The sequence below is a fragment of the Narcine bancroftii genome, chromosome 2 (assembly GCF_036971445.1).
Source record: "Narcine bancroftii isolate sNarBan1 chromosome 2, sNarBan1.hap1, whole genome shotgun sequence".
Classification (NCBI taxonomy): Eukaryota; Metazoa; Chordata; class Chondrichthyes; order Torpediniformes; family Narcinidae; genus Narcine; species Narcine bancroftii.
The window spans coordinates 247233388-247377566 of NC_091470.1; the positions used below are offsets into that span (position 1 = coordinate 247233388).

At 40.4% G+C, this 144179-nt stretch overlaps 2 protein-coding genes across 4 annotated transcripts; one reads left to right on the top strand and one right to left on the bottom strand.

Annotated features, from left to right (window-relative positions):
* Positions 1–1468: 1468 nt before the first annotated feature.
* anxa13l (annexin A13, like) lies at positions 1469–30216 on the bottom strand. 2 transcript variants are annotated; one of them, XM_069915398.1, is made up of 12 exons: positions 30137–30216; positions 29513–29751; positions 25591–25666; positions 21102–21196; positions 15115–15285; positions 13861–13894; positions 8814–8893; positions 6482–6550; positions 6288–6389; positions 4730–4805; positions 2825–2937; positions 1469–1687 (listed from the first exon to the last, which is right to left on the bottom strand). In XM_069915398.1, exons 2-12 carry the CDS (start codon positions 29525–29527, stop codon positions 1568–1570), a joined length of 951 nt encoding a protein of 316 aa, XP_069771499.1. In that variant the 5' UTR covers positions 29528–29751; positions 30137–30216; the 3' UTR covers positions 1469–1567. The 2 variants fall into 2 exon arrangements, with proteins under 2 accessions (XP_069771499.1, XP_069771498.1); XM_069915397.1 differs by having other exon boundaries at positions 29513–30204.
* An 11780-nt stretch (positions 30217–41996) lies between these two features.
* On the top strand, positions 41997–93226 carry fam91a1 (family with sequence similarity 91 member A1). 2 transcript variants are annotated; one of them, XM_069920756.1, is made up of 24 exons: positions 41997–42255; positions 46805–46889; positions 49111–49262; positions 50077–50134; positions 51151–51218; positions 55356–55469; positions 56374–56464; positions 56999–57061; positions 63745–63851; positions 64917–64955; positions 66058–66170; positions 66925–67040; positions 67372–67484; positions 67667–67753; positions 71449–71572; positions 75456–75604; positions 76789–76923; positions 77048–77161; positions 77757–77829; positions 80129–80281; positions 82585–82689; positions 85550–85673; positions 89267–89336; positions 91100–93226. In XM_069920756.1, exons 1-24 carry the CDS (start codon positions 42184–42186, stop codon positions 91277–91279), a joined length of 2505 nt encoding a protein of 834 aa, XP_069776857.1. In that variant the 5' UTR covers positions 41997–42183; the 3' UTR covers positions 91280–93226. The 2 variants fall into 2 exon arrangements, with proteins under 2 accessions (XP_069776857.1, XP_069776858.1); XM_069920757.1 differs by lacking the exons at positions 41997–42255; positions 46805–46889; positions 49111–49262; ... (3 more) ...; positions 56374–56464; positions 56999–57061 and adding an exon at positions 57090–62412.
* The last annotated feature ends 50953 nt before the right edge of the window (positions 93227–144179 follow it).

The following is a 144179-nucleotide window of genomic DNA, read 5'->3' on the forward strand; positions in this document are numbered from 1 at the left end:
GAGCAAGTTTCAGTCTCATAATAGTGGAGTGGTGGAATACAGGAAATGTTCTTCCCTTTTCTTTATATTTTTCTGGCCTCCTTCCTCCTGAGCCCATCCCTCTCCCAGCAGTATGGAGGGCAGTCACAGAATTATTGCAGAGGGAAAACTTTGTGATCAAGTTTTGCTTTATCCGATCCATGTATTTGTCGAGAGAAGGAACTTCAACTAAATTCTACCGGTGCTCATTTCAAACATGCAATGATTAGATCAGTGATAGATGTGAAGAAGAGCTTCACACTTGGAGCCAAAGAAACACATTCAGACAACTCATGCCATTGCATTGGGACAGTTCACAGTCCATGTCACAGTTTGATGTGGTAGTTCTAGTAACAATCACATTATTTCTCTACTCCATCAATAAACTCCCAAAGTTACAATGATGTTGACTGAACAGATAAACCTTTGAAATTACAAATTATTAATGCACATTTCCTTTTAATTATAATGCATTGCAAAGAAATGAAAACTATATTGTACATGTTAAAGAGAGAAGTACTTCACAATGAACTTGGCAATAGTAAAATTTTGTTGCCTCAGATCTCTTCCACTTCTGTGCTGTACAAGTATGAGATGTCTAGCAGGACTGCTCACAAAATAGACTTTATAACTACATCTTGGAACTTGTCATATTGAGGAAAGCCATAATTTGAACCCATCATAAACAAAGCCACAATATTTGTTGGGCTTTTCTTGCTTCTGGACTTCTGATCATGAAAGAATGGAATACTTCTGGATTTAGCTCTTCCAGGGAAACTTTGGCCTGCACTTCTAAAATCAATCTTCATCTAAAATTTAAAGAACATCTCCTTCAATGCTGGAGAGATACTGTATTCCTGTTTGCCATACATGATGGTTTTCAGGCAATCTCATTTACCACAGGATCCTTGGGGAATATAAAATAGATTCCTTCCTAAAAGTCTGGGATGTTTCCAAGCTATGCTCTAGGCAAAATTAATCTTCTAATGTAATGTAGATGAGAAATTTCAAGCATGTTTCATTGGAATAATAGAATGGCAACAGTGCAATGCCATCTGTTCTTCTTGAGTCTGCGAAATATCAGAGCAAAGCAATTGGCTCCACGCCTCTCCTCTTTCCCAGCAACTCTCCCTCTCCAGCAACAAATCATTGCAAGCCAGGATTGAAATTGTTCCCTCACACAGTCATACAATGCCTTCTCAATGCAAACCACTCATCGGACCCAACCAACCCATTGAACCAACTTCTATTGAACACTACACCTTGCCTTGCATAATGTTGGATAACTCTCCTTGTGCAGCTCAAGATGGACAAACTTGACCACCGATGTTTATGCTAGTTCTTTTGCAGAACCACCCAACTAGTCCCACTCCCCTGTCCTTCCCCTTTGTTCAAAATGTTTTATTCATTCAATTCTTTATCAATAATAGTCTGCTTTATCCAAAAGAGATAATGCCATGCTATTTTTATTTGAAAAGGAAAAGATTATAATGACATTGTATTGACGTGCACATTCATGGCACGATGTGATTATGACCACCCCATGTTCTTATTTCACTAAAGCCAGCAAAGCTTTCTGGAAATATCCTGAGGTCTCAGACTTGATTTCATCAGCCAACGACTTCTTGTACATCTCTTGATAACTCTCCTTAATGGACAGAAGATCAACCTGTTGAATGAAGAAATGTAGGTCACTTTCTTGTTGCGTGGGAGCCATCTTAACTCTCACTTTTATATTGAGGAGGGTGACACTGGTGGGGGTTGGAGTGGAGTGATGTGCATTTTACATTCTTAGGGTGTTGCGGTCACTGGCCACTAATTACCCATCTTTACCTGCCCGTGAAAGAGGGATGGTTGAACCTTTTCTTGTATCCTTCTGGCATCAGAGCTTCCACAGTGCTTTTGGGGAGGTAAACCTCATGTTTAGGAAGAATAGTGTGTGATTTGAATGGTATATGCAGGTATTGGTGTCCCAGGTGACCTCTACCATCGTTCATTGGTAGAGGTCAAAAGATATCCAGATGTTAATAAAGAAATTGCAATGAACGATGTAGATGGTACACATTGAGACCATGATGGAGGAGGGGATGCAAGTTCAGGGTGGCATTTGGAGTCCCAGATAAGCAGTTACTTTGTCCTGGATGGTGCAGCATTTCTTGAACTCTATTTATCCAGGCAAGTGGAGATTGCCTCATAGATCGAGGAAACCTTTGAGGAGTGAGGAGGAGCGTTACTTGCCATGAAATCTTTCTGGAGCAGATCATCTTGCATTACAGTTTGTCATGGAGTGACAGAGTCAAGCAACACAGGAAAGTCAAGTTGACCATTGATCACCCATTTACATGAATCCCATTTTATTCTCTCCACATTCTCATCAACTCAGATTCTACCAGCCATTGGTAGAATTAACCATTCCAGTACATCTTTAGAATGTGGGAGGAAACCAGAGTTTCCAGGGAAAACTCACAGAGTAATAGTGAGAATGAGCAAACTTCAGGTGGACAGCTGAGGAAAGGATTGAACCAGGGTCGCTGGAGCCAGGAGGCAGTAACTTGACCAGCTACACCATGGCGCCATCAAAATATTTCATTAGTTTTAAAACTTGCTTTCTCTTTTTCTCAGTTCTGATGAGGGGTCTAAGACCCAAAATGTTGATGGTTTCACTTTCCACAGTTCCTACCTGCCCTCCTGAAGTTAATTGACTTCACCCAAGAGCAGGGACTTCCAAGATGCCATCAATCATTTCCCTAATGTCCAACCTGACTGAAATCCAGACACATAAATCCGAGCTTGGATCCCATATTACCTCTGAACGAGATACCAGGATGCGGATCAGTGTGTCCTCTCTCGTCCCCACGCCTTCCATTGCTTCATGTAACGCTTCTGCAAAATAGGCTTGGCAATCCTTGGTACATTGAACTGGTTGAGAAAAATAAAGCAACAGTGAGTGTGGATTCATTAACTGATGCTTTAGACTAACGTACATCTCAGGGCAAATGTCAAAAGCTGCCAGGAAAACAAATAAAATTACACAAAAATAATAAATTCCATCAATTTGCAAAAATCATTTGGCACTCTCATTTCTGGGAAGGATGAATAACATGCTGTTTATTATAAGATTTACCAGGTTTGTGGCTGCATTAATTCTACTCAGGTTGAACCCACTGTGAATGATCTTAAAGTGGACACATGCAGATTGTCATCAGATTTGACAAGCATTGTTTTGGGAAATTGACTGGTCATGGCCAGATAATCCTGGTGTCTGATGTTACATTCTACAGCTTTTTGTCTGCTGTTGAAATAATGTACATTTGTCATTAATAACAAGGAAAGCATGACCACATCCTATCTCCTGGGTTCAAATGGAAAATTCTTTTGATTTGAAACATTGACTTTGTGTTTCCCCCTCCACATTTGCTGCCTGACTTACTGATGATTCCCAAATATTTTCTGTTTTTCATTTCTGCAGCATTTTTTTGCCTGTTTTACCTTTGAAACTTCCTGTTACCTCAACGTGGCAATATTCCTAACTGCTCACATCAGTGTAGCAGAACAAAGCAAGCATGGTAAAAACAAAAAAATGCCAAAAATACTCAGCAGGTCAGGCAGCATCTGTGAAGAGAGAAATCAGATTAACATTTCAAGTTGAAGACTTTTTGTAATTTTCATTTTCAACCAATAGTGATGACTGATGGGAGTAAGGTTAGTGTGAAACTTTTGTTGGGAAACCAAGGTAGCAGGAAGAGATTGTAAAGCAGCGTACATAAGAGCTTAAAGAATTGGAGCAGGAGTAGGCCATCCGAACTGTTGAGCCTGCCACGTTATTTAATAGGATCATGGATGATCTGGCCTTAGACTCGGCTCCACTTACCCACCTGTTCCCCATAATTCTTAAATCCCCTACTATGCAAATATTTATCTATCCTTTAAATAGATTCAATGAGGAAGCCCCTACTGTTTGGTTGGGCAGAGAATTCCACAGATACACTAGTCTCCAGGAGAAGAAGTTACTCCATATTTCTTTTAAATCTACTGCCCTGAATCTTGAAGTTATTCTAGTCTCACTTGCCAGTGGAAACAACCACCCTGCTTCTATCATATCTATTCCTTTCATAATGTAATTTTTGTATGATTCCACAACCCCCCCCACCAATCATCCTTCTGAACTCCAATGAGTATTTTTCGAGGTACTCAATCTTTCCTCATAAGTTAACCCCTTTATTTCCCAAATCACATTGGTGAACCTCCTCTGCACTGTCTCCAAAGCCAGTATATCCTTTCTCAAGTACTCTTGTTTGCAGCCGAACACCCCTGCTCTTAAATTCAATCTCTTTAGGAATCAAGGACAATGCCCTATTTCCCTTCTTGATTACCTGGAAATGAACTTCTCATGATTCATGTGCAGGCACCCCCAGGTTTGTCTGTATAACAACATGCTGCAATTTTCCACTATTTAAATAGACGAGCATGATCCACATAACTGGTGGACATGCCTGAGGGGCTGAATGTCTTCCTGCTGTACTTTTCACATTGTTGCAACCCCGGCTTTGCTAGACATTCATATCTGAGGGTGTGATACTAATGTATCCATTAATATTGAAGAGAAAATGAAACAAATTAAAATTAAAGAAAATGAAAAAAAAAGAAAATGAAAAAAAAAATGAAACAAACAGCAGTTCAAATTATTATCAATCATTACTCATCATTTTACCTATCGTGAGATAAGCCTTCTTCACATCACCAGATGCTTCTCTTTTGATCACCTCTTCGATGCTTGAACCATGGAGCTGTGTAAATAAGATGAAGATCAGCAATCGCTCCTGGTCTAACAACTAATCCATCTGTAGTAACTTATAGTCATGACTTGGTGGTTCGGTCATCTCTGAGACAAAAAAAATAATGGGCTCAAGTCCATCTTTAGAAATTGGAGGGTGTGATTTGTACAGGCACTCTGAACAGTACCGGTGGAGTGCTGTACTGTTGCAAGTGCTATCACATGGATGGGAAGCACGCGCTGATGGCATCTAATATTTCCTCAGGAGACCATCAACCAACTATGGTGCAGGAGTAAGAGATCTCATCAACGCTTAAAATACTGCAAGGGCTTGAAGAGCTGAATACAGAATGATGATTTTCTCAGAAGCCTGAGGTAATTTGGTATGTCACCTTTGTCTCTTATCAATGCTTCCAGAAGTCTGCTGTGTGTTACGGGAACTGTTCTAACCAGGACTGCAAGAGACTACAGAGATTTGTGAACATAACTCAGCCTTCCTCTGCTCAATCCCCTTTCCATCAACTCTGTCCATACTTCTCACTGTCTTAGAAAAGCTGCCAACATATTAAATGGCCCATTCTTCTCCCACCTTTCATTGGGCAGAAGTTTCTTTCCTGTTGTTGTCAGACTCTTAAATGGACCTTTCAATGGTAAAAGATGATGCCCTTTTACTCTTTATAACTATTTTTCTCTATACCCTGCACTATTTGGGTTATTTTAATACTACCACCTGCACTGTTGGTTATTTATTTGTTTCTTATTATTGCACCATTTTCTGTATGTGTTGACTTGCCTAGATAGTATGCAAAACAAAGCTTTTTATAGTATCTCAGTAATGTGACAATAAACAATTCCATTCAACTTAATGTTTTCCCAGCCTCATCTGGGCCCTCAGCTGCTCACCAGCCATTACTAGTGCATCTAGCTTAACCCCATTAAATTGGGGGTCCCTGTTCAAAAATGTTAATTTGTCATCAATCTATATGTTCAGTGTGCTTTTACACTTTTTTTAGACAATAAGTATGGTAACAGGCCACTGTGGCCCATGAGTCCATAATGCTCACTTTTAATAAATTCATTATTTTAAAACAATTCATTTGTGATCTGAAATGGTCCACTTTCTGATACAACCATTGCAGTGATGTTCCCAGCAGTGGCTTAGCCAAGAAAGGAATGTACACATTTTGCCTTGACTTTGTATCCTTTCATAAATGTAAAGGTAGTGGTAACATCAAGGTACTTTTGAGGAAGTGATCTATATTTCTTGATCTCATCTACTGAATGGACTGTCCCTGAATGAACATATATCTCAATATCTTTGGCTATTTCTCACCCTCAATGTCCAAGACTAACAACCAACAAAAATGCCATGGAGTTAAGTTGAGGGCTGGGGTAGATCAGCCATGACTTCATTCAAGGGCACGATGGGCTTGAGAGGCAGAGTGACCTACCCCTGCTCCTCCTTCTTTGTGAGACAAATTGTGACTTTACTCACTGTTTCATAGGCTTTGAAGGTAGCCCTCAACTGCAGAGAACTTCGTTTGGTTAAAATAGTATTAAACGTCAGCTCATCTGTACCCCAACAATTTTCTCCAGCCTGCAAACAGAATTTATTTTTGGTTTTGAAAGTTATCGCAAGTACCATCTTTTCAATCTTGCCTAGTTTAGACCCTGAACACTTTGATTTACCTCAAAGAGCTTTTTGGCATCTTGTTCTGCCAGATCTTCATTGACTTTGAGCCCCTCGTCACGGTCAGCCTGTGTTTGTACAGTTATTGACAAAGTTAGTCAAATCATTGCTGCACTTCTTCCTCTTCAGTTAACAGCCATTCTCTCTGGTTTGATTGGGTTGATGAAACTCCCATGTCTATCATATATAATCAGAAGACATCCCAAAACAACTGACATCCTTTACAGTGAAGACATTAGACTGTAGATGCCAGAATCTAGAGGAAAAAAAGAGCTGCCTGAGGAACTCAGTGGGTCAGGCAGCATCTGTGGAAGGAAGCAGACAATCGATATTTCGAGTCAAGGCCATTCATCTGGACAAGATGAAGAGTCTCAACCAGAATAGTCAATATCTGGATGAGTCAACATGGAGGTGTTGAGCCAAAAGCCCTGTTTCTGTGTTGTCTAACTTTGTGACATATTTCCTTCAACTTAGCTGTTAATATCTGGTGACACAAATGAAATGAATTAAGTGGGAGTTGAAGAGATTGTGTTCACCTCAAAATGAGCCTGGAATGGTGGAGGATGAAATGCTTGCTGCATTTAAACACACACATCTGATGGACTGTCACCCACCAGGCTGGAGAGCAGGCACTGGGAAGCAGCATGAGGCTGGATCACCTTCACCAGCTAGAAAAGGCACACGGGGCTAAATGGCCTCCTTGCTGGACATTGATGCTAACAGTTCAGGTTCAATACAAGCTGTGGATTCCCTCCAAGCTGATCACCAAACTTTGCCAGCTTGGTATCAGCTCATCCCTCTGCAATTGGACCTTGGACTTTCTGACTAACAGATCCCAATTTGTTAAGTTAGACAATCTCTCCTCTTCCATTCTCACAGCCTCATGGTTGGGTGTTGATCCTTCTTCTGTACTCCATTTTCATGTATGAATGCATTCCTGTACATGGTTCTAACTCCATAATCATGTTCACTGATGACACCACAGTTGTTAGCTTGATCAGAGGGAATGATGAGACAGCCTATAGGGAGGATGTCCCACACCTGGCCATGTGGTGTGCCATCAATAACCTGGCCCTTAACACCCAGAAGACCAAGGAGATTATTGTGGACTTCAGGCGCACTGTGAGCCACACTCATGCCCCTATCTACATTAATGAAGCTGTAGTGAAACATGTATCAAGCTTCAAATTCCTTGGAGTCCACATTTTCAATGGTCTCACCTGGCCCCTGAACTCCTCCATCCTGATCAAAAAGGTGTAACAGTACATTAGGGTGCGAAGCATCAAGAAAGCTCACTTCTGTTCCAGGATACTGATGGATTTTTACCACTGTACCATTGAGAGCATCTCACTGTGGTATGGCAACTGTCCTGTATCAGACCGTAAAGCACCCCAGCAGGTGGTGAAAACTGCCCAGCGGATTATCGATACCCAATTGAGAGCATCTATCAGAAATGCTACCTGGGCAGGGAGAAAAGCATCATCAAGGATGCATCTCACTCTAACTATGGACTTTTAACTCTCCTTCCATCCGGTAAGTGCTACAGGAACCCCTGCTCCCAAACCAGCAGGCTCAGGAAGAGCTTCTTTCCTGAGACTGTGACCCTGCTGAACCAGACATCACAGCACTGAGCAGTATTGCATCCATATTGTACTGTCAGTAGTTTTATACTTGTTTGTTTGCTGGAGCGCTTGCTTTTATTCACAATTACTAGTAAATAGCACTATCCTTTGTACTTCTGGTTAGATGCTAATGGAATTTTATTGGCTTTATACTTGGCATAATGACAATAAAGTTGAATCTAATCTAATCTAATATCTATTCCCTCCTTTCTGCTGGCTTCTCCACTTTCTGTTCATATTCCAATTTCCAAACATCCCATTCCTTTCCTTTCCTTTCCCTGCCCACCAGCCTTCCTCCCCAAACAAACGTACTGGAGCAAGATAACATTTGTTTGCTTCTTCTTCTTGCATTCTTTCTCTCCTCTCCTATCCGTCCACACTAACATTTCCAACATCACGTGCACTGCTCTTTTCTCTCTCTGCAACACTACTTTAGGGTCTGGACCCTTTGTCGCGATAAAGGGACAATAAACGGCCTAACCCGAGATGTTGGCAGACTATTTCTCTGCATGGATGCTGCCAGATCTGTTGAGTTCCTCCAGTTTCTCTGCATTAGCTCAAGGTTTAAGCATCTGCTGTTCTTGTGTTTCTCATCTCGTTAATGATTCATTCAGTAGATGTTCTTAAATTTGAACTTGGAGATAAACATGTAAACTTTGCTGTCAGTGTTTTGTGTGTATTTTTTTGAGAATGTTGAACCATTTCCTACCTCAAGCAGTGAGACTAGCAGGTTCCTCAGAGTTCCACTGGTATCACTTTGGACATCATTGACCAAATCACATGTGAACACTACATCAAAAGAGAGCAATAGGATTTACCATGTACATTGAGTCTAAATCTGACAACAGGGATGCTGGGTGAGAGGGGGAATTGATAATCAGGATTACATTTGCTTGTGTAGTAAACCCAGATTCCGACTGCAACCAACACTTTCTGGTATCAGCAACGTAATTCCAAGGGAGAGTTATGTCTCACACAATAATGGAGAGAGGTAATAACCAGGTTCATGTCCAAACAAAAACCATTGGATATACATGTAAATCTGAACGATATTACCTGTCTCAAAAAAAGGTTGCATCCCATAATACTGACTGTCCATTTCCCTACATGGATGCTACTAAACTCGTTGAGTCCCTCAGCTTCCCCTGTTTGTTCAAGATTCCAACATCTCCAGTTCCTTGTGTTTCAATATTTTGTGTTGTCTGGATAAGCAACAAGTCAATTTCAAGTCCCCTTTTCTGTAATCTCCTCCACCTTCATGATTCTCTAAGGTCTCCTTGTTTTAAATCTAGCACTTGCTATCCCCATTTTAAATTATTTCACTATTTGCAGGTGTCCCTTCAGCTGCCAAAGAACTAGCTCTGGAATTCCTTCCCAAAATCCCTCACCTATTTCTCCTCCTTTAACTTGCTCTTTAAAACCTTTCTGTATGACTACATTCTTCTGCTTTGACATCTCCTTTTGAAATGACATAATTTTTTATTTAATAATTTCCAGGTAAAGGCCTTTGGGATATTTTACTGTTTTGCACACCCACAGACACATGATGGTCCACAGACTCATATATAAACCCATACATGCATGCTCACCCATTCCACACCCACATGTAGCCACACACACACACACACACACACACACACACACAAATTTGTCTTTAGGCTCTTCGAAAGAGCAATTATTGGATACAAATTTGACAATGAGCCACTTTAAGGATATATTAGAGGTAGTGATGAAAATTTAGTCAGAGAGCTTGGTTGTAAGATCACCGTTGGCCAAGGTATTAAATCAATGTCCCTCTGAGCCTTGCAGATTGATACGAGTTTCCATGGCATTATTTTATCAAGTGCTCCCTGATATTCAAACTTCATGCAATGCACCCCATCCGGTGGCCTGTTATAGAATTGCAAGCATGTGTCAGACCCAGAGCTGGGACGTGAGCTTCTGTTCATATTAAGATATTGTTAAATAAATTATTCTTCCTGAGCAATGTTAGCAAACTCTGCATTGCAGATGAAGCAGTGGGATTTCAGGAAATGGAACTTTGCAATGCCAATTTCCCAAGGGTTAGGTATTCTGAAAGACCTCAATGACATGAGCATCATTTAACATAAATCCCAACTTCAATAACAGAAATATAAATGAAGTTGTAACAGATGGAAATGCTCTTTCTGAAGAGACTTTGGAGATAAAAAAAATTATGCTCAGTTATAAACATTTACTGTGCCATAGAATCATAAGGTCACAGGAACAGGCCATTGAGTCCATGACAACCATCAACCACATATGTAAAGTGCCCTCCATAATGTTTGGGACAAAGATGCTTTTACCGTTTATTTGACCCTGTGCTCCACAGTTTAAAATTTGTAATCAAACAAATCATGTAATTAAAATATACATTCCAGTTTTATTCAAGGTTATTTGTATACATTTTGGTATGACCGTGTACAAATTACAGCACTTTTTATAGATACACCCCTCTTTTCAGGGTGACATAACATTTGGGATATTTGACTTCACAGGTGTTTGTGAGTACGCGGGTATGCTTATTGCTTCATTGGTGCAGGAATAAGAGAGCTAGGCTTGCTTCTAAGATTTTAATTACCTTTTGAGTCTGTAGTTGCCATTTTTTAACATGAAGACCAGAGTGGTGGCAATGAAAGTCAAAGAAGCCATTATGAGGCTGAAAAACAAGAATAAAACTGTAAGCGACATCACCCAAACCTTAGGATTACCAAAATCAACAGTTTGGAACATCATTAAGAAGAAAGAACATACTGATAAGCTCAGTAATCATGACAAAGGGACTGGTTTTCCAAGGAAGACCCAACTGCTGATGGCAGAAAAATTCTCATCATAATGAAGAAAATCCCCCAAACACCTGTCCTACAGATCAGAAACGTCCTTTAGGAGCCAGGTGTGGATCTGTGGATCTGTCAATGACGACTGTCCACAGAAGACTTCATGAACAGAAATACAGAGGCTACGCTACCCTTCAAGATGCAAATCATGCTAATGGTTTCGATCTTGGGCAGTTTATTTATACCTTCCCACTTTGCTCTTGCCATTACTCTGATACAGGTTAATCTTGGTCTCATCTGTTCACAAGACCTTTTTCCAGAATTCTGCAGGCACTTTTAAATACTTCTCGGCAAACTGTCATCTGGCCATCCTTTCAGTGGCTAACTAAAGGTTTTAATGATGTTCCAAACTGTTGATTTTTGGTAATCCTAAGGTTTAGGCGATGTCTCTTACTGTCTTATCCTTGTTATTCAGCCTCACCATGGCTCCTTTGACTTTCATTGGTACAACTCTGGTTCTCATGTTGAAAAATGGTAACTAAAGACTCCAAAGGTAATCAAAGGCTTAGAAGCAACCCTAGCTCTCTTATACCTGCACAAATGAAATAATCTAACATACCTGAGTACTCACAAACAGCTGTGAAGTCAAATGTCTCAAACATTATGGTGCCCTGAAATGAGGAGACTTTATGAACAGAAATATAGAGGCTACCCTGCAAGAAGCAAACCACTAGTTAGTCACAGAAACTGGGTGGCCAGATTACTGTTTGCCAAGAAGTATTTAAAAGAACCTGCATAATTCTGGATAAATGGTTTTGTAGACAGATGAGACCAGGATTAACCTCTATCAGAGTGATGGGAAGAGTAAAATGTGGAGGCATAAAGGAACTGCCCAAGATCCAAAGTATACCACCTCATCTGTGAAACACGGTGGTGGGGGTGTTATGGCTTGGGCATGTATAGTTGCCACAGGGACTGGTGCACTTATCTTCATTGATGATGTAACTACTGATGACAGTAGCAAAATGAATTCTGAAGTGTATGGAAACATTTGCTGAAGTTTAAGCAAATGAGGAAGTGTTCAGGAGGGGAGATAAATCAGCTCGTTGAATGGTGTAACAACAACAACCTTGTGCTCAACATCAGCAAAACCAAGGAAATGTTTGTAGACTCCAGGAAGTCAGGGGAATACGACCCAGTCAGCATCAAGGGATCAGAAGTGGAGAGTGTCAAGAACTTCAAATTCCTGGGTGTCAATATCTCCGAGGATGTATCCTGGAGACTCCAGATTGATGCAATCACAAAAAAGGCTCACCGGCGGCTATACTTTGTGAGGTGTTTGAAGACATTTGGTATGTCACCAAAGACTCTTGTAAACTTCTACAGGTGTATCGTGGGGAGCATTCTGGCTGGTTGCATCACTGCCTGGTATGAAGGCACCAACTCTCAGGATAAGAATAAAGTCCAGAGGGTTGTTACCTCAGCTTGTGACATCGCAAGCACCAGACTTCACCCATTGAGGACATCAACATGAGGCAGCTTCCATCCTGAAAGACCCCCACCATCCAGGCCATGCTCTCTTCACTCTGCTACCATCAGGAAAAAGGTACAGGAGCATAAAGATGAGCACTCAATGGACAGCTTCTTCCCCACTGCCACCAGATTCCTGAATAATCAATGAACCAAAGACACTGCCTTACTTTTTGTGCACTATTATTTTTTTATAGCAATGTTGTAAGATGGTTATAATATGAATATTTGCTCTATGATGCTGTCGCAAAACACCGAATTTCATGACTTGTTCGTGGCAATAAATTGTGACTCTGGTTCTCATTCTAAAATGCCTCCAAATTCATTGGATGGCACTTCATCCTACAGCAAGACAATAATCCCAAATACTACTAAGCAACAAAAACATCAATCAAAGTTAAAGACTGGAAATTTCTTGAATAGCCAAGTCAGTGACCCAATCTAAATCCAATTGAGCATGGCTTCTGTATGCTGAAGAGAAAACGTAATGGGATAAATCCCTGAAACAATCAGGAGCTGAAGATGGCTGCAGTAGAGGCCTGGCAGAGCATCACCGGAGGAGATACTCAGCACCTGGTGATGTCTATGAATCACAGACTTCAAGCAGTCATTGCATGCAAGGGAAATGCATCAAAGTATTAAACATGACTACTTTAAGATCCATACCATTGCTGTGTCCCAAATATTATGGTGCCCTGAAATGAGGGGACTATGCATAAAAAATGCTGAAATTTCTACATGGTCAAACCAAAATACATTCAAATAACCTTGAATAAAATCTGGAATATGCACTTTAATTACTAGTGAATTGTTTGATAACAAATTTAAAACTTTGGAGCACAGGGGCAAATGACGTTTAAAAAAAATGTTTTTCTTCCAAACATAATGGAGGGCACTGTACACTAACCCTTCTTCTTTATTCCCTTCACATTCTCATCAACTCTCTTTAGATTCTACCATTCACCCACACACCACGGGTGCCAATTAATCTACTAACCCGCACGTCTTGGGGATGTGGAAGGGAATCTGGAGCACCTGGAGGAAACCCTGCATGGTCACAGAGAGAACCTACAAACTCTACGCAGAGAGTCATCCTCTCGAAAATGTCACCTCCTAGGAGGTTGAGTTGGAGTGAGACTTCCAAGAATTTGTGTTGCAGCAGAAACCTTGTGCAAGGAGGAGGGAGGGGGGGGAAGTGCATAAAAGAAAGATTGGATGTACTGGAAATATCAATATGGACTTTCAAGCCATTGGAAGTCATCTGGCCTTGTTCAGTATCATGGCAAGTGAAAGAGACAGAGAACTGTGGGCAATCAGAATTGTGGATAACCTTGAAATGCTCTGCTGACTACTTCTGACACAACTACATATGCAGGATGTAAATAGGATTCCTTCCAGTTAACCAATTTATTATTAAGAAGAACTTACTTTGTTTGTAGGCTTCTTTGGTGGCAATAATTTGCTGAAAAACAAATTATAATCAGTAAATACATACACATGATGATCAGAAGTTTTGTTCAGACAAATGTGCTGAGGATGCGGAGGTCTGAGGTGCGGACATTAAATCACAGGAATAATGGAATGAAGCCTGATGTTAAGGGAGGCTATGGGCTGAGACCAAAATTGACAATTAACTCATAAAAGATGGACTGAATGCAAGGAGAACCAGAATATGTGTGTGTGCGCGTGCATGTAATGACTTCAAATGACAGCATTGAAACAGATGGCAAAATCAGGACATATGTATCTCCAAACTCTACTGAAGAATGCTGTCCACATCTGCCCAATGAAATTGGGCTTTATCCCAGAGGGAAATGCAATAACTACTTCCATCCATTTCTCTCTGGATTTGCAATCATGCACTCAATGGCATGAGTCCCACTTGCACACCCGAAATCATCTCCTGTAAAACAGTCCCTGTGGAGGGAGCATTGCCAAAATGTGGCTCTGGGACTGGGTTTTAACAGCATGTGGTATTGCGGAGACCCTACAAGTGTATATCCTATTGTTCGGCTTCTATATTTTGGGTCACCTCCCCTCCCAAATGGAACCATTTCCATCTCAACACTCACCATCTACTGGTTTCACCTCCCAACCCTGCCCACCTATTCCCTTCACCCCAAATAACCCCCGACTCTTGACCACCCCAGCTCCCAATCACACCAGGCCCCATCACCTTGAGTAGCAGATCCATTGATTGCCAGCTCACTTTGTAAGATATCAGGAAAACCCCAAGAATATGGGATGGCCTGGAGATTCCATTTAGAGAGACAACGCAAACTTAATGGGCCAAATAGGCTTTCCTGCACTGTGGCATTCAAGTTTTCAGCTCTTTACACTTTGGGAGCACTTTTCAATGAACAGATGCCATAAATTTATGGCTTTTGCCATAAATTATATCACTCTTGTTATATAGTCAGGGTAGTATGAACTATTTTGTAACTGCATAAGAATACACCCTTCTCACTGTGGTAACTGTAGAGCACCAATGGGGGTGTGTGTGTGTGTGTGTGTGTGTGTGTGTGTGTACGTGTGTGTGTGTGTGTGTGTGTGTGTACAGTTTCCTGAGATGGTAGAAGACATCAGTAAGTAAAAGTCTCTTGTGTAATTTGAATCTTGCATCTCTAAGTTATTTAAGAAGCCTCCCAAGTAACACAGAGAAATAACAGCTCTCAAACATACTGAATTAGCTCGTGTGCAGAGAAGCTCGATGAGGATATCTTCATCTGTTCCAGTCCCTTTCATTGCCTTGTTTAGCAACTTGGCATCAAAATCACAGGGCCGGTCTAACATGGCCAATAGTGTATTTTGTAAGTTCCCACTGAGGTCATCTTGAAGTACCTTCTCAAGATTCTATGGAGAGAAAGAGGGGAGTAAATTCAACCAGTGTTAGTCTGTGATACTCATGCTTCCATTGGTTTGAGGCCATTGGATCCCTTAATTTACTTCACTGCCTCATTTAGTTTCCTTGGATACCTGTTGTGGAAGTCCTGGAGATTGGCCCTGAGTCAAAGCCCAGCATCTCACCTCAGACATGATGACCCTATTGGCTGATAGTTTCCTCTGGATGGTTTACTCATGCCCATTAGAAGCTGCCACTCACTTTGACACACTGCCCATGGTGAGCAGGGAGGTGTGCTGACTCCTTTTGTTGAATTACAGGGAGAGCAGCAAGATTTGCATTTTTACAGCACCTATAAGGATCTCAGTGTGGCTCAAATAAGCTTGAAATGCATTTGACTGCACAATGGCCAGTTGCTGCCAAACAGCCCCAAGGGCCCAGGCTCAATCCTAAGCTGGGGTGCTGTCTGCATGGAGTTCACATGTTCTCCACATGAGTTTATGCTGTGTACTTCAGTTTCTACCCACATTCCCAGGACATACAGATCGATGAGTTAATTGCCCACTGTAAATTGAGACCCAGTCTATAGGTAGAATATGGGGTGGGGATGGGTGGTTGATTGGAGTGTGGGGAGAAAAAAAACATGGGACTAGTGGAAATGCATGCTTGATGGTCAATGTGGACATAATGGGCTTATCAGCCTGTATCCACAGCTAATGTCTCTGACTCTGGGTGCAATCAATGGTGTAATGTTGGAAACATCCTGCCAAAATATGCACTTAGCAATGTAATAGTAAATAGTCCATCATCTGGTTTTAGTAACACATTTTGGAGCAGGAAACGAGCCACCATTCTCCTGCTCATCTCATGGATGTGGTAACTTCGACAACAGCACAATGTTGACTGGAAACTGTCCATCCCGAAGGACGGCACCTCTGTCATTGCAGCAATCTCTATGTTGTCCTGGCAGTGTTAGCTAGTTTACATCTACCTGTCTCTGAAGTGGGGCTCAAAACCACAACCTCCTGACTCCAACAGAGAAGTCCCTGCAACGGATGCTTAAACATCTTTATCAGATGTAGAGCATGTTGCAGCAGGAGGGGTGAATGGAAAGTTTATGAAATGGATTTAATGAGGGTTGATTTTTCCTCAAGGGAAGTTAGTGAATGAAATACATCCCCAGTTTTTAGCAACAAGGTGAGAGGAGAAAGGTCAACTTTTCACACAGTGGGTCTGTGGAATGAGGTGACGGAGGAAGTAGTAGAAATGGGAACATAAAACATTACAGAACTTTACAGACTCTTAGGCCCACAATATAGATATACCTATATACCTACCAAAAAAAAGAACCCTCGCTAATTTATAATCCTCTATTTTCCTTTCATCCATGTGCCTGCCTAAGAATCTCTTAAATCCCCATAATGTTTCAGTCTCCACTACCACCATTGGCATTCCAGGCACCTGCAACTCTCTATGTAAAAAAAACTACTCCTGATGTCTCCCCTAAACTTTCCTTCCTTCACTCTGTTGCGATGTCCTCTGATGTTTATTAATCCAGATAATTGTGAAGTGATGTATTTTGGAAGGTTAAACCTGAAGGCTGCACAAGGTTAATGGTTGGATACGTATGTCTGGAGGAACAGAGGGATCTTGAAGTCCAACTCCATGCATTTCTCAAGGCTGATGCGAAGGTTGATAGGGTAGTTAAGAAGGCCTATGGGATGCTGGGCTTCATTAGTCTGGGGATTGTGTTCAAGAGTCGAGAGCTCATGTTGCAACTTTACAAATTTCTGTTTGAGACCACATTTAAAGTATTGTGTTCTGTTCTGGTCACCTCATTATAAGATGGATGTGGAAGCTATGGAGAGGGTGCTGAGAAGATTTACCAGGATGTTGCCTAAGTCTTATCGGGCAAGGTTAGCAGAGCAAGGTCTTTTCTCTATGGAGTGTAGAAGGATGAGGGGCGAATTAATGGAGGTCTACAAGATTCTAAGATGCATAGATAAGGTAAACAGCCCTTGGCTTTCTCCCAGAGCAGGTGTAGCGAACATAAGAGGACATCTGTACAAAATGAAGGGAGGAATGTTTAGGGGAGACATTGGGGGTAAGTTTTTTACCCAGAGAGTTGTGGATGCCTTGAAATGCCTTGCCAGGGGTGGTGGTGAAGGCTTAAACATTAGAGGCAATTAAGAGACTCTTAGACAGGCACATGGATGAAAGAAAAATGGAGGGTTACGAGGTAGGAAGGGTTTTTTTTAATTTTGGTAAGAATATATCAGCTGTGCTGCAGTATTCAATGTTCTAATTTGCTGGAGGAACTCAGCAGGTCAAGCAGAAGAAGTAGGAGATAGAGAGAAGGGTTCCAACACAAAACATTGCCCATTCTTCAATAGATTGGTTCTTCTCTCTCATTCCAGTGTGTGTTTCTTATCTGCAAGATGGTGGTGTGGGGGGGGGGGGGGGGGGGGGGTCATTCACTTTGCATGTAAATGTGGTGAATGTCTGCCAAGCTGCCTGTCTCCCCCCTCTGGTGAGCCTTGCTGTACTAACATTGGCTGTGCATTATCTCTACTGTTAAGGACACTCCCCTTTTTGTCTTTCTACGGACTAAAAGCTGTCCTGTTTGCACAGAATGCAAACCGCAATACTTCAAAGCTCCAGAGGTCACTCTCATCAAGGCAACCCAACCTTTTGAGAGGATTAGCTTAGATTTTAAAGGGCCGTTACCTTCCAACAACAAAAATGTATATTTCCTTACTGTAATTGACGAATATTCCAAGATTCCCTTTGCGATACCCTGCCCTGACGTTTCGTCAGCGTCTGTCATTAAATCTTGACAGAATTTTCAGCATTTTTGGTTTTCCCAATTACATTCATACTGATAGAGGCTCAGCATTCGTGAGCACTGAACTACAGCGAGCCCTGCTACGAAAAGGAATTGCCACCAGCCATACCACGAGCTACAACCCACAGGGCAATGGGCAGGTGAAAGGGCTAATGCTACAGTCTGGAAGACTGTTAATCTTGCTTTAAAAACACATGGTTACCCTGTAACCCGGTGGCAGGAGGTGCTGCCTGAGGCACTACATTCTATTTGGTCTTTATTGTGTACTGCAACAAATCAAACACCTCATGAACATATGTTTGCCTTTCCTAGGAAATCAGGAACTGTGATGGACTGGCCAGCCTGTTTATCTGAGCCTGGAACCGTGCTGCTGAAGAGCCACGCTCGGGCACGTAAAACAGACCCCCTAGTCCAACCAGTTCAGCTACTGCATACTAACCCCAACTATGCTCATGTTAGATTCCCAGACGGAAGTTCTGACACTGTACCCCTAAGAGACCTGGCCTTGCCTGGTTCGCCCCTTCCTCGCACCCCTACTCAGAGTGAGCCTGAGAGGTTGGACTCACCCCCCCACCCTGTAACCCCTAGTAAGCTTTCAGATGGCCATGCTGAGGCTCCACTGCCTCACGCTGGCAATTCTGGAGTGGGTCCAGAAGCCAGTCCTTCCCACACTATAGACCCAGGACCTGTACCAGTTCCCAAGGTTGCAAAGGAGCCACCTGTTTTGAGATGAAGCACCAGAATTTGTAAACAACCTGATAGGCTGACATATTCATAAAACATCTCATTATATTTCGATTGCTTGCAAGATACTGGTGTATTTTGGCTGTTAGACTATCTCAAGGCCAATCATGGTATCCATGTATCACTTGCTTCAGTTTTTCCTAGCAGCTGTCCTTTTGATTTTAACCCTTCTTCTGCCGGGGGAAGACTGTGGTGAATGTCTGCCAAGCTGCCTGTCTCCCCGCTCTGGTGAGCCTTGATGTTCTAACATTGGCTGTGCATTATCTCTACTGTTAAGGACACTCCCCTTGGATATAACTGTATATGCATCTATATACCATCATTATTGTACCATGAGTTTCTGCTAATAAAAGCCATGATTATTGTTTGACCACATCATCTTTGTCTACTTCATCAACTGGCACTTCAGTAGTAGACAGGTTATTTTATCTTATAAACGGTGAACATTAGTAGAAGTGGGAAACAAAGAGACAGGATCCTGGAATGGGCAGGTTGTCTCATGAGGATTGCTTGGACAGACCAGCCTTGAAAAACTGAGAGGAAACTTGATTGAAACATTTGAGATCCTGAGGGGTCTTGCATGGGTTAATGTCATCAGTCATCCACCAGACAGCACCAATGAGCATAAGACCTCATCTCTGCGCTGCAGCCACCACCAGTACTACGACAATCCCAACGAATGAACAGACTGCCTGAGAGACTTAATTTGTGAATTTTTAAGTTTTATTTCACACTTCTGGACTCTTTTTAAAAACAAGGGGTGAATGGGGTAAACTACTATTGTATGTATTTGCCTGGTCGGGCACACCCATTAGCTGGCTGCACCTGTGGCCCCTCCCACAGGCTCCTATATTAAGTGCAGGAGAGTCAAGCAGTATGGATGTGCCTTTATTCTTTAGTGAATAAAAGCTTATTGGTTTCTCAACCTCAGCCTTTGAGTCATTGATGGCGCATGAGGCTTTTCCAAGATATTGAAGGAAAATGCTTGGTTAGATTGAAATAACTTTTGCCTGCTGGTCAGGCTAAGGGTCAGAAACTAAATCTTGGATCTGGGCCTGTTAGAAGTGGAAGTTGGAGACCCTCCCATGTGAAGACAACAGGATCTAACTGAGGCTATTTCACACATAACAATCAATCCCAGGTTTTATTTTAAACTGAAATTAATATGACTTATCTTAAAAAGGTATTGAGGAATTTAAATTTAAATTTAGACATACAGCATGATAACCCATGCCACCCAATTACACCCAACTGACCTACAATCCTCGAACATTTTGAAGGGTGGGAGGAAACCACTGGAGGAAACCATGCAGACAATGGGAAAATGTACAAATTCCCTACAGACAGCACCGGATTCAAACCCGGGTCACTGGCACTATAATAATTTAGCGCTAACCTTTCTTTCCACTCACATGCCACTTTAAGTATTCCCTATGCCATAGGTGCTTAAGGAGATATGTGAGTGGGAAAGGAAGGTTGAGAACCACTGCTCTAGACCCAATTGTTACTGAAATATTTTGCTTGAGAAAATTGTCATTAGCCCATTTCCTTTGGAGTTATGAAACTGTGCACATATGAGTCAATTAGGTACAATTAAAACAGTTGTTTTCAAACTTTTCCTCTCCACTCACATACCACCTTAAGCAATCCATTACTAATCACAGAGCACTTATGGCATTGGGATTACATAAGGTGGTATGTGAGTGGAAAGAAAAAGGTTGAGAACCACTGCGCTAACTGCTACTCTAACTATGCCAGTTAAGGGGTAAAAGCTGGAAAATAGAGTCAGATCAGCTATGATAATGTAGGACATCAAACAGTACAGCATAAGAGCACATAAAACGTGATACTAAATTTCAAGAAATCTCTTCTACTGCATATTCATGTATCTAACATACCTAACAGCCTCTTGAATGCCACCTGTATCTGCTTTCCCCCACAGCCTCTTCAGCCTGTTCCAGGCATGTCCCACTTTCTGTGTAAAAATTTTGCCCCACACATCCCCTTTAAAATTTCCATCTCTCACTTTAAATGCATATCCTCTCATATATGCCATTTTACCCTGGGAAAACAATTTTGACTGTCCACCCTAACTATGCCTCTCATTATCTTATAAACTTCTATCATGCCTCCCCTCAGCACCTGATCTCATGGCTTGGTGGGAAAAAATGGTGAAATGGTCTCTTCTTGTTTCAATGTGTTAAATTTCTCCTGAGTCTTATTACAAGTTGTACTTACTTTTCCATACAGAGCTCTGTACTTCTCCTTTATCTTCTGTCTCTGCTCTATTGAGTTACTTGCTAGAACTTTAATAATTGTCATTTCATCTGTTCCTGTGCAACACAAAATTAAATTGTGCAGCTAAGATAAAATATAGTGTCTGTTGTAAATGACATTTTTTCCCCAAAATAGCATGACAGGGCAATGTAGTTGTAGTATTCAAAGCAACCAAGGCAGGATGAGATGGTTAATGCTACTACCTCACAGTTCCAGCAGCATGGGTCCGATCCTCATCTCAGGTTCTGTGTGTGGTTTGCTTGTTCTTCGTGTGATGGTGTGGGTTTCCTCTGATTTCATACAGTTTCATAGAGATATACAACACGGAAAAAGGCCCTTTGACCAACAATTTGCACTAATCTCATATTCACCCCCTTCTCCCGATGTTCAGTCAACTCCACCTAGATTCTACCACTCACCTTCAATCAAGTGGCAATTTTCAGTAACCAATTAACCTATGGATCCACATGTATTTGGGCTGCGAGGAAACCCACACAGTCACAGGGAGAGTGTGGAATTCCACACAGACAGCACCCAAGATCAGGATCAAACCTGGATCTCTGGAATGTGAGATACCGATTCTGCCCACTGCTCCACTGTGCCACTCTTACATTTGAGATCATGTGAAGTTTTAAGACCAAGCAGAACCTGTTACATCCATCCCAAAGTCATATGAGTTGGTAGGCGAATTGCCTCTATAAATTGTCCCGAGTGGAGCATTACACAAAAGTGCTGGAGAATCTTAGCAGATCAAGGCTGGTAATCTCAGGATTGCTGCCTGTGCCATGCGTCAATGAGGGTAGGAATAGGAAGGGGTGATGGATAAATGTGTGGCTGAAGAGCTGGTGCAGGGGACAGGGTTCAGATTTGTGTATTATTGGGATCTCTTCTGGGGAAGGTCTGACCTGTACAAGATGAGGTGCTGCACCTGAATTAGAAAGGGACCAATATTCTGGTGAGCTGGTTTGCTAGAGCTGTTGGGGAGGATTTAAACTAGTTTGGCAGGGGAGTAGGAACCAGAATGTGAGTGCAGAGAATAAGGCAAAAGATCAAAAGCAAGATGCAATGGGTTCTGAGTTGGTGAGGAATGACAGGCAGGGGAGGAAACATAAATACTAGGAGCATTAGGAATAAAGGAGATGAACAGAGTATGGATCAGTATGTGGAACTATGGAGTTGTGGACATTACAGAGACTTGGCTGGCAGAAGGGCAGGAATGACTGATGCAGGTACCAGGGTTTAGGTGTTTTAAAAGAAATAGGATGGGAGGTAAGAGAGGGGGAATAGCATTATTGGTCAGGGATAGCATCACAGCTATAGAAAGGTAGGATGCTGCAGAAGGAGTGTCTATTAAGTCAGTGTGGGTGGAAATCAGAAATAGGAAAGGAATAATCATTGTACTGGGAGGAGTCTATAGGCCCAAAAAGAGGGACACACAGACAGATTTTGGAACAGTACAGAAATTATTGGGTTATTGTTATAGGAGACTTCAACTTCCCTATTCACTGCCACTTCCTGACTGTAAGAGAGATATATAGGGCAGAATTTGTCAGGTATGTTCAAGAAGGATTCCTGACACTGTGTGTGGACCAGTAGACAAGAGAGGCCATACTGGATCAAATACTGGGTAATGGGGGAGCACAGTTGACATAGTGGTTAGCACAACCGGGTTACTGTGCCAGCAATCAGGACTGGGGTTCGAATTGCATGCTGTTTGCAAGGAGTTAGTACATTCTCCCTGTGTATGTGAGGATTTCCTCCAGGGGCTCCAGTTTCCTCCCACCATTCAAAACGTACCAGGGTGAAGGTTAATTGGGTGGAATTTGGTGGCAGGGGCTCGTGGGCCAAAATGGCCTGTTACTGTGCTGAATGACTAAAATAAAATGAGCCTCTTCAGGTGGTGGACCTCTCAGGGGCATTTTGGTGAGAGTGACCACAGCTCCCTGAGCTATAGCTATAGACAAGGATAACAGCAGACAAAACAGTAAGTGTTTAATTGGGGAAGGGCTAATTATGATGGGATGAGGGAGGAACTAGTGAGAGAAAATTGGAAACAGATGTTCAAGGGTGAAAGCACAAAACTAATATGGAGGACATTTAGAGACAACTGGTGCATGGTTCAGGATAGCTTTGTTCCACTGGGACAGAGAAAAGATGGTAGGAAAAGGGAATTGTTGTTAACAAAACTGATGAGGCAACTAGTTAAGAGGAAAAAGGAAGCATACATTAGATTTAGAAAACAGGAAGGGCTCGTGAACATAATATAGTTATGGCAGGAAGGAGTTTAATAAAGGAGTTAGGAGAGCTCCAAGGGGTACGAGAAGGCCTTAGCAAGTAGGATTAAGGAGAACTCAAAGGCATTCCTTTGAACAGAAGGATGATGAGAATGAAGGTAAGGCTGCTATAGAAAAAAGGTGACAACATGTACCTGGAGACAGAGAAAATTGGGTAAGTCCCAAATGAATACTTTGTTTCAGTATTCACAAGAGAAAAGGACCTGGATCAGGGTGAGGTTGGAATAGGACAGGCTTGTGTGCTGGAAGATGTTGAGATTAAGAAAGAGGACATGTTGGAAATTCTTAAAATATTAAATTGATAAGACTCTGGGGCAGGATGTGATATACCCCAGATTACTGTGGGAAATGAAGGAAGGGGCAATGGTTATAATCTTTGAGTCCTCTTTGGCCACAGTGGAGGTGCCAGAGGATTGGAGAATGGCAAATGTGGTCCCCTTGTTTAAAAAAAAAAGTAATAGGGAGAATCCTGGCAATTATAGACAAGTGAGTCTTATGTCAGTGGTGTGTAAACTATTGGAGAGGATTCTTAAGGATACGATATATGACTTGTGGGCCAAAATGGCCTGTTACTGTGCTGTGTGTCTAAATTTAAAATTCTGAGAAGCATAGAGTGTTTGGACAGCCAGTGCCTTTTTCCCAGGGCAGGAATAGCAAGCACCAGAGGAAAGTTTAGGAGAGGCATCAGGGGTAAGTTTTTACACAGAGAGTAGTTGGTGCCTGAAATACCTTGCCAGGATTGGTGGTGGAGGCTGAAACATTAGGAGCATTTAAGAGACCCTTAAACAGGCACAAGGATGAAAGAAAAATAGAGAGTTATGAGGTTGGAATAGTTTACCTTTTGTTTGGAATATGCGGAACAACAAAACATCAAAGGCCGAAGGGCCTCTACTATACAGTGATATTCTCTGTCATGCAGCATCTATATGAAGCAAAAGGTGACCAATATTGCCCTCTTGTCAATGATTTTGTACATTCTACCTTGTTAGAAACAGAAGTACCTTCACAGAAATTGCTTGAGACAAAAATTGAGAACAAAGAACATTTATTTTACAACAATGCAAAGTTGGGTGCTTCCCCTTACCCTGGGAATACACACATACACTGGGGCTCACCCAACTTTTATACAGTGAATTTCAGTATCAGAATACCCTCCCCCTTACATTCTTCTGCCCCCTGGATGGGTTTGGCATAGGCAATCCTTCCTGCCTACGTGCAGTTTCTGTGGACTTGGAGGACCAGGGGTACCCTGTCTTTTCATATCATTATCCCCATTGTCCTTATTCACAACCTTGCCCTTGTCCCCATTCACACCTTTCCAACTCTCATCCCTTCATATGCAGAGTTCGCTAATCCTGTCTAGGGTTTACTAATTAAATATGCATAACTTGATAATGTATGGCTTACTAGTTATATATGTAGAACTTGGTACTTCTGTCTAGGGCTAGGAGACCCTTATCTCATCCAGACTATCTCAACTTCCTACATTCTATTATTCCTTACCTCTCCTTATCTTATTCATACGGTGGGCTCACTGATCCTGTCCGAAGGACTAGAAGATTCTTATCTTACAGAGGCTGACTCTGCTTCCTGCATCCTAATTTCCATGCTTAGCCTGTTCATACTGGTTTAATCCATCACTCCATGTGTCTGTACTAGTTTCCCCATCTTTCATATTTTTATGTCAAGTTTACTCATCTCTCACAACCTGAACGTAGCAGTGAGAAGAATTGTGACCAGGTTGATGGGGAATTACAATGTTTGGCCAAGAGGTCATTTAAACTTTAGCTCTCATGATCTTTATTCCAATTTATTTGTACCTGATCTCAAAATGTTATCGATGTCTAATTCAAGTCCATCAACACTTTCTGCAGTTATCTGACCCTTAATCAGATATCCAATACGTAACAGATGGTCTCTCACTCTCATAAAGCTACCTAAATGCGGACTTAGACTGTTTTCAACTGCACTTTTCTCTTTTGTGCTCTGTAACATCAACTCTGACCTTCTGGTGTATTTTTCACTCTCTGCACCGTTTAAGTTGGAGATAACACTTGGTCAGGATGCAAAACAAAGTTTCTCTCTGCATCTCAGTAGACATTGCGATAATGAATAATTCCATTCAAATCATTCCCCAATTGGATGTGTTTGAGTACCTGTTCCTTTGCATGCCTTTCTGATCTTCTTGGCATCTTCTTCTTCACTGAAGTGTACATGGTATTGAGCACTCACCTGGAAAGTTATACATTAATGATTGATTTTCATAATATGCACCAAAGATTACATGAACATGATGTGAAAGATAATGATATTTATTATTCTAATACTCTGGCCTGAAATCATACCTTGATGAAGGGCTTAGGGCTGTAAATTGGTTATGTATCTTTATCTTTGCTGTATAAGTTATGTTGTTTGACCTGCTGAGTTTCTTCAGCATTGTGTTTTTACTTCAATTAGGGTGTCTGCAGATTTCATAGTTTATTATTCTAAATACTGCTGCCAGAATCCTAATTCACACACGTTCAGTCCACCCTTCACCACAGTTTCAAGTACTTCCCCATCATCACATCGGTACAGAAAAGCAGTATATACATGATGGGCCAAAGGGTCTGTTTCTTTATTGTGTGAAGATGAAATAGAGTTGCTAGAGAAATGTGAAAACTCCACACTGACGGCACTGGAGAATCCAGTTTTCCTCCACATATGCTGTCTGACCTGCTGAATTCCTCCAGCAACTCATTTGTTATTTTTTGACCCTTTGACTTATTTATTGATACTGAGAGGGAATGAATTTCTCAGGGTTCTCCTGCTGAGCTTCTGGTTCACTGCTCTCTCATTCTTAAAGTGGCTTGGTGTTCAAGTTGAGGTCTTGGGAAGTAGAGACTAACCAGCAGACCTGATCTGAGACGAGCCTGGCAGGACCAGACTATGTGTCAGAGTGAGGTCAGGCAGGGTATATAGTCCAACAAAATGTGTGGGTCATGTGACATGAGTGGCTCAGTACTTTATCAACACATTTTGTCAATTGTGCATCTTCTACAGAAAAAAGTCAGTCATTGAGTTATGCAGCATGGAAACAGACCTTTGGCCGATCACATCCATGCTGTAAATATGCCTACTTGAGCTAGCTCCATTTACCCATGTTTGGTCTAGATCCAGAAATTTGTCAAAGGTCTTTCAAACATTGTAATTGTACTCATCTCTACGACTTCCTCTGGCAGCTTGTCCCACATATGCTTCATCCTCTGTGTGAAAAAAATTAACCCTCACTTCCCCTTTCCTCTCTCACCTTAAACCTTTGTCCTCTAGTTTTCAGCTTTTCTGCTCTGGGAAAAAGACTCTGGCCATTTACCTCAGCAGTGCCCATCATGATTTTTTAAACCTTCATAAGGCCACCCCTCAGCCTCCTTCACTCCAGGGAAAACAAACCAGTCCTTCAGGTCTCTCCTCATCATTCAAGCCCTTCCCCCACTCCTGCAAAAATCCTTGTGAATCTGATGTATACCCTTTCCAGCTTATCAGATCCTTCATACATCTGGGTGACCAGAACTGCACATAATACTCCAAGTGCGTCTCACCAATGTCCTTGATGTTTGTAACATGATGTCTCAACACTTTTTCTTCAATGTCACAGATGATGAAAGCAAGCATGTCAAATGCCTTCTTCACCACCCTGTCAACGAATGACACCACTTTTAGCACACTTGTGCCACTTGATCCCTCTGTTCTGCAACACTCTGCAGGGCCCATGGATCGTGTACAAGTTATTAGTCGATTTCTTTGGCTTGGCTTCGCGGAAGAAGATTTATGAAGGGGTATGTCCATGTCTGCTGCAGGCTTGTTGGTGACTGACAAGCCCAATGTGGGACAGGCAGGCACGGTTGCAGTGGTTGCAAGGGAAAATTGGTTGGTTGGGGTTGGGTGTTGGGTTTTTCCTCCTTTGTCTTTTGTCAGTGAGGTGGGCTCTGTGGTCTTCTTCAAAGGAGGTTGCTGCCTGCCGAACTGTGAGGCGCCAAGATGCACGGTTGGAGGCGATATCAGCCCACTGGCGGTGGTCAATGTGGCAGGCACCAAGAGATTTCTTTAAGCAGTCCTCGTACCTCTTCTTTGGTGCACCTCTGTCTCGGTGGCCAGTGGAGAGCTCACCATATAACATGATCTTGGGAAGGCGATGGCCCTCCATTCTGGAGACGTGATCCACCCAGCGCAGTTGGGTCTCCAGCAGCATGGATTCGATGCTTGCAGACTCTGCCAGCTCGAGTAATTTGATGTTGGTGATGAAGTCATTCCAATGAATGTTGAGGATGGAACGGAGACAGCTCTAATGGAAGCATTCTAGGAGCCGTAGGTGATGCCGGTAGAGGACCCATGATTCGGAGCCGAACAGGAGCGTGGGTATGACAACGGCTCTGTACACGCTGATCTTTGTGTGTTTCTTCGGGTGGTTGTTTTTCCAGACTCTTTTGTGTAGTCTTCCAAAGGTGCTATTTGCCTTGGCGAGTCCATTAACTTAACTACTATGCCACCATTCTTCATCCTTTCTTTTCCCAAGTTCCACACATTCATTATTTCTTGACAAAGCATGGGAACAAAGGAATAGGAGGAAGCAATTTAACCTTCTCAACCATCTGAGGTCTAACTTCACATCTCTTAATAGATTTCAGGTTTCAGATTTCCTTGCATTATTATCATTCTTGCAAATCATTTCACAGAGTGCACAGTGCAGAAGGTGTTTCGTGACTTAACGAAGACTAAACTCAACTTTGCAGTGGTTATCAAAATAGTTCCAAAGTCACATGACATTCAGAAAAAGGTCCATGAGTTCACAACAATTGACTACAGGGAGCTTGGGCAACTCATTTTTATTGTATAATATTTTTCATGTTGATTGATAAACATTTCTGTGAGAGCTTTTCTGCAATTAGAATGTAAAGCTTGCTTTATGCTTTGCTACTTTTTAGTGTCAAAAACACTGTTGACCCAGATATCATAAATTACAATATCAGCTGATAATATTGTACAGGTCAATTATCTTCCAACACAAGAGCTGCTTGACTTCAGAGTGGAACCCAATTGTTAAAAATTATTTAATCAACTTGTATGGATCTCAGTCTAACTGTACAGAGTTGGGAACACAGGTTAAGCTATCACTCAAACCGACCTCGCCGAAATCGACTCCGTCAATATCTCTCAATGCCCTGGGAAAGCAGCCAATATATTAAAGGGCATGTCCCACCCCAGTCACAGGAAGAAGGTGCACGAATTAGAAAACACAAACCTGTAAAACGTGATGCCTTGCACTGTTTATCTCTACTTTTCTCTGTACTTTTCATGGTACTTTTCTCTTTAGCACAATACTCTGACCTTTTGTTTAGAATAACACAATTTTTTTTATTCTTGCACTAATAGGATGAGTTTAACTGGCCCAGATGAAATGTAAAACAATGCTTTTCATTCGATCACTATACATTTGATAATGAACATTTCAATTCCATAGCCACTTTTTTGAGGTATATTGAGTATTCATCTGCCATGAACTGTTGGAAGTGAATGGGGCAGAGAACTCTAAGATCAGTGGACTTAAATATGATCTGACTGAATGTCAGGGCAGGGTGGTGGAGCTAAATGTCCTGCTGCTTGAGTTCTGGTCATCTATCGCATTGAGGCCCCTTGAATCTATCCCGCTATTCAATTAGATTCGAGGTTCAAAAATTTTCTTTCAAGCACAACCCTTTCCAAACCACCCATTGAACATTATTCAGAAAAGGCTATTTTTATTGGTTGCAAAGTGTTTTGCGATATCATCAGGCTCATCCATTCCCCGGACAGGTAACGAAAACATATTCCACATAAACGGTTATATGGTTATGGTTATATGTAAATGGTTCAGAGGCTAACTAATAGTTGGAATCAATAAAACATTTTAAAACAAATTTTCTGGAATATATCATTAAAAAATTTCACAATTTGCTTTGTATGGTTTTCAGGAGACAATCGCTACAGCAAATTTAAATCAAGAAGTGTAGTCCAAGTGTCAAGTAAAATGGGATTTGTCTGACACGTTGCATATTTACTTACATGAGAATTGCCCATTTTCACTTCTGCTCTGTCTGCCTCTGCTGCTCAAATGAGATGTGAGAAATTTTTCATGCAATTTTATATAAGCTGCAATAAAACCAATCCTTCCAATAGCTGGGCGTGCCTTCACTGCGTATGGGATGGTCCAGAGATAAAAATGCGTAATGTAATATCCTTTCATGTTACCTTGACTCCAAGATGTGTAAGCACATAGAGGCAGAGTTCAACTATTTGAAAAGCTTTGGAAAGACAATAAACCTTTGTTTTATTCACAGAGTAACAAAATTATTACTTCAATTATCATCACTGACAGGGGATAATGGCACCTCACCAAATCCCAATCCACTTATCACCTTGTGCTTGATGATCTGCACCAGGTCCTGAAGTAGATGTTGACCCAAAACATCCACTGCCCATTTCCCCCCAGGGATGTGGCCTGATGCATTGAGTTTGTTGGGCAGTTTGTTTTTTTTATCCTCTGGGTTCAAGCATTTCCTGAGTCCCCGTGATGATCTGCATTCATTCAAGACCAGCAAAAGCTTCAGTCTTGAAATGTCTCATTTTCAAGCGGCTTCATGATCACTTCCAGTTCCAGAATCGTGATATTCCATCAATTCTACTCACTTGTTTATATCGTGAATTTAATCACTCCATTACTTCCTTCAGCAGCCGGAGCCTAACAATATCTAACTTCTTCAACAATGTCATTTGGTGACTTCGTGTCAATATTTGCTCGATAACTCCACTGTAAAGCAACTGGAAATACTTTACTATGTAGATACAAGTTGTTGTTGTACCTTGGTGTGTGTCATTGGATGTAACCTGGATTAAAAGTCCAGCAAATATGTACTTAAATCTCAGCAAAGTACACAGATAGGCAAGCTGATGAAGGTGTTTAATCAATCAGGACACAGAGTACAAAAGTCGGTATGTCAGAGACATTGGTGAGACACTTATATACTCCAAATGAATAAGACACTTGGAGTATTGTGTCATTTCTAGTTGCAATGCCGTGGGAAGGACGGCAAAGGGTACCATTGAACTGGAAAGGGTGCAGAAAAGATTCACAAGAATGTTTCTGGGATTAGAGGGCTTGAGTTATAAGGAGAGACTGGAGAAGCTAGAACTGTTTTCCCTGGAGTGAAGGAGATAGAGGTTTGACCAGCTGGAATTCTATAAAATCATGAGGGGCATAGAAAAGGTGAATAGTCACAATCTCTCTTTCCCATTAAAGTGGAGTTTAAAATTGGAGGACAGATGTTTAGGCTAAGAGGGGAAAGATTTAAAAGCGATTTGAGGGGCATCTGTCTCGCATGGAGCGAGGAATGATCTGTTAGAGAAAGTATTAGATGTGGGGATAGAACAATGTTAAAAAGACATTTAGACAAGTTCATGGATTAGAAAGGATTAGAGGGATATTGGCCAACTGCAGGCAAATGAGCCTCACTCAGGTAGGGAACTTAGCTAGCTTGGATAACGTGGTCTAGAAAGCCTGTTCCCATGGTATATTACACTGACTCTTTCAAACCCCGTGATACATTTCAAGACCTCCACCTCATTCGTCCTGTCATTTTCTCTAGAGAAAAAGGCCCTGACCAGATCTTGTATCCTCTCAGCTGAGTCATGCAAGCTCATTTCCTATGCATGACTCACTCCAACAAAGATAAGTGAGTAAATAATTAAAAATGTTACAAAACATTAGCTTTCTGAAATACTCGAGCTTTGTGTTAAATGGTAACGTATTCTATGCAGATGAACTTTAAAGAAAATAATAAATTTATCAAATTTCAAGTGGCTAAAGATCAGAGAATAATGTAAAATAGTAATTTGGAGCAGTCTAACAGAAACATTGCAAGAGAAAAGGAAGTGCAAAGTATTTATCAAATTATTTGTTTCAAGGAAAATTTTACTATAAAATGCTAATATTTCCAGAGTTAACTTTGAACAATCAAAACAACTGAATATGACAAAGTTCAAATTGTGCAGGATGACACTCCAGTGTGATACAAATGGACTGATTCCTTTTGAACAAAATATTAAGCCACAGACCCATCTGCTTTCTCTGGTGTGCTTAAAACAACTTCACAAAACACAACAGTGTGTTGTTCCTTGTATCCTGGCCAACATTTATTTCTCATCCCATGCTGCTTAAGATATTTCTTTTGGTGTTTAACTCCTTGCTATTTGTGGGAGCTTGTCGTGTCAACATAGCTTATTACTCTATGACAAGAAATTGAAAGAACATCCAGCCAATAATCATCAAAAGAATGTTTTTCAACAGATTAAAATGTATATCTTCAATGTGGCCTCAGATCTGGGTAGCATGGCTAGTATAGTGGTTAGCATAATGCTACTACGATGTAGAGTGACACAGGTTCGAATCCCGCACTGTCTAGAAGGAGTTTGTCCGTTCTCTCCGTGACCCCATGGGTTTCTTCTGGGTGCTCTGTTTTCTTACATATTTCAAATATGTATGGCTTTAGTCGGTTAATTGATCACAAGGGTGTAATTGGGCACCACAGTCATGTGAGCTGGAAGCACCTGTTACCATGTTGTATCTCAAAACTAAATTAAAAATTAAATTCAATTATATTAAAATTAAATAATTGCCTTTGGATAAAGGTAATTATACTCAATGTAGAGAATTTGCTCAATTTAAATGGTCAGAGAATGGAATTAAGTATTTGGGGATTAAGGTTGATAATGATTTAAATAATTTATACAAATTGAATTATTTACCTTTACTTAATAAAATTAAAAAAGATTTGAATAGGTGGAATAATTTGCCTATAACCCTAGTAGGTAGAGTGAATTGTATAAAGATGAATATTTTTCCAAGGGTTCAATATCTTTTTCAGTCAATTCCTTGTTTGATTCCCCATAAGATTTTTAAGGATTTACATTTGAGTATTAGGAAGTTTTTATAGAAAGGAAAGATGGATAGAGGGAAAATTTGACTTGTAAGTTTGAATTAGGAGGTTTACAACGTCCCCATTTTAAGGATTATTATAAGACAGCTCAATTGAAATTTATTAGTGGGATGTTTGATGTAGATAAATCTCCATCAGGTTAAAATAGATTTGAGTAAAATAGGGGAAAACAGTATGCAGGATTTTATTTATAAATGAAATTCAAAATTGTTAATAGGAAGTAGAGATACACCTGTTCTAAAACATTTGATTGAATTATGGAATAAAATAGATTATTAAATAGGTGGAAAAGGTTTGATTTCTCAAAAAATGCCTTTATATCAAAATAGACCTTTTTTCTATGGTTAATCAATTTTTGAGGATTTGGAGCAGAATGGGGATATTAAGAAAATAGATGCTGGTAAATTTATTACCTTGAATGAATGAAGAATAAATTTAATGTCCCAAATAATACTTTTTTTCTTTATTATCAGGTTAAGGCTTTCTTGGTTGATAAATTAGGTCCTAATTTGATATTGCCTGGACAGAATGAATTAGAATTATTAATATGTAAGGGCCGCTTGAATAAGTTCATTTTGGTGATATACAAATTACTTCAAAAAGCAGGTCCTACTTTAGGGATTCATAAATCAAGATTAAGATGGGAGGTTGATTTAAATAGATGAAGAGATGAAAATGATTGGATGCAATTATGTAAAGAAAATATGATAAAAATTATTAATGTTATTTCAGATTGACTCAATATACATTTTTGCATCAATTATATTTAACTCCTCAAAAATTGAAAAAACTTAATCCAATATTATCAGATTTAAGTTTTAGATGTGGTCAGAAAGTTGGTGCATTTTTGCATTCTACTTGGAAGTGTCCTAGGATTAAAAAAAACCTTCTTGATTCGAGGGAGTGTCTCTGGACCACGTCGGGGTGCACGAAGCTTTCCATGCTGCCACTATCAAAAAGACAGTTAGTTTTATGCTCATTAACCTCGATCCGCATCATGGAGTTTGAGATCGGGTGAGGGCTGGCTTGATTCAGAGTCACCGATGCCAGGATAGGCATCCCTTCATCATCGTTGACAGCTGGGTGGCCTTCCCAAGATGGCAACCTCCATGTTTACCATACGGTGTTCGATGAAGAAGGCAGAAGTGGAGTCATGGCAGTCAGAAGTTATGTCATCAGGGCGGTGGGCCGAGGTGCTGAGGTTGGGATTGATGACCGACAAGATGGCGCTTCCCTTACCGCGCACGCGGTCAGCTCCGGAAGCTCATCAAGAACGCATGCCGTGCTGCTCCTGGACTGTGGTTGGGACCTGCAGACTTTCTGGTAATGGCCTCTCTTCTCGCAGCTCAAGCATGTAGCCCCCACACAGGGCAAAGGTGTCACAAATGCTTGGACTGCCCACAGAAGTTACATCTCGATGATGCCGTCGGCGTGACTGCAGCTGTGGTCGGGTTGGTAGTACCCGTTACAGAGTCCCAGACTGAAGGCCCTCGTGGTGGAACATACGGAGATGGCCCGCTTCTGCCTGCGATCGACACTGCGTGGCACTGGGCCAAGTCTAAGGTTCTGATTAAGTTGATAGCCTTTTAGAGTTGGAGCGGGTCCTCTTTGAGGAGACATTGCCGGATGTAATCCGACCTCAGGCTCGACGTGCAGGCATCTCAAATCAGTTCTTCCACACACTGGGTTAGGGATATAGTGGCCGTGGGTTCCCCCCAAACAGTTTTTTCCTAGTGTGACCAGGGACCGGACAAACTCTTCAGTGGACTCACCAGGCTGTTGTTTTCTGGATGCCAGCAGGTAATGGGAGTATACCACGTTCACTTTAGGCTTGTACAGCACCCGTAGCTCAACCATCGCCTCGTTGTAGGTTGCACTGCCTTGAATGGTCAGGAAGGCCCACTGGCCGACTCGTGCCTGAAGGATTTTTAACCTTGTCGGAGTCGACCACCTCAGCAGCAGCGTTAAGGAAGTTGTTGAAGCAGTTCATCCACTGCTCGAAGAGCTCCGAAGCACCTGGGACTTGGGGGTCAACTTCTAGCCTTTCTGGGTGCAGCAATTTTTCCATTACCAGAGTCCTCCAAAATCTAGTACAATAAATTGTTGGGAGCTATCAGTAGTCCCAATAATGACTTGGACAAAGACTGAGGGGAACGATAGGCTTTATTCTAGCCCAGGTCCAAGGCTAGGAATGAGCAGAAAGGGGAGGGGACTCGACCTTCATGGCCCAAGGGAGGAGCCAAGGTAGAAGGACACCTGGAGGGAGGGCCAGTCAGCACATACAATCATATCACTACATATATGCTCTTGTATGTCGTATTTGTGAGTACCACGGTTGCGTTTAAATAAAAATTGATGCATTTTTTTTGTGCAACGACAATAAAGTACTTACTTCACTGGTACTTTGTAAGCAGGAGAGTTTTCAGCTGGCATGAACTGAATTTTATTCACAGACTCATCTCATGGCACAAACACTCCTTCCTCACGAAAACCCACAGTCTCTGACCTTTTTTCTAATCGTTTATTTTTGATTTTCTTACAAACAAAAAGCAAAACAGTCCCTTCCTCCCTCTTCCCCCTTCCATACATATGAATCTGCACATTATCAGAGTTGACATATCCTTTAAATATATAGAATACAATTGGGGAAACCACATTTAAATATATATAATAGTTGGATTTATAGTCCTTTTTTCTGTATTTTGGCCCTGAAGTGGTCCAGGTATGGGTGCCAGATCTTAACAAAAGTGTCATATTAATTCTTTAAATTTTGTGATTTTTTTTTCCATAAGTATACAGCTGTTCAATTTTTGCAGTCCACAGTCTCTGACACTAACAAAATGTTTTTTTTACCAGCACCGTCGAGTTAGTCAAATAGAGAGCTGCCTTCAGGGGAGATTATGTAATCAATCACTTCTAAAATGTGATATTAAATGCTATCAAATAAAACCGAATATTGAAATGTGCTTCAATATATTTACTTCTATTTTTGCTTAATGTGATTTCCTAACAGTTCTGAGACCTTAACATGATATTCTCTCCACAGATGCTTCCTGACTTGTTGAGTCTTTCCTGCATTTTCTATTGGATTTCAGATGTTCAGCACCTGGAACAGTTTGGAATGGTCATGTATTCTCTGCAGCAAATGGAATATAGAAGTTTTCATGTTGTATTACTATTTGTAAATGAGGGTTGGTATTACCTCACAATAGTGTAATAAATTATTATTAGATAAAATATGCTTCTGAACCAATAGAAAGAAAACAGGAATTTCGAACAAGGGCTAATTGTTTAAAGAAGAGTGGGGGACACAATGACACAGGTAATGGAGCTACTGCTGTACAGCAGCTGTGACTCAGGCTCAATTCTGACCTCCGGTGCTATCTGCATGGTGTTGGCATGTTTTTCCTGTGACTAAAAGAGTTACCCCAGGCACTGCTGTTATCTTTCCTCATTTCAAAGTGCAAAATGACAGGTTAATTGGCCCCTGTAAATTGCTCCTCATGTGGTATAATGATGACATCTGGGTTAGTTGATGGAAATATAGGGAGAATAGGCAACAGGGAATGGGATTGCTTTGTGAGACACCATGGACTTGATGACTTAAATTTTCTTCTTCTATCCTTCCTAACTTCTTGAGTATTTCCTGCATTTTCTATTGGATTTCAAATGTCCAGCAGCTGGAACTTTTTGGAATGGTCATGATTATACTGACTTGCATCTCTGAAGAATAATTAAGTACACTTTCCTTCCTTTATATATATTATTAAAAAGATAAATATTTTATTCACAAGGAATGAAGAAAATTACCATTCATTGGACTTCCCTAATTTCCACATGACTAGATTGGCTTGCTGCAGTCATGCTGCATTGTTGTGGGACTGGAGTTAGCCAGCAGAGACCATCCTCTTGGAGTTAAACAAGAAAATCTGCAGATGATGGGATGATGTCCAGCATTCAATTTCCTGAGCTACTCGATTTCTCCAGCACTTTTGTGTATTGTCACCTGTAGGTCCTGAGTGAACTCCTAAAGTTTCATGGTCATCTTTACTGATGCCAACGTTTTGTTCCAGATGAATTTACTGTATATTTCAGCATATAAGACGACCTTTGAAGCACCCAAAAAGCAATTAAAAAATGGGGGTCGTCTTATAGACCAGATGCAAAAACGTGATCTTAAAATTCTACTCAAAATACCTCTTGATTGGTTCCATAACCCACTCAGACTCCACCCTGCAAGAAATGTTTAAGCTACTGGTATATTAGAAAAAAAATTTTATTGTGGAAAAACACATCTAAAATCCTTCAAAATCACTGACACCATCATTGTTTGAGGTAAAGAACTTGGCAAACACATCTGAGTCTTACTGTTTACACTGTCATCATATGGGTCCCAGTCAGTACTTCTGGCTTACACAGTTTTCACACTTTTACATTCCACCATTTTATTGCCTATCATGCCCTTCAGCTCAGTCAACGTGACACCAGCTCAGTCGACATACATAGTTTTGGGGGAGGTCGTAAACATCCGATATATAATAAAACCATGACATTTAGGCTGAAATTGGGGACTTATCTTTTCTGAAGGTCATCTTATATTCCAAAATATATGGTAGTTAATTGAATTTCAATCCTCCAGTTGCCATGGAGGAATTTCAAATTCATTCTAAATTTTCACTTGGCCTCTGGGAAAAAAAGAGAAAGAGATGGAGAAACAAAGGGAAAGAAAGGGGGGGAAAAAAGAGGAGGAAATAGATAGAACAAAAGTATACGTCTTCTTTCTTTAGAAAAAAAGGAAAAAAAAGACATACTGCAAACTTTAATGCATCTGGAAGCACTTTTTGATTTTGGAAGTACTATTGCAGCACAGGAAATTATTTTACCAGTCCAGTAAAAAATCACTTTGTTATTGTACGAACGCCATCTCATTTGTTTTATTCAGTGTAGTGGTTTTATGTTCTGATACTCCAATCCTACTGGGATTTATAAGTGTGTAAAAGAGTAAAATAAAATTGATTTTCAGTAATATACACAGAAACCAGGATCATGTGCTCGACATAAACTCGCTTTGTTATCTATATAATATCAACTCCCCTATTAGCACTGAATAGTCAGTGCCCAATTCACAGCTGCTCTGAGTAATGATTTCCATGCAGCTGTAAAAAATAAAGTCATGGTACTTTTCACAAAATTACACTACACTTGGCCTTTTCTAATATGTGGATTGTGTTGGATGAAGGCAGAGTGACAGGCAGTTCCTGTGGAGGATAAATGAGGAAACTTATGCTGAAAATGGCAATTCTTTATCATTCAATAATTCCACTTAAATTAACTTTCCATTACTCTTACACTTGTTGACCTCTATCTCAGCAACCACTCTGGCATGCCTCAGTTTTAAAATTCCCTTCACAATTTTCAAATTCCCCCATTGCTTTCAATCTCTCTCTTTAACATGCTGCATTCAAACACCCTATTTTATCACCTCAATTATCCACCAGATCTAATCAAAAGTAAGGGCAAGCTCAAGGAGGTGATTAACCTGCTCCTGAATATATGCCTTCCATTCTTCCACAGTGTTTTCAAGGAGTAATGAAGAGTTACTTCCTACACCTTCTAGGGTAGAAGATTAGTGGAAAGTGAATAGATTCATGATTGCATTTATTGTGGACACAAAATACACAAAAGTGTTTTTTCTTCCTTTGAATGGTCTGTAGGAGATTACAGAGGCACTACTAGTCCAGTATCAAGATAAGAAAAGAAAAAGAGAGTCCCCTCAGAGACATCAAGAGTCCATAGGCACCACCCTCTCCTCCGAGGCTGCTTCCTTGCACACCCCATAATCACTGTAGCCACACATGGTCTGCTAACCGGCAACTAAATTACACCACCTTTGCTACTTGAACTGAACTTCTGTAGTGATTAGGAACCTGTCAGTGCCCAAGGTCCTTTGGGAACCCAATTCACCATCAGGACCCTGATGAATGCCAGACCTGATGCCTGGTTTCTGTAAATCATCCATCAGCAGCCTGTGGCTTGGTGTGAGGCCTTTGGATGATAAGCCTCATGAGGGATCCTGGTCCACTGCTGTGGTTTACTACCCTGTAGAGTCCTCTCCCAGGCTTCTCATTCTTAGCAAGGGGTTAGGGGAGACTGTTCTCCCTCTCTGGTGCCCTGCACTAATTCACTGTTTCCTTGGAGCCCACAAACTTCAATGGCTGGGCTGCCAGTTGTGGATTCCCCACCCTGGTTCCGCACTCTGTGGATCTTAATTGTCAAAGAAGCTGCTACCAGCTCCATTCCACAGGCATGTGGAGCAAAATGGTGGTAACATTGATGAAAGAACATGTCTTAGTTCCCATGCTCTTCCGTCGATACAGCAACCGCAGCAACACAGCCTTGAGAAGAGAGATTAGAGGGATATTTTAATGCAACAGATTTGGATTTGGATAGGAGTACCGAAAACAGTGATGGAGGATTGGAGTACTGAAAACAGTGATGGAGGATTGGAGTACTGAAAACAGTGATGGAGGATTGGAGTACCATAAACAGTGATGGAGGATTGGAGTACCGTAAACAGTGATGGAGGATTGGAGTACCACAAACAGTGATAGAGGATTGGAGAACCGAAAACGGTGTTGGAGGATTGGAGTACCGAAAACAGTGATGGAGGATTGGAGTACCGAAAACAGTGATGGAGGATTGGAGTACCAAAAACAGTGATGGAGGATTGGAGTGCTGTAAACAGTGATGGAGGAATGGAGTACCAAAAACAGTGATGGAGGATTGGAGTACTGTAAACAGTGATGGAGGATTGGAGTACCGAAAACAGTGATGGAGGATTGGAGAACCAAACATAGTGATAGAGGATTGGAGTACCGAAAACAGTGATGGAGGATTGGAGTACTGAAAACAGTGATGGAGGATTGGAGTACCATAAACAGTGATGGAGGATTGGAGTGCCGTAAACAGTGATGGAGGATTGGAGTACCAAAAACAGTGATGGAGGGTTGGAGTACTGTAAACAGTGATGGAGGATTGGAGTACCGAAAACAGTGATGGAGGATTGGAATAACGAAAACAGTGATGGAGGATTGGAGAACCAAACATAGTGATAGAGGATTGGAGTACTGAAAACAGTGATGGAGGATTGGAGTACCATAAACAGTGATGGAGGATTGGAGAACCAAACATAGTGATAGAGGATTGGAGTACCAAAAACAGTGATGGAGGATTGGAGTACCAAAAACAGTGATGGAGGGTTGGAGTACTGTAAACAGTGATGGAGGATTGGAGTACCGAAAACAGTGATGGAGGATTGGAGTACCAAAAACAGTGATGGAGGGTTGGAGTACTGTAAACAGTGATGGAGGATTGGAGTACCGAAAACAGTGATGGAGGATTGGAATAATGAAAACAGTGATGGAGGATTGGAGAACCAAACATAGTGATAGAGGATTGGAGTACCAAAAACAGTGATGGAGGATTGGAGTACCGAAAACAGTGATTTTATATGCCAGGTTGAAATTAGGGTGATAATGGTGAGTAACACCAACAGTAATGCTGTTGGTCCCTGCACTGGTCATTGTTGTGTTGTGTGTCAGGTCTATGAGAGATGAGTCTGGACACAAGGGTTTGCAATCCAATATTACTTTTATTAACATACAACTATTAATAGAAGAGTGTGGGAAAACCGTAGTGAGAGCTAAAGCATACATGCACACAATTAATAGAAGAGCATGGGAAAATTGTGTGAATAAAGCACATGCATGCACAATTTATGAAAGAGCATGGGAAAATACGCACATAATTTAATAAAACATATGTGCACAATGTATAAAGGAGTGTGGGAAAATATATGGACGGTTTAATAAAACATATACAATTTATAAAAGAGGATGGGAAAATACATGCACACAATATAATAAAACATATGGCACAATTCATAAAAGAGTGTGGGAAAATACACGAAAAATTTAATAAACATGCACACACAATTTATAAAAGAGCATGGTAAAATCTACTGCAAGTATTGATTAAAAGACATGGATTTCATATAGAGATAGGCAAGCCCTGGAGAAAATCAAAGGTAAAGCGTTTCCACAGGACCCAGAGTTATTCCTGTTGGGAAACATCATGGACATAAGGCTTACAATGAAGCTGTCTAAATTTCAAATCCAATTTGCATTGATTGCTCTGGAGGTGGCAAGGAGGTGCATAGCGGTTACCTGGTAGTCACACTCTCATCTGGGTATTGCGCGTTGGAATATGGAAATGCAGAGCTGTGTTCCTTTGGAGAAAGTTACTTATAATCTAAGGAAAAAAATATGAACCTTTTCTTAAAATCCTGCAATCTACCTGCATTACATAGATGCTTCGCTGCCTGCCTCCCCCCCCCACCCCCACCACCCTTGTCCTTCCTCTCCCATGGGATGGAGGGGGGTGTCTATTCCAATCAGGATAAGTGGAGATGAATGTGAGAGACCTGGAGGATGGGTGTTGAGCTCCAACAGACCCTGTGGTTAATGTGTTTTTCTTTTCTCTTCCTTTTTTAATTTATTTGTCCTCGGTCAGTGGCGTTGTTTTTTGATGTTAAAGTTTAAGTTTTAAGTTTCTTTATTTAAGTTTTTTTGTTATTTTGTGTTGTGGGGGAGGGGGAATAAACCAGACTCAGTAGAAGAAATGTAAATATACTTGATGAATGTGATTGTTATACTGTGTTATATTGTTATGTCTGAGTTTGGAAAAAATTATAAATAAAATATTTTAAAAAATAAATGGTTTTAAAATTTTTTCTTTCCACGCACATACCACTTTAAGTAATTCCTTATTAATCACCGCTACCTATCTTTGGGGGCTGGCGGCGGGGAAACGGGGCGCTGGGCTTCAGACTGTTCCAACTGAGCACAAATCCACAGACCAGATTGCTCACAATCTCGCAGACCTAGTGTCAAATCTATAGTTAGGGTTGGGGGGGTTCAGGTTAGTTTGTCAATATGCGGGCAGCAGGATAATCATCCCTACCTGAGCGGAAAGAAAGGGATGGATACTAGAGCCAGAGCAGTTATGGAGTGCACTTTTAGTTAGACCACAAGTTTTTGCCAATTCCCATCCGCCAGATGACTGAGGGAGATTGACAGGAAACTGCTGTGAATGAATCTGATTGCCCTGTTGCATTAAGCTGTTAAAACCCCAGTTTGACCGTAGTCATGATTAATCTTGTTATTTTGCTCTTTCCATGTGGCTTTCTGTGAATTGTCAAGTGGTGTCGGAGTGGCAACTTCTTTTTGCAGTGTCTGGACAGTAAGCACAATTAAGCTTTGTAATCTCAGTATAGGTGACAACTCTGATCTTTACATTGGGTCTCAGATTCCTAGATGCTGCTTGATCTGCTGAGTTCTTCCAGCTTCTCATTTTGGCTCAAGATTCCAGGGTCGGAAATTATTGTTCTTGCACAGGGCGTTCTGGCAGCGCGACCCACCTTGTCCCTTTAAACATCGCGGGGCAGTCTCTGACGTCTCGACCTCGACGCGCTTGCGCCGAATGTCGATCGGGCACATGCGCAGACCGGTCGGCAGCCATGGCGGCTGGTTGCCAATTGAGGGGGTGAGTAAAAGGTTCAAGGAGGGAGAGGCTGGTGCCTTATGGGACAGGACGGTGCAAGCTCCGACGGCCTTTCGGATTACAGCAGTGTCCTGCTATGGATTGAAGAGGAAGCGGTGACAGCCGGAGAGGTCACTCGCCATGAACATCGACGTGGAGTTTCACATCCGCCAGAACTACCCGTGGACCAAACTGCCGGGCAACGTGAGGCAGGTGAGGCGGCCCATCCCATTCGTCCACGTCTATTGCGAGCTGAGCCCTGACATTCATTCTTAATGCCTGGCACCTCCCCGACAGGACTTCCGCTCACTCGAGGCGCACGCACTTCTTGTCATGTGAGGGAATTGCAAGAGCCCAGAAGGAATCTGGCTGCCTTTTACACAGCAGGAGCCCGTGAGAAGCCACGGTACCTGTAGGAGACACTTTGCCCATGGACCCCTTCCTCCATCAGACTCCACAAACTCAATCAGAGGCTCGTTTCAGGACTCTTATTTTTCCACTTTATTGATTTTTGTTTGCCCTCTGTATGGCACAGTTTACATTTCTTTAGATGTTTACATGTCTACAGGCTTTTTTTTGGCACACCTGATGAGTGGTAATTCTGCCTGGCCTGCTGGAAAAAGAATCTCAGAGTTGTATGTGATGCCATGTCTGTACTTTTGACAATAAATCTAAATCTGTACGCAGTATTCGCAGCTTCTGCAGACTTTCGTGTTTCACTCACTCCATCCAGGAGGAGTCAGGGTGCCTGCTTGTGCACATCAACAGTTAGCTAAAGACTCTGCCAGTCTGTATAGAGCTTGACTCGTGTCTGCAGCCTATCGTGTCTCTCTCTTGTCACCACCCTGTCCATTTGTGCTAACAAGAAGCTGACACCGTAAACTGCGCAGCTCATCTGTGGGCCCATGAGATTGTGCACCGCACAAAAAACAGCAACCATAGTATATTTGCATGGCATGTTTGCAAAAGTAATAGCCAGCCCATTTTTGCAGTGAGATCCCACTGCAGCATTATATTAATTACATAAAATTGCCCAGAAATACTTCATAGTACCTTTTGAGGGGGAAAAAAAAACTCACTCAATATAAACTGGGACTTTAAGTATGTTATAAAGTGGAGCTTCTCTGTTGGATAAAATTGTTGGAATTTTCTTCAGTAGATTTCTGATTGAATAGATGTGTAAAGATCACAGTGGAGATTTATAAAATTTAATTCCTTACTATACTCGTATAGTAAATGAGTAAATTATAGAAATGAGCATGGATTCAACAAAGCCAGTATTACACTGCTAATCAAGCATAATAAACCAATATTAAATCAATTCTTCATTTGGCAGTTACATTTAAAGTTGCAATTCCATGACCTCTGCACCCCCCCCCCCCCCCCCCAACCACCACCAACTATTTTATTGGCATGTAGCATTATAAACTTCTGAGCATTTGTATTCAATGTATTTTGGCCTCCAAAATTTTCAGTGTCACTAAGAATCTTTTGAGCATCAGTGGGTAAGTTTAGTTTTAGCTTTGCCTTCTATTCAAAATGGGAATTTGGAAGTATTTCCTGCTGGACTGTCTGATTATATTATAGAGTTTTAAAGATTCCTTCAGTGGTACTTCTATGCAAGTTTCACGCTGCAGTTGAATTTTATTTTCACTTCTAGCACAAAGAAAACCAAATGGCTGATGGTGAAATAAAAATGTCTCAAATTGGTATTTGTTATATGTTTCTGAGTCTTGCAGATAAGACATTAACCCAAACCAAAAGTTGATGTTTGTACCTGGATATGTAGATGTCTCGGTTTATAAAATAGAGTTTTTTTTTTTAAAAGCTACATCTTTATCAAGAGATTGCAACAACAGCAGAATATGTAGGGATGCATCATCAGTCTTCAAAACAAATTTTTCCTCACCCCATGACTATTGTCATGAGATAGACATTGCAGAACTACTTTTGTAGATGGTATTGTGCAGCAGGTTAATTCAAAGCTGACAAAATTTAACAGGAACTTGTACACCATTTACTAAGCATGACATGGTATTTTTCCCTCAACTGTTTATCATTATTAAACATCCAGTTCTTGAGTGGAGTGTAACTCACTGGTGAACCCTTGGCTCTCCATTCTCATCTACAAACTTTCCCCCTTGTCCTCTTTGAGCTGTGGCCTTGAAAATGGGGCTCTCTTAACTGTATATTGATTTTTGCCCAATTTGGAGTAGGTTTACTAATCCTATTACATGAAGATATTCCTTGGGTTATTTGAGCCAGAGAGGTATGAGGGATTAATCAAGGTAGTTTAATGTCTCATCCAAAAGTCTACATTTTAGGCAGAGCATCACATCCAATTCCTACAAAGGATTGAACCCACAGCCACCTGATGGGGATGAGAGTCCAAATCATCCAAAGTACTATTTCCCTATGTTGCAGAACTTCCAATTAGTCAACTGTGTAACATTTCTAAACCCTGGCCCCATCCTCAATTCTTCAATAATTGACTGGTCTCTGATCTTGCATTAATTCACTGACATCTGCTACTTGTTAACATTCATTTTATAGCTGTGTCTGCTGTATTTCTAATTTATTATTTTTATTTGCAGTCTTTTATGAATTTATTAATCTACTGCTGAATACTGCTTCATTTATTGATTTGGCATGCTGTTTATGAATTTATTCATTCTGCTTTGCTAGTTTATTTATTTGTTGATATGCCTTCAGTGTCATAGAGTTGATTTATGATTGCTTTTTCCATTAACCATTTGAGATGTTGCAGTGCCTGGTGCACCATGAATTTGTTGGCTCACTGTTATTTTCTGCTCTGTAAATTTAATGGTCTGTCCACTGCTGAATTATTCAATTTGTTCCCAATGCATTTTTTTGCCTTTGACAGTGGCCCTTCGTCCATTTAACTTATTGATTTGTTGATGTGCCTTCTGCAGTATGAGTTAATTGATTTGTACTTTATCTTTTGTTTGGTTCTTTGCTACCCATTTCTGCAGCTAATTCAGAGGTATCTATCATTCTTCAAAATGTTTAATATCTACTAGGTATCTTGAAACCTAATTTTTAATGATACTGGATGAGGGATAAATATTTGCCTGGAGTGAAAGTATAAACTTTGCTCTTGTAAAATCATACCAGAGATCTCTTGTGTGCAATTGGCACATCACCCAGGGTCTTAACATCTGAAAGATGGCACATCCACAAATACCCCACTCCTTCACTCCAGGACTGGAATGTTCTATATTCAAGTTTCCAGAATAGTAGTTGAGCCCAAAACCTTGAGATACAAGTAAGATGTAAATTCATCAAATATTTAGCTTTTTCTCTGAGATGGTATTGTTTAAATTCTATTACAATTATTATGAGCCTAGAGAACTCCAAAACCCAGCAGCAATAGATATTCACCAAGACATGGTTTCTTAAGCAAAAGTTGTTTATAATTATCTTTAAACATGAAAAAGAATCACATTTTAACATAACTATTGACTTAACTAACCTAACTTTACCTCTTCTAATGCTAAGCGCACATGTATGTAATGTGTGTGTAAGTTCAGAAACGTTCTTTGATTCACAGTCCAATCTCACCTCTCATTCCTCCAAGTTCACTGGTTGCAGGCAATTCATGTACTGTGCACAGAATTTATAAAGTTAACCAGGCTTTGGTGAATGCTAAATGGTTACTGCTCGGGAAGGTTTTCAGAGAGAGATTTGTTGTACGCTGGACACCCAGCCACTTCAGTGTCTTGCTGAAGAAACTTGCCCCCTCAGGGTTCTCCAGATGATAATGTCTTTCTTTCAGGTCACCACAGAGTTCCTTTTTTTGATTCTCTTATTTCAAGTGAAATATTAGACAGCCAGTCCTCTCCTCTTGCATGAACCAGAAGGGCTTTGACCAGGCTGAACTAAGCACTCACAACCCTTCTTCCAAATGGGGTTTTCCACAAGCTTGTCCTGTTCCAGTCCCAGCTGCTGTTGCTGACTGTAACACTGTAGAAGTGATCTCTGTGTGTGTCTTTCTATTTTTCTCTCTTTGCTTGCAAAACCACATGACCCTCTTAGAACAGCAAGTTCTCCTCTAGACAGAAGGCGGCTCTGACAAGCTCTTTCATCTGCTGCCTTATTGTAAACAACAATCAATTAATGAAGTCTCTTAGGCACTCTCCAAAGCTCTTGCAAAGGCCGTGGGGCCAATATGTCTAGCATTAGCAGAGCTCCAGTATTTAAAATAATATCTGTTTTAAAATGTTTGTATGTGACCTACACTAACAGACCTTTCCCAATTTATCTCCCAAAAATATATCTATATACTCTGTCACACAATAAAACTGCTATACTGTAGTGGATGATGGATTGAAAGTACTGTACGAAATGAATCTTTCTTGGCTCAAATGACAATTCTGCATGTATCAATCAGATGACTCCCTGATTTAAACTACAAGAAAGGACTTGTATTGTTTATGGAATAATGGGTATTAATCTTGCTCATGAATCTAAAAGTTCAGCTGTGGTACTCCTTCACTTTGTAAAGTGTCACTTGTTGAACCAGGGCCTTCAAAAGATACTACAGTGTGCTTGAAGGAAAGGGAAGTTCTGGTCAACATTGCACTTTCAACATAAATAACTAATAAAAACACATTACTGGCGTGTTATGCAACAGGGCACTTTTAATTGGGATTTGTTTTTACATCTGAAGAGGAATTTGTTTTACACATGTTAATACTGTTTTCAAGCTCTGATATTTACAAAGAGATGTGATCTTTTGTAGAGCCTCGGGAACTCTCAGCGCGAGTATGAGAAACAAGTTCTGCTTTACAGCATTCGCAATCAGCTTCGATATAGAACTAATTTGGGTAAGCAGAAGTAATTTGTCAGTGATGTGTGACCTACAATATTTTAAGCTGTATGTATTTCAGTATCGAGCCCTGTACCATCTAAGGAAAGGGGAAGCTGTAAATGCTGCCAAACTTGCCTGATGGTTTGGAATTGTATATTAATATGAAATACCTTTTGCATTCTTTCTCCAATCTAAATACATTAGGAAATTAGGTTGTTTACAATTTTATAGCTTGGATTTATTTATCAAAAGCATGAGTGGCTTTGGTAAAATCTGTCCTAAATTATTTAAGACCACAATAGGAGTAGGAGTCATTCATCTGACCTGTCAAACCTCTTCCACCGTTCAATGCATTCATGATTAATCTGCCTGTGGACTTGGCTTCACTTATCTGTCTGATCCTCAAAAGCCTTAATTCCTCTTCTATTCAAAAATCTATATATCTCTACCTTTGTGTCTTAAGTACATTTAATGGGGCAGCCTCTATTGCTTTGGGCAGAGAATTCCACAGATTCACTACTCTGGGAGAAGCAGTCCCTCCTCTGACTTGTATTTTCTCTCCTGAATCTTGAGGCTAAATCCTGTAATCATCTGCCAGTGAAAACATCACTGCTTCTGTCTTGTCTGATCCTTTCATAATTTTATATTTCTACAAGATCTCCTCTTCTGCATGCCAATCTCATCCCAGGCTACTCATAAATTAAACCCTTCATTTCTGGACTCAACCTTGTGAACCAAATCTGCCCCATCCCCAAAGCCAGTCTGTCCTTTCTCAAGTAAGGAGACCACAACTGCACAGCCTCAATTGCCACAAAATATCACTGCTTTTAAATTAAATCCTAGCAATGGCCCAATTTGAATTCTTGATGACTTGCTAACCTTGCGATTCATGCATAAACATTCCTGAGTCTCTGCACAACAGCATGCTGCAATTTTTCACTATTTATATAATAGTTCAATTTACTATTTTTTTCTTCCAGAGTGAATGACCTCATTTACCAACATTGTACCCCATTTGCCAGACTGTTGCCCACTCACTTAATATATCTAATTGTCTCTGTTTCTCTTCACATAATTTACTCTTCCACTTAAGTGTCATCAGTAAACTTTGATAAACTGCACATGATCCCCACCTTCAAATTATGTATATAGAGAACAGTTGTGGGCCCCTCACAGTGGTGCACCACTCACTACTGATAAACAGAATAACACCCATTTATCCCAAATGGTTGCATCACAGTTTGGTTTGGGAGCTCAAGTGCCCAGAAACATAGAAGGCTCTAGAAAATGGCAAACCTAGCCAATTCTGTCATGGGCACTGATCTTCCATTCATTGAAGACATTGATATGAGACACTGCCTCAAGAAGGCAGCCAACATGATAAATGACCACTATCACCCTAGTCACAACCCTTTCTCAGTGCCACTTTCAGGCAGGAGGTAATGAAGCCTGAAGTCCACTATCTCTGGGTTCAAGAATAGTTTTATTCAACAGCTATCAGGCTCTTGAAGTTCCCTGTACTTCCCAAATTAAAGCCATAAAATAGTGCAGGTCAATCAGAAAATCTATCTTTACAATTCAACCTTTTTTTTGTGCACTAACTGCAATTGTGAATATCCTTTTATACATTATCTCTTTTTGTTTTGGCTTAATGTGGTAACTCAATGTATACTATTGGAGTTGTTGAATCTTGTATACCCATGTGGCTACAGAAAGTAAGAGTTTTGGTTCATGTGTATGTAAGTACAATCATTACTCATTATTGCCTGCCTGCCTTTTGATTAATACAAACACATTACCCCCAAATGTGCATCCTCATTTTAAATCAGAAGTCTTTTGTACAGCACCATAACAAATGCCTTTTCAAAATTTGATCAAAAGATCATTTGCATAACAAACTCAGAATATGTGTTATGATTTCCAGTGTCTCTAGCTACCTGAGATCTGCACTCTGGAATTTCTTTATGCCTCTGTTTGCTTCTTAACTTCTTCCCACTGAAATCTCAATGGTCATGAAAAGTGAAACTGGATCCTTCTGCCTGACTTGTCCAACATCACCTTTACCTTCTTTGGATTTCCAGGATGCACAATATTTTGCTATGTCCTGTTCACTTTTACATGATAAAGGCTGATGTGCTTGAATATTTTGGTATGTAAAAGATTATATAAACGCACGCAGTGGTGGTTTTAATTTGTCCACTTTGCTGAATATTTTCTCTGAATTCATACCTTACCAGTTAGATACTTCAAGAAAGATGAACGCAAATACTATGAAGAGCTATTTAAGTATAGCAGAGAACATCTCATGTTGTATCCATACCATTTATCTGACATTATGGTGAAGGGATTGCGGGTCACACCTTTTTCCTATTATATCGGAATTATGGAGGTAAGTTTAAGAATTCAGTAACTTCAACCTTCCAAGCTGAACTTGTAAGATTGTATACATTAAAAACACAGAAATGCTGGAGAAACTCATCTGGTCTTGCAGGGTCCGTAGGAAGTAAAGATGATTTACTGATATTTTGGGCCTGAGACCTTCTTCATGATATGATTTCAATGCATTCTCCGGGAGGTCGGCAATTTAATTGTGCTTTTGATCATTTTGCTTCCATTTGTTGGAACCCAAAGTTCTAACCAAATATGATTAATTGGATAGAACCATCAGTATTCAGCTGTGAGCTGAATATTTTGAATACATTTTGCATAGAATGTGGAACATACTGCCTAACATATTTATGCTGCATGTGATTTTTCTCCCACTCTGCTTGTCCTAGGTATAGTATAACCATATAAATCTGTTTTTATTGATCCTTCCCCATTAGTTTCTCTCACTAACTAATTACTACTTAATGCAGAGTTTCTTAGAAACAAATTCTGAAATTAATGCACTGGTAGATGAAACACTGTTTATGGTACTTTGTTAATTCTCAGTTCTGGCTATTGATGTACAGGTATTAAAAATAGATGCAGGAAGAAACAATTAGGGTTGTAAAATAAATATTCTCTAGCACCAGGCCGACCACATTCAAACTCAGCTGTTGCCTCCAAAGCTGGAAAGTTGCCATGTACACCAATCATTATGAGCTGCCGAATTTTTACAAGTGCTTTTAAAATTCAGGTACAAGATTTTCATAGTATTGGATGGTAATGCAGCTGTCAGCTATTTTGCATAAACTCAATTTAAATTTCATTTTTTTTAGGATATCATGAACAGTGAAAAAAGTTATGATTCATTACCCAACTTCACAGCTGCTGATTGTAAGTCTTTTGAAGGAGTAGTCATCTGACAGATGAGAAATTTTCTTAACTCTTAGCTTAAAAATGTGCTCTGATAATAACAAAACCTTTATTGTCATGTAATGCATGGTAGATGTGAAGGTGAGATGGTGCAAGTTAGGATGCATGCAGCAGAATTTGGAAGATTTGAACTCTGAATTAGAATAAGTTTTGGGGTCTTTCTATGATGAAGGATGGTGTTAGGGTCTGAAAACTGACTAAGAAAATGCGTTGAGCTAAAGTTTTTTTTTTAAAAAAAAAAGCAGGACTTTTGCACCTGCAGAAAAAAAAAATCAGAAGCTACTGCAGAATAAGCTCTACAACAATGACAGCATTAAAAAGTTTTAGGCCATATGTGAACATCGTAACTGATGACAAAATTTGGAGTTTAGAAGCTATTCAAAATTTGATTAAACCTTTCGTTAAAATGGATTAGTAGTATATTTAGCCATAAAATATAAATGTGTAGCAGTTTGAAAATAGCTTTTGCTTCAAAGTATTTAATTAAGTATTGATATTAATTTCAATATTAGACTATTACAAATGTAAATTCTTCCACAAACACCTCTTCCATTTCTACAATTTTCTAAGATTTTTCAGCTTTTCCAATTATTGGCTTCTATTACAATCTTTTTTTAAACCACCATTAATTTCAATACTTGAAACACCTAAAACACAAAGAATTCCATCCACTATCCCTCTGCCTCTCTTTTTTAAGAATCTCTTCCATGCCTTGTTATTTGACCAACCTTGAACAACTCGGAACCAAATTCTATTTGACAAATGCCTCTGTGAAGTGCTTTAGGATCATTTACCAGGCTAAAATTGTGTAGATATACATGTTTTGCTTTCTAGGATGTGACTTTTTCTCTTTTTACACCTGTTTTAACAATAAAAGCCTTGAGCTTTTGAAGAGCTGGCTGAAGAAAGAAATACATAGCTAATCTTGTAGGGCGCTTTAAACATTATTAATAACCATTGATTTTTTTTTTTAAAAGGTCTAAGGCTTCTGGGAATTGGAAGGAACCAGTATATTGACCTCATGAATCAATGTAGATCATCAAAAGTGAGTTTCATTATAATTCTTGAAGGAATGTTTCTTTACTTGATTCTCTATTGGGAAAGTGATATATTTTGCTAGAACCTCCTATTTTGCTCTTAATAACATGCTTGGGTTTGTTCTATTAGATTGCAAATTTTACAGGTAAAATAGCTTAGTGGTTATGTTTCTAGGTCAGTCAATCTGGACTGCAGTTTCAAAGATTGTTCAAATCTCATGAAGTTGAAGGTTTATTGCTAAATAAATCTGAAATAAAAATGAGTATTGATAATGGTGGAATTTTCTTAATTATTAATCTAATTTACGAATTCCCTTAAAAGGAAGGGAACTGGGCATTTCCATCAGTGAGAACTGGTGCACAAGTGTCTTTTTACCTGATGGTGAAATGCAAGACCTTCTACTTGCCCAGGGAATTCTCACCCACATTGCTTGCCACAGCCTATGTTCTGTTTTCAGCTAATGAGGGTGAAGCCACGAAGGAGTTTTACAGTGGCATCTGCAAAACACGTAAATCCCACCTTGATGATGCCATGATTGTTGCTGGCAACGTCAGCCATGCCAACCTGAAAACAGTCTTACCACAGCTTCAGCAGCATGTCAACTTCACCATCAGTGAATCAGGTGTACGCCAACATCCCTGGTGCATACAAGGCTTTCCCCTCACCCCTACCTTGGTTACTTGGATCACATACCTGCTAACCTCTGGCAAAATGAACTAAGCCAGTGAGCAAGGAGATTGAGGGGGGTTGGGGGGTGGCACAGCAGCACTAGAGCACTGCTTTAAGACCATGGATTAGAGCTGTTTCAGTGAGACAGCCACCTACAATGGTCATGTAAACATAAAGGACTACACAAGCTCAGTGACTGGCTACATCAGCAAGCGCATGAGGATGTCGCCAGAATCAAATGCTTCACAACCAGAAACCATGGTTGGGTGCAAGGGTCCAGCCACTTCTGTGATGCTGCCTTCACATAACACTAATATCAGGCAGAGCTGAACTCTCTCGTGCAATTCAGAAAGTGAAGCAGGGATAGGCACAGAAGATCCACAGATAGCTGTGTGACACCAGCGACACAAGATGCATATGGCAAAGGATCAAAACTATAACTGATCACAAGACAACCTTATGAGTTAGACAAAGACACCTCTGTTCTGTTAGACTAAGAATGGCCTGATGCTGAAGAAAGTTCTAGGTTTCCTGATGAATGGGTCCCCTGCATAGCTGAGTTAAGTAGACTGCTCTCCAAGGTGAACCTGCACAGTAGGACCAGACAACATACCCAGCCAGGTATTGAAGGACTGCAGAGGCCAAATGATGCCCTTGCGATCATCCTCAAAACCTCACTGCAGCAGTGCATCATTCCTGCAGGTTTCAAGACCGCCACCATCAACCTAGTACCAAGGAGGGTAACAGTAACTGGCCTCGATGACAATTGCCCTATGGCACTAACCTCCACTGTTGTGAAATGCGTTGAGCATCCGGTGATGGAAAGCAACAAAGCACACCTCCCAGAGACACTGGGCTCATTTCAATTTGCCTTTAGATGAAACCAGTCCATTTATGATACTATTTCCTCGCACACCTGGAGAATAATGCCTCGTATGCCAGGATGCTATTCATCAAATTTAGCTCTGCATTTAATTCGATCATTCCCCAGAGTCGAGTGGAGAAGTTGTTCTACTTGGGGCTTAACAGCCCTCTCTCTAACTGGATTCTGGACTTCCCAACAGAAAAACCATAGTCTGTTCGGGTCAGTATCAGAACGCCGAGGACTGTCACGCTGAACATTGGAGCAGGTCAGGGCTGTATGCTCAGCCCACTCCTGTTCAAGCTTCTGACCCACAACTGCAACACTAATCTAGCTTCATCAGCATCATCGAGTTTGCAGATGATGCACTAGTAGGTGGCCTCATCAGCAACAATGAGTCGCACTACAGAGAAGAGGTGGAAAATCTTGATATGGTGTGAGAATAACCATCTGAGCTTCTACATGAACAAGATGAAGGATATGATCGTGGACTTGAGGAGGACAAGGAATGACTACCCTTCACCTCACTTCAACAATTCTGTCATAGAGAGAACAGAGAGCACCAAGTTCCTCTGAGTCCTCCTAACAGTGACCCCTCCTGGACATACAACATCTCCTTGATTGTCAGGAAGGAGTAACTGTGATTGCACTTCCTTAAAAGATTGAGGTGAGAAAGGCTACCAGCCCCCATCCTGTCCACTTTTACCTGTCCATCTATTAAGTGTCCTGGCCTGCTGCATCATAGTGTGGTACTGTAGAGAATTAGATTGGAGGTCAATGTATAGAATCATGAGTGGGAGAGAGAATCACTGGAGTCTCTTTCTTCCACCTGCCTCTCCCCCCACCAAAGTCGACGTGATCAACCTGGATCATTGTCTGAAGAGGGCATGAAAATTGTTGAGGACCACTTCCACCCCACCACAGTATCTTTCAGCTACTCCAGTCGGGAAAGAGATACAGGAGTATCAGAGGTAGTGCCACTTGGCTGAAAAAAAAAGCTTCTCACGGGTAGTGAGAATGCTGAACAACTAAATGTACTGCTCGCACTAACCATCCAGGGCTCTACTATATAATTAAATAATATTTATTTATTTTTATATATGTATATATTTTGTTTATCTGTATGTGATATGTCTGGTTGTGTGCATGTTTTCTGGGGTCTCGACTGTTTCATTGGGTTATACTTGTGCAATAGGTGATAAATATACTTGTATTTTTTTTTTTTTAAAAACACAGCACATTTTAGACCATCTGGTTAAAAAAAATTACTCAAAAGAAAAAAAATGATTTATAACAATTAACAAAATCAATATCCTTGGAATGAAGTGCAAGTTGTCATTACTTGACATTATAAGTATCATACAGCTCTAAAATCTCTCTGGTTTAATCAGTACCAAGAATTGTATGAATGAAGAAGACTGGTGCCAATATGTATAATTGGTTCGAAAATACAGTAATACTTCTTATCCGTCCTCAAAACAGTCCCCTACCTAGGGGCAGTGGCTCAGGGACAACCTTGTATTGGGGAGGTGGTTTTCAGCTGACGGCCAAGATGCAATGTAGCACAAAATGTAGCCTCAAAAGGGACTTGGACAACTAATGACATTAATAAATATTTGGTAAATATGCAAACAAGGAGGCATTGGTTTCAGGAGTGTGCAGCAGGCACTTTTTTGCTTTCTACATGGTCATCTTCAAAATTAAGGACATTTTGGACAGAATTAGGAAAATTTCTAGAACAAGTTACAGGAATTAAATTTGCACAAGTTCCAACGCTCCTTTTATTGGATAATATTTCAGTGATAAGACCAAAATTGAAATTGAATTTTTTTTCAAGGGGAATTTGTAAAAATTGCAAAAAAATGTATAGCAGTGATTTAGGAATAGAAAGATGGTATGTGAAATATATCGTTGTTTACCTCTTGAGAAGATTACATATAATTTAAGGAATAAATGTTACTTATTTTGAAAATTTGGTGCCCATACTTACACACCGTTGGCATTAATTTATAAAGGGTTTTCCTAAACCTCACAAAACCTTGCTAACTCCTTGGGATAAGTAAATGAATAATATTGAAAACGCAAAGTTGAGAGAATGATGGTGATATTTTGGTAAGCAGGTTTTTTTTTCAACTATATTTTTCTTTCTATCTTTTTCTTTATCCACTTTTTTTCCTCTTTGGGGGTTATTATTAGGGGAGGGGATTGGTGGGTTTTTAGAGGGGTATAATGTGTACAATTGATTTGGAATATATGAATATTATACTTTGTATCTGGATGTATCCATGTATGGAAATTTAAATAAAATATTTTTAAAATCTGAGGAAGTCTTGCCTGTTGGATTCCATGAGTAGTCTAGTAGCCCAAAGCTGGAGCTATGCTTGGAGCCCTGAGCTTCCATTTAGTTAATTTTTTTTTTAAAAAAAAACTAGCAGGTCAATGTGATTTTCGGCTTTTCAACAGAACATTGAGGCTAGTAGTTTTTATTTTTAATGGTAATGGGTTTTTTAATTCTCTTTACTTGAGAATTATGTTGGCTGTTGCTAATTGTACAGTAGACAGTACTTGACAAATAATGGAAGTCACAATTGTATTGAACAATCATTATTACAGAAATTTTTCAGGAGGAAAACTGCTCGTGATTTGCTACCAGTGAAGCCTGTAGAAATTACTATTGAGCCATGGTGGGTGGTTCAGGCCGGTTTCATCACGGAGGATGATATCAAGGTAAACAAAAAAAAACAAAATAATAATTAATGGCTGAGGCTGAGTTTGTTGCCTTAATGCTCATTGCCAAAAATTATTAGATTAACATTAATGGTTGAGCACAAGGTCTATACTAACATTTTGTGTAACACATCGTTTAATAGAATTGGGTTAAATATTGGATGTGTTGGCATTATCCTGAATATCTGTTTTCAGCTGTTTGAGGTTGAGAGTCATTAGTTTAGAGGCTGTTAAGGTTGAAAGGAGTCGAGGTCTATAAATCTGGAAACTACTAACGGATTTATTGAGGGCATTGGGGTTTGGAAATATCAGAGCTATCATTTAGCAATGGAAAGAGTTCTTTACCCCCTTCAGTCAGCAAAAGTGTTCCTTTTCTTAGCAGGGAAGTTGATAAAGATGGGATTGGACCTGTGGAAATAGAAAGTGTAGGTGTGGAAGAGCATCAATAGGTGTCGACGCAGATGTTGAAATAACCAAAGTGGCTGGGAACAGTGTGTGGGGTCCAGGCACATCCAGGAGGCTGAGACAGTGCAAAACAGCATTAGGCACTCGTGTGAGGAGGGGAAAAATGGCTAGCAGCTGGATCAAGGATGAAATTTTGAGATAAGAGCTTAGCGTATGAAGTTGAAAGCTAGCTTAGAAGGGTCAAAAGAGGAGAGGGTTGTAGGACTGTATAAAAATTAATCAGATATTTGATTGGAAGGAATAAATTGGGGCATGTTACAATCTCTAAATCCCTGTTCTCAAATCTGTATGTCCTTCTGGAATCCAAGAATATAGGTAACCTACACTCAGCATAACCAATTAGTAACTTCAGTCATTTAAAAACTTGCTTCTGTTTGAGTATTTTCTGATGCTCAACTTGGATCATTTTGAAAATAGCTGCTTTTTTTTTTAAATATAGCTTTGTTCTGGGCCTGAAAAGAGTTCTATTGATAAAATAATTGATTCGGGACCTCAGTTGGTTGGAATATTGGAACATAATGTGGTTCTCGGTGAGTATACTCTTTAGGAATGTCTCCTGAAACTCTAACTTTGCCCTCCGTAGCTGTGTCCACGACACATTGAGCTAACTAAGGTGTGCATGTGCCAGTTTGCCCAATAAGAAGGATCGGTCCAAAATGTTTTTAATTTGTTGTTTGTAGTGAATTTTTCTAACAGATTATAAAATAATGCTCTTGGAGATCTTTTGGAATTGATGTTAGCCATATTGAAATTCAAGAATAATGACATAATGAAATATTAGATTCATTCGTTAAGGAAAGCTTTTATGAGATTGGGTTACTGGCAGATAGTGGGGAAGAGTGTGGTCTTGACATTTAGATCTGAGATCTATCTACTCCGATCCATAAAAGGATGTAGTTCTATTTCTCAGTATTAAAGCTCTGCAGTTGATTTCAGTTGTAAAAAGATGGCAATTAATTTAAAACCAGTGTGAGTTGGCAAAATTGTAGATTTGTATTTTCTAGGCAAGATCATCTCCAATTTCTCCTTACACTTCATGAGCCAGTTTACTTTTTGTTTTGTAGGTTTGTATAACAAAGGCTTCATTTACCTTGATGTACCAATATCTGATGACAGCTGCATTGCAGGTGAGCAGCTTGCTTCCAGTGAGTTCATACTGCTGAAAATGCTGAGTGGATTTAGGAATTAATCATTTGCTTTCATTGATTATTTTAACCTTAATTTTAAACTTGGATCATTCTCAATCGAAATATTAAAGCAGTGTTGAGGGAAAAAAAATTGCTTGTACAATCTCCACTGCACCTTGTGAAATGTTGAAATTTTGTTGTGGAGAAACCATCAATTTACTGTAATTTAGCAAAATAATTGTTTTGAGCTGGAAAATTTTAACTGAAGAAAGGTTGTAGCCAATTCAGTTTAAATTTTCAAAGGGCAGTTTGAATGATTGGTGTGAAAGCACTTATGGAGTGTTTGGATGCAGTAAAACCCCTGTCATCCAGAATTTAAGCAACTGGCAAAAAAAAAGCGAAAAATAAATAGGTTAAAAAAAATATGGAGGTGTTGTGGCCCACTTGGAGGGAGTGGGCAGAACCAGTGCTAACAGCTCCTGTCTTGCGACAGCTGGACACAACAGCCTCCTATCTACTGGCATCTAGCCACTACGGCCATGAGGCATAGTGACTCAGCTGCATCCGTATGTCTACTGAGGAGCCCTGACCTACTCAACATAGCTACGTCATGAGGTTGTTAGCGCGCCTTGCCAATGGTTTGCCAATCATGCAACACACAACCAGAAAATTCACTTATCTAGAACTACCAATCCCCATAGGTGCCAGATACCAAGGGTTTTACTGTACATGGAATAATTTTTTTGAAACGCTCACATGTTGACCAGATAGCTTCCTTCTGTGTTGTCAATCTAAGACTTTTTGATTATATTACTGGATTACCATTTTCTTTGTTTCCCATATTACTTTGAGAATAATCTTCCTGTGAAAGAAAATTAATTCAGCTGGGATCCCAAGGTTAATGTTCCTCCTTTTGGAACTTTTTCCAGTGGTAATTTGAACACTGTTGTAAAATAGCAAAATGTACATCTATACGATGAAGTTTTGTGTTCGCTCAAAGTTTAGTGGTGATATTTTAATTCTGATTTTAAAAGTGTACATAATTTACTCTTAAGATTTGCCTCGCATCATAAATTTGATTACTCTAACCCTATTTTTGTACTGATTTCATAATTTAAAGGTCACACTTCAGTGTAATATTGATAAAGTTATACATTGAAGTACTAGTGGGAAAATAATAGGACACAAACATTGAATATTTCAAGTTGATGATTAATTTGTTTTAGGGGGTTGCAAATGATTTGAATAAAAATGATATAAAATAGGGCAGCACAGTTGACATAGCGGTCAGCATAATGCTGTTACAGCGCTAGTGACTGGGATTCAAATCTGGTGCTGTCTGTAAGGAGTTGGTTCATTCTCCTTGTGTGCGTGGGTTTCCTCCGGGTGTTCCAGTTTCTTCACAGCTTTCCAAAAAAACGTACAGGGTTAATTGGGTGTGTGGACTGAAAGGGCTTGTTAGCGTGCTGTATGTCTAAATTTATATTTTAAGAAAATTAAACCGGTGTAAGTTTTAATCAGAGGCTCCTATTCCCTGGTATCATGGTCAGTAGATGGACCATCTTGTTGCCCTTGTATTGTTAGTGGATACTCAACCAAAGTTTCAGGGCATTATCCTTTTGTCACTACTTGTTCATTCACCATTTCCCCTGCTATCCAGTACCTCCAAAACATCTAGAGTTGAGTACTGCATTCTTGATTCTATCATATGCAGCTTGGACAATGACAACAATCCATGAACAACATATAACAATTTTAACTCAAAATAATCATAATGTCTTTGGAGAGAAAATCTAATGCAAAATGTGAAACTACAAATGTTTTTGAAATTTGATAGTCACGGAGCATTACAGTGAAAACCCCGGTGTTCGGCACCAATGGGGACTGGTAGGGGCGTTGGATAAGTGTATTTTCCAGTTGCTTGAGACTTACCCTTACATTGCCTATTATACGTGCATTAAGAAAAAAAGTTTAATGGACAAAAATTCACTTGCATGACTCGATAAGCCTTAAGGCCTTTTACTCTATTTTCAACCACAATATTTGAAAATTTTTCCAGTATATATTTGTGTAGTAGTCGAATTTTGGGGACCAATTTGTTGGGTTCAATTTGGAGGGGGAGGGGTTGACTTTTACCCCATACTATTTCTGAGGGGTTAAAATTCACACAAGAATCCAAAAGTCTGCAGCAGAAGTCCAGATGATCTCTAATTGAATAAAGCATTAAAACACAACAAATTAAAGACCTGCAATAATATGAAGTCTGTGCACCAAAACTACTGTAACACTCTGCTGCAACTGTACAGTACCTGCTCGCATCACAAAAGTTGTAACCACAATTTCATATTTGGCACTACAATATCATTTCCTTTACTGAATTTTTGTTTTTACTGCATTCAGTGCATCTTGAGCCACAAATGATCAAAATAAATAATGACAAAGGAAACAAAAATAACTACCAGTAGTAAGTTTTTATTCACAGTGTGCATGCAAAACAGTGAAGTAAACAGGCTTTCATACACACAAAGTAATTTAACGTCTTCAGTACCAAATAAAATGTTATACAATTATATCATTCATGCTGTTCATAGTCTGAGGTCATGCATCTGCTTTTTCTTCATTATCCCATAGATAATTCTTCAATACCATCTAATGCATTTGAAATTCTACATGAATGATTTGACAATAATGTTGATTTTCATTTCTATTCTCAGATCTGACATAGTGATGGAGCCCACACACTGCCTCCTTTTGTGTATGTTTTTCCTCTTTCATTGCATCCAGTTACTCCACCTCATTCTCACCATGTTCTGAAATGGCTTATTGACACCAACGTCCATTGGTTACAAAACACTTGCAAGTTGCTGGGAATTGCAGCTTTGTAATCGAAGTCATCAACCACTTTCTTCAGTAGATGTGCCCAAAACTAATCCCAAATGAGCAAACTCTTTTTCTTGCATAGGCCACCATGTCACAAATTCTAAACTTTCTTTATCCATTTTCTACATCTGCCATCATCATTGCAGTCTTGTGGATGTACATAGACAACAATTCCATTAGCTTTAATTTTGTACTATCAGCCATGCAAGAAAAACTAAAGTAAGCTTACTTTTCTTATGACCACTAGTTTTTTTTATCAAATACTGTTTTTTTTTCTCTCTTCCCCCCCTTTTTGGTCACTGTTTGATTATCTGGCATACCAAGTGTAATTGGTGTTTCATCCATGTTCCCCATGCATGATGACTTGTAACCTTCCTTCCGATGTCTGATTACAAACTGGTGAAACTGCAATATCTTATCCAGGTCAGCAGGCAGCTTTTATGAAATCTTAGTTCTCTGCCATATTGCTAAGTCTTACCGCTTTATGAACCTCGTGCACTATCCAGCATGAAATTCAAAATTCTTTCCTTTCTTGGTTCCTTTCATGCCTGGTTTCAAATGGCACCACGAGTAACATATTTTCTATCATGACTCTTTTCAATCACCCACTCAGCAAATTTTTTTCCAGTGGTGGCCATTTGGTAGGTTTACTTCATTGAGCGCAGTTTGTTTTCGGCATTGCCTGAAGCTTGTTTGGTATCTTTCTCCAGTCTCTCTCAAGTTTATCTGATACATAAATTGCTCTTATTGCTATGCTGTTATGTCTTCTCAACAATTTTATTAACTTTTAGGTGAAATGCTGCTGTATATTTGTTTTTTTTTTTCTGAAGGCATCTTGAAACAAAATGAAGCAAAGTTTTGTAACCACAAGTGTGATTACGCAAACTGACCAGCAAAGAATGGTTCTGACCCTTCCTTGTGCTGACACATTTTTACGCCAAATCTTTACGTGCAATGATAAATTATAGCATACATTGTACAGATTTGATTTATTTGCTTCTTTCCTTTCCATAAACTTTAGCAGCAAGAAAAGGCTTAAAAGAATATTTTTTATGTGAAAATACTATTGCCTGTGAAATAAATTGTTTTCTTTTAGAAGCGCAGCTGCAAGATGTGAGAACCAAGGCCATGCCGTTCTCAAAACTCACGCTAGATGTTTTGCTGAAGTCTGCAGATTGCGAGATGTGAATAGTTGTGAACATGCTGTAGAATGGAAAGCTAAACCATATAAAAAGGGTTGTGCACATCTCTGTATGGGCTAATTTGCAGAAAGACCCTGTTGTAGGTTACAATAGGTCTTCTCGTGTAACAGAGCACCTGTTTTGCAAAGCTAATAGTTGTCATACACTTCTTTATATTTGATTTAAGTTAACATCGATATCTATCTGGAAAATATGCAATTTTGGGGGCAAAAAGGGAGAGGGTAGACTTGTAAACAGTATCGACTATTATATGCGTATATCCGGTAACCGTTGCTTCATCTGCAGGTTCCTTCTCCTCCATGGAGCTGTCCAAAAGACAAACAATATCATTATAGATAATTAACCCCTTTCCCCAAAGTTTACAGACATAGCCTCTGACCTGGGAGACTCTTAAAAAGCAGGGATAAGGAGACCCTTTAAGAGAGTCACTCCAATGGTGAAATACATCAACCAGCTCTTCATCTTGGGTGAGGCCATTGCTGTTACATACAACTTTATTTAAACAGCTGCAACGAGCAAAACATGACCAAGGTACTCCACTGACTGATTATTTACTCCCATCTTCACCAAAGGTTTTGCATTACTTCTGTGATGGAATATTTGGAGATGTTTTTGGGAGATAAATTGGTAAAATTAGAGTAGGTTGCATACATACACACACTTTAAAACAGATCTTATTTGAAATACTGAAGAATTCATATTCAGTGACTTTACAGAAACTGGAGAATGCTATGCACATTTCACAAGCAGGTGCTAATTGAAATGATGTCATGAAATAGGCTATTGTCTTGGAAGAGTCAGGTTGTCTGTGTTGGACCTTTTTGCAAGGCTTTTGACCTCTCTGCAAAGTGCTCACTTAGAGGTCATTGAGAGGTTTGTTTACCTGAAACAGCAGATGGACTAGAAAACTGACTCCTATTGTTTGCTGGAGAAGGAGGGGGTTTTGCAAATGAGAGAGAGGACATGTGACTGGCATTTGGAGAGATGGAGAGAGAGACATACAGCTTAAACAAGCCAGGAGAAGCTTGTTGGGACTGAAACAAGCTCCAGTGTGGTGGATGGCTGGAAGTGCTATCTGTCTGATGTTTCTCTTTGAATAAGTGAAACCGAAAGGAACTTTGTGAGCGTCTGAAAGAAAGAGGTTATCATCTAGAGAACCCTGATGGGGCAAGTTTCATCAGCAAGACATTGAGGTGACTAATGATGGTACCTCAATTGTGGAAATCCTGGAACAACACATCTCTCTCTGCAAAACCTACAAGAACTTTCGTGAGTGGTAACCATTTACTTTTTGAGCACCAAAGCCTGGTGAACTTTATACATGTTCAATTCTGTGCACAGTATAAGAATTGCCTGCAACCAGTGAACTTGGAAGAATGAGAAGTGAGATTGAACTGTGAACCAAAGAACTTTTCTTAAATTTACACACATTACATACATGTGTGCTTAGAATTAGAAGGGGTTAAGTTGGGTAAAGTTAATAATGATAAGTTAAAGTTTGATTGCTTTCCTGTTCAAAGATAATTAGCAATTTTTGTTTAAGTAACCATTTGTTGTGGTGAATATCTATTGCTGCTAAGTTTTGGGGTCCTTTGGGGTCATAACACTTCAGAGAACTTTACTTTTACAATTTTAAACGTGTGTATTTTTCCCTATGATTTTATTCTTAGAACATGGAACAATGCAGCACAGTGCAGACCCTTCAGCCCTTGATGTTGTGCTGACCCATATATCCCTTCCTTGAAAAAAAGCACTAAACCCTCCCTAACCTATAACCATCTGTTTTTCTTTCATCCATGTGTCTGTCTAAGAGTCCCTTAAATGCCCCCAGTGCTTCATCACCATTCACAGCAAGGCATTCCCGGCACTCACAACTCTGTTTTATATATTTTTTTAAAAGTTATCCCTGATTGTCTCCTCTGAACGTCCCTCCCTTAACTTTGTACATGTGTCCTCTGGTGTTTGCTGATCCTAAGGTGCTGGCTGTCCACCTTATCTATGCCTCTCATAATCTTTCTACACTCCATAGGGAGAAGTGCGAACTCTGCAAACCTTGCCTCATAAAGTTGTTTCCCAATCCACACAATATCTGGTAAACCTTCTCTGCACTCTCTCCATAGCTTCCATAATCCTTCCTATAATAAGGTGACCAGAACTGAACACAATACCCTAAATGTGGGCTTATCAAAGATTTGTAGAGTTGTAACATGACCTCTCTTCTGAATTCAATCTCCCTATTCATGAATCCCAGCATCTGAGGCCTTCTTAACTATTCTATCAACCTGTGCGGTGAACCTGAGGAATATATGGATTTGCACCCCAAGGTCCCTCTGTTCATCTTACTTATTTAGTATTTTTTATTTATTTTCCTCAATTTTTCTTTTGCCAGTTGCTTGAATTCTGGATACCAGGGGTTTTGCTGTACTTGCATTTCATCATTCAATTAATGAAAGGCAATGTGGGGAGCAAAATGATTATAAATGTCTCCTTTGGGTGGGGTTCAGGGCAGCTTTGTCAATTGTTCATTTTGAATTAAGGATTTTATCAATTTAAGTTTTGTGAACTGGAAAATACATTTTGAATTTTTTTTTCCTTTCTTAGTTCCACCATTGGAAGGTTTTGTGATGAACAGGGTGCAAGGTGATTACTTTGAAACGCTTCTCTACAAGATTTTTGTTTCTATCGATGAACAAACCAATGTTGCAGAGGTAGGGGGATAAAACAAAAGTAATGCTATTCAATGTATTTTATTTTCTATCATAAATTTAAAGCACAGAGAAGAACTTTGCAGCTGAAGGAATAATGAATTATGAAAGGTGTTGTCTTTCAGCTGAGCTGTTCAATAGAAGCTCTCTGTTCTCTAGGGTGTATATAAAGAATTCGACAGCACTGTTAAAATATAACCAGAACAATGGTCTCCAGTGTACTTACCAGTTTATCCTTTGCTCAATAGATCTTTATTAAAACAAACACTGTCCATGATTTTGGTGTTTGTGGAAGCTTGCATTGGGCAAATTTGCAATTAGATTTCTCGTATTACATCAGTGCCAACAATTCAAAGGTTCTTCATGACTTGATAAGCTCTTGGGGAAGTCATTAGCAATGGATTGTAAATTCAATATTTTACTTGTTTCTTTTTGAAATTTTCAAATTGTTTGATTTTGTTTCCTGTAATTTTCAAGTCCAACGTAAGAAAAGGAAACAAGCTTAAAACAGTGAAAGTCAGTTACTCTCAAATCAGATTGTAGGATTTTTTATGTTAATAATATTACAAAATACAATTGTTAATGGTAAATTATGCAATGATAAAGCCAAGGTTGTTAAACTACATGCAATTTTTGGATGTGCTTTCTAGAGGTGACACTAGTGATTATCATAAATTAGATGACAGCGAATGATGGGAAACTAAAATTGCCTGGAGACATGGAAATATTGTGACTGTTCCCAAGTAGGCAAGAAATGTCACATTTTTAATTAGAAGGAATTGGAGAAGTCTTGTTTCAGTGTCTTCAGGTATTTACAGGGTGTAGGCCATTTGAAAGTAAGATTGGAAGGAAATGGTGGACATGAATAATGAGGGATAAGGGAAAATAGTTGGAGGTGGCCTCATCTGTGAGAGAAATGACAGGAACAGATTGATTAAGAAAAGACAAGATTTGAAAAATGGTCATTAATGTGTATTTGAAGCACCCCTTTCAGGAGATTCATGAGACTGTATTTTTATACTGATTTGTTTCCATTTTATAATCGTAATGATTTTCAATATTTTTCAGTTAGCAAATGTGCTGGAGATAGATCTATCCCTTGTAAAGGTAAGTTGCTATACAAAACCTAGAACAAGCTTCCAATTACTAGGCTTGTTAAAAATGCACATCTGTTTGTTACTTTTTAGAATTGTTCCATTTTTTTGTTTGTTAATTCAAGTTATACTGAGTTAAACTTTTCAAAATGGTGAGAAAATTCTGTCAATGTTAGCATTTATAAACACTATCTTTGATGGTTCATATGCACCTCCCCAATTGAAAAAAATCAGTAAAGATTCTTAAATGTCATTTAATAAAAAAATAATATTTTATTCACTTGGTCACATTTTAATGTCATCCACCACAGACTATAATACATTATTATCTTTTTCTGTTTTATTTCCTCTTCTTTGCCTTTTTTACCTTTGAGTATGTGCAGATACAGGCATCCTCTTTGTGTTGCAATTTAACTATTGAGATATGGCTGTACAAGCTGTCTCTGAATTACAAATACCCAATTTATGGATACCTGTATGTATGAATGGGCTCACATAGTATTTAAGTTAGACATCTGACATGGGTACATAAGTTTGTTCTTATGAACTGCTTTCCTTTCTCCACTTGTTTTAATTATTCTTCCTTATCTGTCTTGTGTGCTTTTGATGACGCTTGTTGCAGTCGTGTGGAGTGTTGGTTATCATATTGAATGAAGTTGGTGGATATACTGACATGCGGACAAAATTGACCTACAGGGTTGAAAAAATGGAACCCGTTCATCACCTAGGGACACCTGTATTATTCTACATCAATTACTCACCACAACCTGTGCCACAGAAAAGTAATTAGTAATATATTCATAATTTACCATCTATTGGCACTTTCTATTATAAATCCAAGTACCAGCATGCCTTCCAGCAGCAACCCTACAAAGTTATCTTGCTGTCCTCAATTCATTTGAGGGACTGTGACATCTTCACTCTCAGGGTGATTTTAGATGAGGTGTGTGTAAAGGAGAAATATCTTATTCAATTATTTGCTTTGTTTACCAAGGGAATCTTTACACTGTACCTTAGAGCACATGACAATGATCTTGAATTTAGACATTTGATAATTCTGCAAAAATTGATTTATTTACGATGTTGATAGAAAAATATGTTCTTTGTCTCTTCAGAATGCAGTGTCTGTATATTGCCGGTTGGGCTTTGCCCATAGAAAAGGACAAATGATAAATGCAGATCAGCTTCACCCAACATGGAGGAACATTCCATCAGTGAACAGATTAAAGTACAGAATAGATTTTCATGCATCCAACTGTGGATTTGTGTATATTCTTTAATTGGAAAAGTAACAAGAGTGAAAATTTGGTTTGAAAATATAAACTGTTAATTTGTGACAAATGTGTAGATGTACTGAGGTAAGATTGTTCATTAGATTCAAATTGAGAATTGAGGAAGTCCAGAATTGATTCACTAAGTTGATCACTTGGCTGAGAATATAAACTGTTAATTTGTGACAAATGTGTAGATGTACTGAGGTAAGATTGTTCATTAGATTCAAATTGAGAATTGAGGAAGTCCAGAATTGATTCACTAAGTTGATCACTTGGCTGAGAATATAAACTGTTAATTTGTGACAAATGTGTAGATGTACTGAGGTAAGATTGTTCATTAGATTCAAATTGAGGAAGTCCAGAATTGATTCACTAAGTTGATCACTTGGCTGATTACCAAAGGCTTTAAGAAAGAAGTTAGATCGACCTTCTTTGGAGTTTAGAAGAAAAGAGCTATCTAATTGAGACATATAAGATCCTTAGGAAGCTTAATAAAGTAGATTTTGAGGTTTTTCCACGAGTGGGAATCATAATTACGTGAGTGCACTTGTATAAAACTGAGGTGGATATAAATTCATTCTTGGATGGTGGATCTCTGGAATTTTCTGCTCCAAAGGATTAAGGAGGACAGATTACTGATTATTTGTGATTAAGGGGTGCTCCATAAAAACCTTATTAATGACAGCAATACTTGGTTGTTTAATATAGATGTGTAATGGACCCACAGAAGATGCTGCTATCATGGGATGGAGTGGAGAATCGAAGTCCTGTGCATGACACAACATTAACGACCGACACTGATACAATTAGTCAAGATGATGTGGGTTAGTGTGTCATTTATACAAACCATGCTGATGTGTTTATGTAGTATATTTGATTATTTTCCTCAAATATGTAATGATTTATTGTAAAGCTACTTGCACTTTGAGCCTAGAGTAATGTCTTGTTAACTTTCAGCCTTATTCGAGCCTTCCAATGCTTCAACTTGCAAGTCTGGCAAAAGTGTACTTAATTAATTCTGATTTTTTAAAAATTTGTCCACAGTCATATGATGTATCCTTTTCAAATTGTAAGTCATTTGGGTATTTTGCTCTTTGGTTATCCATTTATAACTTTAATGCATATTTAAGTGACTTTGTGTTTTTTGACTTATAGCTGACTCTGCCAATGTGAACAGTTTAAACTTGCCCAGTGGACACACTAAAAGAATTGCATTCCTGTTTGATTCAACCCTCACTGCATTCTTAATGATGGGAAATCTTTCACCGGTAACATTTCTTAAGATAGTAATTTTTTTCTTCAGCTGTATTGTAGCTACTAAATGGCTTCAGCTTATTAGTGCTTTAGAATGATTGGTTAAATGTTTGAACCTATTTCTCTGGGTCATAATTGCAAATATTTGGCATTTTTATCAATGGTTTGTTATTGGTGTGTATTGGTTTTTCAACAGAACCTAAAGAGTCATGCTGTGACCATGTTTGAAGTTGGGAAATTATCAGATGAGTCTCTTGACAGCTTCCTTGTAGAACTTGAAAAGGTATGTTAGGAAGAAGTTTTGGTAATTATTCTTGAACTCCCTTGGCCATTGAATGCAACAAAAAAAACTATCAGGAATGTACTGATCTTTTGGTGATGATTTGGAAGGGAATTTGTGGCAAGGAACACCTTGTTGGAAGTATGCTAGCTCATCCTGTTCTTCTGTTAGAATTGTGCTCTGTCCATGGATGTGGTGTCAAATTTTTGAACAGCACTTCATTATCTGTCTCCATGATTTTGCATGCCTCACACATTTGAATGTGATCACTGTATTGGATGGAAAAGATAAGTGATTTGGTTCTCTAATGTAAGCAGTTTCTAGCTCGTTAATTTATGTCAGGTTAAATGTGGTTTCATTTTTTTTTAAAATTATTTATTTCAGTTGTTTTACAATATTTGAAAACTTAAACAGGACAGCAGGGTGATCGGAGTGAAGCCTCAGAATCTGCCCCTTGAATCTAGCTTGAGTGGACACATGGAGTCACGACATGACAGAAATTGAACAGCAGTTAAATATTAAACCTGAGCTGGGTCAAGCACCATTTAGCTCACTGAGGAGTCTCTAGGTATCAGAATTTGTCAAAAGGAAGATCGTATTTCAACTGATCATTGGGTTGTGAACTAAAGGGCACAGATTTTATCCAAGTGCCAAAAGAGTCACACAGCAAATGAAATGTATTCCTTTGCCATATGAGATGATGGAAAGATGATTGGATATATAATTGAATATACGATAAGGCTGGGGAGAGGAGGAGGAGGAGGAGTGGAACTAATTTGTAGGAGTTTCAAGGAACTAGGCATTTGGTGAATTACCCCCTTCTGTGCTTCAGGATTACATGATCTCTGGTAACATACAGAAGTATTATTTTATTAACTTGTTATCATAATTATTTTAGAAGGCTTTGTAACTATGTTTGATTGGGTAGGGAAAATATTCTAGATTTGAAGTGATTAGAATGCATAACTTTCATATTCAAGTACAGTTCAAAATTTAGATCAGTAGAAAATGCCAAAGGTGTCAAACACCTGATGTGACTTTCAAATAACCAGGAAGTTGTAGTCATATGACTATTTGGCTTTTTTTTTAAACCTTACTTATCCAAAATGGTGTTTAGTTATTTGAGTTGGAGGGTAAGGGAGGGAAATCCAGAGCTTGGGGCATGGCAGCTCATGGAGTGGAACCAAGAGAATGTGTTGAATGGGAATTGTGGCGGAGCACACGGAACTTGGGGGTAATTTGACAATGGCACAAGACCTAAGGCAATTTGTATACAAGGAGAGCCAGAATAGAGAGGCGAGAAGAGAAGAACACAAAAGAGAGGAGCAAGGATAGGCCATCTGGCCTGTTGAGCCTTCTCCATCATTCAAAAAGATTGTGGCTGAAACTGGCATTCGACTCTGCTCCACCTACCCATCTTTTACCTATCACCCTTAATTGCCTTACTGTGCTAAAATCTATCGAATTTTGTCTTAAATATATTTAATGAGATTGCCTCTACTGCTTCCTTGGGCAGAGAATTTCACAGATTTGCGACTCGAGGAAGAGCAGTTCTTCCTCATCTCCATCCTAAATCTGCTCCTCCAAATCTTGAGGCTATGTCCCTTGATTCTAGTCTCACCTACCAGTGGAAACCACTTCCATACCTCTATCTAATATATCCTTTTCCTAAATTAATGTTTCTGTAAGATGGCTCTTCTGAATTGTATAGTCCCAGATGACTGTATCTCTCTCAGGCTAACCTCCTCATCTCTGGAATCAACCTGCTGCACCTCCTCTGCACTGCCTTCAACCTATTATCTTTTCTCAAGTGAGGAAATCAGGACTGCACACAGTACTCCAGGTGCTGCCTCACCAGTACATTGTACAATTTCTGCAGAGCCTCCCTGTCTAAATTCAATACCTTTAAGTGAAGGCTAACATCCCATTTGTCGTCTTGTTAACCTGTTGCATCTCCAAACCAACCTTTTTGTGATTCATGTACAAGCACTCCCAAGTACTTATGCAGAACAGCATGTTGCAATCTTTAACCATTTAAATAATAACCTGATATTTTTTTTCCTTCTAAAATGAATGACCTTGCATTATCAACATTATATTCCCATCTGCTGGACACTTGCCAACTCACTTCTCCTTTCTATATCTTTCTGCAGGCTACACATCAGTGCAATTCAAATTCATTCAATTTAGTATCGTTAGCAAACTTGGATAGAGTACACACAATCCCCTCTTCCAAATCCTTCTGTGCTCATCATTGATTGTCAACCAGAGAAACACCTGTCTTTAACTTTGGTGCGATGCTCACCATTCCATTGGGACCTGTCCAGAGTAGAGAGAATTTTGGTAAATTATCCCAAACACCTCTACTGTAACTTATGCTATTTCTTTCAGTTCCCTGGGATTAATTCCATCAGGATCAGGGAACTGGTCTCATTAATTTGCTCAGCCTGAAGTCTTTGGTAATCACAGTTTATTGAAGTCTTCACCTCCCATTTCATCCATAACATCTCTTTAGGGTGTTAGACATGTCCTCCACTGTTGAGACCAATGACAATAGTTATTCAAAGCCTTTGGCATTTCTTCATAACCCAATATGAATGTCCCCTTATCTTCCAAGGGACCTACATTCACTTTCAGCATACTTTACTGCTTTATATAATTACTAAAACTTTTGCTATATTTTGGTTTTTTTGTTTACTTTCATAACTTGCATGGAATGCTGCCATTGGAGAGCAGCAGGAATCATCAAGGACCCACAACAGCCAGGACATGCTCTGTTCTCACTGATGCCATCAGGAAAGAGGTGCCACAAGACTCATACCATCAGGTTCAAGAAAGTTGCTACCCTTCCACTGTCAGACTGCTAAGCCACAAACTCAATCGGAGACTAATTTAAGGACTCTTACTTTTGCACTTTATTTACTATTGAATATTTCTTTTCTGCATTGCAGTTTGTTTGCACTTTCTACTTTTTTAACATTTATCTCTTTTGTATACATACCTTGAGTACAGAAAAAAAGAATCTCAGGATTTTGTGTTGTATCAACACATGTTTGTACTCTAATAATAAATTTGCACCTTGAACTTTACTCTATCTTTCCTTTCTTTATTGCTTGCTTTGTGGCACATGGTTGCTTTTAAAGTTTTCCCAATCTTCCAGTCTCAGCATGTATGCTGCATCTAATTTCAATACTGGAGTGCTATCACCAACTCTTTAAAAATAACATAATTCTTGCAATATAGTACTAAGGTGAACATGTGCAAACTGAAATACTTGAGGGACACATTACATGTTAACATTCTTGGCTGTGGAGGCAGGTTATTCAAGCCAGATTCACTTGCCTAAAAGATCATAACATTTCAGTCGCCATTAATGATTTTAACAATTTCAGGTTTATTTAATTAAAAATTTAAAGTTCTCCAGGGGTGAATTTTCTCTCTAGGTCACTAAATCAGACGCTTGAGTGTTTAGTTCAGTAACATCCACCATTAAACCAAGTCCTCTTGCAGTTTTAACAGAAAAATAGAATTGCTTATTTACAAACCTCAAAAGGATTTTTTTTTAAAGTGTTGCATGATTAAAAATTGCACATTTCACATCAAATTCCTGATTGCGCATCTTAACTAAGGTATTTTTGTTTCAAACATTTATTTTGAATCGTGTTTATAAATGGTAATTGGAATGTTTAATATTTAAGGTTCAGAACACTGGTGAGGGGGAGGCGCAGAGGTACTTTGATCATGCAGTAACTCTGAGAAGCACTATACTTTTCCTGCGACATAATAAGGACTTAATTACGGATGACGAACAGCCAAGCAATGGTAGGATTTATACTCTTTTGGAATGAATTGTTCTAAGGCTTTTTTTTTTAAAGTCACTTTATTGTGGCAAAATATTCATTTAAAACTTAGATATAACTTGATATTGTTTTATTTTGAGGAAACTTCTAAAGCAGAGAAACTGGGTTAAACCTTGATTTGATCACATGGCGGGATTATTTGGTTCATTTTCATTTTATTAAAACAAAGTTGTGCTGGAGAGAGTGTAAGAAAGAAGATGGTTAAGCATGGGAAATATTGAACATACTGAGTTTTTTTAAATAAAGCAGAATATTTCTGGACCTAAAGAAACTATCAGCATTATAAATGTTATGGTCCCTAGTGGGTGAGGCCAGAATTAGTGACCATAAATAAATAACTCTAGCTAACAAATCTGTTGAGCAATTGAGCAAAATCTTCTTTTAAAAAGAGAATGGAACTCATTGCAAAAGTGGGCTGATGAAGTTAGATGCGCTTGGGGGATAAAGGTATAAAAAAGGATCAACTTAGAACATGGATCAGAACCTAGAACAACGATATGGTGGTTGTTACTGAAACTTGTCTGGAGGAAGGGCAAGATTGGATGATGCAGGTGCCTGGATTTAGGTGTTTTAAAAAGAATAGGATGGGAAGTAGAAAAATGGGGGGGGGGGGGGGAGAGAGAGAGAGAGAGATGGAGGGAGTAGCATTATTGGTCAGGGATAGTATCACGACTATTGAAAGGGAGGACACAATAGAGGGACTGTCCACTGAGTCGATGTAAGTTAGAAATCGGAAGGGAGCTATCACTCTGCTGAGAGTAGTCTATAGGCCCTAAATAGCCCTCAGGACACTGAGGAGCAGATAAGCAGACAAATTTTGGAATAGTGTGGGAAATGCAGGGTTGTAGTTCTGGGTGATTTCAACTTCCCTAATATTGACTAGCACCAATTGACTGCAAGAGAAATAGATGGGGCTGAATTTGTCAGATGTGTACAAGAAGGATTCCTGTCACAGTATGGCTGACTAGAGGAGAGGCCCTACTGGATCTGGTTTTGGGGAATGAACCTGGTCTGGTGCAGGACCTCTCTGGTGAGCATTTTGGTGAGAATGTCCACAACTCCCTTAGCTTCAACAAAGTTGAGGATAACCAGAAGTTCTCAACCTTTTTCTTTCCACTCCCATACCACTTTAATGAATCCCTATGCCATCAGTGCTCTATGATTAGTAAGGGATTGTTTAAGGTGGTATGGGAGTGGAAAGGGAAGGTTGAGAAACATTGCTCTCGACCCAATTGTTACTGAAATATTTTGCTTGAGGAAAATTGTTATTGGCCCATTTCCTTTGGAGTTATGAAACCATGCATATAATGAGTCAATTAGGTACGATTAAAACTGTTTTTCAGCCTTTTTCTTTCCACCCACATTCTACTTTAGGTGCTCTGTGATTAGTAAGGGATTGCTTAAGGTGGTATGTGGGTGGAAAGAAAAAGATTGAGAACCACTGATCTATACAGTTAAACTGGGGGAGGGCTAATTATGAAGAGTTGAGACAGGAACTAGTGAGAATAAATTTGAAACAAATTTTTTAAGGGTGAAGACACAGAAGTAATGTGGAGGAGGTTTCGGGACCACATATGTAAGGATCAAGATAGGGTTGTCCCACTGAGGCAAGGAAAAGATGCTAGGAAAAGGGAACAGTGGTTGACAAAACAGGCCAGACAACTAGTCAAGAGGATGAAAGAAGCATACATTAGATATAGGAATTAGGAAACAGCAAGGACTCATGAGAAGTATATGGTAGCCAGGAAGGAGCTTAAGATTTAAGAGATTTCAAAGGGGACATGAGAAGGCCTTGGCATTTAGAATTAAGGAGAACTCCAAGATGTTCTATGCATATGTGAAGAACAGAAGGATGATGAGAATGAAGGTGGGGCCACTAAAGGAAAAGGGAGGCAACATGTGCCTTGAGGCAGAGGAGGTTGGGGAGGCCCTAAATAAATACTTTTGCATTAATATTCATAAGAGAAAAGGGCCTGGATCACAGTGAGATCAAAATTGAACTGGTCTATGTATTGGATAATATGGAGATTAAGGAAGTCGAAGTGTTGGATCTTCTTAAAAAAATCAAGATTGACAAGTCCCCAGGACCGGATGCAATATACCCTAGGCTGCTGTGAGAAGTGAGAGAAGAGGTAGCTGGGGCAGTAACAATGACCTTTGAATCCTCTTTGGCCGCAGGGGAGGTGCTGGAGGATTGGAGAAGGCAAATGTAGTCCCCTTGTTTAAAAAAAGGTAATGGGGAGAATCTTGGGAATTATAGACCGGTGAGTCTCGTGTCAATGATGTGCAAACTAATGGTGGGGATTCTTGGGAATAGGATCTGAGCATTTGGAGAAGTACATTCTACTCAAGGATAGTCAACATGGCTTTGTGAAGGGAGGATTGTGCCTCATGAGTCTAATTGAGTTTTTTGAGTAGGTAACTAAAGAAATTGATTAGGATAAAGCAGTAGATGTGGTCAACATGGATTTTAGCAAGATATTTGACAAGGTTCCCTACAAGAAATTCATCCAGAAAGTCATGAGGCACGGGATCAGTGAAACCTTGACTGTGTGGATAAAAAAAAAATTGGCTAGTAGGAAGAAAGCAGAGAGTAGTAGTCTGCAGAAAGTATTCTACTTGGAGGTCTATGACTCGTGGATCTGTTCTGGGGCTCCTGCTCTTTGTGATTTTTTTTAATTATATATATAAATGCCCTGGATTAAGAGGCAAAAGGATGGGTCAGAAAGTTGGCGGATGACATTCAGGTTGGAGGAGTTGTGGATGGAGCTGAGGATGGTCGAAGGTTACAAGAGGATATAGACAGGATTTAGAGTTGGGCAGAAAAGTGGCAGATGGATTTTAATCCAGATAAGTGTGAGGTGATGCATTTTGGAAGGATGAACCAGAAGGCTGAGTACAGGATTAATGGTTAGTTGATTAAGAGTGTGGATGAACAGGGGAACCTAGGGGCCCAAATCCATACATCTCTTAAGGTTGCCGCACAGGTTGATAGGATAATTAAGAAGACTTTTGGCTGCTGGGATAATAGAGGGATTGAATTCATGAGTAGAGATGTCATATTACAATGCTACAAATCTTTGGTAAGACCATGCTTAAAGTATTGAGTTTAGTTATTGTCACCTCATTATAGGAAGGATGTGTATTTACTAGGATGTTACCTGGATTGGGAAACTAGTCTTATGAGGCAAGGTTAGCAGAGTTGGGACTTTTCACTTTGAAGTGTAGAAGGCTAAGAGGAGATTTGATAGAAGCCGACAAAATTATGAGAGGCATGGATAGGGTGGATGGTCAGAACTTGTTTCCCAGGGCAGGATCAGTAAACACCGGGAAGTTTAGGGGAGCCATTGGGGGTAGGTTTTTTTACACAGAGAATTGTGTGCCTGGAATGCCTTTTCAGGAATGATGGTGGAGGCTGAAACATTGTGGGCATTTAAGAGACTCTCAGACAGATACATGGATGAAAGGAAAATGGAGGGTTATGGGGTAGGGAGGGTTTAGTATTTTTAGGTAGGAATATATGAGTCTGCACAATTTCGAGGGCTGAAGGGCCTGCACTATGCTGTATTGTTTTATGATAGACAAAGTGAGTTGCAGGTGGAGTGCTAAAACCAGTGTGTACTAGATGCACTTAATGCCTTATTTTTGCACTTTGAATTCTTTCAATCTTGCATTCATCTTGTGTCTTGTCTGAAGGTGTGTTATCTCTTCCCCCACCCCCAACCCACCCTCTTTCCCAGTGAAGTATTTTTTGAAATGTATCTGAAGGAAATAAGGAAGCCAATTTTTTTTTCTGGACAGTGGTTTTCATAATTTGGGTTTATGATAAGCTTGATCTTCTCTAGGTTTTCCTTTGGATCTCTTGCGTTGTGAGAGTTTGTTAGGATTGGATCCTGCCACCTGCAACAGAGTCCTGAACAAGAATTATACTCTATTGGTCTCGATGGCACCACTCAGCAATGAAATCCGACCAATAAGCAGCTGCACACCACAGGTAAGCACCAAGGTTTGCCATAGCTCTCTGATCCAGTTTGAGTAATAAATCTCAATTGTGTATTTTTGTGTTTAGCAATCAAAGTGCCACACTGAAGATGTTAGCAATAAACAAGTTCTAAGATTTTTTTATATGATTGCTTTATTGTGCATTAATTATTTTTGGTTGGCCTGGTATGTACGGTGCAGGTGCCTAGTTGCAAATAATGCACAAAACACTGGAGATTTTAATATTTTTCCTTGTCCTGTTGATGCTTCATAAATCATGACTATAATTACAGTTTATAATACAAAATGAACTTCACAGTTGGGATAAATACCAATAATTCTCCGCATCATTGTGCACGTTTAGCTGCTCCAGAGGAGCTGTTGCTGTGCATAAAGGATGCAATCACCCACAATAAAATGATAATAATAAATGGAAGACGAGCTGAAAAGTTAAGTGAGAGAGACTTGACAATTTGCTTGGTTTTGTTGTTCTCGTATATGGTTGAAATATTTGTAGTTTATAATTTGCCTGTAAATGTGCAATGGTATTTGATGTATTTTAACTTTGACTGTGATGTGAGATGTTCCTGATGATTTTTAGCCGGATGGAAAAATGTCCTTTAGCTTCAATTTAAATGATTTTACTGGCTAAAACCTTCTGGGGCTTAAGTACATCTGCATGTGTGAAAAAAGTTCAATTGCACATGGAATAGCTTCTCCTGGATCAGGAGATTAATCAGTTGAAGAAGGTACTTTCTGTAGCTTTCAAATTTTGTTAAACAGTATGTCACTTGCAGAATGATGCCTAGCAATTCCAATGCAGCTGTTGCTAAACTAATCTACTCTGAATAAATATTTTTGGTTTTGGACATTTTAATTCAATTTTCAGAAATTTGATCTTTTTTATACAACTTAATGCAATATCTGCACTGCAAATTCACAATGGCTAGATCAATTATTGTATTTTACATAGCTGTGTGTTAATATGTTGCTTGGGTTACAATATGGTGGTCCTACAGATGCATTTGTTATATAGGTTTGAAATAAAAATTCCAAAATTGAATATTGGACATAATCGGCATATTTAGCCTCTGAATGGAAGTCAAATAAAGATACACAGGCTTTTCATATTTTTAAACTATACTGTTGTACATCTTTATAATAAGTTAGCAATATTTTTTCTCTTAAATATTATAGCACATTGGACCACCCATTCCAGAAGTTAGTTCAATTTGGTTTAAACTCTACATCTACCATATCACTGGACAAGGACCACCATCGTTATTACTTACAAAAGGATCAAGGCTCAGAAAACTCCCTGGCGTTTTTCAGGTATTTTTGAGAAAACGTACTTTCATAACTTTTTACAAAGTTGTTCTTTTTTTCTTTTCTGTATTGTTTGAGCACCATTAGGAATTGATTACAGTTATAAGATTTATTTTCTCTTGTTTTCTAGGGATATGACCGGTTACTTATAACCTCGTGGGGGCATGATCCTGGTGTTGTTCCTATTTCAAACGTGCTCAGCATGCTGAATGATGCTCTGATGCATTCTGCTGTGTTAATACAGGTAAAGTAGTATTCAGTAGTTCTACATTGTTATCAATTAACCAATCTCCAGGTTCAGACAAGTTGTTAGAAAATTTGTAATCTATCGAGTGAGTTATTTGCATGTCAAAATTTGTGAATTTATAGTGTATGTAACTATATGGAATGGCTATAAGTAGATGGGCCAATGTGAGAAAATGTAAGAAAAGAAGGTTTACAATTACCGTTAAGCATAATTATTCATTTAAAGTTTGGAGCCCAAGAAGGTTGGGTAATTTGGGTGATTTTGTTTCTTATTTCTCAGCAAGTCACTGAAAGTTCAGCTTTAGAAATAAGCAACTCGAGACTATAGAAGTGTTCTCCCACAAACATTTGAAGAGATCGCAATTATATGTGGGAGAATTTATCTTCTTACTAGTGTTCCTCTTTTGAAATTTGGTTCCATGGACTTCAATGAAGCTGAATATAGGGGAGAGAATACAGCTTGAGGCTGATACACATCTAGTGTCTTCCCCCTCTTCCCACTCATAAAGTTAACATTCCTTCCCAATAAAGTCGTGATGCTGTATTGGCAATAGTGCATTTTTAATAACGATCCAATGTATTCTTGCTTCAAGGGTTATGGAATTCATGGTGATGGAGAAACGACATACGTTCCATTTCCCTTTGATGAAGTGGAAATTAATGGAGGTGAGCTTCTGTAGCTACTATTCATTAGCTTTCCTGATTAACTTTGCATTATGGGAAAATACTAGCAAATCTCTGATTAAATCTTGGTTAACTCCCTTTTCAGAACCTTCAAAGTCGACGCCCCCTTAAATTTTCATCATTTTTAGAACCATAGTGTGTAACTCAGCCATCTTCTTTCTAATCCAGTCTTTGACATAAATATCCTACTGCTGGAAGATCCTTTTCACCACTTTATTTACATGTAAGATGCAAAGAATTTACAACACAGAAGCAGACCCAATTGTCTAACTGGTCCATGTCAATATTTTTTTGATCCATATAAGCCTCCCTCCAACCCTGTTCATTTTATCCACTCAATGCAGAGTTCTTTTCGTTTTTCTCTCATGGAGTTATTCAACTTGCTCTTAAACCCATCTATCCTATTTATCTACAATTTTGGATAAAATATTCCATTTTTTTCATGTACAACCATGTTTGAATCCATCTTGGCTTCCTCCTGAAATCACCATTGTGACAAGCCAGCTTGCAGTTAATTTGATTCACTTCAGTAACCAGTGAGAGCACTGGATAATAGCAAAGACAAATTTCCCAAGTGGAGTACTGCAGACCTATACTTCAGCTATGGCTCATACCAAGTGGTTCCAGTTCAGTAAGAACACTGACATTTACCAGACAATGTTACAATTGTCTAGACCTGTTCTGTTCTTGAGAAGCAAGACAAATCCAATCAGACTTGTTATTGCCCTATTCGTTGGTTCTCAATTATCATAGTGGAATGGTTCAAGAAGATGACTCACTGCCACAACTTCAGGGGTAGTAAGGGTGCACAACAGATGCAAATTCTGAATAAACAGAATATTTGAAGAAAAATAGATGGTGCATTCTTGAGCAGACGAAGAATTGCTGGAGGAACTCAGTAGGTCAGGCAGCGTCCATGGGTCGAAGTGGTCAGTCCACGTTTTGGGTTTGAACCCTTTATGAAGACCAAGAGAAAAAGGTGGAGCTGGGGAATTTTCTTCTGAACTCCTCGATCGGAGAGCATTAAGCTGCATTTTTTTCTGCTGCTGCTGGTCTTGACCATACCAAACAAAGAGTGAGATCTTGAAGTTTGTTAAATAGATTATAGAAGGGTTGGTAAACTTACTTTATCATGAGTCAGAAATGAACAACTTCAAGGGTTGACTGGGATGAATATTTAGCGTCGTGTATGGTTGAAATGAAGCAAGAATCAGAATAACCCACGTTAATATTTTTAAAGTGCCAATAGCAGAGACTTGCTTTCTTAGTTTCAAAAGCAAATCTCTCAAGTGATCTCCTGCTGTGAACTTGTAGCTAGATTCTAAAGATAAAGGGACTGTGATTAGTGTGGAGCATCTAAATAGTTTTTTCTTAAAGAATGGAGACAAATAGAATACTGCAGATGTTGGAATCTGGAGCAAAACAATCTGCTAGGGGAACACAGCAAGATGAGCAGCATGCATGGGAGAAAAAGAATTGTCAACTTTTCAGGTTGGATCTCTTCTAGACCAGTGGTTCTCAACCTAGAATTTTCACCACTCACGTATCACCTTAAATAATTCCTTACTAGCCACAGAACACCTATGGCATTCCTCCCTTTCTCTCGTCCCTCGCCTGGCTTGCCTGCCCTCACCCCTCCATTCACAAAGCCATTCCTCTTCCCCCTGTTTGCTATTGAGCCCTCCCTTATCCACCTATTGCTTCCTTCCTTTGAGACTTCCCCTCCCCCCGAAACCCTCTGCCATTTTGTTTGGTGCTGGACACATTTTGTCCATTCCTTGATGAAGGGCTCAAGTCTGGAACTTTAGTTATGTACCTTTGGTACATAATGTACAGCATTTAACCAGCTGATCTTTCTCCAGCATTGAGTGTTTTTACTATTACTTAAGGTGGTATGTGAGTGAAAAAATGGTTGAGAACCACTGTCCTATACCATAGGTGCTCTGTGGTTAGTAAGAAGTTATATAAGGTGGTTTGTGAGTGGGTGATTGGAAAAAAAAATTGAAATCCACTGTTCCAGACTATTCTTTTTCACCCACTGATGCTGTTCAACCCACTGAATTCCTCTAACAGATTATTTCTTGAAACCTGGTTGTCTTTTGAATTAACTAATTGCTACCCCACTCCTGAAGATGTCTTCAATTCTGTAACTTTTCTTTTTAATGAAAGAATTTGCATAAATTGGATTTCTGTAAGACAAGTCTTGTAATATGGGATGTCTCTTCATGTGTTCTTTTGATGAATTGCATTCTTTTTGCTCTTTTCCTTGGGATTATTGCAGAATTTTCCCAGAATAACATGTGTTCACACCGAGCCTTGAAAGCACTAAGAGCAAAAATGGATCTGGACCATTTCTGTGGGTTTGTGAACATGCTGAACCCTCACGGTCGGCGCTGCAGTGCAAGGCGACCTAGTGAAGACCTGGATGAGAAAGGTATACAAAATATTGCTCATCATAACCAGAGTTAATTTGGAAATATACTTGTCTAGCAATTTGATAGATTTTGATGCACATTTTTTTTTAAAAAAGCAACATTATTATACAACAGCATATTAATGAGATATCTTCTTTTGAGTTATGATCTGGATTCCATTGTCTTGAGCTTGGTGGGTGAAGAAGTTTGATGTCCAGAGGTCACGTGGAGATGCAGCCCTTCTTTAAAGGAAACCTGGACAATATCTTATGATGTGTAGACAGAATGAGATGATGGTACACAGCACATGCAGTGGGACTAAGTGGCTTGGTCCTTCCCATAATTCTGTGATAATAAATTTCCATAAATAACTTTATTGTCACCCAAAACATTATCTCTCCATTTCTCTCTGTGAATGCGGCCTAACTTGCTAAGTCCTTCTAAAGGCATGCTAAGACCTTCTAATTGTGTACACTTTTGATCTCGTCAGTTTTTTTCTGAATGTTATTAATGCGATTTTTGGGAAGCTGGAGCCACAATCAATCAATTTATGCATACATTATGCGTATGGCACAACAGCTGGGAGTAAGAGATGAGACAATGTATGGGGTATGGGCACAATTGTATTGAACATCCTCGAATGCTCTCCAAAACTAAGTAAAAACCAGTCTTGGCTCTAACTCTCAGATTGCAGCTCTTGTTTTGTTATGAACATGCTTTCACACTGTGCTGATCCATTGTTTCCTTTTAAGTCATTTACAAGGAACTCTTTTTTTTGTTGCTTGTATGTTAACTGCCTTCATTGATGTCGGCATAACTCAGCACTGCACTCTTGTCTCAATCAGTTTAAAGATTTAAGTTCTGTTCTAATGGCTGTACTGTCAGAATGCTGCTGTTTGGATGACATGTAGAACTAAGCTTCCATCAGTCTTTCTGAGCAGATGTAAAAGATTCTGTGCTTCTATTCAAAGAAAATCAGTCTTACCATCAGTATCTCAGCTATGTCTTATTTATCTCAAAACTCATCTCAGTCAAGCTTCTCTCCCCCCCCCCACCATAGTTCCCTTATCTTTGCTGAAGTAATGGTTACACAGGTTTGGTCCAGCTCGTTCATGCTCTAAAGAACAATTAATGATTCCACTGGTCACAACACAGAAAAGCCACTTCAGTTCTGCAGCTTCTCCGTGGGTCATTACAAAACCAAAGAACTTGTTGCTGCTTACGAAAAAATTAGCATACGTGTGATTTATTTATAAGCAATGCAATGGAACATAAAACAGAACAGGGCTTTCTGCCATGATGTTGTGCCAACCTGTATAAACCAACTTCATGATCAATCTAATCCTTCTTCCCCTTGCAGCCCATAACCTTCCATTTTTTTTCTTGCATCCATGTGGCCAATAATCTTTTAAATGTCCTGATTATATTAGCTTTTACCACCGCCTTCAACAGTGTTCCAGGCACCCACCACTCTCTATATTTAAAAAAAAACACTGCCTCTGACATTGGCCCTAAATTTCCTTCCACTTACCTTCAACAGATGTCTTCTGGTATTGGCTACTGCTGTTCTGGGACTATCCATTCTATCTCTTCCTCATAATCTTGTGCATCTCTGTTAGGTCATCTTTCATGTAGGTGGTCCCTAAGCAATCCACACGTATCTGTTCCCAATTAAACTTCAAGTTCCTGCCTAATACCATTATAATTCGCCTCCCAATTAAACACTTTCCTATGTTGTCTGCTCCTTTTCTTGTCCATGTCAGAGTTGTCACTATCTTTGAAATGCTTATTGACTGAGAGATCTTTCACCTGACCAGATTCATTGCCTCGTACTAGATTCAATATGGCCTCTTCTCCAGTCAGGTGGTCCACATACTGCATTCAGAATCCTTGAATATAGTTAACTAATTCTGCCCATCAAAACCTTTGGCATTAAGTATTATGGAATTTAATTTACACCTTTTCAAAATCTACCTGCTTCTTTGCTCCTCAGTAGCCTGTTGGCCATTGGGAGGACTACAGAATACATCCTAAAAAGTGATTACTCCCTTCCTGTTTCTTACTTCCACCCATTGATGCAGTAATAATCCCCCCACAATGTTATGAATGGGAAATACATTTCCCTCCCTTTGTCTCGAGGCTAAATTTGCAGGTGTGGGTGTACACAGAGGGACTGCAGCAGTTCAGAAGCTGGCACACTTAACAAAGAACAGTTTGGAATGGTCAGTAAATGTTTTGCCAGTACTGCATCAATAAATGAGGTAAAAGAGGGTGAATTCCTCTTAAAAAGTGATTTTCTCATATGCATTTGATTATTTTGCAGAAGAATTTGAATCCCCATCTGGCTCTGTTCAAGGTAGCACAGAATCGTTTGAGTTGGTGACAGATGAGCCCATGGCTGATTCTGTAGCCAAAAGAACTGGTGAAGGTAAAGACAAATCTTGTGTTGTTAATTTTTTTAAAATCAATTTGAAAGCAAGTGCCTGCCAAGTCCACAACCATGATGGGAAGGTTAAGGACATTAGATCCTGGATAACACTGTCACCAAGTGTTTCTACCTCCAACTTGCACACCACCATGATCTTGATGTACATTTGTCAAACCAGTATGGTGAATGGGTTCAAGATCCTGTAAATTCTCTACTTTGGGGAAAAATCTTTGCACAGACTATAGTGACCATAAAAAAGGTGGTTACAACCATGTAGTCACGTCATTGTGCAATCTATCAGTGTAGTTGTCAACTGGCAATGAATACAGGCTTTACCACTTTTTGGACCATTGCTCAAGAATAAAAGCTTTTCATAAACTTAAATCTTTCTAATTGGTGTGATGTAGTGTGGTATCTCATTTCAGTTGTACTGTGCACTGAATAAATGAATTGCAGTCACTAAATGGGCAAGACTCATCTAAGATAGGCTAGTTGCTCTGTTCAGATCTACACTTCTCAGTTGTCTGTGCTTTTAATTCTGTTCAGAGAAGAGGTGGAAAATCTCATGGTGCGAGATTAACAACCCAATTCTCTATGTGGACAAGATGAAGGAGATGACCGTGGACTTCAGGAGGACCAGGAACAAACACCCTCCACTACACATCAATAACTCTGAAATAGAAAGAGTGGAGAGTACCAAGTTTCTTGGAATTCACTTAACTAGTGACCTATAGTGGGCGCTCAACATCTCCTCACTTGGCAGGAAAGTGCAACAGCGACTGCACTTTCTGAGAAGACTGAAGCGGGCAAGGCTTCCAGCCATCATTATGTCAACCTTCTATAGGAGCTCTGGCTGCATCACAGAGTGGTATGGTTGCTGCAGAGAAATGGATCAGAGGTCAATCCACAAGACCATAAAAGTGACAGAGAGGATCACTGGAGACTTTCCACCCCCCTGTTTTTCTTTGTGGTTTTTGTGTTTTGGGGGTTTTTGGGTTTATTTGTGTTTTGGGTGTTCTTTTTTCCTTCTTCCCCCACCCCCCCTTCCCAAACACAAAAGTCCCCATTGACGTGATCTATTGGGATTGTTGACTGAAGAGGGCATGCAAAATCATTGAGGACACATTCCACTCTGCACATTGCTTCTTTCAGCTGCTCCTGTCAGGGAAGAGATACAGGACTAGCAGAACCAACACCACCAGGTTGAGGAATAGCTTCTTCCCATGGCCAATGGATCTGCTCTCATTTGTACAAAACAATATTTATCCAGCTATCTATTTATTTATTTATGTTTATAGATGTGATACTTATCCTGCATATATCTTATTGGTATGTGTTAGTCTGTTTTTTGTTTTTTTTTGTCTGCATGTTTTTGCACCAAAGACCAGAGAACGCTGTTCCGTTGGGTTGTATTTGTACAATCAGATGACAATAAACTTGACTTTACGACTCCTATGTATTTAAGATGCGATCTGTTGCAGAGAGAGAGTGGGAACACAAAGTTCCTTGGCATCCATTGAAAGGATGACCTATCCTGGTCATCAATCAGGAAAATGTAGTAGCAGGAGGTTGAGGAGGGTGAGTCTACCAGCCACCACCTAAACTACAGGAGCACAATAGAGAATGTCCTGGCTCACTCCATCATAGTGTGGCATGGAAGCTGCAAAGCATCAGATCTGACGTCAATACAGAGGGTGTTTAAAAGTGCTGAGATCACTCTGGACTCCGTTTGCTTTATTAATGATATCGACAGGGAGCGGTGCTTGAAGAGGGCTCAAAATCATTGAGGATTGTTGTCATCTGGCCCACAGTATCTTTGAGACACTACCTTGAAGGAAGAGCATAAAAACCCTGACAGGCAGGCTGGGAAGCAACTTCTTTTTGCAGGGGGTAAGACTAGTGAACAATACTAGAAACATAAAAATTATTTTTATTTCTATTTATTTTTAGATCATATGTATAATATGTCATTTGTGTGCAGGGTTTATTGTGTGTTTGTGTGTGCTCTATCGACTGGAGATGTGCTGTTTTGTTGGGTTGTCAATGTATATGTCCAATCAGATGACAATAAACTTGAAATCTTTCATAAACCCCTTACAAACCTATCTCTTTGACTAAGCTTTTGATCGGCTGTCAGATGTTGCTCCTGCCCTTATTTCATTTTATAAGGCATTGAATATCTGTAAGTTGAATATATCGGTTCATGATCAAACATGACCAAGGCATCAGATTACTATGGAATTGAGACCATTTACCATCTCTTTGCTGAATGGAGATTTGCTAAGAGTATATGGAAAAGAATGCAAGTGTCCTGTTCACGGTTCATACCCAGTATCAATGAGACAGAACATTGATTTCAGGGCTGACCCTGTGGATGTACACAGAGAGAGACATCCAGAACTGCTGTAAGACCATTAACCCATGAAAAATGTCCTTTGGTCTGCCTGAAGCCTGTTGGTCTTTTGGCACATCAAGATGTCGGTGAGGGAATGCTGTTGACTGGCACATTCCAGGCTGCAGGAGTGTTTGATGATGGATGCACTAAGGCTTGGCGCAGCCAATGTGAGGCACTTGGGTAGGACCCAGTCTAGAATCCTCCCATCACCTGACCTTGAGGGGCGAGACGAGAGAAAGTCCCTTCAGCCAGGGGAGAAATGTCAAAGTGCCATAGTGGAGACATGTGTTGTAAATGGAGAGATGTACAAAGATGGGAATATATGGTCATGACAGTAAAGATATGAAATGACATTGAACAGTTTTATTTTTGTAAATAATTTAATGTGAATAAAGTCATTTTTTTTAAACTGTCTCAAAATAGGGAAGGGGGACATTATAGTTTTACAATGTTCTGATTTTACAGGTTCTACAACAGAGCAGGACTGGATTCCTTTGGAGCTGTGGTTTGGGATCCCCCTCTTTGTTTCAGAACTGAATAGAAGAATTTGCCAGAAAATTGCTGCACATGGATTGTGCGGGAAGGAGAGGTATTTTTTTTCCATCAAACTGTTTCATTTTCTCTTGATGGAATTATTGCTTTATCTCACATTGAGCGACTTATTACAGAAATAACCAGTTTTGCGTGAGCTGGCTGTTGAGGACTCAACTCTCCCTGTAACTCAGAAAATATTTTTCTTCAAGTTTTGATCCAATTCCTTTAGAATATTCCTATTTGATTCTGTTGCCTCTTCTGATAGTTCCAGATCATGCATAGAACCATAGAACATTACAGCACAGAACCAGACCTTTTCGGCCCTTCTAGACTGTGCTGTTCCTTTTATTTGCCGAGTCTCACTGACTTGCATCCAGTCCATATCCCTCCATACCTCTTCCATTCATGACCCTCCCATCCATAAACCTGTCCACATTCTTCTTAAATATTAAAATTGAGCCCACATTCACCAGCTCAGCTGGCAGCTCGTTCCATACTCCCACCATTCTCTGTGTGAAGAAGTTCCCCCAGACTTTTCCCTTTCACTCTTAAACCATGTCCTCTGGTTTGTATCTCATCTACCCTCAGTGGAAAAAGCCTATGTACATTTACTCTGTCTATTTCCCCCTTCTATCAAATTTCCCCTCATTCTTCTACACTCCAGGGAATAAAGTCCTAACCAGTCTAACCTTTCCCTGTAACTCAGTTCATAAAGACCAGGCAACATCCAAATAAATCTCTGCACTCTTTCTATCTTATTGATATCTTTCATGTAGTGAGGTGACCAAACCTGCACTCAATACTATAAATTTGACCTCATCAATGTTACAACTTTACCATAACATCCCAAATCCTATATTCAATACTTTGATTTATGAAGATGAATAACCTTTTTACAACCCTATCCACCTGTGATGCCACTATCAGGGAATTGTGTATATGTATTTCCAGATCCCTCTGTTCTACCGCACTCCTCAGTGCCCTCCCATTTACTGCGCTTGTCCTTTCTTTGTCCTTCCAAAATGCAACACCTCACACTTGCCTGCACTAAATTCCATCTGCCATTTTTCCAGCTGGCCCAGATCCTTCTGCAAGCTTTGAAAATCTTCTTTGCTGTCCATGCCTCCAATCTTAGTGTCATTTGCAAACCTGCTGATTGAATTATACCTTTGGTTAAAGTGTTCTTCTCTCTTTTATTTCTATTAAGTTAAACCTGGTCACCAGCATCTCTACCATTTGAAATATTCCTTTCCCACCAATTCTCCCAAAATTTTGTAGAGCAAAAGAACAAAAGATCATTCAGCCCCTTGATGCTGTCCATCATTTAATTAAATACTGGCAGATCTTAACTCCCTGTCTCATTTAGTTCTCTTAATACCCAATTTTTTGTTTTTAAAAAAAGTATTATCAATATCAGCTTCAGTTGTGATTTGATTACCTCTTTCCCTTTTCTCTATATCACATAACTTTTTGGGAGAAGAAGCTTACAGATTTCTATTACTTTACAAAGAAGTTTTTCCTTCTATTGCCCCTGAGCTGCCTGGCTGGAACTTCACACTTTGGGCAAGAGTAAGAACATTACTTCTCATCTACTGAAATATTTTTGCCCATTTTAAATCTGTGATCTCTAGTAACTGACGTACCTGCTAAGGAAACCTTTATTTTCTCATTATCTTGAATTATTTTGTTCATAATTTGGTATTTTTTCTCACTAGTGACCCAAATGTGCAACTGCTACTTTTTGGATAACTTTTCAATTAACCAAAGTGAAAAAACCAATCAGTCACAGTGGGTTGAAAAGTAAATTTGTTATTGTTGCTATAAAGATACACAGGCAGAAGATGATGAGGTATATCAAGAATTACATTCTTAATCAGTGCTTTAATCATGTGTTCAGATGTTAACCAAAAGTTAAATGCAAGTTGTAGTTGGGGGCTCAGTTTCTAAATAATATTGTGATGGGTCCAGAGGACCCCAAAACCCAGCAGCAATAGCAATTCACCAAGACGAATGGTTACTTAAACAAAAGTTACTTTTAATTGTCTTTAAACATAAAAATGAGATCAAACTTTATTTATTACTATTAACTTAACTTAATCCCCTTCTAATTTTAAATGCACGTGTATGTAATGCTTATATGTTCAGAAAAGTTATTTGGTATACAGTCCAATCTCACTTCACTCCTCCAAGTTTACCAGTATCAGGCAATTCTAATACTGTGCACAGAATTTAACATTTATGAATCTTCACCAGGCTTTGGAGCTTGAAAGGTAAATGGTTACTGCTCAGGAAGGTTCTTGTTACCGCTCAGGAAGGTTCTTGTCAGCTTTCAAAGAGAGAGTTGTTGCTCATTGAACACACACAAATTGATTCCTTGAAATCACTTCAGTGTCTCGCCCCATCAGGGTTTTCCAGACGATAACCACAGAGTTCCTTTTCTATTTCCCTTATCTCAGGCAAAACATTATACAATCAGCCATCTCCTCTTGTTTGGACCACAAGGGTCACTTAGGAAAACACCTGTTTGACTCTCATGTGGCTTGCAAAACCACATGATCCTCCTAAAACAGCATACTCCATTAAAACAGCTTGTTGACTCCAAAAATCAATTCATGAGAGATCTTTTTTTTCTTGTTTCTTCAGATGGGCCCTTATATTTACACCTCGTTGTGAAAATCTTCAGCACAGGAGTCTATTGTCCTTGCAGACTTAGTCACCACTTTACGCATAACTCTTGCATTTTAAAATGAGATCTGTTTGACTTAACTAAAAGTGCCACAATATATCTCCTCTAAAAACACATCTATACATAATATAAAAGTATAACATAATCTGTCACAATATTTAAAATCCTAGTTCAGATTTATTGAGTACATACATGACATCACATACAACCCTGAGATACTTTCCCTGCAGGCCAGGCAGTTTCTTTTTGTTTGTAGTGCAAAAAATTGTACTCAAGAAAAAATATTTATGCAAAAGAGAGAAATATATTTAAAAAAATGTAAATGAACTGTGCAATATGGAAAATAAACATTCAATAATAAATAATGTTCTAAGTAAGAGTCCTTAAATAAGTCTCTTAAGACTGTTTAGGAGTCTGATGGTGGAGGCATAGCAAGTGTTCCTGAACCTGATGGTCTCAAATCATTCCGCCTCCAAGTCACCTGTGCCACTCGTACACAATGGTTTTAAACATTTTTACTTTATATCCTCTTGCCTTTGGGCTTTTTAATCCTATGAAAACCAAACTGCAAGTTGCTTTGGAAAGAGGATCTAGATGATACAAATGTCACATTCTTAGGTGGCTTAAAGTGGCTCAATTCTTCATGAGATCAACTTAAACTATTAAAAGGGTGGGGGCGGGGGAAAGAGTTAGAACTGCTGCTTATGGAGTTTTGGACAGTACAAGTTTCCTGTTTATGATACAATTCTGTTATTTATTTCATGTGTTGGCAAAAGTTGTAAAAACGGCAACTTTTAAATCTACAATTGTTTGCTCCAAACTATTTCTTAATAGCCTTCATAACAATTTCAGCTCTTTATTCCATGAACAGAAGCTGGCATTGTAAATTGACATATTCTCTCTCCTTATTTTTATCTTGTGTTTGCAGATTCTTAATACACAATTTTGTCATTTTTCCACAGCCTTCAGAAACTCTTGCATTCCAGTAGGAAGTTATCACTGCAAGTGCTCAACTTTGTACAGTCATTCCAGGTATAAATAAGCTACTTTCATTCAACCAGATACAGGGTGCTTAAGAGTTTTGTTGTTTGGATAAGTATGTTTCTGAATTGGACCAAATTCATTTGTCTTTGCGGTAAAACAAAAAGATCTGCTGACATTGTGAGTGTAGTAAGTACACAAGTGCTACAGAAACGAGCAGCTAACACAACGTCTATAGGAGACAAAGACGTATAACCAGTGTTTCTGGCCTGAGGCCTTCATCAAGGTCTGACCAAAAAGCAGGCAGGTGCCTGAATAAAAAGGTGGAGTGGGGGGGGGGGGGGGGGGGGAGGAGGCAAGTAGGAGCAAGGGTAGGAACACAGGCCAAGAATAGGAGGGTAGAAAAGAAAAGCATAAAATTGATTGAGGGTTCGGGATAGCTTGGTGAATGCAAAGTTGGAGGAAAGGAGGCATAGGGATAGAAAAAGGGAAAGATGGGGTTGGGGGGCTGTGCTAATAGAAACAGGAGGTTAATGTTAATGCTATCTGTTTGGCCAGACATAATATAAAGTGTTTTTCCTCCAATTTACTGGTGGTCACAGTTTAGTGTAGGAGACCATGGGAATGGAGCAGGGAATTGAAATGGGTGGCCACTGGGAGATTCCCGCAATTACAGTAGGCAGTGCAAAGGTGCTTAATGAAGCAATCTCCTAGTATGTGTCCAGTCTCTCCAGTGTAGTGGACCACAACAGGAGCACCAGATGCAGTAGATGACCCTTGCAGATTCACAATTGAAGTCAGGCTCAGGCCTGAAACATTGGTTATAAATCATGTCCTTCTATGGACATTGTGGGAACTGCTGAGTTTCTCCAGCATTTGTGTGTATTTGTTTTGGGATCTGATTTGAAATCCAGCCTGAAAACCTACTTTTGTTTCCTTTAACAATCGTGAATATTGCATTCACTAATTAGCAAGTTAATACTGGAATTAAACTACTCATTATTGGATTAATTGTTGAAGGGTTTTGAGGAAATAATGTACTAATTCTTCACTGATATAAAGTCTAAAATATGTCATGGGAAAGTAAGAACTAATAACGGTGCAGATGCCTGGGCATGTAATACTGGGTACTTGAAAGGAAAAGTTTTCTAGTTCCCAACATGAACATCCAGCACCTCAAAAGCAATTATGAAAAAGTTATAAAATAACAGAGGAACAAGCAATCTGGCTCATCTTAACCCTTGCAATGTTTATGCTCTACACTTGCTTGCTGCCTTTATCCAGACCTCATAATTTCACTATAATTTTTTTTCTCCTCTTGATTTCCTCTTCAGCGCATGCTCAGATTTCATATCATGCACTCCCTACTGGAGTGAGGTGCACATTCTCTTTGCAACTGGCTAAATAAATTTCTACTGAAACAAACCCAAGTGTAAATTTTACGAAGGAAACAGATAAGCTAGACGAGGAAAGATTGAATGTAATAGATGTATTTCTGATGTTATCTTTCCAGGATGTTTTTCATAACACTGGTGTAACGATTAGCCAATGCCTTTACATTGCAGTGATTGGGGTAGGACCTAGATTTGAATCCCACGCTGTCTGTAAGGAGTTTGTACATTTTTCCTGTGATTGTGTGGGTTTTCTCCAGTGGGGGGGCTCCAGTTTCTTCTCGCCCTTCAAAAAAATGCCAGGGTGTAGGTTGATGGGGTGTAAATTGGGTGGCATGAACTCATAGGGCCGAATTGGCTTGTTACAGTGCTGTAGGTCTAAATTTAATTTAAATAAATAACCCACTGTTCTACTGTGTTCAGGAAACTGGTGACTCGGATGGTGGTGTAACAACTTTATTTCCCCAGCCATCACCCATTGATGCAGGAGTTCCTCTTCCAGCTAAGAACCTGATCTTCAAAGATGGTGTTTTGTCTGAATGGGTTGGACGGTCTCCCCTACCTGTACATATTACAACATTGCACAAGGACCAAATGAATTAAACCTATTTCTATTATTATGATATTGTACATCTCAATAAGCAAGTCTCAGAAAATAGTATGATTTCTTTCAGTCCTGGCTGTTCTCTCTCTTCCCTCCCTTCCCCTCCCTCCTCCCACTCTTTCATAGCCAAGTTCAAAATGATGATCCAAATCAATGTGGTTATTTAGCACTTTAATAATGTTGAAAAAATTAGCTATGGGCTCTTAATGATTTAAATTTCTCACGTAAAGTAATGGGAAATTATTTCTGATGAAGTAAGAATTACTTGGCTTTTCCACTTGAAACTGCTGGATAAATGTGTGCTGTTTTTCTTTTAAACCAGTATTGCGCCCAGTATTGTGTCGAGTATGCCGGATCAACAGCAATTACAATCTTGCCACCGCTGATCAAGTAAAATAGAGATTTTTTTTCCACTCCTCCTTCACCACCCCCCCCCCCATCCGTAGGACAGGTTAGAGCAACATTTTGTATCACAATTGTGGACCCATAATAATCCAGATCCTTTAGCTGAAGATGAAATAGAACTTTTTGCTGCTTGCCGCTGAGTGAAAGCAAGTTAGATTAAAACGTATTAATGAGCACATATCAAATCCCAAATCAAATTGTAATCTGGTTGAATGAAAACTCTTAAGGCATCAATTTAAACTTTTGAGTGAACATGACAGGTTGAGATTGAAGCCCTTGTACTCAACATTCCAGGTGACTGTCTAGTGTGCAGCAATGTCAAGCTGCAAATACTGCATCAACATGTGATGCAATATTTGCAATATTTTTTTGCTGGTGTGATCTAGTGTGCAGGTTTGCCAGCAAATCTAGACTTGTATTTTGTCAACTGGTACAGTTGGCTGTTTAGAAACCTATTATCAAATTCTGTGAAGAGATCAGGAGCAAGGTTTCAATCAAATCAAATATAATTTTTTTAATAGTACAATCGCTTAATTTATTTTGCATAATGTTCTTTACCATCAACACACAATTTCCATCAACACAGTTGAAGTTTTACTTTTTTTGAGGTCACAGGCTATTCAGCTCAAAATCTGTGCCAGCTTCATTTCCACATCCATTCATTCAATTCTTCCTTGATAATTTTGAGGGTTTTTTTTGTATTCCCATTGTGGAAGGTGATGAGAGATATTTTGAATTTAGCAGATTTTGTCATTTTTGGAGACTAGCAGTGCTTTGGAAGGTAAAGAGACCAATAAAGGTCTCCTTGCATCCAACAAAACTTGCACATGAGGAATCTTTTCTCTGTTGATGGACAACCTACTCTGCAATGGGCAAGAGAGTTTAAATTGTGACAAGAAGTTTATTTCATTCTTCTTAAGTAAGGAACTTGATTAGCAAATGCATTGTCCAAGTGGCTGATTCACTCTTAACTCTCTGTTATAACAAGCTGCATCTACAACAGAACAATGCCTTGACACTCTCTTTCCCCACACTGTTCTGGGACCAGTAATGTGCTATTAGTTACAAATTTGTTAAACCACCTATGCACTTCTGTATATTTGTCTTTTGTAGCTCATGCAATTGAAATGTTGCATGTCACTGTAATTTCACAAGTAACCTTTATCATATTTTCATTCCCTTCAGCCTTTGGGTGCCCAAGCCATTATCTTAGCAATAAGCGCTATGTGGTATAAGGATAGAAACCTTGAATATATATATTAATGTAGGCATCAAGTGTGTGTGTTCATTCATCTAATTATCTGTAACATCAGGGAGTGATCATTTCTTTCTTTTCTGTACACCCGTCTCATTTTGTGAGAGGAGAAGATGAATTGTTGTTATACACATTCCAAATACTTAATTTGGAGATTTGACCCTTTGGATAGGAAACATTTTGATGGTGAGACTGTGGATTCATGCTGAAGAAGAGTACTTTTGAAAATTTATTCTGTTATTATCTTGGAAGAATATGGCTAATAAATGTTCATGAGATTTGATAATTGGCTTTATTTTCATTTTGGTTTATCCAATGCACAAAACTCCACTGATAAATCATGTTTTTGTATGTTATTCTGACTGGCTCCAGTTTTCATTACTCTTCACATTCACAGAGTACAAATTGTGAATCCATTAAATTTGATATAAATATCTTGCAATCAAAAAAACTGCCTTTTTCAAGCATTAATTAATTTCAATTGTTTTCAATCTTTGCTGATAGAGATGGAGAGGGAATTGTTTAAAAAGCAGCAATAGGTAGGACCTGTTAAATTCTGTGTTGATTCACATATATATTGTCATATTCTTACAGATGAATTGATCCGGTATTGCCATAGAGGAAGGGTGTTCCAAATTTCAACCACACTCTGTGTATAGAAATTATTATGAATATAAAACTTGTGAAAACCCTGGCTCTAAATATAAGACTATGCCCCAAGTTCCACAATAGCTGAAGTAACCCTTTTAATTTCCCTTTAATATACTATAAACTTGGATGAAATCTTACCTTAAGTTTTCAAAAATCGAAGCAATATGACACATGGTGCAATTATAATTTATAAACCATAATCAAATTGGTATTTTTATTTACTTTTTGTAGTTTTCTGTTTAAATAAGAATGTCAATTGTATATGACATAATTGTCTCTTAATGTGTAAGAGAAGCAAGGATAATATGAACACTGCTTTCTAATGATGGGAATGACAATGAGAATAAAAAGGTTGGATTATGAAGAGTTGGAAAGTCAGCATGACAGAAATAATGAGCAATGACCAGCTTTGAATGTGTTTTTGTTTTTTTCATAAAAGGGAGTGGGCATCACAAGCTGAGCCAGCTTTGAATTCTCCATATCTAAATTACCTTGAGAAGGTGGTGGTCAACAGCTTCTTTGAACCACTGATGTCCTTGTGTATGGGTATACCCTTGATGCTGCTGGGGAGGGAGTTCCAGGATTTTGACCCAGATTTGAAGGAATGGCAGGATGGTGTGTGACTTGAAGAGCAACTTCCCAGGTGATGGTGTTCCTGTGCTTTTGCCTCCCTTGACCTAGCTGGTAAAGGTCATGAGTTTAGAAATTGACAGCCCTGATTGCAGAGAGATTAAGCTGTTGGTGCTTAACCCATCCACAGAAATACAAAACCCCAGATGGTTTTCAAGGGATATTGACAATCTGGTTAAGAAGGAGAGAGGTGTATACAGGCATAGACAACAAAGAGCAAATGAGGTACTATAAGAGTGTAGAAAATGTAAGAAACTACTTAAGGAAATCAGGAAGGAAAAAATAAGACGTGAAGTTGTTTTGGCAGATAATGTGAAGATAAACCTGAAGGGTTTCGACAAGTATGTTAAGAATAAAAGTATAGTAAGGGACAAATTTGGTCCCTGAGAAGAACAGAGTGGTTGTTTACATGTGGAGCCTTCATGCGATTGGGGAGATCCCAAATGGTTTTTGTTTTTGGCATCAATATTTACTCAGGAAACTGGCATGGTGTACAAGGAATGAAGGGAAACAGGCAGTCGTGGCATGGAACATTTAGAGATTAAAGGGAAGGAGGTGCTTGACCCTTACAGCAAATCGAGTTGGAAAGTCAGCATGACATAATTGTCCCATGGGCCTGACATGATAGTCCCTCAGACCTTGAGGGAGACTAATGCAGAAATTGCAGGGAACCTAGCAGGAATATTTAAAATGTCCTGAGGTGCCAGAGGATTGGAGGGTAGCTCATGTTGTTCTGTTGTTTAAAAAAGGCTCCATAAGTAAACCAGGAAATTATCGACTGGTGAACCTGGCGTCAGTAGTGGGTAAATTATTGGAGGGCGTTCTGAGAGATTGGATATACAAGTATTTGGACAGCCAAGGATAAACAGCATGGCTTTGTGTGGGGTAGGTTGCGTTTAATGAATCTTGAGTTTTTGAGGAGATTTCCAAGAAAGTAGATGAAGGAAAGGCTGTGGATGTTGTCTACATGGATTTTAGTAAGACCTTTGAAAATATTCCATCTGGGAGGTTAGTTTAGACACTAGTTATCTGTGAAGAGGTTGTAAACTGCATTCAAAATTCACTGAATGGGAGAAAACAAAGTGGTAGAGCATGATTACTTCTCAAACTGGAGGCGTCATTAGTGCCTCAGGTATTGGTGCTGAGACCATTGTTTGTTGTAAATTAGATCAGCAAGTTTGCTGACGACACTAAGATTGGAGGTGTTGTGAACAGCGAGGAAGGCTTTCAAAGCTTGCAGAGGGACCTGGACCAACTGGGAAAAATGGGCCAGAAATGACAGATGGAATTTAATGCAGACAAGTGTGAGGAGTTGCATGCAAAGTAGGGTGTACACAGTAAAAGGGAGGGGACTGAGGGTTGTGGAGGAACAAAGGGATCTGGGAATACAGATGCATAATTCCCTGAAAGTAGCATCACAGGTAAACAGGGTTTTAAGGAAATCTTTAGGCATCTTGGCCTTTGTAAATCAAAGAATTGAGTATAGGAGTTGGGATGTTATGGTGAGGTTGTATAAGACATTGGTGAGTCCAAATTTGTAGTGTTGTGTGCAGTTCTGGTTGCCTAACTACAGGAAGGATATCAGTAAGATAGAAAGAGGGCAGAGAAGATTTACTAGGATGTTGTGCTGGGTCTTCAGGAGTTGAATTACAGGGAAAGATGAAACGGGTTAGGACTTTATTTGTTGGAGTGCATAAGAATGAAGGGAAGTTTGATTGAGGTTTACAAAATTAAGAGGGGTATAAACAGTAAATGCGAGTAAGCTCTTTCCTCTTGGATTAGGAGAGATAAATATTAGAGGACATGGCTTTTGGGTGAAAGGGAAAAGGTTGAGGGGGAACATCTTCACTCAAAATGGTGAGTGTGGAATGAGCTGCAATATGATGTAAATGTGGGCTCATTCTTAAGAATAAATTGGATATAAACAGTGACGGAAGGGTACTGGATGGGGTGCAGGTCAATGGGACTAGTGGAATACTGTATCAACACAGAATAGAAGGGCCAAATGGCCTGTTTTCTCTGCTGTGGTGTTCTCAGGTTCTTTACAAGTCTGAAACACAAGAATGTGAATTCTGAGGCAGCTTAAACTTGCACTAATATTTTCATTCTATTGAAAGCAAGCTACAAGACCACACTGCAAAGCATCAAAAGGTTTTGGAGTCAGAACTAGATACAATTGGATGGTGATGACAGATTTCTCTCCCTAAGTAGTGAACAAGTAGATTTGCAGCAATCTGGTAGTTATTGTCCACAACAGTGATCTTTTTTCAAAGCACAGTTAAATCCATATTCAAACCCAGCTGTGGAATCAGACATTGAACTTGAACTATCTTGCAAAACATGTTTAAAGATCATTAATCGAGGCATTAGCATTACTGGTCCAATAATGTTGCTTTATTACAGCTGTCAGAGTGTGTATGCATTTATATATCACAGGTCATCTGACCATGTTCACCAGCAAAGAGGATAAGATTTGACCAAATTTAAGTAGAGTTAATTTCCATTGCAGGCACTTTGCAAGAAAATCTGGCTGAGAAAATCAGCCTTGATTGGGATGCAATGTCATAAAGATATTGAAGGACATTTAATATTTTATACTACATTCAATATGCAAAGTAATGTAATAATTTGCAATAATTGTATTTTGCATCTCTTGCATAAAGCTAATACAGTATTAAAGGATTTTTTATTTACATTACAGTGAAATTCAGAGATACCAAATGAATGTAACTTGTGCTTTCTCTAATTACGTTTTTAGCTATTGAAAGATGCAGTTTTCACAATTTGTGCTCAGCAAAACACGTTTTTGTTAATTGAACAGCTCTAGATGTGATGGAGTACGTAATATGAAGATGTAAACTTGCACCTTTCACAAGTATGTGGTGGCTGGATAATTTGTAATCTAAGTAAGAAGCTTGTGGTTTTGAGTCTTTTTCCAGGGACTGCAAGAAAATAAAATCTTAGATGAAATTCTAATGCAGTGTTTAAGGACTTCTATGGTGGTTAAACCATTGTCCTTACTGCTGTCCATGGTTGGTGTGATAGAGAGCAGAATAATTCTTTTCCTCCACCCCCCATCTTTCTTCCATCCTGGACAGACCTTCCAGGTGAGGCAGAGTTTTAATTGCAAATCATCCAACCAAATGTACTGTATTTCATGTACTCAGTGGCTCCTCTACAATGCAGTTTCAGTGACCACTTTGGAGACACTCTGGGTAGAAGCTTGAGCTTCATGCAGTCAATTATTTCAATTCACCCAATCATTCCTTCATTGTCAGAGTGAGGCCAAACATAAACTTGAGGGACAACACATCATATTCCTTCTTTACAGCTAACTGCATGAACATAGATTTTTCCAACTTTTGGAAATTCTGACTTTCATCTGTTTCCATCTCTTTACCTATTCCTGTTCCTTTTCTTCTCTCTCTAACTTTTCTTCCCTCCTCCCCACCCTTTACTGTGGTCTCTCCATTGTTCACGCCTTCTGTTCTATACCCATTCACCTCTTGGCCCTCCTTCAGGTTCTTTATCCCTATATATGTCACATCACCACCTTTCCTCATTAGTCTTCACAAAGGGGCCAGATCCAGAACATTGGCTGACCATTACTACCCATGGATGCTGTCTGATTCACTGAGTTCTACCAGCAATTCTATGTTTGCTACAGGATAATTTCTGGTTCCCTGGCAATCTGCTGTCGGTTGTAATTGGCTGTTGGCAAACATTACCTAGATACCAGCAATGGCTTCTCCTCAAGTATTTTATTGTTTGTAACATTCTTTGGAATGTGCTTAATTGGATGCAGAATGTGCTACCAAAATTCAATTCTTTCATTTCCCTCTCTTTGCAAATATTTTCATGGCCGTAACTGTGGCCCTTTTAATACAAAACCTTCCTCTTTATTTTTTTTTTGGAAATGTTCTGACTTTAGTATGAAACTATAAATTGGCTGCAAAATTAGAACATTTGGAATGACTCATCGCTGGTGTGCATTGCTCTTCAAGAGCCCATTGCTAGAAATAAGAAGTTCCAACTATAGCAGAACTACATTCCAGATGAGAGGACCAGATTTGTGGAAGAAAGACAGACAAATAATTGAGCTTGATATACTTTGTGATCATGGTAAGTTCTTTGTTTTCAGTTGGGTTTATTATCATTTGCAAGAATTAATAAAACTTGTATTTTTCTCCAGTTATTTAGGAATGTTAAGATGTAACATGATGGTGCTCGCTTTGGTAGCACATTCACTAAGATATAACCTGATGATATTTTCCATGCTATTTCATTGCAGCAGCCTTAAACTTGTGAACTAAGAACAATCAATGCCCTTTTGAAAATTTGTCGCTACCCATTTTCCACTAACAACTGCTGCAGTGAAGTGATTTTAAAAAAAACTTTTTTACCCCGACTTTCTAATCCCATTGCAGCATGTGTAACTGCAAGGAGCTAAGTGTTTGTAGCATTTGGAGAGTGTGCTTTACTTATTACAAATGTTTTTCTGTTTTGCTTCCTGATTGGCACTGTTAATGGAAACATTCTCATTGTGATGAGGATTTGCTGATGTTATTTCAAATTCAAGGTGAATGTTGATGGGGGTTGTGTATATTATTACTGGGGATGCGTTTTTGGAGTGTGAATCCATTTCATAAATCTTTAAGCAATTAATTATTTCTTTGTAGTTAAGTCTTATTAATTATGCAAAGACCAGGTCAAAGGAATAATCATTGTCTCTTTTAAACAGTGGTGTTTTCTAAGAACTGGTACAATTGCAGTGTGTTAAACAGGAAAAAAAAGTTTTTAAGTCAAACATTTTGATAACAAATATGAAAAGTATTTGCATTTTTATTGCATTTACAGGAACAAGCAAGCATTTGCACCTTCTGTGTTGCTGTTAAAAATTGTATGTCTCTTATTCCATTGATTTACTTCTCTCCCTTGTGAGGTAGATATCCCTTCTAACACAAGAACGGTGAGCATTAGGAGCAGGAGTAGGTCATCTGGCCTGTCGAGCCTGCTCTGTCATTCAAAATCATGGCTGATCTGGTCATGAATTCAGCTCCACTTAGCCCCACCTTCTTCCCCCCCCTCCCCCAACCATTCCCCGTAACCATAAATTAATCTATTATTCAAAAAATGAAACAGCTTCTCCAGCTTTATTATCAAAGAATTCTACAGATTCACTACGCTTGGGGAGAAGCAATTCCTCCTCATTTCTCACTTTAATACACTCCTCTAAATCTGGAGCCTATGCCTTCATCTGCAGTGGAACAACCTCCCTGCTTCTATCTTATCTATCCCTTCATAATTTTGTACATTTCTACAAGATCCCCCTCATCAACCTAAACTCAAATGAATATACAAGTAGTCCTTGACTTCTGACCTACGCAAGTTATGTCCACCCGGACATTTGTCCATTTTTTTAAAACCATCTTTATTAAAACTACTGTACTACTACATATTTTGTATTAAAAGTACCGTATACAGTGGTGTGATGTACTCTCCTGGCGGCAGCCCAAGGTCCCTGCTCCTGATTCCCTGTCAGCAACCCAAAGTCCCTTTTCCCGTTGGCAACCAGAGGTCCCCGTTCCCTGACTTACAACCAATCCTTCGGTCCCCATTACGGTCGTAAGTCGGGGACTAACTGTGTTGCCAGGTTACTTTCTCTTTCCTCATAAGCTAACCCTCTAATTTCTGGAATTATCCTGGTGAACCTTCTCTGCATCACCTCCAAAATCAGTATATCCTTTCTCAAGTCAAGAGACCAAAATTGCACAGAGTACTTGAGGTATCACTTCCCCAGTACTCTATACAGTTGCAGTAGAAACTCCTTGTTCTTAAAATTCTATATTGAATGCTGTGCCTTGTGTTACTGAAACACATTTTAAAATAAATACAGGATATTTATTATTAGAGCTAAATAATGGCTCCATTCTGGTTTAGCTTATGAATTTTGCTGTGACTAATAAAATTAATTGACTGTTTAATAAAGTAATCCAAGCATCCTAATTCCAAAATATAACCTTGCAGCTCATGTTTGCTGTCTTCAGTTTGTCTTCTTGATGATACAAGCATCTCCTCTGGATCAGGTGCTGAAGTACATTGATGACCATTAAGATGACTATATGCAGGTAAGGTCTGAATAGAGGTGGACCATCCCTAATGAAGCCTCAACACATCTACATCTGTGCTAAGCAATCTCACATCCAATGGATCAGATTAAAACTCTGCAGTCTGCCCTTTAGAAAGTGTTGATGTACAATTGAATAGCTGACAGGAGAGGTTGGTGGAGGAGGCCCCTTTGCCATCAGTGGTGGGGCCTGGCACATGAGCACGAAAGACAAAGCTAGAACATCTGTAATTGTGTTCAGATGGAGGAGCTGAATGGATTATTTGTCTCAATTTACATAATTTCAAGAATATTTGAGACCGCTGGATACAGCAGAGGGTGTGGGGCGATAGCACAATACAGTGTAGTACTGAAGATCTATTCCATTTGCATCCTAAGCCAAGCTGTTCTAATACAATTACAACACTGCCCTCCATACAAGTATACAACCTCCTACTGTGGTATCGTCTGCACATTTGTAGATGATGGGTTGTACTGAGCCCCACAGTGATAGGTGTAAAGCAAGTAGAGCAGGGGGCTAAGTACACTGCCCTGTGGTGCTCTGGTACTGATGAAAATTGTGAAGGAAATGTTCTAACCAATCCTCACTGATTGGGGTCTGGTGGTGAAGAAATCCAGGATCTAATTACACAGTGAGGTATTAAGGCCTGGGTCTTGGAGTTTGCTGATCAGTTTTGAGGGAATGATGGTGGTCAATCCCAAAAAGGTGGTTCAAAAAGAGCATCTTGACATCTGTGTCTTTGCAGTTCAAGTGTTCCAGGACTTAATGTAGAGCCAGTGAGATGACATCTGCCATTGACCTGTTGCTGCAGCAGGCAAATGGGGATGGATCCATGTTGCTGCTCAGACAGGAGCTGATATGCTTCTACCCTAATCTTTCAAAACACTTCATTGTGGATGTGGTCATTCAGGCAGGGTACCACACACTTCTTGGGCACTAATATAAATAAGGCCTGTTTGAAACAGATGGGTACCAAGCCCGGCTTGAGTGAGATGTTGCAGATATCTGAATATACTGGCAAGTTGATCAGCACATGTTGTTTAGTCTTGGCTGGGTACTTGGTTTGGACTGGATGCTTTCCTTGGATTCGCTGTTCTGAAGCCAGTCTGCATGTCATTTTCATAGACTAACATTCAGGTATCGTAGGGGACATGGGGGTGCACGGTGGTTCTACCTTGTTCTGGTGGTCAAATCAGCCGTAGAAGGCATTGAGTTTTTCTGAGAGTGAAGCTTTGCTGTCTCCGACTGCACTGGATTTGGTTTTGGAGCAGGTTGTGTCATTTAGGCCCTGCCATAACTGCCAGGTATCCTTCATTGTTTCCATTCTCATCTGGAATCTCCACCCAGGAGATGGCTTTTTGTAGGCCATACTTGCTCCTGTGTAGTGTTCTGGATATCTGAACAAATGCCTGTGATCTGACTGTCAGCGGGTTCTGGATTTCACTTTCTCCGTTTCATCTATTCCAGGACGAGGTCTCTCATCAAGATGTCTCCTCCTTCAAGAAAAAGTGGCATCCTCTGTATCACTATCAATTCATCCCTCACCTGCATATCCACCATTTCCTGCACATCTGCCCTGGTTTTCTCCTCTGCAAGACACAAAAAAGGATACTATTCCCCTTGTCCTTATCTATCACTATCACTCTACCATCTTCCACATCTGACATATTGTCCTCCATAATTTCTGCCACCTACAACATGATCTCACCACCAGTAATGTCTTCCCTTCTCTGCCTCCTGCAAGGTCTTCTCTGTCCATAACTCCCTCACCCACTCATTCCTTTCCACCAATCGCCCTGTTGCTACTAACCCTGTGACCACAGGAAATGCTATACTTGTGCCCACATCTCCTCCCTCATCACCATTTGAGGTCCAAAACAGTCCTTCCAAGAAAAGTAACACTTGTGATTCTGCAGAGGTCATCTACAGCATCTGGTGTTCCCACTGCGGTCACCTCTACATCAGGGAGATTGGACGTAGATTGAGAGATCACTTTATTGAGCATCTTTGTTCTGTCTGCTTTCAGTGCCCCTTTTCCTTGTGGACATCTCTGCAGTAAGTCTCATACGTTCCCAAACTTAGACCACCACAAATGGGAGGAACAGCACTTCGTATTCTATCTTGATATCCTCCAATCAGATGGCATTAACATCAACTTCTCCAATTTCTGTTCTCCCCCCCACCCAGCCCCGGACTCCTTTCCGGTGGGATCATCAGGATGCTCTGCATTCACCAAGCTACACCTCCACAATCCATTCTCAGCTTTTCTCCTGCCCTCCTATCCATAGGCCTTTTTATACTGGGGAGAAAAAAAGTGAATGTAAAGGTGGACATTCTGTCTTTACATCGCTTCACTTACCTTCCTAAAAAAAACTCTAATGGCGGATTCAGCAGGTGAACTCCATGTGGAGCAAGGTTGCTCCACCTCCTCCATAAAAGCTATGCCAATAAAAGCGGCTGCAAAGGGACGGGCTGATGACATCGTCAGCCCGCGACCCAGGAGCATGATTTTTAAAAATCCTGTATGCACACTAGGTAGTGAATGTTGCACAGGAGATCTACCTGAGTCCTAAGACTCAGGTCTTAGATCTCCCCCTGCACTCTTACCTGTTCTTCAGTCGTAATTTTGGGTAAATGCTACTTTCCCTTCTTGGTGCATATATTTGATACCATTGCAATGGGCAATGGTACTACAACACTTCACACCCCCCCCCCCAAAAAAGCTCTGACAGTTGACTCCTGGCACTGCTGGATCAATCTTTTATGCCTTCTCCATGAAAGGTAAATTCACCTTTATTTTTCGTTGAACCAGCTTTAATATGTGGTTGCACCATAAAAAGGGTTAATGTCTCCTATGGTCTCTTAAGTTTTGGCCTGCTTGGCCTGTGCTACTTCCCATCCCACTACCTCAGCCTTTTGGATCATGTGGCTGCTGCTTTATTTTTTCATTTTCCGTCAATAAACAAGGAGATAACATCACTGACTGTTACAGAATATATCAGTATCTTCCAGAAATCCAGTTACATGTGGTGTTTCTCCCCCTCCCATTCCCACCCCTCCCCAAAATAAAAGGGAAAGACAGAAAACCAAAAAAAGGAAAAAGAAAAAAGAGAGGCTGCATGTGGTGTCACTGTTTCCAGTTAGTGTCCATAGAGGGTGTGGAACCACCCCTTTATACAATTACTTTTATTAATCCATCTACTGGTAGATCTCTAAATTTTTATCGGGGTGTGGCCACAGCTGGGCTCCCATGTACGCCGGATATGGCTGCCATATTTTAACAAAGGGGCTAAGTCAGTGCCTAGGATTATAGGTAATTTTTTTTTCAATGGAAATCCACTTATTGATAAGAAGAGGGGAGTCAGACTTCTCTATGCTTTTTTTGCTTTGGACAAAGAAATAAATACAAATTGAATTTGTAGCTTGTGTCCATAAGGTTGCTCAGCAGATACAACGTTGGATCCGACAGAAAGGTTACCTTCTTATTTCTGATTAGTATGTCTGCCAAATCCTGCCAAAATGGGGATACTTTTGTGCAGGTTGCATGAATGAATGATCCCTGCTCCACTCCACACCTGAAGCACATCTTTGGCAACTCTGGTTTTGACTTATAAATCTTTTGTGGTGTGTAGTAGAGCTGGTACAGAAAGTTGTATTGAACTAGTCTGTATCTAGAATTAATAACTGTTGTCACTCTGTCTTTACACCAATCTGACCAACATCTCTCGTCAATAGTGATGCCCAAGTCTGATCCCATCTTTCTCTTGATGTGTGTAGCCATTGCTTGGGGCTTTCACTTTGAAGTACCGAGTGCATTCTTGAAATAAATTTGGGTGCATTTCCCAGTCGAAGCAACCCTTCAACCTCACTAGATGGGGTCATTGTAGGGCCCCACCTGTCCCTCAGAAATGATCTTAATTGGAGGAAACAGTGAAAGGTCCCCTAAGACCAATTGTACTTACCCTTGAGCTGCTCGAAGGACATAAGCTGTCTTCCCTGGTAGCAGTCCTCAATATATTGGATCCTCTGCTGATGTCAAATCTCCAAGATTTTATTATTCATGCTCATGGGCATCAATTCATTACGAGTAAGTGGTGCTTTTGGAGATATTTCCACTTTCTCTCCAGTGCATTTATTGATCTCATGCCAGATTTTAATCATATGTTTCCATATAAGGTTATCCCTTTTTTGTTATTAATTTGGCATATGAAATTTGCCAAATTATTTGTATATGAAATCTTTCACTGTCCTCTTTGCACCCATTTGCACCCAAGTGGGTGATTTCCCCCTCCTCAAAAAAAGATGCAAGAAACCTTGACTGAGCTGCTAGATAATATTTCTTAAATTCTGGAAACCTTTGACCCCCCCCCCCCCCCCCCCATAATCCCATGTCAGATTTTTCAAAGCTATTCTGGGTGCTTTCCCATTCCAGATGAATTTTCTTATGCTATCATTCAGCACCTTAAAAAAGGATTGTGGCAATGGAATTGGCAAAGACTGGAAGAGGTGTTGGAGTCCCAGCATCTTCTTCATCTTTATGCAGTTAACCCTTCCCATTAAGGTGATGGGCAGATCCCTCCATCTCATTAAGTCACCTCCCATCTTCTCCAGCATAAGGGGGCAGTTGAGTTTGTATAAATTTTCCAGGTTTCATAATTCCTGTGTGCCAACTGAAATTGGTTTTCCTTTATATGCTTCGTGGTCACATTTATTCAGTGGCATGGTATTGCTTTTTTTAATGTTGGCTTTATAGCCTTATATTATACCATATTCCTCCAGTGTGGTAAGTAACTTTGGCAAAGACCCAGCCATGTCCATCAGGTACAGCATCATCATCTGCCATTAGATTTATCTTGTGCTCTCACTGGCCCACTTTGAATCCCTTTATCACTGGATCTTTCCTGATGGTTCAATTGCTAAGATGAACAGCACTGAAGACAGAGAACAACCCTGCCTGCTGGACCTATTGAGGGGGAACATTGGTGATATTTGTCCATTTGTACTGACTTTTTCCCGTGTTGTCATTCAGTGTTCTTAACCAAAACAAATGCTTGTCCCATTCCAAGTTTTTCCAGAACTTTAAACAAAGATGACCATTCTAGCTGATCAAAGGCCTTTTCTGATCTACCAAAACTATTATATTTGGATCATGTCTTGCCTGTGCCAAATGTATAATGTTAAAGTCTGCTCAAGTTGTTAGCAGAGTGCCTCTTCCTGATGAAGCCCACTTGATCCAGATCTATCAACTTAGGAAGGTACTGACCCAACCTATTGGCCTGTGCCTTGGCTATTATTTTGTAATCTGTTTTTAATAGTGAGATAGGTTGACCACCGCCAGTGGGCTGATATCACCTCCAACCGTGCATCTTGGTGCCTCACAGTTCAGCAGGCAGCAACCTCCTTTGAAGAAGACCACAGAGCCCACGTCACTGACAAAAGACAAAGGAGGAAAAACCCAACCCCAACCAATCAATTTTCCCTTGCAACCACTGCAACCATGCCTGCCTGTCCTGTCCTGCATCGGACTTGTCAGTCACCAACGAGCCTGCAGCAGACGTGGACATACCCTTGCGTAAATCTTTGTCCGCAAAGCCAAGCCAAAGAAGAAAGAAGAGGTCTGTATGAAATGGCTTCAATGGGCCCTTGTTCTTTTTAATTATCACCACAATTATAGCTTTTGAAAAAGATTCAGGGAGTCTGTGTCTCCACCACCTGGTTCACTACACCTATTAACTACACCAATAGGTCTTTGAAATCCTTAAAAAACTCTGAAGAAGCCATCCTCTCCCAGAGATTTGTTTGTTTGTAATGTTCCTAAGGCCCGTTCGATTTCCTCACCTGAAAGTGGGGCATCTAATTCCGTTTGGTCTTCCTGGGCCAACTTCGGCAACTCCATCACCGTCAATTTTATTTAGGTCTCTTGGCACCTCAGATTTAAACCATTTCTCATAATAAGTTTTAAAGGTGTCATTTATTTCTCTTGGATTGTATGTAACTGAGCCCAGCCCCCACTGAATCACTTTAATCATCTTCTGCTCTCAGTGTCCATGCCAAAATTATTATTTTTTGCCTAGTTCATAATATATTTGGATCAGAGGAATGTTTTTTTTCCCCACTCTGTTTGCAGAATGTTGTATTTAAGTTTCTTATTTTCCAATTCCTGATATTTCTCATTCAATCCCAGGATTTGTTATTCTTTTTTCCAATTTTGTGATCTCCTGTTCCAATGTCTCCACTGTCAAGTGTGTTTTTTTTCTAATACTTTTGGTATACAAAATTATTTGCCCCCTTCGATATGCCTTTAGTGTGTTCCAGATTTATTTTAAATATTATTAATTGAGGGGAAATTTGTTTCACAAAACAGAGCAATTTGGCCCCTTGTAAAAGTACAGAAGTTTGGGTTTCTAACAGTGTAGCATTAAGGTGCCACCTATAAGCATTTGCCTGTTTTTCAGACATTGTTATTTGCCTTACTAGCCTTGCTAAATATTCCTACTCAAGCATTCTGCCTTCCAACCGGGCAGACATCAGAAAATAATCAGTTGTGATGTGAGAGTCATGGGGCTTTGAGTAAAAGGAATAGTCCCAAGCCTACAAATTCCTCTGCCTCCATTACTCTGCCTTGAACCTTGTCAATGCCTTTGTTGACTTACCTAGAATAGGGTCCAGGCAAAAATTTAGATCTCTTCAATTAATATTTTTTGTTTACCCTCTGCAACCATTAGGAAGCATTTTGCATAAACTGCTCGTCATCAAGGTTTGGTGCCTAGAAATTTAGCAGTGTCCATGGTTCCGAATATAATTGGCAGTGTACCATTACACATTTCCAGGATCTTTATCTCCACCACTCCCCACCACTGGGACCCTTTTGTGTATTAAAATGGCTGAAGGAGGAAGAGAATACCTGCCCCACCCAGTCTCTTTTAAGCTTATCACGTTTCCTTTTTGTTAAGTGAGTTTCCTGTAAGAATATCATATCGGCTCTATGTTTTAAGGTGAGCCACGACCCAATTACTTTTTATGGTGCTGTTTAAACCATTCACATTGATACTAATAAATTTGATAGTTTTATTCATTTATGTTTTTATATCTTTTCCCCTTCACAGCACCCCTGTTTGTCTTGAATAACGCCCTCCTCGTGCCTTTTCATCGTTCGTTGTCTCTCCATGACGACATCCACACCAGCTACAAATGGAAAAAGGAGAAAAAAAATAAACAGGAAAAAGACAAAATCCCCCATCTCCCCATCGAGAAATCTAGATAAAATAAAATTAACCTTAAAAACCTCTAATATATCAAAGTTAACAAGCGAAACATTCAAAATATTACCATCCTCTGTTTTGGCTCCTCTCTGCTCCTGCGCCATATTCCCTCCAATTTTGAGTCTCCTTGTGTGCCATCTTCTCTCTTGCCTGGTCTGCATTGCAGCCTTGCGTAGCCTCTTCCACCTCAAACTCCCATTAATTTTCTCATTTATACATTTTTTAAAGAAGAAAACAAGGAAAAGTATTTAGCCCTATGATCATTTTAAAATTTTATCAAAACCCTGGCTACTATGTACTACAATAGCCTCTATAGTCTTAATTGTTTTTGTGAGTCATTAATTATAAAACTATAGTGACCCCCCCCCCCCCCCCCACCTTTTGTTCCATAGCTTCTCAGGCATTCTGTCCATGGTTTCTTCAGGGGTTCAATTCAGCCTGTATTCTTGCAGGCTTACACATTTCCTGGTAATTCCTGGGTGCATAATATAGTTTCCAGTGGCTCCTTAAAATGTTTTCTCTCCCCTCCCAGTCGCATAATTTTTAGGGTGGCTGGGTACAACATCGCATACTCTACTTTTTTCTCTCAATATTTTCTTGACCTGGTTAAATTCTTTTCATTGTTTTAGCAGTGCAGGACTTGGGTCAGAGTAGAATATCAGTCTTCACCCAACTTCCCCCTACAACCGGAAATTCCACCATTGTCACCATGTCTCCCTTGATTGCGTCATCGCTGCCCTTTGCACTATTTCCCGGTCCTGATAACTAACAAACTGGATCTAAACTGGTCTCGAGTGTTGATTTGGGGTGCGATAGGGGCCAAATATCTGATAGGCCCTTTCTATGGTTGGGGGGCTCTAAATCGATCCCTTCCCAACACTTCGGGGATCCAGTGTTCAAAGAACTCCTTTGAGTCCTTCCCTTCCTCCCCCTCTTTCAGGCCCAGTAGTCAAATGTTATTGCACCGATTTTTTTTTTTTTTTAGTTTTCCGGATCATCTAACTTATTTATCAGCTGTTTTGTTTTTTTTTTTTTTTGACCCATGCATCAGCTGCATTTTCTAGTCTTTCTTGTCCATCTTGGACATCCTCCATCTTGCCTTCCAGGACCTCAACGCGATTTGTCAGAGCCCCAGTTGAAGTCTGCAGGTTGAGCAGGCCCTCAGAAACTTCTTTTAGTCTGGTGTCCAGTCATTGCTCCAGACCTCCAATCTGGATTGCCAGCAACCACATCACTGCCCAAGCATCTTGGTCGGGTGAGCTTGACATTGTAGGCTTCATCCTCGCGCCTTCAGTACTAAGCCCCACTAGCAGCATGGGAGCCTGCTGGTCACCAGCATTGAGTGAGTTTTCACTCTGTTTCTGCTGATTCTAGCAGGTCCCGATCTTCTGTCACCTGCTTCTTGCTCTTCCTGCCCATCTTACTTCAGCGTGGGTAAGTTTAACCTCTATTTTTGACATTATTTTCCTTGTTTTAGAGGCTTTTAGATGGGACCTCTCTGAGCATGTCCTTTCAGCCTCTCAGTATAGCGTGACTTGCCTGTCTGCTTCTTTCTCAAATCTTGATGAAGGACAAAGGATGGAATTGTTGGTCATATATCTTTGCCTCCTATGGATACTGTGTGACCTGTTGCATTTTTCCAGCACTTTTGTGTATTTAAGTACAATCACAGCATCTGCAAATTTTTGTGTTTCAATAGTCTGTGTAGATTTTCCAAGTCCATTCAGAATGTCCTTGGCTTGGCTTCATGGATGAAGATTTATGGAGGGGTAATGTCCACGTCAGCTGCAGGCTCGTTTGTGGCTGACAAGTCCAATGTGTGACAGGCAGACAGGGTTGGAGCGGTTGCAAGGGAAGATTGGTTGGTTGGGGTTGGGTGTTGGGTTTTTCCTCCTTTGTCTTTTGTCAGTGAGGTGGGTTCTGCGGTCTTCTTCTTAGGAGGTTGCTGCCCGCCGAACTGTGAGGCGCCAAGATGCACGGTTGGAGGTGATATCAGCCCACTGGCGGTGGTCAATGTGGCAGGCACCAAGAGATTTCTTTAGGCAGTCCTTGTACCTCTTTGGTGCACCTCTGTCTCGGTGGCCAGTGGAGAGCTCGCCATATAACATGATCTTGGGAAGGCGATGGTCCTCCATTCTAGAGATGTGACCTACCCAGCGCAGTTTGATCTTCAGCAGCGTGGATTCGATGCTGTCGGCCTCTGCCATCTCGAGTACTTCGATGTTGGAAATGAAGTCGCTCCAATGAATGTTGAGGATGGAGCGGAGACAATGCTGGTGGAAGCGTTCTAGGAGCTGTAGGTGATGCTGGTAGAGGACCCAAGATTCGGAGCCGAACAGGAGCGTGGGTATGACAGTGGCTCTGTATATGCTAATCTTTGTGAGGTTTTTCAGTTGGTTGTTTTTCCAGACTCTTTTGTGTAGTCTTCCAAAGGCGCTATTTGCCTTGGCGAGTCTGTTGTCTATCTCGTTGTGTCAAAATACAGACCAACGAACTGAATTCCTGAGTGAGGTTAAGATAATAAAAACAAAACATGCCAAGGAGCATTTGTGGAGGGAAAGAATCAGGCAATAAGAAAAGACAACAAAAGTGAGTCTACCATCAATTCGTCCTCCAACATTGATATACTGGTGTCACCATTGAAATGTAACTAGATAGACGACATGTATATCAAATAGATCACACTCTGAGTATCCGGTGGTGAATGACTACCTCAGAGTCTCTCAATCAGGAATGTGATGTAGTATTCTCTACTTGCTGGGATGAGCATAACTTCAAAATTACTCTAACCATTTGAACACCATTATCTGCTTGATTGTAATCTCCTTCATCACCTTAAAGATTCCTTCCCCCCTCCCCCCAATTATCAGTGCATCATGATCACATGGTTATCCACCAACAATACCCACTGGAGTTGCCCACCTAAAATGCCCTCAAATTCAGAACAAACTCAAAGCTAAGAACAATCAGATTCCTTCCAAATTGCATGGTTTCCTCATCATTGGGTGTAAATTCTGTGTGGGATAATCTTCACCCGAATTCCATCTCACAAAAGGTTAGGGATGAAGCAATTAACAATGGTCTTGTTAGGAGTGTTTATAATTTCCTTAAAATTGGGTGAGTAAGAAGTGCTGTTTGGCATTAATTTGGATTTGTTGTTCCATGTAATGAGATACAGCAAAAAGCCTGGTTTGTCAGAAAAAAGTCACCATGCTTGCAGCATCATTTTAGCTTTAAATATTTATTGAACCCCCATAGTTAAAGACAGCGACACAATTAATCAAGCACAGAAACATACAAGTTAAGGTCCTGGAGCTTTTGATACAATGATATTTGAATTAATTCTAATCCATGCTTTTTTAAAAACTTTGTATTATTCTTTTTAAAAAATATTATAAATAATCAAACAAGAACATGAAAAACACTTGTTACAAAAATATTATAGTTAGATAATCTTAAATTAGTAAATTAATAAAATCCCAACTCCCCCTTAAAAAAAACTAACACTATTTCTACAAATTACTGGAGCCTTATACAAAGTCTAAAATACCTCAATATAACATATATAAAAAGTAATTAAAATAATTAAAATATCTTAATTAACATATACAAGGACCCATATATTTTAAATATGGATCCCACATTTTAATAAAAATTGAATAATTATTATGTAGTCTATGTTATTTTTCTAAATAGATACAAGATTTCAACTCATTTTGCCACCTTTGAATACTAATCTCTACATCATCTTTCCATGTTACTGTAATACATTTTGTCGCAACAGCTAAAGTTAAATGAATAAAAGTGATTTGAAATTTATCTAAATTCAATCCCCTTTAAATCCGTCATAAATCCTAATAAAAATAATATAACAATAACTGAATGTTATATAAACTTTCTAAAAAATTTTCTAACTTTTAACCAAAAATTTTGCACCTTTTCACATAACCAAACCAAACCCTTTTTGTACTCCACACCGGAAACATAAATCTGAATCCATATCTTATCAACTTCTCCCATGTCAAATATAACTGATGGACAAAATTATAATTAACTATATTATACCTTACATTAATCAACTTAGTTTATGCATTTTCACATATCTTTAACCAATCCTTCTCCAATATAATAAGTTGTAAATATTTCTCCCATTTTTTATTCTGAAAACACTAAGTTTATTCATCTTCTCTTGCAACAATCTATACATTTCTGAAATAAATCCTTTTTTCAAAGATTCTGTGATTAATTTTTCAAATCTAGACAGATTGGACATTATTACACTGGCAATGTGTTTGGCATATAAAAGGCAGGGAGTTTTACATAACAATGGGCCAGCAGGGAACAGATACTGGGAGGTGACATGTGCAGAGAGATAAGGGAATGAACTGGTGCTAGTGATAGAGCCCACAGTGAAAATGGACTGTAGCCCTTCTACGACTTCACCATGCAACCCATGGTGTCAGAATCTGGTCACACATTAGGATGAAATTAGACAGGACAAACATATATCTTCAGTCTAGGTTTTAATTTTTCACCAGTCCCCTAGTTAACCATTTCACCTTGCAGCATCTGAAAGAGTGGATCGCAATCCAGAGCGAGTCAGGCAACCCAATGAAGAGAAACAACGTGATTGCAATGGTCCATGTTGTGGGAGAGGCGATCGAACAGCTGAGACAGATGAGGGCTTTGAGTACAATGCAGGAGAACTGCTTCTTGATTTTTCAAGATGCAACCAATTGTGTTTCCCTTCTGAACTCTCTATAATCCCTCTTCTGAGTGGGTGTGTTTTTTTATATAATGTAAATATCTAAGATAAGATTTGATGGAAAAGCTCGTAACAGTTTTTGTAATCTTGTATCTGCTTAGAATAGAGATGCAAAAGATTCTCTTTAGCCAGAGGGTGGTAAATTTGTGGAATTTGTTTCCACAGGTGGCCTTGGAGGTTAAGTCAGTGCATTTAAAGCAGGAATTGATAGGCTCTGGATTAGCTATGGCTTCATAGGTTATGGGGCTGTGGGAAAATGGATCAGCTCATGATTAAATTGTGGGGTAGATTCAGTGGGCTGAATGGTCTTTCTGCTCCTCTGTCTTGTGGTCTTATCCTGACAAACGCTAGTCTATGTGGGAGTCCAGGCCAAGGTGGGTCTCCAGGTCCAATGGGATTCAGGGACTTTGTGGAATTCTGAGTCCATTGGGACATTAGCCCTGTTTGGTACTCTGGGCCTGTGTAGGATTTTGGGTCTGGGTTGGATCCTGGAATAAGGTATGTCTTTTTACTGTGTCTTAGTAGGACTCCGGGTTGGGTATCTGGCTGGGATTCTTGGCCTTTTTGGGGCTCTGGGTTTACAGTTGTGATGGTCTCTGAAATTATGCAGCCAGTTATTCCTGAGTATTTAAGGATGGGCAATAAATATTACCCTTGTCATTGAAGTCTATATCCTGACACTGAATAAAATAAAAACACCTTCTCAAAACACTGAGATCCCTGGATTGGGGTCATTAAAGAATGTAATATAGTAACATGGTTGAAATAAATGGACTGGCTGCATTAAAGGGGAATAGAATTGATGTATGGTAGTCTAGTCCAATGGACCAAATGGCCTGTTCTTCAACTGTTCATTTACTGCATCTCAATAAGTGATCATCTGTTTTATGGCCTGTTGATTTGTAATGTGTTTAAGTGAGAAGATCTGGAACATTAAATAAGACAGTTGTTCAGCCTTTCCCAAGGGTAGGGCAGTCTAAAACAAGAGGTTTAAGGGCAAAGATTTAAAGAAGACCCAAGGATCAACTTTTTTCATAAAAGGGTGGTGGATATGTCAAATGAGTTACCAGAAGAAGTTGTTATGGTGAAGATAATTACAACATTAACAAATATTTAGACAGATACTGAACATGAGTAGGAAAAATTTAGTGGGGTTGTGGGCCAAACATGGGCAACTTATTCAGCATAAATTAGTTGGGTGCAGTACCTGTTTCCATGTTGTATAAGTTTTTTTTAAATTTTATTTAAAATTTTCCATCCATGTAATTGTATATTGGTCAGAGTCGATACTTATTTAAATGTTAAAATTGCAATGATTACATGGTATTAACCCCTCCTCCCTTACCACCCTCCCCTCCTTATCACCTCCCACCCACTATAAAAGCTGTAATGATAAAAATAGTCTCTTCGCTGAGTTCGCTCACAACATGCTACAATAACTGAGTGTGGTGATGTGTATGTTCTGTTTTGTGTATAAGCGGCTGGAGGTTCGCTGCAAAATCCTGGATATGGGGAATTTGGTAGTGGTCTGGTGTCATTGCATTGTTGAGGCATCTGTAGTTGCCACAGGGTCTCCAGCTGCCATTGGACTTTGGCATCAGTGGAGGGGTGTGGCCCATGGGCTATCGGAACAGCGGATGATGCCAAGCTCCTCCACACGTCTAAACTCCTCCTTGATGAGGTTGAGTTTGTTCAGGGCCAGGCACAGGCCCACGAATGCAATGGTGTTCCTGAAATGGCCCGTGCCTCGGGCTAACACAGGAAATGGCTATTGAATGTGGTGATTGGCAAAGCATCGTGCGGGTTGAAGTGCCTGTTTACTTAATCTGCCAGCAGAGCGATGAAACTGGCCAATCACTGCTGGTGGATTGCAGGGAATCCAATTGGTGCATGGACTTCCGAGGTAACCAATCGGCAGCTGGCCCACTCAAGCCACACCCCAGTGGTGATGCAGCTGAACTGACTATAAAAGGCAGGGCTGCCACTGAATCAACTCCGTGTCGCATACACTCTACTGGTGTGTGTGTCTTTCCTCTCCTGAAGATTTGAGCTATAACTTAGCTGTAGGTGTAGTGATCTCATTACAGTGGTGACCCTGACTGGTCCAAATGGTGCTTTGGACTTGAAGATGAAAGAGCAACCTGTGATCAACTGTTTAGCGTTGAAACGGCCCCTGTGGCCCTCCAGAGTGACAAGGCCCCTGCCTGCTGTTCCAGCAGATCTTCCTGGAGAGGCTGCCTGAGGACATCTGGCTGCTCATCGTGGAGGAAGACTTGAATGACCCCAGGAAGGTGGCTTATCGAGCAGACCTGCTATGGGCAGTGAAGAGGTATGCCTGTGCTCTGCTTTAGCAGATGATAGCACTGTGTCATCAGCACCCGGCCAGGAAGACCACCAACCAACCATCCGACCACCTGAATGCCACGCCCTACCGGTGAGCAGTACTGTTTCTATCACTGACGGTGGGGTTCCAAGGCCCACTGATGCCACTCCACCTGTGCGTTCCAGGGAAACGCCCAGGCTGGCTGACATTTACTACATGTGTAGCCTGCTACACATTCAAGTCTCCCTGATGGGCTGACTTTTCTTGGTGGACACTGGGGCACAATATAGCATCATTCCTCCAACCAGCCTAGAGGCCCGCTGCGGCAAAGTGGGCCGGGAGCTCCAAGTGGCAAACAGCTCTAACATCTGAATATTCGGCACCCACACCATTCCCTAATGCTTCGGGGACAGACAATTCACTTGGAAGTTTACGGTGGAGGCCGTGTGGCAACCATCACTGGGTGCAGATTTCCTGTGGTCCAACCCACTGCTGGTGGATATCAAGGGGCAATGGCTGGTGCATGCCCGGGCAATTCAGTCACTCTCGCTCAAGGCCATTGAACTCATCAGCTCCCACCTGCACTCAGTGAGTATTGCCGACAACGAATTCACTTGGGACCTAGCAGAATTCCCATCCATTACCACATCTCACTTCCATTCGGCAGAACCCAAATATGGGAAGAAGCACCAAATCATTACAGAGGGTCCTCCTCTCCATGCCAGGGGGTGGCATTTCGCCCCCTGAGGAACTCAACCTAGCCAGGGACAAGTTCAAAAAGATGGAGATAACTCAGCAATGTATGGCACTCCGATAGTCCTTAGGACTCCCCTCTCCACGTAGTCCCCAAGGCAGCGGGTAGCTGTGGGCCATGAGGAAACTACCACCACCTCAACGAGGCCACCTTACAGGACAGATATCCCATGCCCCATATCAAATACTTCACTGCTGCCCTCAAGGGACACAGATATTCTCAAAGGTGGACCTCATCAGGGGCTATCACCAGATCCTGGTACACCCCAAAGACATCCAAAAAACCTCCATCATAACCCCTTTGGATTGTTTGAATTTCTCCACATACCCTTCGGGTTTAAAAAAAAACGCAGCTCAGCTTTCCAGAGGCTGATGGATGCAGTGGGCCAGGATCTGCATTTTGCCTTCATCTACCTCGATGACATTTTAATCACAGCCACACCTGCACTGAGCATGCTGCCCACTTGAAACAATTATTCTCCAGTTGAGTGATTTTGGCCTAACCATCAACCCAGCCAAGTGTCAGTTTAGCTGAGAGACTATTGACTTTCTGGACCATTATATCGACCAATGTGGAGCCAGACCATTACCCACAAAGGTGGATGCTATTCACTCTTTCCCCACGCCATGACGGTGAAGGAACTACAAGAGTTAGCAGGTATGGTCAACTTTCATCGCTGCTTCATACTTGCAGTGGCCCGCATCAGGTGCCCACTCTTTCACCTCATGGCAGGACCCAGTAAAAACATACAATGGACCCTGAAGGCGACCGAGGCCTTCCATGGCACCAAAAATGCCCTAACCAATGCCTCCCTCCTTGTGCACCCACAGACAGATGCCTTAATTGCCCTCACTACAGTCATCTCCAGCACAGCAGTCAGGTGTGTACTTGAGTAACTGATGAATGGACCATGGCAACCGTTGGCCTTTTTCAGTAAACGTCTCAGGCCACCAGACCTCAAGTACAGTACCTTTGATAGAGAACTGTTAGCCTTATACCTGGCAATTCGACACCTTCGTCACTTCCTGGAGGGCAGGAAGTTCAAAATTTACATGGACCACAAGCCTCTTACCTTTGCCTTCAGTAAGGTATCAGTTCTGTGGTCAGCCAAGCAACAACGGCACCTGTCCTACATTTCTGAATTAACAACTGACGTTAAACACATAGCCGGCAAATCCAATGTGGTGGCCAATACCCTATTCCATCCAGCTACCTTGGCGGTGCACAACCCTGTGTCTGGCATCGACTATGTGGCCCTGGCTGATGCACAGCAAGCAGACCCTGACATTCTGGAGTACTGGACAGCACTCACCGGCTTACAACAGATGGACACCCAGATTGCCCTCAGCAATCACATGCTGCTCTTCGACACCTTGTTGGGTAAACTTCACCCTGTCATTCCGGCTGCATGGAAAAGGCAGGTTTTTGACTCTGTTCACAATTTGGTTCACCTCGCCATCGGGACTGCAGTCAAAATGGTAGAGAACAGGTATGTCCGGCACTGCCTCTGTAAAGAGGTCACCCAGGACTTGTACTTAGTGCCAGTCATCCAAAATCCAGACATATCAAAGCTCCACCACGACATTCGGGCCAGCACATTGACATTCTGGGGCCCCAACCCAGATCCAGACGTGCACATTACCTTCTCATAATGGTCAACCAGATGGCCAGACGTGGTGTCACTATCAGAAACTTCCACAGAAGCATGCACATGGGCTTTACTCAACACTTGGCTAGCACGTTTTGAGGTCCCTGAACACCTTACATCAAATCGGGGGGGGGGGGGGGGAGCAATTCACTTGCATTCTGTGGATCGCCTTATCCCACACCCTGGGGACCCAATCTCACCACTCCACTATGTATCACCCACAGGCCAACGGGTTGGTAGAGAGATTCCACAGACTCCTTGATGGCATGGCTTACTGGATCTAACTGGGCCAATGAACTCCCTTGGGTCCTGTTAGGCATCCGCATCACACCCAAGGAAGACCTTGAGGCATTCTCTGCTGAGTTAGTCTATGGCACACCTCTAGTTATACTGATGAACTTGAGATGGCCCCTGAGGACTTAGGGGAGCCTGCAGCGACCACATTCTCCTGACTACATAAGTGCCTAGGCACCCTGGCCCCCGCTAAACCTAGACCCCACGGCCAATCCTGCACTTGCATCCCAAAAATCTTTATTGACTGTAAATAAGTGTTTGTTCAGCGAGGGGCTCACTGGCCACCTCTACAGCGCATTACGAGGGGCCATACCATATCATCTGACACAACTGCTCCACCTGTGTTTAGGACATTTGGTGGTAGGGAAGAGACTTTCACACTCGTCCGGTTGAAACTGGCCTATTTGGTCTTTGACCAGCCCATCACTCACCCGACCCCACAGCACAGGGGTTGGACTCCTAAAAACAGTGCCCCAATTGCTGGTTCTGGAGGGGTGAGGGGGTGGGGGTCGTGTAGCAGCCCAATCCGTGGGCCGACACAGGAAATGGCTGTCAAATGCGGCGACCAGCAAAGCATCGAGCAGGCTGAAATGCCTGTTTCCATAGACTGCCGGCAGAGGGGTGAAACTGGCCAATCACTGCCGGTCAATTGCAGGGGGCCCAGGTATCGGAGGAAACCAATCAGCAGCCGGCCCGCTCAAGCCACGCCCCAGTGGTGACGTGGCCAAGCTGACTATAAAAGACGGAGCTGCCACTGAATAAACTCAGTGTCGAATATACTCTACTGGTGTGTGTATTTTACTTCTGCAGATTTGAGCTGCAGCTTTAGGGCTATAACTGAGAGCTACAACATAGCTGTAGCAACCTCGCTACAGGTCGGTGGTAGCGATGTGATATTGGACACTGCTTCAGCAAGGCGGCTGTGAACTAGAGGAGTAGAATGGAGGGAAAACCAGCAAGGAGGTGGCTGTACTGGCCTTGTTGAGTTTTCACAGAAATGAGCTGGGTCGATGGCTCGTTGGACGAGCCGAGGGGCATGGTCTGGAAAGTCTCTGTGTGGACTAGTCATCTGCCCTTGAGGCCCACGTGTCGGGAGTGTGCCCACATGAAATCTGTGCCCAACAGAGGTTCATCTACTGAAGCCAGTGTGAAGGGCCATTGGAAAGTGGTGTCACCGAAACATACAGGAATTCGCCTCTTGCCAATGGATCTGATGGTGGTGTTATAGGCAACGCACAGGGATGGGCTGTGGGGGGGTGTCTTGTGTGCATCTTGAGTGCCGGGGGGGGGTGGGGGTATAACACTTATATCCACCCCCCGTGTCCTGTGACCTGAGATGCTGTCCCAGACATGGAGAAGGCTGTTTGGTCAACCAGCTACCACAGCTACTAATGGCAACTGGCCCCATCTCCAGGGAATGAGCATTGCTGGCAGCACTTGTGTGTGGACACACCCCAATGTTGGTGGTAGAAACCCTATTTGGGATCAGACCTTTCTACCTTCTGGCGGGGTTGGGCCTGCTCACTTAGATTTGGGTGTTGTCCTTGGCGGTGGACGTGTAATGCGGTTGACCAAGTCTATGGCCTTGCGCTTGGAATGGTATAGAATGTCCACTCGTGCTGCAACCTTGAGTGGGTCACTGAAATCCACATCGGCCAACAGGAGTCTCTTCAGGCATCTGCTCAAGGAACACCTGCTTGAACATGAGGCAGTGTTTGTGCCCTTCCGCCAGTGTGAATATCTCATCCATGAGGGCAGAGGGGGACCTATCAACTAGGCCATCTAAGTGAAGCAACCTGGTGGCACCCTTGTGTTGTGAGATGCCGTACGTGATAATGAGGTTTTTAAAGAGCCACGTATTTACCTTCCTCTGACAGCACCTGGATGAGGTCATTGACTTGTGAGGTGGCTTCCTGTTCGAGTGAGCAGATGACAGAGTTATCTTGTTGAATTGGAGGTTATCTGTTTGATCTGGAACTGGGCCTCTGCTTGGCTAAACCAAGTGCGGGGCCTGTTCGTCCAAGATGTTGGCAGCTTCAACACGATGGCGCCTATGGCTGCTGGTTCCAGTGTGTCAAGTCTTCAGGATATAGACTCCTAGGGGTCACCAATGTAGTGGGTTGTGAATAAATGTAGCGAGGAGACTGAGTCAACAGGCTGGGAGATCGAGTATCACAACTGCCTAATTTTGAATTCTGCACTGCAGTTTTTAAGCCTGCCTCTTGTCCCACCCCCAACATCCTGGCACTTGCATCACAATGACACGTGCGCTCAAGCCCTTCCAGTCTGGACCAGAAGAGATGGTCCCACGGCACCATCCTTCCCATGGCTGCCCCGCCGACCATGCATGACAAGTGGGGGCGGTTCGCCGCTACAAACACGTGCGTCACCACAATATAATACATAGTTATATAAAGAATGAAATGTATAAAGAAAAGTTTATATTAATCTGGACTGCACAATGGATTGGCTCACACACTAGGATCTTACAGTATTTATATTAAACTACTTTAGGGAAGAAGATGATTACAAGTCTTAAGATCCCAGAAGTACATTCTTAGATATTTAGCCCTAAACTTTGCATGTACGGGCTCCAAATGTGTACGAAAGTTGAATAATTATTTCTCAAATTGTATGTAATTTTCTCCAAAGGTATACAACTTTGAATATCTGTTTTTCATCTTTTCATACCTAAATGTGATTTCCAAGTCCCTGCAACACACTTCCTTGCCACTGCTGAAGCTATTTTGATAAATTTGACTTGATAAATGATAGTTTTAATTTGGGTCTTGTTTCTTCCATGATCCCCAACAAAAAAATAAATCTGGATTTTGTGGAATAACAATAGCAATAATCTGTTCTTAAAAACTTTCCTTAATCCATCCAAAAAGTTCTAACTTGAGAACATGACCAAGTAGAGTGTAAAAAAGGTTCCTATTTTTCTTCACCACATCTAAAACTTGTATCTGATCAATCAGATTTCATTTTGTGCAATTTTTATGGTGTTAAATATAATTAATATAAATAATATTGAACTAAACTGTATCTAACATTTATAATATTTGTCATGCAATCTTGAGAGAGATCTGCCCATCTTTTCTCATCATTTGTAATATTTAAATCAACCTCCCATTTCTGTCTCGATTTATGGAATCCCTTTTTAATAGTACCTGCTTATAGTTAAAAAAAAATGCATTGCAGAAATAATGTTTTTAGTGTAGCCTCTCCTGATGAGAACCTCCAGCTCACCACAAGCCAGTAAGTATATTGTTGGACCTAATTTTTCCAGCAAATATCCTCACAATTAAGTATAACAAAAGAATGTATTTTGAGTAATTCCATATTTATTTCTTAACCGTTGAAATGACATCCATTGACCTTGTGCATAACAATCTTCTATATTTTTGATATCATTGTGAAACCAAATATTTAAAAATTGGTTGTCTTTAGTAAAAGGTAAGGTTAATTTGAATCAAAGGTGTTTTAGGTGATGTACTATCTCTTGTACCAATTTCATTATTTATCTTGTTCCAAATAGTAATCATATGTTTAAGCAAAGGTGCCTCCTTCACACCATTTATTAATTTTGAATCCTATTTATAAATCCTCTGCTGATTTCTATCTCATTTTATCCATCTCTATTTTTGACCTATGCCAGTTTTCTTCATCCCTCAAATAAAGAAGCGAATCCTTCAAATAAAGAAACCTCATTGAGCACTTGATTATAATTCTTGAAGTTAGGAAGTTTCAAACCTCCTAATTCATATTTCCATGTTAATTTTTCTAAAGATACTCTTGACATTTTACTTTTCCAAAGAAATTTTCTAACATATTTATTAAATTTTTGAAAGGACTTAAGTTTGAAAATGTTATTGTATCTGAGGAAAGATGTTCCTCTTGATACAATTTGCCCTAACTGTTAATGTTATTGGCAAAGTAGTCCATTGTTTTCAAATCTTGAAGTTTATTAAGCAGTGATAAATAATGCAATTTTTATAAATGATTTAAATTATTGTCTATTGGAATCCCTAAATATTTAATTGCTTCCTTTGGCCATTTAAATTGAGCACCCACCAACCTACTTTGAGGGGTACATAAGCAACAAGGCCTTGCTCTTCAAGCCATAAACAGGACTTCTATTTCCAGCTTTGGCTCACGACGTCACGATTGGAGTGAAATTCCATTGGGATTGTATTTTGACTTTTGTTGCGCATTTTGGGTGAGGATTTCTTATGATCCCATGACTTGCTAGTCAACGTGAAGTGGAGAAAATTAGTTAATACCACCACTTTCCAAATGTACCCATTGATAAGCAGCAAAGGGTGAGTTTCCCAGCTTGTGGTGCACACCCTACACAAAGACACCTATGCTGCACTGCTCAAAGAATTTCCTGGTGTGTCCTCTCTTAATTTCAGTACCTCCAAAACAACCCATGTGTCACATTTGTGGCCCGTAATGTGAAGTTAATAAAACATTAAACACAAGTTTTATCAGGTAAACTTCTCTGAGTCTTTTTATTTTCCAGTTTCCCTTTGTTCTCCTGCTTGTGTTCTTATCTCTCTCTCTCATACCACGTGACTTCCGGTACATCTCATACATATTCATTATCATGACATCCCTCCCTTAATCAGAAATAAACTTTACCTTCACTTACCAATATCCCTCGGAAACTTACAAACATCGTAACTAATGGTAATACTATAACTCAACTACATAAAATTTACTTCCTACAGCATTCATACATGCACTTTATGATATAAGATTAAAATACTGTCCCAAAGTTCTTATTAAAACTATGGCACAAAGTCTTCGTATCGTTTGGGCGCTTTCCGTTTTCGTTTCGGCCTGCCTGCGGTATTGTCATTGCTTCTCGGTTGTTCACTCTCAGCGTCGGAAATACTGCTCACCACAGCTTCGGGTGTTTCTGGTGCTCTAGTCACTTCTTCAGGAGTGCTGGTAACTGCCTCTGGAACATCATCAGGTCTCTCAGTTTCAGCATCTCGTATTGGCCTTTCAACCTCTTCGCTCGATGTATCTCTGGACTGGTACCTTTTTACACCTGATACATTTCTCTTATACAGGACTCCAGTTGGAGACTTGACTGTCACCATACTGCCACTTCTGGATACGACAGTATAGGGTTGATGGTAATAAGGTGTGTCTAGCTTACCACCAGTTTCATGCCTCACTAGAACATTATCTCCTGGCATGATGTCTGAGTACTTGGCTCCACATTTTGAATCTGTGTACAGCTTTGCTGCACCTTTCTTTTCAGCATCGTGGTCCCTCATGTATTCCGCAAATGTCTCTGAAATGAATTGTGGACCGTTGTCAGAGTATAATGTAACAGGTAATCCATATCTTGCGAATATCTCTGCTAACGCTTGTATTGTTTTTTCAGTGGTTGTGGACTTCAACACCACGTTCTCATAGTATCTGCTGTAGTAATCTATCACTACCATAATTGATTCACCCGTCGGTAAAGGTCCAAGAAAATCAACAGCTACGTCGATCCATGGTCCTGTTGGGAGTTGCGTACTCCGGATCGGTTCTGGCGGATTACTCCTACTTGTGATTTGACATCCGTGACAAGTTTTAACAAATTTCTCTGCGTCTTTATCACAACTTGGCCACCATACCTTGGTCCTGAGGTTTTGCTTGGTACCAACAATGCCTAGGTGTCCTTCATGCGCTAAGGATACGATCTTCGGTCTCAATCTTTGTGGTATCACCAATCTGCAACCTCTTAATACACACTGTCCGATGCAACAAAGTTCGTCTCTAATGGGAATGTAAGCCTTGTGAGTACACTTGTCCCATTGTCCACTCTGTATGCATTCTCTTACTTCCATGAGTTCTGGATCACGTTCGGATTCTCTCTCGAACTCCTTCGTAGTCACAGCTTTCGGTGTCGACTGAATAGCTACGAAGCGTACAAAGCTCTCTGCTTCTGTTCCCAATTCTGACTTGGATTGTGGACCACCATCCTTCACCAATCTGGACAGCGGATCTGCAATGTTTGCTTTCCCTGCAATGTGGATTACTTTATATTTGTAGGGTTGTAGTCTGAGTACCCATCTCTCTATTCTGGCACATGGTTTGGATCTAGGTGCATAGATCACCTCTAATGGCTTATGATCTGTGATGTTCAAATTCAATGCCGTATAAATATGCATGGAACCTCTCACAGGCCCATACAAGTCCGAGTGCTTCTTTCTCTGTCTGAGAGTATCTTCTTTCCATATCTGATAACGATCTGCTGGCATAGGCAATGATTCTTGGTCCTCCATCATGCATCTGGACCAACACGGCTTCTAAACCAACCGGGCTGGCATCTGCTATGACTTTGGTTGATGCCGCCGGATCGTAATATCCAAAAGTTTTTGCATCTCTCAGGCTTTGCTTCAGCGCTGTGAACGCTTTCTTCTGCTCAGATCCAAAATGAAATGGTACACCTTTCCTGGTTAGTTTCCTTAGTGGTTCTGCCACTGTAGCGAAATTAGGAATGAACTTTGCACAAAAATTGACCAATCCCAGGAAACTCCTCACCTCTGTTGCGTTCTGAGGTGCACGTGCCTCTGCAATAGCTTTCACCTTGGCCTCTGCAGGGTTTAGTCCTTCCCGTGTAAGTCTGTGTCCCATTCAGTCCATTTCTGACACACCGAACTGGCACTTGTTTCCATTCACGGTAAGGCCTCCCTCCTGTAGTCTAGATAGTACACGCTTCAACTGTTTGTCATGCTCTTCCTTTGTTGGTGCATGGACTATGATGTCGTCAGAAATGTTTCCCGAACTGAGGGTCCTGCAGTGAAAAGAAGTAATGCCCTTCACTGCGCTTTTTGTTCAACTGTACCGGTATCTAGAAATAGGCCACAACTGTCGGAGTAGGATTCAAATTCTTCCAGCCATGCCTTCCACTTCACACTTACAGTGCTTGCATCACCCGTTGGGTCAAAATGAGCAATTCCACTATGTGTTAGAAAGTCACCGTCTGCACCAGCCATGAGGAAATATTCCAGCCCCAAAAGTACTGAGACAAAGAGAAAATTCTTATCACCTTGAAGTTGTCTGTAATCCTCTGTAATCTTGTTTAGTCTTTAATTTTCTTCAAGCTTCTTTCATCCTCATTGCCATTGTCACATTTGTGGCCCGAAATGTGAAGTTAATAAAACATTAAACACAAGTTTTATCAGGTAAACTTCTCCAAGTCTTTTTATTTTCCAGTTTCCCTTTGTTCTCCTGCTTGTGTTCTTATCTCTCTCTCTCATACCACGTGACTTCCGGTACATCTCATACATATTATCATGACACCATGGTGTGTCCCATTACATTGACACCTCAGGCCTGCTGATTTATGCCATGGCTCATTGTCACCAGCCAGATAAGCTGCAGGAGTCGAAAGCAGAATTTTCTGCCATGGAGGAATTGGGTATCATTCAGCATTCCAACAGTTCTTGGGCATTGCTATTACACATGGTACCCAAGAACACTGGTGAATGGAGACCCTGCAGCGATTACTGTAGGCTCAATAATATAACTACACCTGAAAGACACCCCATTCCTAATATACAAGATTTTGTTGCACAATTTCAGTGCTTTCTCCAAGGTCAATCTCGTCAACGGATGTCATCAAATCCCAGTCCACGCGGATGACATTCTCAAAACAGCAACTATTACTCCTTTCAGACTGTTTGAATTCATTAGGATGCCATTTGGGTTGAAGAACGCCATTCAGATGTTCCAGCAGCTTATGGGTGCTTTGGGCAGGGATTTAGAATTTGCTTACATCTTCTTAGATGACATCCTCATTGCCAGTCAAAATGAGCAAGATCACGACCTGCACTTATGCCACCTGTTCCAATGGCTGAATGAATTCGGACGCCATCAACTCCAGCAAATGCCAGTTTAGCAAGTTAACTATTGATTTCCCGAGGCACAAGATCACTGCCAAAGGTGTCTTTCCCTTATCCACCAAACTGGACACAGTCTGTGCCTTTCTGAAGTCTACCATGGTTAAGGGATTACAGAAGTACTTGGGGATGATAAATTTCTATTACAGCTTCATTCTGGCAGCCGCTGACATTCTTCAACACTGTTTCAGCTCCTCACCACAAAGTGCAAGAAAGTTACTTGGACCACAGAGGCAGAGCTTGTGTTCACAACTGCCAAAGATGTGCTGGCCAACACAACAATGCTTGCGCATCATAATCCCAGCACTGTCCTGGCACTCACCTCTCGCGCCTCAGATATGGCGGTGAGTGCAGTTCTTGAACAGTCCATCAATGGCCATTGCCAGCCCCTAGCTTTCTTTAGCTGACACCTGCAGTCATTGGAAATGAAATACTGCACATTTGATCATGAGCTGCTGGCATTGCATCTAGCCACATGACACTTCCGATATGCTTTGAAGGATCGGCACTTTTACGAACCATAAGCTGCTCATTTTTGCCTTCAACAAAATATCAGACCCGTGGTCGGCCAGGCAGCAATGCCATTTGTACATTTCTGAATTCACGATGGATGTGCGTCATGTCATGGAAAGATGATCTGGTTGCTGTCATGCATCATATCCAGGGTGGTGGTGATGTCTCTGACTTGGCCAGTGCACAAGATCCCGATGTTCAGGCGTACAGTACTACTTGGATGCACAGCGAGTGGCACCACAACTAGGCATTCAAACTCTGTGACATGTCTTTGGGCTATCCTAGACCAGTGATTTCAGTGTCTTGGAGGTGATGTCTTTTTGACCAAGTTCACCACTTGTCTCATCCATCCATCAGAACAACTGTCAAGCTCATGACGACTAAGTACACATGGCATGGGATTAAGAAAGATGTTACGCAGTGGGCCTGGATGTGTACCTCCACCAGACTTCAAAAATTCAGCAGCACACCTTTCCCAGCAGTACGCTGGTGTTTTGAACATGTGCATATAGACCTGGTCGGACCTGGCCAGTATCTCAGAACATGAGATACATCCTGACAGTAATAGACTGTTTCACGCTCTGGCCAGAAGCCATCCCATTGCCATCCAATGACACTGAGATGTGCGCCAGAGTGTTCATTGCCAATCGGATCTCGAGATTCTGAGTTCCCACACACATCACTTCAGTCCACAGAGCGCAATTCACCTCTGTGTTATGGATTTCTCGTGCGCTTTTGTGGCATACAACTGCATCACACTACTGCATATCACCTGCAGTCCAACGGTCTTGTGGAGTATTCCCATCAACAACTCAAAGTCCGCACTCAAAGCCTGACTCACCAGGCCCAATTGGATTGATAAGTTGTTATGGGTTCTGCTGGGCGTGCGCACTGTCCCCAAGGAAGACCTGCTGCCATCATTCGTGGAGATGGTTTATGATTCTGTTCTCTCGGTTCTAGGGGACATTTACTTCTTGTCCAACTCTTGTTTCTCTGACCTGGACATGCTTCAGCAACTTCAATGCAGCATTGGAGTGAGCAAACCTATTCCAAACAACTGGTATGGAACCCCTTAAACAGCATGTGCCTCCACCTCTCCTCGACGCTGACTTTGTGATTGTGCACAGACCAGCCCCAGGAGCACAGTTGAACTGGCCATATGTTGGCCCTATCCACATGGTTAAAAGGGACAGGGTTCTGTATACTTTGGACATTGGGGGGATTCACAACTGTTTAGTGTGGACAGACGCAAGCCTGCACATGTGAATCCTACTTCTCCCATTCTTTTGCCCCAGCCCAGGCAACAAGGGTGACCGCCAAAGGCATGTGCTCCAGTTCATATATTTTGGGTGATGATTGGGGGGGGGGGGGGGGGGGGAGGTTATGTAGCAGCCGTTTAGCGGGCCAAGTGGGCAGATAGCGCAGTATCGCAAACTATCACCATTGTGGCTTACCAACGTGGGCTGGGCCACTATGTACTCACCTGGGCAATTGACCGCACACACACAGTACTCCGTGCTAAGTAGCGGCACACTGGGTTGCAATGCCTCTTTCAAGAGGGTGCAGGGTTTCCACCGTGTTTACTTTAAACACGCCAGCCCTGTAGATTGGCGGCAAATGCATAGTGACGTCACCCCAATGTCCTGTGGAGCCTGGGCCAGGAGGGATATAAAAGGATGGTAAAACTCAAATAAACAGTCTTTGGTTGACTAACCTTGTGTATCTGTATTTATTTAATAGCTCTATCTGTATAATCGCTACAGTAAGATGTTTTTTATGAATCAATTGCCTATGCTTATCTTCCGATGTTTGCTTCTTAAGATCTTTTTCCATTAATTTTATTTCTTGCTCCAACTGATATACTTTTTTCATATAATCCTTCTTAATTTTAGTAGTGGGACTTATAATTTGCCCTCTCATATAAGTTTTCAAGGCATCCTATATTACGAATTAATCATTCACCGAGTTCAGATTTGTATCACAAAATAATGGAATTTGCCTTTTAATAAAATCTCTGAAATCTTTCCTTTTTAATAATGTTGAGTTCAATCTCCATCTATATACCAAATTTCTACCCTCCCCCCTTGTCTGGCATTATAATAGTTGGTAAGAAAGGTGAATGGTCCGATAATATCCTCTATTTATATTTAGCATTCATTATCCTCTCTTGCATTTTTGCAGATGTTAAAAATAAGTACATTTTGGAATAAGAGTCATGTCTATTTAAATAAAAAGAGTAGTCTCTTTCTCTAGCATGGACTCTTCTCCAAGCATCTATCAAATTCAAATCTCTCATTAAAACCAGAGTTGCTTTTGTTCTTATTGCTTCTCTTGTACTTTTGTCTAAAATTGGGTCCAAACAAAAGTTAAAATCTCTTTTCAAAATATTATCATGGGCTTCTGCTAGATTCAAAAAGGTATCTTGAATAAATCTCTCATCATCTACATTTGGGGCAGACAGATTAAGAAGCATTCATAATTCAAAAAATATTTGAAATGTTTCTTTACATATCTTCCAGCAGGATCTGTCACAACATTTTGTTTTATAATTGGAATATTAATTTTAACCAAAATAGCCACACCTCTTGCCTTACACATCCAACACAATCTCTCTTTAACTTTAAATGTTCTTTTTCAGTTAAGTGAGTTTCCTTCCAAAGATCTACAGCAACCATCTTAAGGGTCTGTTTTAGCCATTAACATTATAATTTATAAATTTAACTGTATTACTCATCCTGATAATTCACTATTTCTTCTGCCTCTACCTGTAAGTCTTCCTCCCATAACTCTCTTATTCCAACCCCAGTGTGCTTACACAGTTCTCCTCTGGCAATCCAGATAAAAAAGATGGAAAAAAAGAACGAAAAATATTTTCAAAATATACTTGTAACAAAACATCTAACTATATAGAAACCAAGAATATTCCCCCGCCCCCCAACACCAAATAGGTGTTGTAATAATATAATCCAACACGACCTCCCTCTATTTTACAGGCCATGAATGGAGTCACAACTACCCACATGACACATTAGAAGATAGAACCACCTTCTCTCCCCAACCCTCCTGGTACTTTTTACTTTAAATCTTAAATCTAAACTTAATTAAATGAAAAAAAACATACAATACATCAAGAAAACAACAAGTATAGGACATCTTAATTAACATCTCATAATTTAAAAAAATGCCAAAAAATTTAGTCTGTCAAAAAGAAAAATTCAAGCATTCACAAATCTTTGCATTCTTCATTCCCTCTGAACAATTGGAGATTTTGTGCAAATTCCAACTTCCATAAAGCTTGAAAAGAACTTGTTTCCTTCACCCGGTATGAAGATCTTCAAAGTCACTGGATCATACAGAACAAACCGATATCCTTTTTCCCATAGAACCTTCTGAACCAGATTGAATTCTCTTTTTTAATAAATCTGCGCTGATATCAAGATAAAATAAAACTTTGCCATCTTCATACTCAAGTGGGCTTCTGTTGCTCTTGCCTTTACTCCTACCAAACATAAAATCTTCTCTATCTTGGAACTGAAGGGATTTAATTGGCATAGATTGTGGATTTTGAGTTGGAGACAGTTTGGGTCTGAGAGCTCTATCTGCTCTTTCATTCTCTATGGGATGATCAAAATGTTAAGGACCCAACTTTTTGGAAAGCCATTCCAGGAGAAAACCAATCATATCTTGCTTTTCTACATCTTTGAGATCCATAATCTTAATATTGTTTTTCCTGCTAAAATGTTTCAGTACATCTACTTTTTGCTGCAATTTCTTATTCTCCATGTTTAAAGAAGTGGGAGTATCTTCGACTATAGTAACTCTATCCTCTATTTGCTGCATGTCTTTTTACATTCTTTTCATTGAACCTTCTAATTCAGTTAATTTTTTCTTCATTTTATTGACAGCCTCAAATACTTTACTTATTTCTCCCTTTACCTTTGCCCACAGTTCAATAGTAGACATATCCTTGGCCTTAGTTTTAAGTCTGATTTCAAAAGTTCAAGTTACCTTTTTTCACTTTATCTCCTCTTCTTCTTCTTTTGGATCTTCATCCTCTTTGTTGGCCAATGTCTGTGAGCTCGAGTCATCTTCTGTCAGAGTCGCTGAAGGCCTCCGTTGTTTACATATAGGCGCCGTGTCATTTTGGAGTTCCTCTTTATCAATGCCAGCTCGCCGTTGCTGAGGGAGAGAGACGTCGAAAGAGGGGCTCTCAGAACATCACTCACCCGGGAAGCAGCCCAAGCGCTGGCTCCCTGATTCTCACTGACGATAGGCCTAGTTTTTCTTGTCTTCTCATCGCAACAAGCTCCAGGTAAGGCAGCAGCAGTTTTTTTTCTTTTTTAGGAGACATGTTTGAAAATGTTGTAGGTATTTAAATATATTTCAAACAATTTTCAATCTCTTAGAATATTGCTTATCCTAACTTTTTTTATAGATTTCTCAGGAGGGTTAGGTTCCACTTGATAACCCTAGAACATCATGTGATGTGTCTCCCCCTCCAAATATTGTATAACTATACAAGTATAATAAATAAATCACTATTGCCATGACAGGTGGTTGGTTGATTCTAGACACAGCAAATAGCAAAAAGGCAGCATTTTATTCCAAATTTGAAAGCTGACATTGCTTTTTGATCAATTTACGGATGAATGTTTTTGATCATTGCTGATGGGTGTCCTCTATCCTGCGCTCACTTACACATCTCTATGTCAGTATTCTCTTCCATCCCTACATTTGTCCCAATTAGGGGCATGTAGGAAGAGGAGAAGAGGAGGGTGTGTGATGTTTTGAATCCTGTGTATATTTTTGCTCTGAGGTGTCCTTGCTTCCAGGTCGTGTGCATCCCTATTTTATTAATGATGCCTTCCATTCTGATGAATCCTCTTTAAACTCTCTGTTCCTCAGTCCCTCTTGCTCCTCCTTTAAAACTCCCTTTCTTGACTAACTTTGTATTTACCCTCATGTACATAATCCAAGATCTGTCATAGCGCACCCTTATCTTTGAAATGGCCAAATGACCTCTTCCTCACTGTATCATTTGACTGTTTAATCTATGTGAAATATCACATAAACTTATTGCCGTAAATCTTAAATTTATTCATGAAGTTGATTCAAATTGCCTTTTGACTGGGCTATAGAGTGAAATGAAAATTCCTGCCTTTTTATGTAATTTCTTTCATTGAACTTCTTCAAGGCAAACTCTATGGTTGTGGGGCTTCGGATGACAAAGGGCCAGTTCTGGCTTGGTTTCATGCAATCAAAGCATTCCAAGCACTGAATCAAGTAAGCTAGCAAGAGATCACATGTAAAAATGAACTTCCATAGAATAAAGATGTTCTGAGTTGCACGACAGCATTGACAGACTAAATCTGATCTCCTGCTCAATAATGAGCTTTGAGAATAGAAGACCAAGCAGCTGTAGGTTGTTTTTGGAATATCAAGCTGGAGAAGACAGACTCAGACAGCTGAATGAAAGGCCATTAGTGGGTCAAAGATAGTCATGGAATGCAAAGGAGACTTCGACTGGACTGGACCTTCAGTATCATACAACACTCCCAAACAGCGTACAGCCAATAAAACAGAACTTAGCTCTTCAGAGATAGGAATCTTACTCCAGTCAGCTCACAGTGATAACACCAGATATTGAATGAGGGACAATAATGGTCCATGACATCTTCTCTGCCCTTCTTTGAGGGCAGAACTAACTTTAATATAACATCCAATATAACATATTGGGCTTTGTAGGTTAATTAGTGTATTTGTCCACACTGCTGAAGATCCAGCTGCGCTGGATGGGTCACGTCTCCAGAATGGAGGACCATCGCCTTCCCAAGATCGTGTTATATGGCGAGCTCTCCACTGGCCACCGTGACAGAGGTGCACCAAAGAAAAGGTACAAGGACTGCCTAAAGAAATCTCTTGGTGCCTGCCACATTGACCACCGCCAGTGGGCTGATAACGCCTCAAACCGTGCATCTTGGCGCCTCACAGTTTGGCGGGCAGCAACCTCCTTTGAAGAAGACCGCAGAGCCCACCTCACTGACAAAAGGCAAAGGAGGAAAAACCCAACACCCAACCCCAACCAACCAATTTTCCCCTGCAACCGCTGCAATCGTGTCTGCCTGTCCCGCATCGGACTTGTCAGCCACAAACGAGCCTGCAGCTGACGTGGACTTTTTACCCCCTCCATAAATCTTCGTCCGCGAAGCCAAGCCAAAGAAAGTGTATTTGGGTGGCATGGGCTGAAAGGCCTTTTTCTGTGTTGTCTGTCCAAAATAAAAATCCCAAATTGAAGACAACAGTGATACGTGAGAGGGTCAGATCTTAATGCTTGTGCTGAGTCTTCCAATGCAAGACTTGAACTCACAACCTCTAATTCTAAGAGACGCGGCCCCCTCCATCAATTAAAAAGAGCCATTTTGGAGGAGTGTAGTGTTCTGAAGTCCTTTCTCTTGTCCCTCATTGTATTGCAAACAATGAGCATCGCCTTGGGTGAATTGCTTATTGCCTTGTTAGCAAAGTCTAAAGGGGTGAGTGTCTATTTCCTTAGCAATCAAATGGAAATCAGATCTGAACAAACTTTTGGATTTATTGGTGTCCTGATTCCTCAGAACAAATAAGTTCTGGCACTTATTAAAAAAAACATTTCAGATCAGACCAATATTTTGCAGGAGAATAATTTCAGAAGTCCAACCTCAGTACAGATATTTAGTTACAGGAAGTCCCCAGTTTAACCAGAGTTCTGTTCCAGAGACTGTTTGTAATTCAAGAATGAAATTAACTGAAACCATATGTGCGAGAGGATCGCAAAATCAGTAGTGATGGGGAAGGTGAGCAGGTAGAGGAAGAGCAGCCGCAACCTGGCCTCACTGACTCAGTGAGGATGCTTAGCACTCCCTGTTCTGCTTGGCTTGGCTTGGCTCTGTTGTTTCAACTCCGAGTGTCGGTGGGGAAAGAAGGTACCTGGAAATGCCCCATTCCCACCTGGCAGAGGTGCACACTGCTTAATCATTGGAATGCTGGCATACCCTCGTGCATTACTAGGGAGGGGAACTTGGGTATTTTCTGTTCAGTCATGTGGTTTTGCTTATGTTTCAGGAACTTACGGTAAATTTAAAGTTTATCTTTGAAGCTATGGAGGAGTCTGGATCAAAGGGACTAGAGAAACTCTTAAGTGAGAAAAATACAACCTTTTTATTCAATGTGGGCTACATTGTAATATCAGATAGTGGATGGCTCAGCTCAAAGCCAGCCTTGACTTATGGGACTCGAGGACTTTGCTATTTCTTTGTCGAGGTACTGAATCAAATTAACTATCTTAACCCAAGGGAAGATGTGGTTTTGATTATTAAAATCTGGCAATGCCAAGAAAATTTTTAATTGAGTATGGAACATGAGTAACACTGGGTAGTTGTTGCCCATCTGAAGTTGCTCATGAGCACCTGGTGGTGAGCCACCTTCCTGAACCAATGCTGGTCTTCTGGTGAAGGTGTTTCCATGGTGCTGTGGGAAGGGGGTTCAAGGGTTAAGCCTAGCAATGATGAAGCAACAACAATTCATTTCCAACACTGAAGTGTGGGTGAGATTGGGAGAGTCATGCGTTGTACGTTGCAGATGGTAAGTCCTGCAGCTATTGTATGTATTGTGGTGTAGTAAATATTCAGTTGGCTTTGTCAATGGTGCTGAGCTCTTTGAGTGTTAGTGGAACTGCAGTCAACTGGACAAGTTCAGTATGTACCATTGTAACATCTGACATGCCTTGAAGTCAGAAATTGAAACACTCACTGCTTCCAATCTGTCCTTGGTTACAGTATTTGTCTGCAGATCACTGATGATTCCCAGGATGTTGATATTGGGAGAGTTAATGACTATAATTCAGAGAGCGATTAGATACTCTCCAGTGGGAGAATTTGTTATCTGGCAGTTGTATAATATGAATATTACTGTCATGCACAAACCCATGCTGTTTTTTTTCTAGTCACTTCCCAACTCCCGAAGTATTCACTTTTTCCACTCTGGCTCTAATGTGCATCATTTATAGAATACACCACCATACCTCCCAATCCCATGTGCATTTTGTGTTGCAAAAATAAGTTAATTCTTCTGGTTCCTTCATCTTGTCCTACAGTATCCCTGCACTCTCTCTCTCCTTGCATCCTGCATGCCACCAGCTCCTTTCTTATTCCAGTGACTATCCTTGACATATTTTGCTCCTTCCAGTGCTCTGAGAGCTTCCTCTACCTTTGCCTCCCCCAAAAGTTCTAATGTGTTATTGTTTATGGCAGTGTACCAATTACAGATCAATGTAACCTCTGCAATTTTTTTCTCGCAATGTAGGTACAATGTGCAAAACAAGATTTACACTCTGGATTCTATGGGGGAACAGTTCATGAAGTAATGACTGACCTCATTGCTCTCCTCAGTAGGAGTTAATTTAGACATGAATTTGTCATTTAAAATGGAGAAGCAGCACCTGATTTTCCAACTAGACACTCTCCTACTGGATGGCAAAAACATTGTCTTCTCTGGTTTCTGCTAGCGTCCTCTCCATTTTTTCTCCCTTCCCTTCCCTTTTGACATTTTTTTTCTAGCTCTCTACTCCCTTCCCTCTCTATTCACAGAACCATTTGTCCTCCCCTTACTTGCTTGTGAGCCCTCTCTCCTTTAACCACCAATTACTTACTGTCTTTGGGACTATGCTCCTCCCCTTGCCATCCCATCCCCACCATTTTGTTTAGGTGCCTGCCTACATTTTTTCCATTCCTCGATGAAGGACTCAAGCCTGAAATATTGGTTATGCATCTTTATCTTTGCTATATAAAGTACACAGTTTGACCTACTGAGTTTCTACAGCATTTTCTTTTAGTTTAAAATCCTTTATTTGGGGGAAGGGGTCATGGTTTACAGGTCACAGTGAATAATTTACAACTTGTGGCAAAATCATTTCACACACTTGTGAGCAAAATTTTGGTTCAATGTGAACAAGTCAAAACATTTTATTTGGACTGGAGGTGGATTAGAACATTTCCTTTGGGGAGGGTGGTTAAAGGGGTTGTAGGATTCAAGTCAATAGAAAGTTAATAGGTATGTATTAAAAAAAATCAGAGAAACTTGACTATTACCTTAAAAAGGCAGAGGTTACATCAAATGTGATATGAACGTTCCACCCCTCCCCCAACCTGTTTCACTTTTGGGAACTTTGTGCTCAAGGGGATAAATTGTCATTGAATGGGTAAGTCGCACAGATTGATCTGAATGATACCATATATGAGGGGGTTTAATTATAAGATCAGGCTGGGAGTAACATAACCAAAGTGCTTATGGTAATAAAAATGACAAGCATAGTCATCCAGCACAGAAGCAGGTTCTTCAGCTAATCATGCCCATGTCAACCATCAACTACCTCCTATACTAACCCCATTTACGACACTTAGATCATTGCTGGCTTTGCCTTGATGATTGAAATATTCATCCAGTTATTTGTCTAATTTGAGAGTCTCTTCCTCCACCTTCTCAGGTAGTAAGTTCCCAGATATATCTGTGAAATTTCCTCAACTCCTTTCTAATTATTTGACATCTTCCCCAGTCCCCTTCCAAGAGGAGGACTTGGTGTGACATGAGTCACTTGATGACCCAAGACAAGGTGTTTAGAGGGGAAGACTTGTGTGACAGAAGGTCACTTGTTAACTCTAAAGTGGGCTTCGGAGGAATGACTAGGAGGTCACTGGGGAAAAATTCCCATGTGAAGAAACCAAAGGTGGTGGTTGCCACATTTTAAACTCGGGAAAGTCCTCAGTCTACAGTGATCCTGGCCATCTGTCTCCATGCCTAACTAAAAGATCAGCGTGCAACCAAATTAAGCCTGAGACCAGATTCTGCGAACTGATCCTTTTTGACTGATGGACTTGACATGACTGACTTGAGGTATTGTTTTGGGAGTTTCTTTCTGGGAAATTTTGAGCTTGGATAGTGATGGTCTTGGTTTTTTTCCACAAACACCTTATAAATATCTGTTGTTTGTGCAGAGTTGCCATTAATGCTTATGTTTAGGTGTTAAGTTTATTGAGGTAATTTTATTATTGTTAATTTGTTAATAAACTTTGTGTTAAACTTAACTCATTTCTTTGTGCATCTCTCAATTGTGGCTGGTGAGGCGTAACAAATGTTTCTCACAAACCAATTGGAGCCCCGTAATGTGAAAGTCAGACTTGCATGAACTGACATTCCAGTAACAGCTCAATGTTAAATGCAACCTTTTATTAAATTCTTCCACCATCTCTCTTTTTCCTGCCTCTTCAACATTATCCAGTGCTCTGAGTTTTCAAGGTTATGCACACCTGGAGTCTTGCACATCTCTGATATTAACCTCCCTGCCAGTAGTGATTATATCCACTAGTACCAGGTGACACTAATAGTGACTCTTTGTCTGCCTTGCACCAGGCAGAAGGCAATTTGGTAAAATATTATATGTTCTGTGCTATTACATGACAATAAAGGAATCTTGAACCTTCCCTGATGCTCTGTTCCTGTCTGCCTCTCTTTCTCCCTGTTTTGATGCTCTCTTGCCCATGAATCAAGGTTTTAGTGACCAACCCTAATATCTCCTCATGTAAGTCAGTGAAAATTCTTGTTGAAGTGCTTAGACTGTTAAAGGCCCTGCATAAATGCGCTTGTTGTTCGAATCCAAGTGAAACACAACGTTGTCGAGCATGGAAGAGGCCCTTTGGCCCATCTGATCCATGCTGACCCGGTTGACATTCTGGGCAAGATTTAGTCTATATCATTCTTAGCCCTTTCCATCTAAATGTATCTATCCAATTGTCTAATGAAGTTGAAATCATGCCATTGTGAAGTAGCCAAACATGTGTTTCAGGTAGTGTTTATTTAAAGAGGAACATATGAATTTTTTAGTGAATGTCTTGGTGTTGTGATATTGGGTGGACGTGCTTCTTTACCGGTGGTGATTTCCATCACTGATGATACATGGAATTGAAGGAGCTTTCTCAGGCCCTGGAGCGAAAACAGTTATCCCTTCAAAAGTGACAAAGTTCTCCATTAGTTTGATCCCCAACATGGAACCCGAAAAAGTGAACCAGCAGGTAAAAGCTGCACTTGGATATAATTGATCTTCAGTTTTTGCAAGAGATCTGTCTCAAACTGAAAGGGAGAAGAGAAGGAGAGTGGAATAGGGGAAGGAACTGGAAGTAATGAAAGGAAGATAACAGGCTATGCAGTATATGAATGCATATAATGTCTTCAATCCTGAGCTTTCCGGACAATAGTGCACAATTAGATACTGGATCTCTTCCCAGCGAGTTGACCCAGCTCTGAATAGACTGGTGGTTGAGCTTTGTCCAGAGGTGTGTGGGGGAAGGCAGTAGGGGATAGATGTCCACTCATATCAGTAAGGATATGCATGTATGTCTGCAATACATGCATTTAATACATTCCTCCAGAAATTACCATATTTTAATGCTTGTCCCACCTGCTTCATGAATGCTTAACCTCCTTGACCTTTCTTCATGTGTCAGGAATCAACCTCGTGAATCTTCTCTGCATCCCTTCAATGCAAGTACTTTCTTCATTAAATATGGAAACCAAAACTATATAAATTGCTCCAAATGTCTCTAAAATTGCATTCAAGTTTTCCTATTTTTATGCTCCATGTCTCATGCAATAAAGGCTAACATTCCATCAGCCTTCCCAAAGAACAACTCCGAATATCCAAAATCGGATTCTCCGAAATTCTCATTTATCCATTTATTTCTCATTTATTTTTGAGCTGAAATGACCCCACAGGTTGAAAAAAAATTCACTCAACCTAAAATTCGAATGACGATTGTCCTCGTTTCAGGGAACTCCCTCCCCTCTCTCTTTCTATTTCTTCTTTACCTTCCCCTCTCTCCAACTCTCCCTTCCTCAACACACCAGAGCTCCTGGTGCTGACTCCAAACCCTCCCCTTGGCCTACTACCACACACACGCTGGACTCCTTGCTGTCCGTATGTGGTAGACCTAGGGGAAGATTTGAAGTTGGGACATTGGCAACGGGAGCTCTGGTGACTGGGGAGATTGGAGCCCACCAAGCTAACTTGCTAGTGAGTGTTCCACCGGCCCAGAAAACCTCCCCAGGGATCAGCGGCAGCAGTAGGGACATGTTGGAGACTGACAGCGGCAGTTGGGAGGTCTCTGTGATTGGCGGCAGCATTGCAACCAGCATTATTTTTTGCTGAGAATTAGACATTATTTTAATGCTTTAAAAGCCTTCCCTTGTTGTTTAAACATTGATTCAAGTGATTTGCGTTTGTTACAGGGCTGTTTTTAAAAAAAAAATGACCAGTTAACCAAAATAAACATTAATCCAACATCAGCCCATCACAACCATTTCTGATAATCGGAGTCGTACTGTTGTAGTGACTGGATGGTAACCTTTTTGCCTTCAATGCATCACGACTTCCAAATGCCTTTCTATCATAACATTTTGTAGTTTTACTCTATTTAAATAATAACTTGCATTTATTCTTCCTTTCAAATGTATAATCTAACATTTCATCTGTATTGTATAGTAAATGTCCTTTTTAAAATTCAGTTGTTTACTTGTATAATATTTTTACAATGACCTGTTAGGCTGCAACAAGAATTTTAATACAGATATACATTGTACAGTGTACATGACAATAAACCATCATTTTCTCATATTGTACTCCATCTTCTACTTATCCACTCTTTCAACTAATCTGTATACCTTTACAGGTTCTTTGGGTTGTCCTCACATCTTGCTAATTCACCATCTTTGCATCTTAAGTGTGTTATTATTTTCTAACTATTCTATAATTTCCTCTTGATAATGGATTCTCGTGTTTTCTCAGTGACTGGTGTTAAATGGCTGTCCTTTATTTTACTGCTTTCTCTCTTCCTCCTTTCCTGAATAGCTTTCTAGTTTCCTCCCCTCTCTACCTACAAAATCCTGATCTTATTTTTGCTCTCTGATTCATCTTTCCTCAAGTCATGAGTCCAACCTGTTCTATCTTTTCTGTGCTACAAAAATTCAACTTCAGTATCATCTTTCATTAATCTTTCTTCTATCTTTTCCCATGACTTTCTGCTTTCTTCATTGTGGAAACTAGAATAGTAAGAGTACTCCCAAGCCTAGTCCAAAGTTCAATATCACTTTAACATTTTCCAGTATTCGGTCCTATTTCTCTATTAATGAATCCTTGTACTCATTTATTTAATGTTAACCTTCACTTCATACTGATTTTGTGGATCTACTGTTTTATGAAGAGAACAACTGTAAGTAGGAATAAAAACACAATGCTGGAGAAACTTAGCAGGTCAAACTGTACCTAACCAAGGTTTTCAACTTGGGCCAAATGTAGGCAGGCACCCAAACAAAGCTGTAAGTAGGATTTGCTGTGATGATTTCTGGATGTTTATGATAATGCAGTCCCCAATGCTAATTTAATCAGATTTTTCTAGGTGACCACATATCTCAGCCAAATATTTGCATAACGCAGAAGTCCCAACAAGCTTCAAATTACCTTAAATTCTGGATCAAGAGCTTGGGCCTCTAAAACCACTGACAAACAATATATTGCTGGGAGAAGGGCTATCAGTCGAGGTAAGTGAATATTGTGGTTCATTGCAGGTCCCAGGAGGATAGATGAAACTGAGTGCTTTCAATTAACCCTGTCCAGCCTTTTGAAAGTAAATGATCCATTGAAACTATTTGTCAAACAGTAGAGATGTTCCAGGTATTTTGGAGCTAATAGTTCTCCATTAAAAGCAGATATCTAACTACTGATTGAATCAAAATAGCTGAACACATTAACTGGGACACCCCCAGATCAGAGTAAGTGTTGTATTGTCAGAGGTGTGTGCTGTCCTTCAAATGAAAGTTAACTGAGTGTTCAGTGTTTGGGAAGGACAAGGACGGTCTCCCTGATGTTCCTGTTGATGCATTTCACTCAACTAAACCATTAAATGTGTTTATGGTCTTGTGGTCTTCACACTTCTGCTGCTAGATCCTGCTATGCACTGACTAGTTACTGCTAATGTCAGAGACCAGATTTCAAACATACCCATGTCTTGGAATATTTTAGTGTATTAAATGTAAATTTTAGTGTATTAAATGTAAATGTACATTATCCTGCCAGATTATGGCTCGGAACAGTACCTTGGGAGAGAAGAACTGGAGATGAGCCTCGTTCTCATGAAAGTCAAAATGTAACCTAATACGCTACCCTTGGATTCTGAGGCTTACTGACTCAAGTCCTTGTATTCATACACTCTCAGCCATTTAGGGGCTCTTGAATTATCCAGTGAGGTGAGATGAGAATTGTGTGCCACTGTTTGATTTTTTTCTCAGTGTAAGAGAAAGTAAAGTTTGTATTTACATATTGCTGTTTGGGTCTAGGATATTGAGGTGCCAGACATTTTGGAACTAACAGTTGGGCGCCAACAATTTGGCGCTAGACATTTTGGTGCCTATAGTTTTGGGCTTGACATTTCAGCTCACCGTCTGCTGGCCAAACCTGTCCTGCCACATTACTTGAACCCCCCTGTTTTGTAGCACTGCTTGGAACCCTTGACATTGCAGAAACTCTCTCCCCACAGGAATCTGCTCCCCCAGAAAGCAAGGGCTTTCGTAGATTCTAGTGATATATTTAAATTATTAAAAAATGGTCAGGGAACGATCAAAATCAAGGGTTTTTGGTAAATTATAATAATGTAGTGGCCCATGCACAGAGACGCATACTGGCCCACAAAATGGCTGACAAACATACGGACCTTGGGTGTCACTGGCCATCATCCCATGTGACCTCCTGCATGGTGGGATGATGGGGATCTGTGGCGGGAATGCCAGCCAATCCCAGGCCGGCGCTCCGATAACGCGGGACCCTGATGACAGTGCCTGGGGCTCAAATAAGCGCGATGGCCAGAACAATAAACCAATCTCGACTTCAAGGCTTTGGTGTGTGTCATCTTTCTTCATGCTCGTGTCGTGCAAATACTACATTGGTGATCCCGACAGGTCCAACTGGCAATTGGATCTAAAGATGACAGTCCAAGCGGAGCCAGCAACCATCCACACTATCTCACTCAGGCTCCCAACTTTTTAGGTGTCACAGTCACACGTGTGGTTTGAGCAGGCCGAGGCTCAATCCCAGCTTCAACACGTCACCGCTGCCAACACCCACTACTTCCACATCATGAGTGCTCTCAATCAAGGAAAAAAGCAGGCCGAGGCTCAATCCCAGCTTCAACACGTCACCGCTGCCAACACCCACTACTTCCACATCATGAGTGCTCTCAATCAAGACACAAACAGTAGCAAGGGTCATAGACATCCTATGGCAGCCTCTGGAGCAAGACAAATATGCAGCTCTCAAAGAGCTGTTAACCTGCACTTTCAGGCTCTCCTGGTGCAAGCCTACTGCCCGATTGCTGCATATGGATGGATTGGGAGACCGGGCTTCGTCTGCCCTAATGAGCAAAATGCTCGCTTTAACCGAGAGTCACAAGTCTTGCCTGCTCTTTGAGAAGATCCTTCTGGAGCAGCTGCCCGAAAATAACCATCTCATACTCACAGACGAGGACTTCTGAGACCTTCGGAGGGTTGCAGCCTGGGCAGACATGCTCTGGAGAGCAAAGAAGGACACCAGCACCATCATAGACCACATCAGCAAGCCCCACAAACAGCTGCCTATGAGACAAAGACCAGCAGAGAGGTAAGTTAATACCTCAGGACAGTTCTGCTACTACTATCAGCGACAGGGTGTGGAGGGTTGTCAGTGCCGCCCACCCTGCAAGTTTCCAGGAAACACCCTGGCCAACCGTCGTCAATGGCTGCGGTGGTTGGCCCACGTGATAGCCTCCTCTTTGTCTGGGATTCCTTGTTGGGTTGGCATTTCCTGGTCAACACTGGTGCTGAGATAAGTGTCCTGACCCCTGCAGGCCTCTACACTTGCAATGGCAAGCAGATCCCAGCACTGAGGGCAGCCAACAGCTCCTCCATTTGGACTTTTGGTTCTCGCACCATTATCCTTCAGTTTGGTAACAGCCACTTTACATGGACTTTTATCTTCTCGCCATTGCTGGGGATTCGTACCGCGCCAAAGGAGGACTTTAATACCTTGGTGGCAGAGATGTTCTGTGGTGAACCCTTAATCATTCCGGGGAGTTCCTGGCCCCTGATAATTGGCCAGAAGATCCCATGGCAACTCTCAAGAACTTGCGGCAAGAACTGGGGTCCTTGGTCCCACAGAAATCCCCACCATACGGCCAGCCAAACATAACATTCCCAGGGACTTAAAAGACTTATAAGTATGTATTTGTATGAAGGGGCACACACCAGCCACCCCTACAATGATCCTACGAGGAACCTACAGGCTTATCGGGGATAATGGCTCCACCTTTGTCCTCAACATCGGCGGAGGAGACTTTACCATCAATTTCCTGAAACCAGCATGTCTGGACTATAATGATCTGGTCTCCACTCCTTCCCTGTGATGCAGGGGCAGACCGCCCAAGTCAAAGGACAATGGCCCGATTGTCAGTTCGGGGGGGGGGGGTGTCGTGTAGTGGCCTGTACATGGAGACATGGACTGGCCCACAAAATAGCTGATTAACGTAGCGATCGCATGATTTTGGGGATGATACCAACTGTCCTGCTCGGTGGGAACAACGGCCAATCCCAGGCCAGCACTCAGATGACGCGGGGACCCATGAACCCAAGTATAACAATAAATCCCAAAATATTTGCTAGGGGAGGGTTAAATTATTTGTATAATAAGTGATTATTTAATAAGTATAATAATATATCCCAAAATGTTTCTGAAATGCTGCAATGTCAGTGTCCAACTGTGGGTGCCAAAATGTCTGAAGGTCTACAAAATTCTATTTTTTCCAAAATGTCTGGCTCTAAAATGTCCAATTCTGTGCTTGTGGTAGGATGTTTCTTTTGATGTATGGCTATGAATGGAATACAGGATATGCGGAGAACAATTTACTTGCCACAAAATCAGGCCCTGTAATATGATAAGGCCAGATAATTGTCACTTTTGTTTTCTATAGCTTGGATGTTTGCTAGTACTGATGAGGATCTGATGGGCAATATTTCCACATTGGTGGTGATGGGTATGTGGAACAAGCTGCAAGACTCTACAGTCGAGGCAGGTGCACTTAACAAATTTAAAAGTCATTTGGACAGATGCAAGGATAGGAACAGCATGGTGGGAAATGGGCCAAATGCAGGAAAGTGGGACAAGCTCAGGTAAGCAATTTGGTCAGCATGGACAAGTTAGGCTAAAGGGCCTGTTTCCATGCTGAATAAATCTATAACTCTCCTGTACATTAATTATAATGTTTGGAGTGAAATAATTTATTGCCTTTTCAGAGAAAACTACATCAACGGAACAAAATTATTTGTGGCATACCTGGCAGAAATTCCGCAGCTTTAAGAACATCTATCTACTTAGTAATATTTCAATCCTGTAGTCAAACACATTATATACTGTATTAAATTACGTATGAAATTATTGCTGTCAGCACAAAAAAAACAAACTTCCTTGTGATAACTATAGAATTAAAATGATAGCCAAGAACTGACATTACATATATCAAAATTAAACTTGCAGTATTAAATTTGAAAATTAATTTTGTTACATCTTTTCAATTATAATTAGAAGAGCTCTGCAGGTTATATTATGCATTTTAATATAAACTACCTTTACATTTAAGAAGTTGTTGGTTCCTAAGTAGAATCATGGAACATCAGAGCACAGGAACAGGACCCTTCGGCCCCTCTAGTCTGTGCCAAACTATTTTATTTGCTTCATCCCACTGACCTGCACTCAGTCCATAGCCTTGCATACCTTTCCCATCCATGTACCTGTCCAAATTCTTCCTAATGTTAAAATTGAGCCCACATTCACCATCTCAGCTGGCAGCTTGTTCCACACCTCCACCACTCTGTGTGAAGTAGTTCCCCTTAAACTTTACCCCTTTCATTTTTAACCCATGACTCTAGTTTGTATCTCACCTACCCTCAATGGGAAAAGCCTATCTACATTTAGTCTGTCTATCCCCCCATATAATTTTAAATACCTCTATCAAATCTCCCCTCATCTACACTCCAAGGAATAAAGTCCCAACCTGTTTAACCTCTCCCCATAACTCTGCAACTCAGTTATTGAAGTCTGGGCAACATCCAAGTAAATCTTCTCTGCACTATACTTTCTGTCTTATTGATATCTTTTCTATAGTTAGGTGACAAAAACTGCACATGATACTCCAAATTTGGCCTCACCAATGTCTTATACAACTTTACCATAACATCCCAGCTCCTATACTCAATACAT

Excerpts from the sequence above, each read along its gene's own strand:
- anxa13l (XM_069915398.1), bottom strand. Across the intron at positions 8,894-13,860 it reads CAAAGAAGCCTACAAACAAA|TGTTCACATGTGATTTGGTC; the intron begins GTAAGTTCTTCT and ends CTTTTGATGTAG. Across the intron at positions 2,938-4,729 it reads GAAGGCTTATCTCACGATAG|TTCAATGTACCAAGGATTGC; the intron begins GTAAAATGATGA and ends TTTCTCAACCAG.
- fam91a1 (XM_069920756.1), top strand. The coding sequence starts at position 42,184 with ATGAACATCGACGTGGAGTTTCACATCCGCCAGAACTACCCGTGGACC. Across the intron at positions 46,890-49,110 it reads TCGATATAGAACTAATTTGG|TTAGATACTTCAAGAAAGAT; the intron begins GTAAGCAGAAGT and ends ATACCTTACCAG. Across the intron at positions 89,337-91,099 it reads ACTTTGTACAGTCATTCCAG|GAAACTGGTGACTCGGATGG; the intron begins GTATAAATAAGC and ends TACTGTGTTCAG.